Source organism: Pipra filicauda, unplaced genomic scaffold (assembly GCF_003945595.2).
Source record: "Pipra filicauda isolate LSUMZ 115617 unplaced genomic scaffold, ASM394559v2 scaffold458_size729537_pilon, whole genome shotgun sequence".
In the NCBI taxonomy this organism is placed as follows: Eukaryota; Metazoa; Chordata; class Aves; order Passeriformes; family Pipridae; genus Pipra; species Pipra filicauda.
Window position 1 is genome coordinate 232,715 of NW_024104596.1, and position 144,179 is coordinate 376,893.

At 41.8% G+C, this 144,179-nt stretch overlaps 1 protein-coding gene across 2 annotated transcripts; it reads left to right on the plus strand.

Annotated features, from left to right (window-relative positions):
- The first annotated feature begins 4,776 nt into the window (after nucleotides 1-4,776).
- Nucleotides 4,777-96,012, plus strand: ZNF462 (zinc finger protein 462). 2 transcript variants are annotated; one of them, XM_039385972.1, is made up of 13 exons: nucleotides 4,779-4,883; nucleotides 43,720-43,970; nucleotides 44,576-50,061; nucleotides 50,936-51,100; nucleotides 52,875-52,978; nucleotides 56,378-56,496; nucleotides 60,714-60,905; nucleotides 76,019-76,280; nucleotides 80,553-80,689; nucleotides 85,370-85,593; nucleotides 87,922-88,054; nucleotides 93,064-93,178; nucleotides 94,162-96,012. In XM_039385972.1, exons 2-13 carry the CDS (start codon nucleotides 43,751-43,753, stop codon nucleotides 94,361-94,363), a joined length of 7,359 nt encoding a protein of 2,452 aa, XP_039241906.1. In that variant the 5' UTR covers nucleotides 4,779-4,883; nucleotides 43,720-43,750; the 3' UTR covers nucleotides 94,364-96,012. The 2 variants fall into 2 exon arrangements, with proteins under 2 accessions (XP_039241907.1, XP_039241906.1); XM_039385973.1 differs by lacking the exon at nucleotides 60,714-60,905 and having other exon boundaries at nucleotides 4,777-4,883.
- Nucleotides 96,013-144,179: the final 48,167 nt, after the last annotated feature.

A 144,179-nucleotide genomic window follows, 5' to 3' on the forward strand; every position in this document is an offset into this window, starting at 1 on the left:
AAAATATATCTTTCTATGGGTCTTCAACATGTGTACTACATTCTAAGATGTCCTTGAAGACAAAGTGATCTCACAGTGAAGAGCTTGTTCTTGGAGACTTCAGTCTGAGCTCTGCCAGAAAGAAAACATTTCAGATTTTGTTAGCAGTTTGAAAGTTGTACATATGAATAGAAGAATTTCCTGAAGAGTTCTTAAGAGCCTAGATTTGGACTATTTACATGTAAACTCTCTTGAATCTGCTGTCTTCTATAAAAGTATTTTCTTAAAGAAAACTTTGCTGATGCGATGTCCCTTGTTTTTCAGGGATTCGAGTGGTACTTCGGTGCTTCCAACCAACCAGTTTCTACTCAAAGTCCTTTCACAATAAGGAAAACCTTGGAGGTTAAAAAAATTTGAGTTGCCAGGGCAAAGATCAGCACATTACTAACCTTTTTAGACAGGAAAGTGAAATTCTCTCAATAGCTGCAGAACATAATATTCTACAGACTGATACTCAGTTCTTCAGAGACCTGATACAATACTTGCCTCTTGCATAAAGATGCAAAACCTTGGCTCTGGTAGGATAAAACAGCCATGAAGAAAAGAGAGAATAAACAGGAAGTTTCTACAAACTTGTAGGAGAAGGAAGAAATTCATCCAAATGTGGGGAGAAAAAAGAAAGGTATTTCCAGTTTCATGACTGGGCATTAACAGTTGCCTCGCTGTTGATTATGTATAAAGATTTTTCTTTCAGTGTCTTATTTTCCACACTGGTTTCCTGGTATCTCCTTCTCCCTAAGACTGTTCACTGTCCACACTGAACATGCCAGGGTTTGCCATCCTGAAGAGCTACTCAGAGCCCATGGAGAAACAGGTTTGTCTGGGGAAAAAAAAAAAAAAAAAAAAGTCAAAATATAGCATCATCTTGAGTTTTCTACACTGTCTGCTCACTCCTCTGCTGTGGCCTTGCCACAGTGGCCTCAGCTTCCAGTGGCTGCTGGAGCACTCATGCAAACCCGAATCACTGCACACCAGCAAAACCTTGTCTTGGGGATGAAGTGCTTGGGATCAGGTTCAGGCATGCCAGATTTTCTGGGTGAGGAAAGATGTTAGTCCTGAGAGGCTGGAAAAATGGTCTTTTTTTTTTTTTTTTCCCTCACCGCAGGCTTTCCTTTCCCTGTCTACATGGTGGAACATTGACCATCTACCCCAGGATCGATGACGAAGGATTCAAGTTTTTATTTAAAAGCAAGAACATCCCCTTCCGGTGGCTTCAGTCGATAGGACAGTGGGACACCACCTTTGCTGGGAAGATGGACAGAAGCTGAAATCCCCTTGGCCCCTCACCCCCGACTGCAGAGTGGGACTGCTAAGCACCTTGTGGGCCCGTCCCGGCAGCCCCCGCCCGTCCGCACTTGGCAGGGGAGACCCCCGGCTATTCTGACTACAGCCTGACGTCCTCCAAATGCCAACACCCAGAGCGGAGCAAACTGCCTTCATCAGCCTTAATGGGACAGTTAATCCTCCGGGATAATTGGGACCAGGGGGCTGCCAGTACGGTTAACCTCTTTATTGCTGGGCACGGCGCCGGGGCGAGCCAGGGAGGTTCCCCTCGCCCCCAGTGGCCTCGGCATCTAGAAGAGCCGAAACCAGCCGTCCGAGGGCTCCGGGGAGGCTTCCCCCTCTCTTCTGCCTAGTGGTTGCTTCTTCAAAGCCCAGCGTGTCCACCTCGCTGTTGGCGTTCCCCGGCGGCGCTCAGAGCGCAGTGGGGATGGCAGAAAGCCCGTTGGAGGAAGTTATGGACCACCCGATCCCTGGGGAGAAGTCTCCCGCCCCGTGTGCCCCCCAGCACTGCCCTCCAGAGCCCGGATTCCTCTGGACACTCCCACCTCCTCCCGGGGACGGCGGGTGAGTGCCCGGACACCCGCTTTCCCCGCCGAAACACGGGGGTCTCCTATGGGACCGGCGCAGGAGGACCGCCCCCCCCCCGCCAAAACGACGGGAGGAGGGGCGATAGGGCGGGAAAACACTTCCAGACTATCTCCATGAAGATAACAGTTTCTTTCTGGTCAGAAGTACCGTGTTTTGTGGTTGTGGTTACTCTCTCTTTTTTTTTTTTTTTTCCTCCCCCCCCCCTTTGTTCTTCTGTGTTTTGTTTTGTTTTTAATTTAAAATGTAATGCTGAGAGACAAAGAGGTAAATTATCTGCCTCAGCGTTGATGGTACGTCAAAGATTGCAAAGCCCAGGCGCTCTATTCCTGCGATGAGGATGATTTATAGAAAATTGTAGGCAGAACACATGCACATTCTGGCAGCCGTAAAGACAGTCCCTCCCTTTTCCTTAATGTTCTTTTATCAGCTTCTTAGGAGGTGTCCGCTTCGTTTGTCTGCATGAAACCAGTAGTCTTAGCAGGAATCCTCAGTTTTGGTGTTTTTTCCCCTTTTCTTTAAGAAGGATTCTCTAAATCCAACAGTGCTCCTTTTGCCCAGATATTATCCTTCCTCCCATTTCCCACAGCACTTGTTTGGGGGGGGGGGGGGGGGGGTGGAGGAGCGGAAAGAGGGGAGAGGAGGAGGGAGAAGATCTTTCTCTTGTTCAGTCATTAACTTGCACGGCTTAAAGAAAGAAAAGATTTAATGGGAGAGATCCTTCCTGTGTGCTTTGTACTCACAGCATGCTTGAGGAGGGGAAGATCGGAGGGTACATGGGTTTAATATCTGACTAGTACCTGGGCTCCCGATTTTTGTGGTTTAGGGTTTTTTTTGTTGTTGGTTTGGTTTGTTTGTTGATGTTTTTTTGGGGGGTTTTTTTTGGTTTTTTTTTTTTTTTCTCTTGCTAGTGTTTCTCAGTTTGGTCTTCAGCTGAGCTGTGAGAGACAACGAAGTTCTAACGTGCCTGACCTCTCCCAGAGCCAATAAAATCTGAACTCAAATTTTATGGAGATCACCTCAGGTTCACCACTCATATAGAACTTCCTCGGAGCAGGAGAGGATCTCCCCCTTCACCTGAACCGGAGCTTCGTGGTTCTAGTCTCACTTCCACCCATGCAAACTGCAGAGCTTGAGGGCTCGAGAAACTCCACTGATGTTCCAATACCAGTCATGTCCTTGTGCTCAAATTGATTTTGCCTCTCTCCCGTGTATTGATTTACTGAATCTGCACGTAACCCCTAATTCCTCCCCCTCATCCCAATACCCCCTTTCCGCGCTAGACATAGCCCTAAAAAGAATCTGACCTAGTGCAGTATAAAGACTGGGGGGGGGGGAGGGAGATTGAGGTGGGGGGTGTCGAGCAAAAGAAGTAACTCAGGCCAATGCTTAACAGAAAGGACACTAAATAAAAATGCAGGCTACAGCCGCTTTGTCTTTGTCTGCTTGCCTTCATCACCCAGATACCTTTCTTTGTGAGTCTTGGTCGTTAGTCTCCACGGTTTTAAATACTCAGTCACAAAGAAGCAGACAACTAAGTGTTGGAAGGCATAAAAGTTATTTTAAGTAGATTTAATTATTTTATTTTGCAGCCAAACGTTTCACTAATGTAGGAATTGATTCTGGTGATCGGTAGTACAAGCTCTCTTTTCTCTCAAATGCTTGTGAGAAATAAAAAACCTGGAGATAACTGTCTTTATTTCCAGGAGTAGACTTCAAAATACGTGCCAGAAATGGACAATTTGAGTGTCCTTTCTCCAAATGCGAGCTGGAAGGGGGATTAAAAAGCAACCACGTGGTAGATCTAGTTTTATACTTTCCAACCTCCAGCTCCATTTATGTTCTTTACCCTGCTCAGGGAAGATTAGCTTCTAGATGGATGTGTCCGAGGGATCACCTTGGGGGCAGCTCTGCATGTAGAAACCGGTTTTTGCCATGGCTGGAAGAGAGCTATGACCCAGCAGAGCACTCCATCCGAGTGGCTCCCCCAGCATCGCAGGAGCTGCTGAGCACTCCTGCACGGGAAGCTTTGTGAAGGCAACAGCTTGGAAGGGGAAGATCTTCAGATCTTTCCCCCTTCTTCTCCTCCTCCCTGGCCTGTGAGTGATTCAGTGTCCCAAACCTTAACTTTTTGTTACCACCTTCCTCCTCTTTATCTCCTTCATCTTCAGCACCTCCTTCTACCATCTTCTCCATCTGTCTGCCTCCTGGATCTTTCTCTCGTTTGTTTGCTTTCCCCCCTCCTCTTCCACGTCCCTCCTCTTTCTTCTTGCCTTTTCCTCCTCTCTTTTCTTCTCTTTTCTTTCTCTTTTTCCTCCTTTTCCCCTACACGTTGTTGTTGTTGTTAGAAAGGATTCTTGCACCCCCTGGTGCTCTTGCGTTTTGTGTAGTAGGAGAGGAGATTGTCTTCTTTCTCTCTCTCCCTCTGGTTGCTCATTATTCAGAGAGAGACACAGAGGGTGAGAGAGAGAGAGAGAGAGACGGATATCTCAGGTCATCTGCAGCTGCAGCAAACCAGTGAAGGAGAGAGAGAGAGAGAGAGAGAGGGAGAGGGAGGGGGGGGGAAGCAGGGAAAGATGGCGATCCTCCATTGCTGAGACCTGGCAAGGAGCACATGAGACTCACAAAACAACTTCCACAACAATAACAAGAAGAGCTAGGCAGGGAGGAAGAGGAGAGGAGAGGAGGCAGCAGCAAGAGCAGCAGTGCCGGGACGCTCCTGTAAGTTCTTGCAATTAAAACCCATCTCTGGTTTGGCATTGGAGAGATCATCTCTCGTTTGTATGTGTGTGTTTTGTTTAGTCTTTTCTCCCTGTCTTTCTACCACCTTCCTCTGAAATCCATTCATTCCGTCAACGGAGGAGGGAGGAAGAAAGAAAGGAAGAAAAAAAAAAAAAAGAGAAGAGAGGGGACCGAGAGCGGGGTGTTTTGTTTGAGAGAGAAGTCTCTTGCATGGAGGAGGAGAAGAGGAGGAGGTGCTGGTGGTGGTGGTGGTGGTGGTGGTGGTGGTGGGAGGAGGAGGAAGGCGGTTAATTAATTTTTTGTTGTTGCATTACGGAGGGGGGTGGGGGGGCAATATGGGGAGATAAGTGAGATACCAGCCGAGCTTTCGGGGTGGGGGGTACCCGAGTGGATATGTGTGTGTGTGCGAGGTCTGGATGGTGCTGTGCGTGTGGACTTGGATCAGAAACGGGAGACACACGGAGGAGAGAAAAGCTCCGTGCTGGCACGACCCAGGCAATCGGGTGACCTCTTTCTTCCTTCCTTCCTTTCTTTCTCTTTTTCTTTTTCTTTCTTTCTTTCTTTCTTTCTTTCTTTCTTGCTTTCTTTCTTTCTTTCTTTTTCTTTCTTTCTTTCTTTCAGTCACTCTCCCCCTCCTCCTCTTTCTCCTCGTCCCCTCTCGCTGCCCTCTTCGCCACTGGCGAGGTTGGTCCCTCACCCCGGCGGTGGTACCCCCACCGCGGCTCGCTGGGATGCGGGGGTCCCCGGCAGCGTCGGGGCTGGGGGGCTGGTGGTGCCCGCAGGAGGTTGCTTGGAGGAGGACAGCGTTCAGCTGGAGAGCAGGAGCCATTACACACCCTTGTGCTCTCCTTTGAGAGAAAGAGAGCGAGAAGGGAAGAAAGGAAGGGGAAGGAGCCCACTTCTACTTGCTCAGTTCCCCGATGTCCCTACCTTTAAACCAGGCAAGGGAGAAGGCGCTTTCTCCCCTGTCCCTTTCTCAACCACCCAGAGCAGGTTTCTCCCTATCTCTCCCCCTCTTTCCCTTTCTTTATCTCCCTGTCCTCCATTTGCAAGCTGTCTGCTTTGGTTCCAGTCCAGGCTCCACAACACAAAGCTTCTCCTCGCTCTCGCACACATGCACACAGAGTCCACAGGCTCTTTATGTCTTCTGGAGTAACCTTCTCCTTCCCCCCTCGCCCTCCCCCCCCCGGCCCCTCTCAGCATTTTGGTTTCTATTCTCCACACAGAGAGATCCTCCTGGAGCTTCATGTAGTTGTGATCTGATAGGATTCCTCCCCCCCTTCACCTCCTTCTTTTGGGGGAGAAAAAGGCAAAGTTTCATTTGTTTTTCTGGTGTTTGGAAGGAGAAAGACCTTCAAGTTTGAGCGCTTTCTGCTGCTGCTTTTGTGTGTGCATCTGTGGGGGTCTGTTTGTCTCATGAAGCTGCTTGCATGTCTAAGAGGAAGTGACTAGTTTGGCAGAGAGCTGTGATCTGAGTCAGGTAAGCCATGTCATGTTCTCTAGCTCCACCAGAAAATGGAGGAGAGAGAGAGTAGACAAAGCTGAGATGGGAAGTGCTCCTAACATTGTGGATATCTCTCCAGGTTTTGAAGCTTTGCTGGCAGTAGCTGGCTTAATCATGATTTTTTCCCCTAAGGTTTCCTTCAGATTTTTCAGTGTACAACATTGTGATGGGTCTTCTCACTGTCTTCATGCTATCAGGAAATGAGGATTGGAGGAAATTGTTCACATTCTCCTTCACACAAGAGAAACATCCTCAGGCTTTTTTTCTCTGATGCTTTCATGCGGAGGTCACCTTTTTAGATATTTTTCTTTGGTTAAAGACCACAGAATTTAAGAGGTTGATCAGTTGGCCAAATAAATAGTGTATGTAAGCATATATATAGATTTTCGAAAGCGTTTGGAGGTAAGTGCATGCACCTTGAGGCTGCTCAGGTTCTTCCAGAGGATATAATAAAATGTCTTTTTTTTTCCTAGGTGATGATGATGGTGCCTAATTTTTGGGATTTTTAACATCTCATTTTCAAGAGTATTCCTTCTTTTGGATGTGTTTTAAATTTAGATGGAATATTTCTCCCCACTCACTAGGTTGCATTAAAATGACACTGGCAAGCTTTTAGGAGGTTCCTCAGAGCATCATAACATTCATAATTTCTCTTGGAAAAAACAAAGCAGTTTTCACAGCTGTCTTTTTGGTGTCATAAAATACTGTTTTTCTGAAAACTCAGAGCAACATTCTTATTATGATTTTAATGTTATTATGGAAACCTGAGATCTTTAAAGTGAGATAGCAGTTGAACAGGAGTTTGTGTGCTTTTTTTTCACACAGCTTTTAATCTGAAATAGTTTTGAGTAGACCCAAAGCAGGCCTTGCTCTTTCCCCACCCACCTAAATTTGCACATCAGTTGCATGGTAGATGCAGTTCCTCAAAAAGTTCAAAGTACATACTGAAATGCATGAGGGGGACTGAAATGCAGTTTCATTCATTGATTCAATAGTGCTGTTGAACTCGAAGGCACAGCTTCATGGAAAAGTATCAGTTATGTTCATAGCTGCGTTACTCTGAAGAGTTTAAGAACAAATTTTTGTTACATATGGAAGATGTAAGTGTCAGGGTAAGGGACCAGTGAATCTGAATCACAACACTCCCAGATGTGCAAGAAAATAGAAAAATTTGAGGATTGCAATGACTTGTGATGAAATTGAGATCCAGCTGAAAGGTTAAAATCAGTGTCCTTGTTTTATTTTTGCTATGGAAAAAATGTAATCAAATATACCTTGGAAGGATATTGCTTTATCAACTGTGCATTTCTTAAGTTCTGGTTGCTGATAACATCACCCAAATTACTGAGATACTGTGGTTGTCTCCATATTTTAGAAGAGGGCCATGGAGCATACCATTTCAGGTATGTTTAATCTTACATTTTGACAAAAGGAGAAGTTAACTGTTTTGGTTTTTAGGGTTGGGAGTTTTTGTTGTTGTTGTTTTGTTCTTGTTGTTTGTTTGGTTTGGGTTTGTTGTTGTTGTGGTGGTGTTTTGGGTTTTTTATCCCCCTGAGGTCATATTCTTTGATGCATTTTTCAGTCCTTGCACAGGTCTTAATCAGCAACCATTGAAGAAACTGAAAAATTGCCCACTGACCTTTGCTTATTTGGGTCAGATCGTAGATATCCCTCCTCTGTATAAGAAGACTATGCTGACTACTCATAGTTCAGAACTGAATCTCCTCTCACTTCTTGAGAGGTCAGCTGGTGTTTGCACCACAATGTGCCCTAGAGATGCATTGCCATTGAACATGGGACGTGCACTCCAAGAATGGTTTGAGATTTGTGCTCAGGATCTTTATGATCTTACCCTACTTTGTGGTGACAGACAACCCTAGAAAACCAAACAACATTGCAATAGTTTGAGTTGGAGCGAGAATGGTGTTATTGACTATGACACTGAAATCTCTTAATAGAATTTTGTTCTTGTTAATGATGTTTCTTGCCGTAGTTCTGCCCAGAAAGATTGAAGTTCATCTTGCTGTTAAAATACTAGCTAAAGAACTTATTTTATTTTCAAAAAAGCCCACAAAACAAAACAAATCAAAGAAAACGCCCAAAAACCCAAACAAACCAAAAAACCTGCCAGAATCATTGGTTTTTAAAGAAGTTCTAGAAATATAATCTGAATTCTTGAGATGGTAGTGACATGAATGTTTCTCCTAATCAAGTGTAAACTTCTTAATTTAGACAATGGCTTTCAATTGATTTTGTTTGTGGGCGCACAATTTTTCTTGGTTCAAGCTCTAACAGAAGGAAAAAGCATTTGTAGCTTATGCTTTGGTATATAAATTTGCTTTTTTTAATCACTTTTCTCAAGCCCATTAGGCATAAGCTATGAACTACTGTTTTAAAAATGTGTAAACAATACTTAATTTCCTTATACATTTTTACTACCTTCATAGTGGATTGTTGATGTTTAAAATTACATGTTCAGAATTTTGTAATTTCCAAAAAAATTTGCAAGAGGAAAACTAAAAATATGTTGGGTATGTTTAGACTTGAAGAATATGTGTACATAATGGGATGCTGCAACTGGAAAGTAGAACAATTGCAAGTGGAAGTGGAAAAAAAAAAGATAATTCCAATTCAGTAAAGTTTATAACAAATTCATTAGAGTTGTAAACTTTGACTTAAAAGAGGATTGACTTTTATGAAGACTGATAAAAAAATAATTAAAAATAGAGTTGATAAGTAGATGAGTATTGTTCAACATAGATGTCTGGACATCTGGCAGATGTTACTCTGGGATCCAAGGAACGGACAAGTTTAATTTTAATTAAAAAGGAAATGGGAAGAACTTAAGTCTTATAATAGTACAACTTTACAGTTTGAGGAAGATTACTTCAGAAAAGCCCAGATTTGTCTCTTGAAATCTGGAACTCCTGTGAACAACTGTATATTAATTTTTCCTATTGAGTTTTCCTATTATTCCAAATGTGTAGAGTTACAATATAAGTTGAGATTGCTGTAGTTTGCTGTAACACTTCGTGTGGTATTGTGGATAATTTCTGTAATTGAGCAGAACAACTTTGCCTTGTAGTAAGGAATTACATAAAAAGGACTTCAAAGTTCTTTTTTAAAGGAAACTGGTGAATAGCTGTGTGCTGTTCATTAACTAACATTGTCCCATTATGAAGCTTCACCAAGCAAACTTAAGGACAAACCCAAAAGTTCTCAGTGAAATTCTGAAAAGCATAATTTGGAGAAACATGCTGATAGAGGAAGGAGATCCTGTTTTCACAAATCAGGAAAGGTCTACAAAGGCCAAGATGTCTGTGTAATTTTATGTTTTGTTTCCTTATATTTTGTTGCACTTCCAATCCACTGTAGAAGAAAAATAATGTAAATGCTCTCCAAACAGATATTTCTCTATTTTGAAATAAAAGAATATGTGTTTTGTGAACTTGTTCTGGATGAAGATGGTCTGCTGCTAGTGCCAGAACTGTATGATTTGCTTAACTTGCACCGTACTTGATCAGGATGTATTCGAGTCTGAACTTCTAATTGCTGGCTTCACCAAAAATGCTGACCTTCATCAGCCTAAATGCTTGCTTGCTTTTCAAACAGTTTTTTTCATTCTAGAGCACTAAATAGTCAAGCAATCTATGGGCCCTTAGGAGGTGAGCAGGGGGTCTGCAAAATGTTAATTGAGAAGAGAATGAGAAATGCCATCTTGCTCTTCAGAGTGAGAATAATTTTGAGAGAAAAAAAAAAGGAGTGTGATGAGATTGAAGGTTGCTTAAACATCTGCTAACTTCATAGAGAGAGGAACTCAGATTGTTTGATCAAGAGGTGCTGGAGAAGGTGGTGTGATGCAAGTCCTCAGCTGCTGGCAGAGACACAGTTAACATTGTAAACGGTTGAACTTCAGCATGGCACTTCTCCAAATGAGTTGACTGTTGAAAATAAAATGTTCCAGAAGAACAGGGAGAACAGGAAAGAAGTTAAAATAGCATAGTTTGTATGCCAGTGCTGAAAGAAGAAAAGGGGGGAGGAAGGGAGATAGATCAACTTATGATAATTGTCTTGTTGGTTGTAGCAAAAAAAAGGCTTTAGTAGAAGTTTCCAAACGAGGGGACTGGATTTAATAGAATGTTGTCTTCATCTGAATCCTGACTTTTGGAAGTGTTCTTCTGTTTTCATCTTATGTTTGGGAATTTGGACACACAGGTAAATAGAAAATCATGTGAGACTGTTTGGGATTTTGTTCCATTTTGTTCTTTCTACTTTAAAAACAATTCCAAAGATGTAAAGTCTGCCCCTCATCTTTTGAGCTTTATGAAGCTGTGCCAGAAGTTGCAGTACAAATACAACTCTGAAGAGGTTTGAAGGAGAGGGTTTGAGTTGAGGAAAGGGGAGTCTTTGTATCTGGAGTCTTAAACACAGTCTTATATACAGTATAAATTTTCTTCTGTGTTCTTTTCAGCTCTTTGGAAATTGAAGATCTTGATACAGTTGCTTTGTTCAGCCTGAACTGGCATGTGTTACTGCAGTAACTCAAAATATCCTTGCCTACTTACGACTTGAAGGAACTCTTCCTTAAGAAGTGTATGGAAAAGAGCCTTCCCTCATCATTGGTTGTGACTGTTTTGTAGTAATTTTTGAGACACATTGATTATCAGAACATTAGCCTCACACCTAGCAGCAGTGCTATACTTTCTATTTCCCCTCCATCTAAAAGTCTCTATAGTTTTGGCTTATCTTTGTGGTATAATTCTGGACCTCCACAGCTGCTCTCTAGGGGGAATACAGGGGGTTTTTGGCTTGGGCTAGAAGCAGCTTTTTTGGTTAGAAGATGCTAAGATCCATCAAGAGAAGCACTTAATTTAGTTTAGTTTAGTTGGTAATTTAATGAAGATGGAAGTGAGAGATCTCAAGATGCTCAGGAATTGTTCTTGAGTGGAGTCAAATACAGTCTCTTTAAGAATACTTGTTTAATAATGTCAGCATAAAGAGCTGTAGGCACAGCATCAATGTCATGAGTGATTAGGAAGGACTTAGAGCTTATCAGGGTAGCAATCATTGCAAGGCCAGTGTGTTGACAACAAATAATTCTGAGAAAACATTTGATTCACTGGGCTACTTCTGTTAGTTTTGAACTAGCTTAATAAAGATTTCAGTTGTTGAAGTGTGTCACTTCTTACTTGGTGTGGTGGAAAATAAGACCATCTAATTGGGATTATGTGAGAAGAAGCTAAGTGTTTGTATTATGGGACTGTGTTTTTCATTCTCCTTTCAATTCCAGGAATATGCAATTAATAACTTGCTAGTCATTTAGATAATGCGTGCTCTGGGTGGTGTATTTGCAGCACTTGTTACAGATGCAGGCTCTATGCTGACCTGAAGATTAGGAGGTGGGATGTTCAGCAGTGGCATTACTGTTGCTATTAAAAAGGACTGGAAAGGGGCCTGAGAACTGCAGCTGCTGTCATGGTGGAGGAAGTTAGGTCTTCAAAGGATACAAGGATTAGAGTGTCAGGAAAAGTAAATGGTAGCATCAGCACAAGTAGAAAATAGGCAGAGCTATTCAGCAAACAGAAAAGTAGGCTAAGGCATGCCGTAATTGTGTGCAGTGGAAACTTGCTGCTAATAAAGCAGTGGCGTGGAGCAGAGAGGCAGGAGAATGATTTTTCAAGACAAAACAAAGCAGACATTGCAGAGAATGAGATGGGAGGACTGAGGGAGGATTCACTGTGCTCGTGATAATGTGAAAGAGAAGACTTTGTTTTGAAAAATGCTAAAAATGGAATCTTCTGATGTACATGTGGTCACTGTTTCCGTGGCCTGGTAGGACAATGGGGGCTTCTTTTCGTTGCCGAATGAGCAAACTCTTCCTTTCTGCCTGCAGCTCCTACGGTTGAAATAGCAGTGCTTCAGGGTGGAGAGAAGGCATCACAGGATATTCCTTTTGGGAAGAAGATGGGTCATCCTGGGTTGGCACTGTTGTCATGCAAATGCTTCAAAACACAATAGCTACTTAGCACAGGAGCCAGGCAAAAACATTCCTCCCACTCGCCAGTCCCTGGACCTCTCACTGCTGGTAAAGAAAAGGGCAGAATGGGGGAATGTGACACATAGAACCTGTGCTCCAGCAGGACATATTTTTTTTAGTTTTCTCCATATTTATAAAAAATTAACAGCATAGCTAAGGGAAGACCACATGTGCTGGAAGATTTTGGTCCAGCATGATTGTGACATGGAGGGCGGTTCATTTACTTTCTAATTACTTTGACTTGCTGGAGAATTTAATTTAGTGTGCAGCTGGGAAAGGGATCATTAATAAAGGCCTTGCTGTGGCCCAAATGCTAGAATTCAGCTGGCTGATGATGCTGAAAAGTGTTTTTTTTCCTTTCTGTCTCTCTCTTGTTGATATTAAATTGACAGTTCAAATAGATCCTAAGTCAGAAATTCTAGAGGGATTGGAGAAGGTGGCTTATGTCAGTGGTGATTGTTTAGCAACTTCTTCCTCATTTCCTTTTGTTGTTGTTTTTTTTGGGGGGGTTTTTTTGTTCGTTCTTCTTTATTTTGTTGTTGTTTTCTGAGTTTTTATTAAACAGAGTGAACACTGCAGTCTGGGTTCAACTTGAAATAGCTGCAGGAGTGCCGATCTTGAGGTGGATGCAGTGAATCAAAGATCAGTGTTCATCTCTAATTGAGCAAACTGTTTCTGGAGAGCACTTAGAGAGACACACGGGTATTTATTTAAGATTTTATGTATTTATTTTAAAATTTTTATTTTAAGATTTTATTTTTTAGACTTGGATTCTTCAGTTCTAATCAGACTCAGCTAGATTTGTGGGCATGTGGCTCTTTGTAATGGGGTTTGGGTCTCTCTGACCAAACACAAAGGAGACCAGAGAATTGGGGTCCAGCCCTTGAAATCTTGTTCTTAATTTTTTTTAATTCCGTTCAGTGATCTATCCCTCTACCCAATAAAATAGGCATAATTAGGATTTAACAGGGCTATTGGAAATTAAGACCTTGATGCTGGATTCTGTTGCTGAGCGTGTTGAAACAAACTACTGTGTACTTAAGAAAAATCTCCTTTTATGAATGGTTCTGGTGTGTGAGGCTGGAGCAGACCTGCTCTGCTCTTTGAGAGATGGGAACTAGTTACCTGCCACTTTGTGTCTATGTCTATAATTCTGACTGATCATGCCTTCTCAAGTGTGTTGTTGTTGCTTGTGGTGAGTATGGAAGAAGAGACTAATATATATCCAGTATCTACTTAGTTGGTGATGCAGCAAAGTTTGGAAAGCAGTGGCCAATGGAGTCATCTTCTTGTTTCCTTCTGTGTTGTGAGACTAGTGGCACTTTGAAAAAAAAATAAATGTCAGAACGAACAATTGGAATGGTTTCTCTCCATATTTGATTGGAAGCTCTGGTTTTGCATTTCAGTTTTTCCCTCCCCTGTCTACAGCTGAGTGGCTCTGGGTGCAGGACATGGGACCTCCAGCACTGGTGGGCTCTGAAGCCTTGCTTCTGTCATGCTCAGCTAAATAACTTGCCAAGTGTAAAAATGTTAACAAATGGCTGATGGAAAATTGAGAGCAGCCAGACAGCTCTCAGCCTGGTTAATTAGCTCCTTGACTGCTTAATTGTTCCTCCCCTTTCATCTGGCTGTAGCTTGCAGTCTTGCAAGAAGGGGTTTGGGTTCCTGGACAGGAGTGTATCCCAAAAGTTAAATTAATGTAACTTGAATTAAGACAATGGGGACGGGTTCCTTTTGGTCTAAATGACCATTTATCTTCGTTGGGGGAGGGCAGTGGGGAGAAAGCATATCAGCTTTCAGCTATGTCAGGTCATGTAGAGGCCAAGTTCTGGTCTGTGATCAAGCAGGTGGTGTAAAACAGCCCAGTGTGCAACAGCACCAGGACCCGGGGAGAGGAGAACTCTTCTGTAGGAAAATGTGACTGAAGGCTGTGTTGTGCATCAGCATATATGGTGGATTTCAGCTCAGGACTTGCAGGATGAGTGTATTTAACCCTTCAGTGGTGCTGGCTCCTGGTGTGTTTCCACCCTGGTGGGTTGAGGAGAAGCTGTTGTTGCTCAAGAGCACACAGGTTTCTCCTCCCAGAATATCCATGCATGTGTGAGACCTGGAATCTCTGGCTTCAAGGACAAAACTGTAGTAGTCTGCTGAAAGAGTGAGTCAATATATTTGGGTCTCCCAGATGCATGAATAAATGAGTAAACCTGAGTTATTTTCAAATTATCAGATTGCAGAGGTGATAACATACTACAATGAATTTTCCATTCCACACCCTCTACAAATGTGTTGCTCTCCTTCCACTGTGAAGCAGGGGGGGAAGACAAGATTTTCAGTGTGTTGTTCTCCCAAGGAACCGCATGAAAACTGCTGAGGCTGTACTCAGAAAAGGTCTTTCAGACAACAAGCCTTGAGTCAGAAGTTGCTTGGCAAGATGACAGGCAGGTTGACCAAAGGTTGCACATGCTGTCCTCTTGCAAAATGAACATGAAATGGTCTTTGCCCTCCATGGCTCTTCAGTGCTTCCACAGCTTCACCCATGTTACTTCAGTGGTGTACAGGAATATTACTTGCTTGCTGGTATTCTGGTCTTATCTCTGAAGATATTTATTTTAAGAATTCATGTCTACATAGGTTTGTTAATACTGTACTGTAATATCAGATGGGCTGCTGAGACCTCAGGGGGGTAAGGAATCTATTTTTAGTGCGTTTGAAGGGTAGATGATGTTTCAGGTTGTGGAATGACTTTCTAGGGGGCCTGTCACCATATACTAAAGTTTTGTATGTCATGGCAGTGGAGGCCAGTCATATGATGATGAGTTAGTAACTTAAATGGGACATAAAAAAAATCCTGCTCTTTGGGGAAATTTTAAAGATAGATGGAGCTAAAATGCCACACAGTCTGTTCTCATCCTTGTTTCCTTGATGTGCTGAAGACATCTAATCCTCTTTACAGGTGAATTAAGCAGTGTGCTTATGAGCTGAAGGCAGTACCTGCTGATCTGTTGACATCCAGATTGGAGAGTTATTCATGTCTCAGTAAGACTTTCAGTAATGGATGACCAGAAGAGCATTTTTGTTGCCCAGGTGGTGTAAAGAAGATGGTTTTTGATATCCTTCCACATTAGAAGTTAATAACATGTAGAAAGTTGGATAAAAGTGGTGCTGTTCTATTTAAGCATATATGACACTCCAACCTGCAGAGATTTGGAGGTTTAGATTGAGAAGACAGCCTCAGACAGATGCATGTGTGCAGCAATCTGAACAGTGATTTGGAAGCACTGCACTGTAGTGGTAGCCATGAAGAACAGATTTAAATGATGTATTATAGTTAGATTTTATAGGGATTGTCTTCCTATTTTCTTTGGAAGACAGTAAAACTGCAACTTTTGCAGAATTCTTCTTACATTCCTGGGATTTTGTTTTGTGTGCAGGCATGTAGCTTTATTTATTTATTTTATAAGTCCTCACCGCCACTGTTGGGAACGTTAACAAAGGCTTTTAAATAGGTCAGACCTCACTACCATTGCTTTTTCTTGTTGCTGTAGTACATTTGGTAGATAATAGACAATGGGGGCTAAAGCCCTTATACAGTAAAAGCTCATTCATGTGAATAGTCACTGCGATTTTGAGTTTCTCTGCAGCTACTTGTGTGAGTAAACATCTGAAGACCAAATCCTTGGCTGCATGGACTAATCTTATGGAGCTTTCAGGGAGGCGTTTGGAAATTACATCTTGAGTAGAAGATGCCCTTAACTTTCAACAGCTACCACCTACATACGTAAGATGCTCATTTGTGGTTGCATGTGAGGGCATGGTTGTAGCAGATTTGCAAGATTCAGCGGAAGAGTGTGCATTGGATAATTCTTTCCCTTTCATTCAAGTGATCCTTTCCTTTCAGTCTTACTGTTTGTATTTTGACAGAAGGAGCATGTATGTCACAAACATTCAGCTTTGATTTCAGTCAGCACTGGCGTGTCCCTGAAATATGATTTCATGACTTTGTTTTGGATGTTCTGGTGAGAACATTGATGTTGCTGTGTTGCCTGTACATGATGTTCTGGAGTCCCACCACTAACGAATGGTTTTGGAAGGCTTTTTTTTTTTTTTTTTTTTTTAATTAAGGGATTGATTTGAATAGACACAAATATGGTAATTGCCTGTTCAAGGCAGAAGTACTTTAGATCAGGGAAAATGCACCTAGGCCCTTTTACAATGACAAGAGTGTGTACCTTTGAGTATGTGTACATAATACAAGTTGCTATCCATGTGGTTCATACTGCTGTGGTAGTTCATCTGGCAGATCATTTAAACATTTACTCCAAAAGATCTTGTTCTCTGTTGGTGTGAAGCAGCATTTCCAGTTATTTTTAGGTCATTTTCATCTTAGCAACCCTGTTGGAGATAAATCAGATACAAGTGTTCTAAACTGTCCCTGCATTTTGGTAGGAATTAATAAAATAAAGTTTAATGGTTTGGTCCCAAGGGGAGAACAGACCATCTGGTTAACAGAAGGTTGGGTCAAGTAATACAGCACTGAGAGTGCCATAAACCAACCCAGAATATCTGGTAGTGTGTCCAGTTGCTTCGTGTATTAAGCATTGAAACAGTGCTTTCATATCTGCAGAGCCAGCAGTTCTGTTACCACTGCTGTGACGCAGGAGATAATTCTGTTGGGCAAGCATCAGCATGGGGGTGGATCTACAGCACAGGATGTGTAATGTCAACATGAAGCATGGGAGCTGGCAGTAAGAAGGAAAGCAGCCATTTCATGCCAGTGCAGGAAGCCCAAATAGATTTTTCCCCTCTGTATCTTGTCCTTTTATGCAGCTTTCATACTTGGTATTAAACAATTACCTTCTGCTTTGTCATCTGAAAACTTCAGCCCAGCAGGGTTTCACTTCTTTCTCTCTTTCTGAACCTGTTTGTGGGGGTGTGGGGGTGTTTTTGATTGTTTTTTTTTGGTGTGTGGTTTTTTGTGGGTTTTTTTGGTTTTTTTTTTGGTTGGTTGGTTTTTTGTTTTGTTTTGTTTTAAAAACAAAACAAAACAAATGAAGAGCACTCCAAAAGCATGTCTGATGGATTATAAAAGGGGCTGTGTGGAGGCTGAAGTAGCAGATCTAGAGAAAGAGTTCAGTTGTGTTCAAGTCCTGAGCTTCAGACGAGTTTCATCGAGGATCCTTTTGGCTTTAGTGCAGAGATAGTTTGTTCAAAAGGTGTAACCATTTGAGAACGTTGTTCTGTAGCTGCAAAATGCAGAAGGCATGAAATGCTGCAAGTGGTATTGTGTAGCCTTTGGCACTCCGTAATCACCAAGAAAATGTAGAAAGCTATTGGAACTGTTTCTGCTTTCATTTTAGCAGAAATGCACTATTAGAATGCCTTTGTCTTATTTGGCTAAAGCTACTGTCAAATTACTGTGACACTATTTTTTTAAGAGCTAAATATCTGTCTGATCTGTGGAAATAAAAAGATTTCTAACTTGCTAAGCATTTTGTGGACTTAGAGATGTGGGGATATGTCTTCTATCAGCTCAGTCACACACTGGTGTACTGGTTTGAGTTTTTTCCTCCCATAACATCTGGAGATACCTTCCTGTATCTGCAGCCTGGGAAGCTCTGGAAAGCTGAGGGCTTGTTTCCTGGTGGGCACAGCAGAGCTGAACTCCATAATCAGAGCTCTCACGGTTTCCATTGCCTGTTCAGCAGGATCTTCAAAGAATGTATTACAGATCCTCTTGACTGAATCCTTGTCCTAGATGCTGTTCTGTGGTAGCCCTGCAAAAATACAACTTTCTTCATATGTTCCTAAGAACTCAGGTGGGAGTGTGGGAGTAGTCAACCCACAAGTATGTTTTCTGAGTTGCAATTTGGTGATGGGAGGGGGGGATGCATATAAAACATGGCTTGTGTGTGAAGACTGCTCTTTTCTGCAGTAACGTCATCCTTACACAGTCCTCCTAGCTTCATTGGCCCCATTCAGGTTTTTCGGTTGAAGCCACGGTAGTCTAGCACTTCTGCATAGGACACTTGCAAATAATGGCACTGAGGAATTATATGAAACTCGAACAACATCTCTCAAGACAGGAGTTTTTCTTGGTTCCATAGATAACTCCATGTTGTGGTAGCTGTTTCAGCATCAGAGTTATTAAGGATGCAGGAAAATCAAGATTTTTTCATACAGGATGGTCACTCTGTCCTGTCTATCCATGTAATTTTCATTGCAGATTGTATTTTGTAGTATCTGGCAATCTTGTACTTTTTCTAGTGGTGTTGAACGCTTTTTAGAATATACTGGAGAATGTTCATCAGAAGTGCTTCTTCATATTCAAGTGAATAATGCCACTAGATATTGTCTGCACATTTTTTCATAGACCATCACTGCACTGCAAAGGAAATACATTATCTGTGACTTTTTCATACTGAAAAAGGTGCTACTTGCAGAAGATAGTTTATTATAAATAACTACTAAGATGATAATCTCACCACAGCATGCTTGGCAGTCTTCCACTGAGTTAGCCTGTTTCAGCAAGGAGCTGTCGCTTAAGATACAAAGCAATCTGCAGGGACATATGATCACACACACTGGCTGTTTTCTCTGTCATCATGGATGCCTCATCGTTTGCTGTGCCTGTAATTAGGAACTGGAATTATTATCTGGTAAACCAGGAGGATCTAGCACCAGAAAGATGGACCCAAGTCCCTGTCTCCCAGACATTTGGTTACACAGAAGTTCTCAGTTATGGAGGCACTTGTAAAAGAATGTCTGTTGGACATGGCTGTAGTTTTATTTTTTTTTTCTTTTTATTTTTGTCACAAGGATAGTTGTGAACTACTGGGGAAACTCTTGATGTATATATAATGCTTACAGTACTCCTTCCTGTTAAAAATTATGGAGAAATATAAGCCTGGCAATGGTGTAAAGAAGACTTTTTTTTATTGTTGTCTTTGTTTGGGTTAATAATGACTTCAGGTTCTCTGAATGTTTTGTTTTGTAGAAATACTGTCCAAAAGGAAGACCATGATAAAGAGATAAGAGTCTGCATCCATTTTTATGAGAGTATCAGAAAACTAATATTAATATGTATTATACACTTAGTGTCAAGATCTAGCTGTAGTCACATAACTTGATGGTGACTTTTGAATTTGAAAAGTTTATACTGCTTTATGGTGCATGGCTGTTATGTTATTGCAGCAGTTATGTGATGGGTATCAGTGGCTGTTGTATGCAAACTTCCTTTCATTTAGAGTGCTGGCAAGTGTTTGTCTTTTATTTGTTTAAAAACAATTTGATCAGGCCATCTCTAGTGCCTTGTTGACAGTATAATATGAATTAGAACTCTTTCTGGCTTCCATGTTACTCATGGGTTCTGTTCTTTGGTGCCTGATGCTTTTCAGTCCTAACAACTTGTATTTCAAGCCTGGGCATCTCTGGTTGCTTAGAAGTATGGAATATGATATTTAGTGGAAGCAATTGGTAAGATGGAAGTAGACCTAATAAAGATACCAAAAATTATGATGCAATTTTTTTTTCTCCTGCGTTTGGCAGATCATGTTAAATCCTGTATGTATCTCAGCAAGATCAAGGAGAAAGCAGGAGATGAAGAATTTAGTCAGACACTGATTTGCAAGCCTTAATATCAACCCTTTTTTTCAAACCTTGCAAGTGTTTGGAATTGACTCTCGCCTGGACAGAGATGCTAACTCTTTATCTAGTGACAGTATCCTTCCCTACAAACTCTACAAAGGCTCTGTTCTTTTCCTGTGAAATTGTGGGAGCAGATCAATGATGAAACAGGTCCTGCTTGCACATCAGATGAAGAAATTACTGGAATTGCTTCCTGATGTTCAATGTCCCATGCATGACTGTGGAATGTTCTTCATCTCTTAACGTCTGACCTAGATGCCTTTACATTTTGGGATGGCTGCTCAGAGTCTTTCATGCCCATAAGTTGCCTAACTTGGGTGACCTTGTGTCTTTAAAGAAAACCCCATGGAACTGTTAGCTTCAACCTTACTGAAGGACACATTCTGAAGAGCTAGCTCATTAAGCAAGCTTTGAAGGGTGTGCTCTGCAGAGCAGCTTCCTGTTATTTGGTTAATGGTTGACCTAGTTCCATTGCCATATGCCTCCTGGAACGCATTCTAATATTAAATGTGTGCTAAAGCAAGACTGGGATAATAGAAGGAACATCAAAGCCTCTATGAAAGAGAAATCATATAATGCTGTTGCATTTTGGAGGGTATCGCCGTTACTTAAAATGGCAGTATCTTCACGGAACTGTATTGATTCTGATTGCAAACTAGGGAGTATTAAACAGAACCATTTATGTATTTTTTTTTCCAGACTGGTCTTGTACAAAAGGTTTGTATCAGTAATTCCCTGTGCTCCATATGTGAGGCTAAAGTTAGGTAGTGAAGCATTCAGAGTGATATTACAGCTGTGAGAAAAGATTACATTAGATTTGGCTAAAGGCAGGAGGATTTTTTCCCCGTGGTAGGTGTTTTTTCCATTGCAGCCATGGATTAGCAAATTTTTTCTCTCTCTGAATGCTGGCTAGAAGCCAGAAATGGGTATTCAAGCTTTTACCTGATAACAGAGACGACACAGCATACTTACAGTTGGGCAAAAATGTAAGAAATTTGGAGGTACTACATAAAGTTCAACCTCCAACCTGAATGAGACTTTCTGACAAGCTGAAGTTCTGGAGAACCTGTAGGTTGTGTTGTCTGGCTAATTTGATATGCTACCATAGGAAAAAGAAAGGATGTATAATAGCAACTGTTTTTCATAAGTCAGTGTGCATTATGGCAGAACAGGGGGAAGGGAAAATTAAAGCCATGCTTTGTAATTTTTTGAGACCTCATGACTCTATCAGTAGATGTTGGTGATTTATTTTTCTTATGTCAGTGTGGGAAACTGAGCTGCTCACCAGCTGTACCACTTCAAATTTTCATGTGCCCAGGCAGTGGCTAACCTTTGTCTCTTCAGTTGCAGATGGCTGGCAAGCAGTCCAAGCGTGAATTCTGGGCAAAGGTATGTCACCACAGTGGCAGGGGTTGCTGGGCCACCCGAGTTTATCTGTGTGGGAAGAAATAAGCTGTCAGGACCTGTAAAGGCAGCTGTTGCTGATCGGCATCACTGCCTAACCTTCAGAGAAGTGGTGGGATATCTTGGGAGTCATAGTCATCTTGTAGCTCTCCAGCTTCTTCAGTGTGAACCCATTCATGTGCTGCTTGTGAGTCTGGGCTCATTTGGTGAGGCTATGGATATTTTGGTGTGTTTGTCTAGGATACATGTAGCAACAGCATTTATGCAGTTCCCCCTTCTTCCTTAGTGTGTAACACTGAATGGCGTTTTTGTAGGAGAGCTGCTGGGTCTGGTGGAAAACAGAACTGCAACATTTTTAGTAGGACACAATGTGTTGTGTGAGCTGCAATCATATTGGTCATGAAAAAAAAAAAAATCTCTGCTCTGTGACTTAAACAAGCACAGCTATTTGTGCAACCTGATCAGAACAAAGGATAATGCTTCTGCTGCAAGATCAGACAGATCTGACGTTTCAGCAGGCTGAGCAAATGAATGGCGGAAGTGGTCCGCCTCCTCTTATCCATTGTCTCAAAGATACAGGCTCATGGAGAAGTAAGGGAGTTTGAATAGGGCCTCTGAAGGAATATGCTGCTTTGTGTTCTGTGGGAAGAGAGCAAAGGAGGAGTTCTAGAAGTTCTCTGGCAGGCTGACAAGCTTGTAATAGGAAAATGTGGCAGTGGACTTCTGGTATTGAACGAGCACTTTCTCTTCTGTAGCCTGCTTAGGAAATCTTAACTGTTATTAGGAAGCTGGTGAAATGTTCCAGGCCTGGAATATAGGACCAAGCCTACCTTGAATGAGGATCAGTGAATGTAGAAATCCAATGAACTCTGACCTCCTAGTAAAGAATGATTTGAGATTTTTGTTTTTCCTTTTCTTTTCTTGTTTTCTTTCCCTGTCTCCCCTAGATACATTGTTTGCGTGTTCTGGGACACCTCTCAATTGATAGCATTTTTGCATAGGAAGAACTGGACTGATCAAGTTACTCGAACAGTTACAATCTTCTGCTTGGGAGACTCCTGCTGTTTCTCTTGCTCCAACCGTCAACCCCACTGGGATTTTAGTAGCAATCTCCCCTTTTAAAGGCATAATGAATCCAAGGAAATGTGAGAAGGGAGAGGGCAGGACAGAGATTTTTGATAAGCTGGGCAGAATTAAGGGTTACTTCACATTCCATAATTATAATATATGACTTCCAGCCTCAAGGGGGATTTCAGCTGAGAAATGAATTGTTTAGAGAGAGGGGTATAGAATTTATATCGGTATCATAGCCGGTTAGATCTCTATGTATTACCTTTTTGCATGGTCCTTGGGACTAGAACTTGCTAGCAGTTAGGTGTATCATGATCAGAAGGCTTTCATATGCAACCAGTTTTCTTTAAAACCAAGCACTTCTTGGCTCAGAGACCCATAACTGTAATTTTTTTAGCAAGCATAATATTATTCTTTCTTTAAGTTAATGTAGATTAGATTGGTGTCTGTGACAACAGAAGTAGTCTAGGCCATCTATGAGATCCCTTCTGTCCTTTTTTTTCCCACATACAGCCTAGAAGATTTTGTCCATTTAAAAGAGAAGTAATTAGTTCCATAGGATGCTGACAATCCATCGTTAGCATGCAGCAGGGATAAAGTTGCTGCTTTAGAAGCCCAGTTAAAAATGCACATTAGAAAGCCATCAGACTCCTTGAGTGGAAACCTGTGTTAAAACTTTTAAATGTGTGATGACTAAGCTTCCATGATCAGCATGTTAGTGTCCAAAAGCAGTTATGAAAATTCTCAGAATCACACAGAATCACAGAATGGGTAAGGTTGGAAAGGAATTACTGGAGGTCATCTGGTCCAACCTCTCTGCTCAAGCAGAGAGCCCTAGAGGATATTACTCAGGGTTGTGTCCAGATGATCTTTTAATACCACCACAGAGCAGAGCCTGATCCATCCTCTGACTCCTTCCTGCAGACACTGACAGATGTGGATGAGGTCCCCTCTCAGTCATCTCGAGGCTGAACAGCCCCAGCTCCCTCAGCCTTTCCTTGTAAGGGAGATGCTTCAGTCCTTAAATCATCTTCAAAGTCCTCTGCTGGACTTGCTCCAGGAACTCCAAGTCTCTCTTGTCCTGAGAACCCAGAACTGGACACAGCACTCCAGATGTGCCTCACTAGGGCAGAGCAGAGGGGCAGTGCCCCTCACCTTCTGGCAGTGCCTTTCCTCATGCACTCTGGGATACTATAGGCCTTCTTGGCCCCCGGGACACATTACTGGTTCAGGGACAGCTGCTTGTCCACCAGGACTCCCACATCTTACTCCACAGAGCTGCTTTCCAGCAAGTCAATCCCCAGTCTGGCCACTCCTCCCAGTTTTATATTATCAGTGGACTTGCTAAAGAGGCACTCTTTCCCGAGTCATTAAACAACATTGGACCCAGTATCATCCCCTGGGGTTACCACTAGTTACAGGTCTCCAACTAGACTGTGCCACTGGTCGTAGTCCTGTGAGACCTGCCATTCAGCCAGTTCTCAATCAACCTCACTATCTGTTCCCTCTTTATTCATTGGAGGGTTAAAACGCATCCCAGAGGATGTGTCATGCTGGGTTTGACCCAACAGAACCTCCAGAATTGGTTTCCAGTTTCTTTGATCCAGAGGGAGTACTGTTGGGGACAGGAAGTAATATTATTTAGTTGTTTTGTTCCTTTATTCAGTTATGTTTATACACTGTGTCTAAACTAAGTCCGTGTTATTTTGACAGGATAATCAAAAGGGGATATATTCAAAAAATGTCTAATGGAAATGAGTTCAGTGAGCTTTCAAACCATGCCTGAGTGTGAGGATGAGGGGAAAAATCTCCCACATGGAATTAAATCTGACAAAAAAAATCAAGAAGTATTCTCTCAAGCGATAAATATTTGAGTCTGAAAGTGAGTTCTTTCTGAAAGAACAGTATCAGCCTGGTGCTAAGCAGAGATTAAAAGGTCAGTTGTGTATCAGTGAAGGCTGAAAAAATATTTCCTACTATCTTCTGTTTACAGCCTCTTCAGGAAATAGGAGCCACAGCAGATCTTGGCTAGGTTTGGAGATTTTGAGAAAAATATCCTTTGAAGCTGTTACATTCCCAAATTTATATTAGGCAGATCTCAACTTTGTGGGATATTTTTTTATTTTCTTAATAGTAAGACTCATTAAGATACAAGACATCTGGACCAATCACTGTTTTCTGAAAAGTCAGAGCACTGTGCCAGTCATAAAGCTGATAATCTTTTTGTAGAAAATAAAAGGATACATTGTGGCCTAGATGTAAGAGGAACTATGAAGGATTGGCTTCCATGAAATTTTGAATGAGCGCAATGTGCTTGGGTTCTCAGTCATCCATGTCAGGTTAAGCAAGGTGGATGTCTGAAGTTCCTGTGTTCAAAAGTTGAATTTTGGAATTTATCCGTTATACTTGAAAGAGAATAGCTGTCTTGTGGGTTGTCATCAAATATTCCAATGGAGTTGAGCTGAATAAGGCAAATGATCAAAACATGTAATTGTACCCTCTTTAGATCTCAGTCTAATATAATATAAATACCTTTTGCACTTCTTTTTATTTTTTTTTTTATTTCCCCCAAGTAAAAGGAATTGAGAATTGGCTGAGTGCCTCAGGGATGATCCAGATGGAGGCACCTGCTTTTGCAGCTCTAGAAGAAGGGGGACTGTGGGATAAGAGAACCTCATGCAGAGAGTGCAGGCGAGTCAGATCTCATTGGCCATTGGCTTTTCTAGTCTGTCAGAAAAGACTTTTGAAGTTTTCCATGACCAAAGTAGGTAATGACCTTGCTTTGATGGATCGAACAAATAACACCAGTGTTATGCCTTTGAGAGCCCTTGATCCCAAAGAGAAAAGCAAGAGTTTTCCTTTTTATCTTAGACTCATTCCATTCAAAATAAAAGCATCGCACAGGTCAGACAAGTAGGGTATCTGACAAGATTTGAAGAGACTTTCCCTTTTCCCGTCTGTTTTCTACACCAGTAATTTATATTTTATAACAGATCAGACCTAAAAGATTGTCATTCAGTTTATAACAGATAGAAAAAGTAGAACAGAAAATGCTCTGTGACTCATTCAAGAAAAGTGTTAGCTTTGTAGCCTGTGTGGACTTGAAGACTCTCGACTTCCTTTTAAATGAGAAAAAAAGTGAACCTGCAAAGTGGTAGATACATTTAAAATGCTTAGAATAGCTAAGTGAACTAGGACAGCATTTAGATGTGGAAACACAGGACATAGTGTCATTCCTCTGCTGATGTGTGTGAGTACCACTCTTGGAACAGTAAATCCATTCCTGGAAATGCTGGGGATAGTAATGACTTAAAGTCTGGAAAATTGTGCTTCACTGTGAAAGCTTTCAGGTAGTCCGTTCCTCCCCTTCAGAGGTCTTCAGAAGTGACATTTGGAGGACTAAAAGCAGCTAATTTGCCAGGCTGTGTCCAATATTATAGGAATATGGAGTCTGTACCAAGCTGTAAAAAGATGCAGTGGCTAGAATATAAGACTAGAAAATGCTCATTGTATAAACTATTGTTTAGTTCTGATTTAATTGTAGAAAAGAAAAAAAATAAAAGCCATTGGAATAACTAGTGAACTCTGTAAAAAGGCCATAAGCAGTCAAGTCTAAGTGTAGTTTCTCTTCAGACGCTGTGGTGGGAGACAGGCTTGACTGTTGCCATTGAGTTGCTTGTGGAGAACTTGTCTGGTTGTAGAAGGTGAACATTCAGAAAAAAGACTCTCAGTGCTGTTATCTCAAATCAGGGATCAGCTGACTTAAAGAACAGCTGATGAGAAGGCTGCAGTGTGGAGGTGGAGGGAACCTAGGATGTGGTTGAGTTTTAGCAGAATGTGCTGCTAAAACTCACTTGGCGAAGAAATGGGAAACAACCAAATTAGGTGAACTGATAAGACTGACTGTGGGTTTGTAGTTATGAGTTTGGGCTTGATTATCTGTTAGTGGGTTTTCCTCCATTTCCCTGTCTTGGGCTTAAAAAACTATGGACAAATGATTTGCATTTTGTTCTCAAAGTGGAATCTATGCAGAAGATTGGTGGAAGCTACCTTCCTCTTAATAGTTAGATGCATTTTTCTGTTGTCTCTACAGCAGAGGAAATGAAGAAATGGAACAGGTTTTCTGTAGTCCTGACAGAGCTGCTGTAGACTTTCGCATTGTAGTTTCTAAAGGATGAGTAAATCTCCCAGACAGAAGATCTCTGGTTTCCTCTACAACTCTACAACCCAGCACTTTGGTCATCCACAACTCTAGTCCTGGTTTTGCAGATGGGAACTAGAGTCTTTGCCCTGTAGTTACCATAGAGGTGACTGCGGCACAAAAATCCAATCAGATTTTGTCAACATGTCAGTTTCTTAGAATAACTTAACTTTCTATTAGAGATAGCCCACAAAGCTATCTGAAATTATTATTAGTAGTCCTATTAGTAGTATTGGTATTACGAAGCATTTCAGTAGATTCAAGGGTCTAGACCATAGACCCTGGTTCATTTTTTGTTAGACACCTCTCAAAATCTCAGGCTTTGGTCTGCTAAGGATGATAAATCTAGGAAACCTAGAGATTAACTTGTCTTGTCTTCTGTCCTTGTAAAAGACTTTAACAGTGAGTACTATCATTAGATCCTCTCTCTTGATAACTGATGCACAAACAGGTCCATTTCTGGGAAAAATGGTATATTAGCTTGGCTTCAGAGGTCATGCAGCAGTAAAGGCCTCACTGTAAATGCTTTTATTTTTGACTGTATAAACCAATTACTACAGCAAGGTGAAGGAGGGTTTTGATTCCCTAACTGACAGCTTGTTTTCAGTTCTTAATTTGTAGTTTCAGTTTTGGAAGGCTACTTTCAAGATTCAGAACTCGGTATCGCACTAGTCTAGGTGGAGGAGTTAGAAGACAATAGGAGAAGAGAAGAGTTCAGGAATGAAGAAGGAGAAAGATGTCTAAGCTGTTCCTCTTGTTTTTGGAATGAGTGACTATTTTAACCTGTAAATAGTGCTGAGATTGGTGGCTATGTCCCATCATGAAATGGAAGTACAGATAAGAAGGTGACTTCCTCTTGACAAACCACTCTTTCTCTGTTTCTCTCCCATATTCTGTGTACAATGTTTTCTCCCAGGCATGGGTGAAAAGGAGTCCTCTTGTCTTTAACTTGAATGTTTCTGTCCTTCTAGTAATGAAGCCTACGGATGCAGACCCTGTGTGCTCAGCTGAAAAGAAAACCACTTTTTTTTTGGGTGGGGACAGTGAAGCGTCACTGCCAAAATGATCTTATACTGCAGGTGGCTTAGAGGTAAATGATACAAATTAGTTTGCCAGCTTTGCAACACATCTGAAAGGCAGAGTCTTCAGGAAGGGTGAACCATACCACCAATCCTAAGATTAGCAAGTCTGGTTCTGCCTTCTTTGGCTTCTGAGATCTTGAAGACCCATTGCAGGTTCTGCTTTCAGGTAGGAAGAAACTCCTACTTCATAACAACAGCCTTTAGTTAGATCTGGTCCTCAGCTGGGAAAAACTGGCAGAACTCCAGCAAATTTCTAGAAATAAAAAGCTAGAGAAATCTCTAAAACCACACTAGTTGCTGGGACTTGCACAATATTCTGCAGCTTGTGAGAATACAGCAGCATGAAACTGGAATTACACTGGTGGCTTAACATTTTTGTGATCTGCTGAGTTTTTAAGAGAACAGAAATCTTCAGGAGAGAACTTTGCTCTTGTTCTCTTGGTGATGTTTGCTTGTATGGCTTTGTTTTTCTTTGAAAACTGATAGCAGAAGACTATCCAACCTTCAGGAGTGGAGCCATTATATGTGGGGCTGTGCAACAGGAGCCAAAGTTTAAAAATAAAATACCAGGCTGCCTTCCTGGGGATCCAGACATAGTACACACACACATGCACACACACAATATCTTGACTGACCACAGTTTTATCAGTTATTGAGTTCAGAGCAACAGACAATGAGAACCAAAAAGGGAGTCTTGTTCCTCAAAAAGAAAGAGGAAGAAATATAAGACTTCTGTAGCCTCAGATACCAGTTTCTGGTGTGCATGGAGGCCCCGCAGCAGCAGCAGTGTTGAGAGACAGTGAGACCAGGTAGCTGCCAGTCATTCCTGGTGATGTCTGCTGGAGGACCTTCCCAGCCCTTCCTTTTCTCTCCCTCATTTTCTCTGCCCTGCTGAGTAATGGTTCTGAGCAGAGCAATCTTCTCTGAAAATGTGCTCTCTATTCAAGACATAAAAGCTGTGGCTTTTATTTCACACTGAGTGCTGAGTGACCAGGATGCCAGACATCTTCAGGAGAAAGGAAAGGCCACCTCTTTTGGCTTCAGAAGATACACATCACTGGCATTTGAATCTGTTAGACTGTAGAAATAGCAGACGATCATTTTTCTGGAAGATCTGGAGAATGAGAGGGTACAGAGGAGGTAGTTGATAGACCCAGAGGAATTATTTATGGCAAAAAAGCAGAAGGCAAGGTTTAATGCCAGGAATACAGCTTGGAAAGTGAGGTAAGTTATGCTAGAAAGGGATGATCTTTGGAAAGAAAAGGTGACACTACTCAGACAAAGAGTCTACGAACCTAGGAAGGTACAATTCTTGATTAATTATGGATGTAGACAGCAATGAAGAAGGGGAAAAATTTAACCTTTTTTGCCTGTTTCCCCAACATGCTGACATCATACCAACTTCCAGATTTTGTGTGGTATCTGTGGGCTGGCAAGGGTGGGAAGTCAGGATTCCTCTAATGGCTTAGTGTGAAGCAGCAGGGAGTGTTCTTCTCTCAGCTGACATGACAGAAACTGTGTGCAGGAAGCAGCTGTGCACAGTCTTACCTGCCTGTATGCCACCTTATGCTAGTGTGCTAAAAGATTGGAGCCTGTGCTTTTGACTGCATGGTGTCAGTTTCCATTAAAAAAACCCCAAAAACTGATCCCCAGATGTACCTCATGGTAAATGCAAACGGAGTTTTTAGCTAGGTGTCTTCCAACTGCAGCAAGAATGTTTGTATGTCTCAGGTGACAGCCACAGGCAGAAAAAAACACCCAAAGAAGAGGTGTTACCACTTCTCATCTCTGCCCAGGCAAAGTAACAGTTACAGCTGGCCATGACACACTTGGCTTTTGGCAGAGCTCAGGCTGGTTCTGTTCTGCAGACATGGGATGAAGCATGCTCAGTATGTTTCCTTCAACAGGAGTGCCAGCAGTATCTTGGATTACTACAGAGACTGCTTTGTGTCTACTATAAGCTCATTCTGTAGAGTTTAGGTTCACATTAAACAGGATCAGGAGTCCCTGGAGCACAGAGCCTTCTGGAAAGTTGTGTTTCCTTAGACATCCAGACTGTCAAACACTTCCTTTATTGAAGTTTTTCAGAAAAACCATACTAGCTTTACATAGTGGTCGAACATATACTGAAGGTGATGTTGTAGCCTAAAGGATTTGTAGGACTTGATTCTCTTACAATTTGAACGTTTTTTGAGAAATCCATAAAGTATCTGGATCTTGTTTGTGGTGATGTCCTAACAATGAGTGATAGGTGCAACTGTCAGTCTGTGAAAACTAATTGCTTGGTTTGTTCTCATAAATTTTGTTGGCTGGGATGGAGTGGATATGTGCACATGCTTTGTGGCTGCAGCTAGCATGTGTGAAAGAGAGGTCTGATTAAATCAAACTTCCTCTTCTTTGGTCTTGAATATCTCCTGCTTACAAAAGACATTGAGGAGGACCCAGAGGATTCCTCTTGCAGATATTTTTATAAAGGTGCTATAAAGAAGATTCTCTTTGATGACTTCTAGTAAGTACTGGTGGGTTTTTCTCCAGACATTTGCTAGAACAGAAGAATTAATATTATGTTGCCCATTATTGAGAAGAGTTTGGGAAAGAGTAGAAAGACTCAGTAGTTTGGGCAAAGTCATATTGAGAGAAAAGCCTCTCAGATCATACAAGGATTTCAGCTTTTCTAGCTGTCAGTCCTGCAAAACAAATATTCTTCCTCACCCCCATATAAAACTCCCCTTTTGGATGGCCATTGTTTTTTTCATGTCTCTTCTCCCACTGTGATCTCAAATAATGTGAGGATTAGACCATGCTCACCAACACTAAACTCTGTCTCCACTTCTCTGCAGCTCTGCAGACATTTTGCTGAGTTGACCTGAATTCTTCAGCAAAAGGCCTGGATTCTGTGCAGAAGGCTGGAAATGGCAACTCCAGTTAGAAAGTAAATATGAACATAAATAAAGAGCATCAGTTATATCCTTGTGTGTGGTGTTTTGATTTACCCCTCCTCCCAAAATTTTAACTTCTGCTCTGCTGGAGAGCTTTTCATTTCTTCTTCTTGCGGGAAGTTAGAACTGGGATTTCAGGGACACAGAAAGGTAGCATGGCACAACAGGGAAGAACTGGAGTCTGGAAACCCACTTCCTGCTTCTGGCTGTGCCACAGACCAGCTGTGTGTGACCTGAAGCCAGGCTGCTTCACTTCCCTGTGGTTCACCATTACCAGGTAAAGGAAGAAGGTTCTCTGGTGCAGGTTCACTCAACTTGCTTTCCACACAGAGCCCACAACAGCATGGCCTGAAGATGCATGAGTCAAATAAACAGGTTGTAACCTCATGGAAGAGTGTCAGTATTGCTACTTGAAATACTTACACCTGCCTTTTTGTTTCTTATGTATGTACGTAAGAGTACATACATACATATGTATGTATCAATGTACAATTGTGAGTCTACAGATTTTGTTCAATAATTTGAAGCTGTTTGAAAACCAGGGGGATACTTCACTCTGGTCTCTCTGAGAGCAAGTCACTTCAAACTTTAATGACTTCTTTGTGACAAATGAGTGGAAACCGGAAACATATGATAGTGTCTTTGGTCATGCTTTGGTGTTCCGTAAAAAGCAGAAGGAAAAGTGAACTTTCTGCAGAACCAATTGTACACTTCTCCCATAGATACTTTGTCAGTGGCGTCCTAATTAATGTGAAACTTTCACTCTGCATACATTCCTGCAAACAAGAACCCACGCTGGAATGAATGCTTGTTGCAAGGAACAAGTAAAAAAAATGCAAGTGCCTTTTATTCAAATGAGTTTTAAAGGGGGGGAAAAGGGACTACAAAGTACATTACATTACTTCTTTTTCCTCTTCCATAGTTTTAAAGGATGTTGGCCAACACAAATAAAATGTCTCAAAATACTCTTTGAATTCTGGTGTCATAAGATTCATGTGTGCCTCTTTGGGGATGAAAGAAACAAAGAGGAGATTCACCTGATTGGCAAGTGGTGTTGCTGAATGCTTGTGAAGAGCTGCTCACTTAGCTGCACTCTTAATGAAAAGAGGTGTTTTGTTTATATATATGATTGTCCAGGTCTCCTCTCCATTTGTAAATAAAAAGATGCGCCCTGTCCCTTTCAACCAGCATAAATTGAAGACATACAATTTTGTAACAGTTGAGTCTGTCATAGGTCTTTTTGGTTTAGGCTTTGTTTTCTGGGGTTGTTGTTTGGGTTCTTTTTAGGTTTTTATATTTGTTTTGGTTTGGGGGGTTTTGGTTGTTTGTTTCTTGCTTGCTTGTGTCCATCTTTATTCCTTTGGTAAGAAGAAAATAGAATTCTTTATATGGTTCTGCTTTGAAGTTATACTGCTTTATTTTAAAATTTCTTGAGCTGGAGTATTCAATGACACTTGGTGTACTGAAAGTACTTAGATGTGCCTCTTGGTAAAGCTGTTAAGTTGGGAAGTTTTTAAGTGTCTTCCCTTTAAGTCAGACTTTAGCTCCTTTTTTTAAGAGGTTCTATAATAAGCAATAAAGCTAATTTCGATTATGTACCCCTTTGCTTTGGAACTGTGGAACGTCGCATATGTGTTTTTGCCATCACCATAGGGAGATATACTCTTTCTTCGTTGAAATCATTGTGAGCCAGACTACTCTTCCCTTCATTTCAGAACATTACTTCTGAAGTTTACAGATTAATTAAAAGGCAAGCTATATGCTTTTTTTTTTTTTTTTTTGTAATTTATCAAGTTGAAAGTTCTGTTGAGTCTATATATGGTTTTTAAACCATCACAGGGCTTGAACTAGTGTTCTTTTGCATATTCTTTTAAAATGTGGGGGTTTCCATCTTTGTTAGCTTAAAATATATCTCACCTGCTTCTATGTACTTTGTGTGCAGAGTAAATGTCAAGGTTTGCTTAGCCATGGAGTTATTTAGACAGAGACACTATAGTTTCAAACAGCCTCTTTAAGTCCGAAAGCACACCTAACTCTGGGTGCAGCCTCACTTCTGGTTCTGCTCTCCACGTACAGACAGGCAGTGACCTACTCGTGTTTCTTGTGTTGTGGTTGTGAAGCTGTTGGCAGTCCAGGTGTTCTGTCTCCTCCATTCTAGAGAGGAAATATCCCTGGAGCAGTTACTCTGTCTGCAGCTCAAGCAATGGCTTGTGTGGCAGTGGGGAGAGAGGGGAACTGCTGCCCACAATGCTTTCCTAAAGTCAAGTGTGGATCCCTTCTGGTTGCAGCCAGAAGCACAATCCCTGTCCTGAAGTGCCCCTGTCCCACCGATTTTTAATACTGTAAGTGTGTTTGTAAGAAAATAAGAGTTTTTCTGAGGACAAGATTTATTAGAAGACCCATTTCTTGGCCATTTATCTAATGCTACTCAGGCTTTTTAGTATTTATGCACAGAACCAAAATCCTGATGGAGCTTGAGATGCCATTGGGCTGCCTTTTCTGGAATTTGTCTAAGAATCTTGGTGGGGTTTTCAGTGCATTTTTTTCCATTTGGAGAAGGTCCAAATTTTTTGCTAGGGACATACAAAGGTGCTTCCTAAAAAGTCCCTCCACCTTAAATTTACCCAAGAAGTCTCTTTCTTTAGGCCAAGAAAACCAAAAATCTCTTACAGTCTCCTCCTACCTCTTGCAGAAATCAAGCATTTGGGTGCAGATTCCAGATTACACAGTTGTTGTTGTGTCTGTGGTTTTTTGGGTTTGTTTGTTTGTTTTTTCACCAAGAGATACTTTCTGTGTTGATAAACTAGTCTTGAACTGAACTTTCCCTAAGTAGTTTGGCAATTGTTTACATATTCTAGGGTGAAGTTTTGGCAACAACTTTCTCTTTTATCAGCTTTTATCCTGTATCTTTAAGGTAAAGTGAGTCTTCAAAGCAGCAAGAGTAATCTGTTGACAATGGGGACTCATTATTTTGTTCTAAATTTGAATAGTGTTACCTTCTAGATAAATTAAAATGCTTGAAGACTGTTGTGTTTTAAACCATTAAATGCACAGCATTTACAACAGCAGAAAAAAAATAAGGTGGTGTGTAATGGACTTAAAGAAGAGAAAAAAGCCCTAAGAGTTCTGTAATGTCTACATATTTACAGGGATTGTAGCTTTTGAAAGATGCAGTTGCTTATAATCTCAGCCCTTCTTAGCCATAGGCCTTATTACAAAGAAAGTCTAAGGTTTTTTTATTCTTTATGATCCATCTCCCGTTTGAGTATTTCTTAGGAGGAAGAAAAAGAAATTGCATATTAGTGGCTGACCCTCAAACAGCTTATTTAAAGCAAAAAGAATTAAACTTGGACAGAAGAACTCCATTAGAAGCCTCAATCTCTTACCATTTTTGACACAACTGAGTTTTAATACTAATTTTCTCCTTAATTTGAATGTGTCCATAGTAGTCAGGGACAAGGGCTGTTTATTATTGGAAGGACATGAAATAAGGTTAAAAAGAGGTTGGTTGGTTGGTTGGTTGGTTGGAGTTTTCTTTATTATTATTACTTTATTTTTGTGGGGGAGATAGTTCTTAATTATTACCTGCATAACAAAGTATGTTTCTTTTATAGACAGAGAATAGCAGCTTTTTTTCTGGTTTTAATGTAATTATTTCTAATGCCTCTTTGATCCAAACACTTTCTGACTGTAGAAGTTTAATAAACTTGGTCAATTCATAAATGTTGGGATCCATAATCCTAGAATCACTCTGAATTCTTCTCCTCCCCCATCCTGAAGTGCATTGCAGATATTCCACTTAGTTTCTTCTGGAGGCTGCCAGCTATCTGTGTATCACATTAGTGATTATAAGCCAGTATGCTATTGTAATTATTTTGTACTTGGGCTTTATATGATTACACTAATAGTAAAATCATGGATTTCCTGGAAGGAGTAAGTGGATGGAAATGGGGGTTGAAAAGGGGAGTAAAAGAAGCAGGGTTCCCATTTGGACCCAGGATATTGCATTCCAATGTGTATATACTGCATCCCAACATGTAACCTAAAGGAGTCTCTCTGTCTATATCTGAAGTTATTTGGGACAAAGTATTTTGGACAGTGAAACTGTTAGCTGCAACTTGTTCCTCCTTTGCAGCTGTATCACTTTTCAGGGGTAGGACCAGCATCTTGCTGCCACCATCACAAACAGACAGATGATCTTCACTTTCACAGGTGAAAAAGATCTTTTGGGAGGAGTGGCAGGGAGAAGGGTGGCAGCCTAATGGTAATCACTAGTCTGAGATCTGTCAAGTACTGGGCAAGTATATATTGTTTCACCTGGGGCAGAGATGCTGGCTGCCATGCTGCGCTTGAGTCAATGGGCAAATAAAACTGTGTATTCTGTCTGGCATTATAAATGGGTCAGTGATGGATTTGTATTACCTGAGGAAATGAACTGGCGGACAGAGAGGCTTCTGCTTCCTGCCCAGCAAATGTCAAATATAGCAGGAAGCTTGGGGGAAGGGGAGGTGTATCTGGAGACAAAGGCAGTCTTAAAATAGCTAGGGTGTCAGTGGAGCTCCTCAAACAAATGCATGCTTCTGAGGAGTAGGGTGAGAAAGCTGAACAATCTTTAGACTTTGTTAATCAGCATTTTCTCATCCTCCAGTAGGGTTTCAGCTGTGGCTTTTGCTTTATAACTAGAGTCATGCATGCGGTAAGTGTGGGTTTGCATGAGGTGAGGTGCTGTTCTACTCAGCTTTGTTTGCTGGTACAAACTATGACTTTTGGTGCTTTGGTTTCATAGGGTTAAAACCACTCCTCTGAATGCTCTTCTTCATCCTCTCCACATGGGTTTCTGCGTGAAGTTAACCTCCTAAAGGGATACCTCTGGAGCATGTAAGATCTCAGGATGGACTGAGGGAGAGAGCTCCTTACTCCCCAGGGTCCTTACTAAGCTGAGCTCTTAACTGGTGATGAAAGGCAGGCGGTGGGCTATGGCTCGCTTGGATCTGATCCACACAGTGTTTCTTTGGTTTCCAACTGCCCTGTGAGTTTTTCTTACTTAGTGAGTCTTCAGTGACTACCAAACTGGGCACCAAATTACGGAAGTAATTTCTGGCTGAAAGATTACTCCTCTTACCAGCCAAGTTCAGTCTCTCTCACCACTGCTACATCATAGGTCCAGACCAGTACTTAAAGGAGAAACATGTGTCCAGAAAAGCATCTTTTCACATCAATCTTTCAAGCTAGTGATATTCTGTCTTTATTTTCCATTACATTTTTTCAGTAGCAGGCCCAAAGCAGAGCTTTGCCCTTTGCATTTGTGGTTTCAGAGTGCTAGTGACTTGATTTTCACCTCTGTGACTATGCTAACAGTGCCTGCTTGTGTTTTAAACCAGCTGTGTTGGCTGGTCTGTCTCAGATCTCTAACATTAAAATTCTGTGCCCCCCAAAATAATCCAGCAGTTTCTGTGTTCCCATGGTTTAGCTCTGTCACCAGTTTATAAGCTGTCTTTAGCCTCTTTAAAAATACTGTGCTTCTTGCAAACCGAGATTGGTCCTCTCTAAAGCGTGTTTGCAACTCACTAGCCACAGCACTGTGACCATGGAATGGAGCATGTAGTTCAGGGTCAGTGGCAAAATTACTTTTAAAGGCACTAGAGGCTGTTTTAAGGGCAGATGGCTATCAGGAGATAATCTCTACTGTCTTCAGACACAACTTTGCCCTTTCCCACTTCAGTTCATGGTCTAGCAAGGTATGTGGTAGAGTTAGCCTTGTCTGATTTGCTACTGGCAGGACCCACTTTTTAACAGCTCTGACTTGTCCTGGCAAGAAAGGGATCTTTGCTGGGGTTGTGCCAAGCTGAGAAGCCTGCTCCTTCCAGGGTGAGGCTGGTAATGCATCCTTTGTGTAAAAGCTCCTAGAAGATATTTGCAATGCATGAGAAGGAATTAGGTTGTTTCTGGAGTACCCAGGCAGAATGCTGCTATGTTCTTCAGCACCACCTACTGACATCTTTCTCTCAAGGCCAGTATGCCGGGGTTTGCACTTCTCCTAACTCAGAGGAACTGGATTTTTTTGAGTTAATTAACTCTTGGCTGGAAATTAGAAACCCCAGACCCACTGCTTTTGGTTCCATTGTGCCATATGGGGAGCTCTAAGGAGCAGGGTACAAAAGCCAAGCTGCTTGGCTCTGGCATCTGTTTTCCTAGGCCCCACTTGCCCCTTGAACACTTGTATCTGTGCAGAAAAGCACTGAGAGCTTGGGTTGTGTCAGTGAGGTGAGTCACTTGGCTTATTTCCTGGGAGCATTTAGTATGGGAACCAAGTGGTAAACTACATTTCCAATCTAGAATTTTGCCCTATGCTGTTCCATCTTCCTCTTACGCTACTTCTGTTCAGTAAACTGTCACACTTAATAAGAGAGAAAATCCTACTCTGGCCATCTAGTTGTTTAGATTCTCATATATATTACTCTGTTGCCCATGCTTTGTACCATGTAATGCCTCACAGCTAACCTTCAGAAAGGAAAGACAAAAGTCAGAATCGTAATTTGTATGACACTCTCAGTTTGTCTTGTAATAAGACTGTGGCATTTTATTTGCAATCTGCTTTTATTTTAGAAGTTTGAAGTTTTAAAGTGTCCTTCAGGCATCCGGGTGCCCTCTTAATGTATTTTTTTAAAAAGAATATACGAGTGTGTGTGTGTGTGTGTGTGTGTGTGTGTGTATAGAGAGAGAGACTCCAGTAAAGAAAGAAAGAGAAGAAGCATTATTTGTGAGAAGTAAAGGTGTAATCAGCATTTAGGTAGCTCGAATCTGTAAAGCCTTAGCCCTGATGTGCTTTGTACTTCAGATACCTATATCTGAATTGTCTTTGTTGACTTGATTTCCTTGCAACTAACAAAAGGGTGTAAGATGAAGTATTCCATCTTGGACTTTTGTCTTTGTTGCTGGGGAAGTTTGTAGTGAGACAACTATCAGTTTAATGTGTCTGCTTGAGGCTGGAGACTGCAGGATTTTCCTCAAGATGCCCTGCAGAAACTGACTCTGTGCCACTATCTGTGATTCTCCTTTCTTTCATACCTCCTTGTAAAAGCCATGGTATGCCTTTATTCTGCTGGGGTCTTACAGTGGGATGGCTAATATGCATTAATATTCAGTAAGCATATTTTTCTGGGGTTCTGTTTTTTTGTTTCTTTGTTTTGCCTGGTTTTCCCCTCATTTTTTTAAAACTCATAGTCTTAGTGAACCAGTTGAACTGATAGCAAAGTATCCATCGTTTGGACCCATTTTAGGTCACTTACGTAAGAGGTGCTGTGAATCCCTGTTCTTTTCCTGAAATGAAAAAAAAAAAAATCTGGCAGCTCCTAGTAATGTGTAGCATCTCCTCCATGAGCTGTAAGAATAATGTGGTTCATATTCCCTTTGAAATGTAGAAGACTTTGCAATCTATGAGGTAGCTTTACAGTGATACATGGTATGGTATCAGATATGTTAAAAGAAGGTGTGTATTCAGGAACATAAATAAATATTAGCTGCATAGGGATCAACAAAGCTGGTCACCCTATTTTCCATGACAGGGAGATTTCTGAGAAGTTTGGAAGATACTGTACAAAGAATTATAGTAGGAAGACCTCCTTTTGTGGAATCAGATCTGAAGCCCACTTCAGGTTGAAACACTCTTGCAGATGGCTGGATAAGTACATTTTAAAGTGAAAATGAGTCTGTGTCTTTCAGTTTAGATTCTTGTTTTTACTGTTCAGTTGTAATGAATTTCTAAAAAAAGTTCTTTCCTGAAAATATCTTACATTGCAACAAGTATTTCCAGGTAGGTCAAGAGAAATATTTTCAGGAAGAATGGGTGAGAGAATCACAGGTATCAGCTAATATATTTCTCTCATGGGTATAACTCTGTTGAGTGTCAAAACAGAATAAACAACCCAAAACTGGACATCAGCGTGGAGATCTTGATAATTAAACTGTAAGTCCTTTACATGAAAATATAAACCACAAGATAAGTATAGTGGAGAGTTGAAACCCAACCCATGGAGTTCTATCAAAATCCAGTTCTATCAAATTAAAAAAAAAAAAAAGGAGTGAAGAAAGAAATAGTACTTCAGTTTAGTTTATATTGTTAGCAGCTTGGACAAGTAACTCTAAAGACAGTGCTCAGTGGACCAAGAATTCCAATAGCTTGACTGGAATTTGGTCATTGAAAAAGACCCATGAGTTAAGTAGGTTTGCCTGACTGTAGTTGAGAGTTGAATTTACTCTTTGAATTCTTAATTAATTATGTGGTTTCCTTTCAAAATGAAAGATGAGGCTGGCTTCCTCCAGTTGGAATAGCCTTCAGGTTTCCAGTTTGTCAAATGTGTAAGTTTTTGCATTACTCCTATGATTTTATTTTTTTAGTCATCATTTTCCCTGTTGCGATCTCATATTATAAACAGTGTTTAAGAAAAAAAAATAAGAAGGAAAAAAAAGAAAAAACCCCCCAAACACAAAGACATGAGAGCAGCAGCTCCATTGTACGTGAGCTGAACCTGGCCAGGAGCCCAGGTGGGCACAGCTGGAAGGTCCTCAGCAAAGCTGTGGGCACTGGTGCCTTAGAAAACCCAGGCTTCTGTAGCAGGGAAAAATGCTTGAGGTGTTACTCTTGGGAATTCCGAAAGCTTGTTTTATCTGTAATTACTTGCCAGGGTGAATCCTGTTGCTGTAATGTTTGGTGGTCTATTTCTGGTAGGGTGGGGAAGGTTGGAAAAAACCTCCAAGACTACAAATGGAGTCCAGCTCTTAACCAGCACACTCTAAACCATGTCCTTAAGTGCCACATCCGCACATCTTTTAAATTACCTCCAGGGATGGTGATTCAACCACTTCCCTGGGCAGCCTCTTCCACTCTTGACAGCACTTGTGGTAAAGGAATTCCTTTCGGCTCCACCTAGTCACTGAGTAAAATGAAATCTGTGTGCACAACCTGCATGTTTGATGTAGGGATGAAGATACCCCTGATATCATCTGACTAAAGAAAGGCCTGGAGAACTGGGGATTCATTTGTTTTACATCCCATGTTACTAATGCTGAGCTTGAAGCTCACATTGTGTAGTCTGACTGACCTTTTCAGTTGTGGTTGTGCGTGTGCATATTCTTAACTTCTAGAAGCTCTGCTGACTCCATCTCAAAATATAACGGATGGGTATTCAAACCACAGAAGCTCAATTTTGAGGTCAGTGCCTTGGGCTTCACAATTAATTTTGTATTTTGAAGCTTCAAAACCAAACTTAAACATAATGATTTGTACTGCTTTGGCTGCTGCCAAATTCTGTAATTACTGTTGTTCAACAAGCACAATTATCTCTTGTTTTGGACTTTTAAAAACCTCGAAATCTAATGCAACTGTGTCTCAGATGTTCTCATGCATTTGTGAGTGTAGAAAAGGATGTTGAAGACAATTTGAGACCACCTTGGATCATTAAAACTGTGGCTTTGAGAATCTCTTGCCCAACGTTTTAAAAGGTTTTTGCTCATCAGAAAAATGAGCATACCTCCATATTAAGCATTAAGGCCATATATATAAGAAGAGCTTGGAAATGCAAATTAGTCAGACAATGGCATTTTAATAATGTTTGCTGAGGTTAGCATCGCATTAGTAACGGCATTTTTGAAGTCCCATTATCTGTAGGCAATGTGGCCTCAAGAGATTGGTTGTGAATATGTTCAAGGGCTTGTAGGATTTATGGATTCACTTCATGGTGGTTTTGTTTCATTGTTCAGGATTGGTTTTTTCCCCACACTTACTGTACTGCTGTTGAGTTAGTAGATTTGGTAACTCCTCTCTCACTCCACCTTCGTTCCCCTCTACATTTTCTAATTGCATTATTTCAAAATTTGAAGGGCTATGGAATGTGTTTCCTTAGTTGGCCATGATGGAAATGTATGAATTTTGCTTTGTCTCCTTTGCTTTGGATGTGTCTTGCCAGTCTATTAACACCTGCACTTGAAAATGCTCTTTGCTGGTTGGTGGGTGTGTCTTGCCCAGTGTCATATCCAATGCAGACAAAAAAAGATACACATTGTATTACAGTTTCTTTTGATCTATGAGCTCGAACTGGCAGTTTGTGTTTTTAGCCTCCATGCAATGCCTGAGTTTTAAAGAAGAATGCGGAAACGGTAGAGCAGAATTCCTTACAAAGTGCCTCATCCTGCTTTCAGTGTGATGCATGGTGAAAACTTCAAACTGAAGCCCATTCAAGCTGTACCCAATGTTTGTTCCTCACAGCTGCAGGAAGGTTAGCTTCTCCTTTGACTTGGTGCTGCCATTGTGCTATAGACCCTGCTGAGATTCAAGCTGGAACCCATTAGAGAGTCTCCCTCAGTTTTGTAATCAGCAACTATTAATGATATCTCCCAACACACAGGTTGGTTTCAGCTTGTCTAAACAGCAGCCAGCATCCTTAAGGATACCTTCTCCAAGCAGCAGTGTATGCTGGAGATGGGGATGGTGGTGGTTTTTACTTCTCGAAGCTGCCAGGATTATCTTTTTTCAGATCCTCAGTGTTAGTCTCCCTTCTGGTTTTGTGTTTCGTAAGCTGATCTGAAGTTTCCAAAGGAGAGCTGAGAGCGTTTTGTGGTGATGTCTCTAAAGGGTCTGAAGTTTTCGGGGGGCACGGGGGATGGGGGGGGGGGGGCATGAGGGAGAAGAGTAGAGATTTTTGTGTGTATGTTGTTTTTTCTCTCTCTTTCTACACAATGGAGCTTTCAGAGAACCTCTCTACAGCCTTTGTGTGAAGGGTGTGTCTGCTGGCAGGGTTTGCTGATGCAGACAAGCTGGCTGGTGATTAACAAAGGTCATTAGACTTTGGAATCTGGCAGAGGAGTGGGGTGGTGTGTCTTCTGCGCCAAGCAGGAGAGCTCCCCAGGGACAGGGCAGGCTGGAGGCCCCCCGCCTGTCATCCCCCCTCACTCCCCCCCAATGCCTCCTCCTTCTCTTCCTCCTCTTTCTCAGCTGTGTGTCGCCTCTGCTTGAAGGACATCTTGGACTAGTCTTGGTGCTGTAATGCTGTGCTTCTGGAATGAACTGTCACATTTGTCATCCATGGGACAGGGGAACCCTAGGAGATGGTTTGAGAAACCCCAGCCTCTGCTAAGGGAAAGAAGGTGCTGCTTGAGGAGTGCAGGGGGACAGCAGCAACATGATTTGGAGGGCAAGTCATGCAGGAGAAGGGGAGATGAGTTCTGGGAATGCTTGTTTTTAAAGCATCACCCAAGGAGGAGGAGTTATAAAAAGGGGAGGAAAAAAAAAGAAAAAGGCTGGTATGCTTGAACTGAAGCTAAGTGAGGCCATGTTGTGCACAGGCAAGAAGCTCTGAGCCTCTGAGTGCAGGAGTTGTCTGAGCTAAAATGGCTGCTCCCAAAGCTCAGAGGACTAGGGCAGCTTAGTGAGTCTTAAAGCTTCAGTGACGCAGGGGCTCATATCTCTTGAAAGTGTGATAAACACATTCAGCAGAGCTGTGGCTTGTTTGGCTGAGATGAAAGGACTAAGCTTGGGGGATGGGTAGTGAAAACTGGATGATCTGCTTTTCTGTGAAGTGCTCTAAATGCAGGAGTCGTCTGCTCCATGGAAAAATTTGTTTTCAGGTCTAATGGACTGTGCTAAAGGAGACGTGGGGTGGGGCTTCACTCACTGCTGTAATTTGATCCAGAGCAGATAGCAACCTCTTCCACACAATTTGGTCTGGTGCTTGCACATAAAGGCTTGAGTATCTCGAGTATTGTAACTTTGTTAGCTGAAAAGAAGCGGGTGCAGCGTTCATTTTCTTTATTGGTGGTGGGAGGGAGTCGGGGGAGAGAAGGGACATAGTACAGCCTGCAAAGTAATGTAGGTAAATATGTGGAGAGCCTCTGTACTCAGACTGTCCGGAATTTGACTTGCTAGAAGTTTATTTTAGCAGGCTATCAGAAGAAGCATTCTTTCATCTAAAATCCTGGTGCAGTACCCTCTCTTGTTTCTGTGCCTTAATGTTTTGGAGCTTTCTGTTCACTGTGGAGGTTGCTTCATACTCCACGTAAAATAAACACATGGAATTTAAAGTCCTTTGGGCTGTCCTTGTGTCTTGGACATCTGAAATGCTCGGTTTGTCATCCTTTTCCAGCACAGTTCATGGAAGCTTAGAGAAGTAATTCCTGTGGTTACACAGGAAGGTGGTTCTTGTGCCTCAACACTGCACAGGGTAGGAGGGTCTAAGTCTTTTGTTTGGCTTGTGCTTTGTGGCTCCTCTCCTTCATGGCGGTGCAGACACATGAAACTGTTGCAGGATTAATTGTCACAAGCGGAACTACCGTACTTCACTGTATCTTATGTTGCTTTGTACTTCAAGGTATGCAGGGCTTTTGCATAAAAGAAAGTCATAATGACTCTGTGTCTTTGTAACTCATATTTCCATTGTGCTTTTTCAGTATTGTTATTCCTGTTACTGTCCTTTTCTTCCTCCAGCTCTTTCCATCTCCCAGACTGCTAAGACACAAAGGTTGTGTCCCAGAATAGACTAAAAGGAAGCTGTAAACATTTTAACAAAGAATGCAGATGTCCTTGCAAAGCTTGGTGGAAGTAGGGCAGAGCAAAGTACTCTGCCTTGGGTTCATATGAGTGCATCTAATCTTGCTGTTAGGTCTAGGTTTTCCACCAATATCAGGAGTGATAGGACACTGAGAAGAAAGGCAAGGATCTCCCTGTGGAAGCTTTTGATGCATGGTAGTGGATGAGGCAGGAGTTGGCAACTCCCGGCAAGGTTAGAATGGGTCTCACAGAGGCAGAAGCCACTGTCTTCTGATTATAAATTTCAGTGCATGACTGAGAGTAACATGCTGTTTATGAGCATATGGACTGTGGTCTTTGGACAAGACAAAATTCTGAATAACAGCCCTGTGTAATGGAAAAGCCAGACAAAGTCCCTTGTCAGAAAGTTGGCTGTTTGTGGAGTCAGCAAATTGGGAGCTACCTAGGTGGGACTTCTTGTGAATCTGAATAGATGCCTCTTAATATGGTAAACAAAGGTTGAGTTTCACACTGCTGTATTTGTGGAATCTCTGGAAATGGCTGAGTCATCAAAAGCTTGGTATTACCTAATTTCAGGATTTGTTCCAACAGCATTGCTGTAAACACATCTCTTTCTTCTTCTCTTGTTCTCTTGTTTTTCTTGCAGAACTTTCTAATGTAAAAGATCAGCCTGAACCATGGAGGTCCTGCAGTGTGATGGCTGCGATTTTCGAGCTCCATCTTACGAAGACCTAAAAGCTCACATTCAGGATGTTCACACTGCTTTTCTGCAGCCAACTGATGTCTCTGAGGAAAGTCCTACCCAGCCAAGGTCTGGATCCATAAATGCTAGCAACCAGACTGAGGTTGAATTTTCTTCTGTAAAGGATGAATTCGCAATTCCAGATGAAATAGCAGGTAAATCTCAACTCCAAGATTTATCTCAACTCTAAGATCTCAACTCTAACCCCATATTTTACATGTGACTTATTTCAGTGTGTTTAAGTTTCTGCCTTTAATGTGGTTTAAAAACTTGCATTATCTTTATTTTTATGTCAGCAAAGTAGATATCTCTCATCAGACATACTGGTTCTGATGATAGCTTTTTTTTCTGCAAATACAAGCATAGAGGATGGTTGTATTTCCCAACTTCTTTTCATGTGGTTCTTCATATGGTTTTTTATCTTTTCAGCTTTTTGTGGTTGTTCTTCACTACCACGAACCACCTCAAAATTTTCAACTTTTATTAGTATACTAGTTTTGTTTTTTCCCCAAGAAGATTATTTTTGGAAATCGCCTATCCCGAACTGTACGCCACAGCCATATATGTGTAGAAATTATGCATAATGGTCATTTTTCTGACCATTGCCAGGTCTGTAGATCTCACCATAAGTGAGGGAATCCTGGTGTGATTATTGTCTATTCAAGATGTGGTTACATTCTTATGCATACAGGGTGGGTGGAGGAAAAGCCTTTTGATTTTATTTTATTTATTTACATATATACCTTAATTCTCATTTTAGGGCAAAATGCAACAAGTCAAATGGGGACTGGAAGTTACTATAGCCAGAGCCAGACTTTCTATGGCCAGCACATGGCTCCAAATCCTAAACCAACCAGCAAGTTTTTCCAGTGCAAGTTCTGTGTGCGTTACTTCCGTTCCAAAAACCTTCTCATAGAACACACACGGAAGGTTCATGGAGCACAGGCTGGGGGCAGCTCAGTGGGGCCATCAGCTTCCAGTTCCCTAAATTACAACATCATGATGCATGAAGGGTTTGGTAAAGTTTTCAGTTGCCAGTTCTGCACCTACAAGTCACCCAGGCGCGCGAGAATTATTAAGCACCAGAAAATGTACCACAAAAACAACCTAAAAGAGAGTTCAACTCCTGCTGCTGCTGCTGTATCTGAGTCAACGTCTGCTTCTGTGCCAGTGCAGGAACCCTGCAAGGAGCTGCCTGCAGAAGTAGTGGAAAGGAGCATTTTGGAATCAATGGTCAAGCCCCTGACAAAGTCTAGGGGCAACTTTTGCTGTGAGTGGTGCAGCTACCAGACACCTCGGAGGGAGCGCTGGTGCGATCACATGATGAAGAAGCACCGCAGCATGGTGAAAATACTGTCCAGCCTGAGGCAGCAACAGGATGGAACCAGCGCACCTGAAGTGCAGAGTAAGAGTGCCCAGAATGCCTCTCCAAACTCTAATTATATCTCCATGAACACAACAGGACGTGAGATGTCAAATGCCAATGTCTCAAACTTCAGAAGCTCCATGGGCAATTCCCTTATCAGGCCCAACTCGTCTACATCTTCCAAGTTTTCTTCTGTGTCTTACCCTCAAATGAAGCCTAAGTCACCTCACAACTCGGGCATGGTTAATTTGTCTGACAGATCCCGCTATGGAATTGCTGATATGACGAATTCTTCTGCTGACCTGGAAACAAGCAGTATGCTAAATGACTCCAGCTCAGATGAAGAGCTAAATGAAATGGACAGCGAGAATGGCTTAAACTCCATGGATCACCAGGCCTCAGGAATGTCTGCAGAGCAGCTGATGGGATCTGATGGCAACAAGCTATTGGAAACAAAGGGAATTCCCTTTAGAAGATATATGAACAGGTTCCAGTGTCCTTTTTGCCCTTTCCTGACGATGCACCGCCGCAGTATTTCCCGTCACATTGAGAACATCCACCTGTCTGGGAAGACAGCTGTGTACAAGTGTGATGAATGCCCTTTCACCTGCAAGAGTTCCTTAAAGCTTGGTGCCCACAAGCAGTGTCACACAGGAACAACATCAGACTGGGACACTATGAACTCTCAGCCTGAAAGCATTGCCTCATCTTTGAATGACAGCACAGTGTCTTATGACAATGGAAATATAAATGGCAGGAAGTCAGCTGGGATGATGGAACCAGTGCAGCCACAGCAGCAACAGCAACAACAGCAGTCACCCCAGCCCCACTCACAGCATCCATACAAGTGCACGTTGTGCAACTATTCCACTACCACTTTGAAAGGCCTCAGAGTTCATCAGCAGCACAAGCATTCATTCTGTGACAACCTGCCAAAATATGATGGGCCACCATCGAATGCACCACAGGAGAGTGAGGCAGATGCTCACCCTTCTGCCAGCACAGTGAAGAAGAGCCAGACTTCCATCCTTGGGCTCTCTTCTAAAAATAACTTTGTTGCAAAAGCCCCTAGGAAGGTCTCAAATGACTTCCCTTTAGATCTTTCTCCCGTGAAAAAGAGAACTAGAATTGATGAAATAGCGAGCAACCTGCAGAGCAAGATCAGCCAAAACAAGCAGCAAGAAGATGCTGTGATTAATGTGGAGGATGATGAGGAAGAGGAGGAGGACAATGAGGTGGAGATAGAGGTAGAGTTGGACAGAGAGGAAGAGCAAACAGAACCAATGATAGAAGTTTCCAGTTCTTATGCACCGCAGCAAATGTGGGGCAGAGAGACTAATGATTCTCAGAAGGAGACAAGCTTCAGAAGCATGCAACATGACTACAATTCCACCAACGGAGCAGAGATTGAGCTCACTTTGTCTGAAGATGAGGAAGACTATTATTCTGCTGTCAGCATGAAGGACCATCAGACCTCTAATGCCTCTGTTCTGGGGAGCCAATCCAACATGTACGGTACTGACCAGAACAATGAGAACTCAGAGTTTAGTGACTCTGGCAGGCTTTACTATTGTAAACACTGTGATTTCAGCAACAAATCTGCCAGGAGTGTTAGCACCCACTACCAGCGAATGCATCCCTACATTAAATTCAGCTTTAGGTATATCCTGGATCCCAATGACCACAGTGCAGTATATCGATGTCTTGAGTGCTATATTGACTACACAAATTTTGAAGACTTGCAGCAGCATTATGGGGAGCATCATCCTGAAGCTATGAATGTACTGAACTTTGATCATTCTGATCTGATCTACCGCTGCCGCTTCTGCTCTTACACAAGTCCAAATGTTAGAAGCCTGATGCCACATTACCAAAGAATGCATCCCACAGTGAAAATTAACAATGCAATGATATTTTCTAGCTATGTTGTTGAGCAGCAAGAAGGGCTGAACACAGAGTCTCAGACACTGAGAGAGATCTTGAATTCTGCTCCAAAAACTATGGCAACCTCCACCCCTGTGGCTCGTGGAACTGGTGTGCCAGCTGGTTTTAACAAAAGTGCCACCAAGAGTTTTAGTCCGGAATGTGAAAATCAGAAGGAACCTTCAGTCAACACTGTGGTTGTTTATGACTGTGATGTCTGTTCATTTGCAAGTCCTAACATGCATTCAGTTTTGGTGCATTACCAGAAAAAGCACCCTGAAGAAAAAGCCTCGTATTTCAGAATTCAGAAGACCATGCGTGTAGTCTCTGTTGACAGAGGCTCTGCCCTGGCTCAAATGTCTTTTGAGCTGGGGGCACCTGTCTCCCCAAAACTGTCCAACTTGGCTTCTCAACCTCCACCTCCCCCACCACCACCCCCAGACCTCTCCACTGAACTGTACTATTGCAAACACTGTTCCTACAGCAACCGCTCTGTTGTTGGGGTGCTTGTCCACTACCAGAAGAGGCACCCGGAGATCAAGGTCACCGCCAAATACATCAGGCAGGCACCCCCCACCGCAGCCATGATGCGGGCTGGGGAGCTGTCAGCTGGCATCCAGAGGCCACCGATGTCGATGCAGCAGTTGGGCCGGGGTGGATCCGAGACCTCTGTGAACCCTCCTGAGAACGAAATGTTCTTCTGCCAACACTGTGATTACGGGAATCGGACCGTGAAGGGTGTGCTCATCCACTACCAGAAGAAGCACCGCGACTTCAAGGCCAATGCGGATGTGATCAGGCAGCACACGGCCACCATCCGCAGCCTCTGTGACCGCAGCCAGAAGAAGTCAGCTAGCAGCCTCCCTGCTCACACCTCCAGCTCCGAGCGGGACAAGTCCAAGCTGAGAGCCCTCAAGTGCAGGCAGTGCAGCTACACGTCTCCTTACTTCTATGCATTGAGGAAGCATATCAAGAAGGACCACCCAAACCTAAAGGCCACGGTCACTTCCATACTGAGATGGGCGTTTTTGGATGGCTTGATAGAGGCTGGTTATCACTGTGAATGGTGCATTTATTCACACACAGAGCCAAGTGGTTTGCTTGTGCATTACCAAAGGAGACATCCTGAGCATTATGTTGATTACACATACATGGCAACCAAACTCTGGGCAGGTCCCGATCCCTCTCCTCCTGCCCTAGTGATGCAAACAGAGATGAAGACCTATAAATGCAGAGACTGCATTTTTGAAGCATCTTCTATTTGGGATATTACTAATCACTACCAAGCATTTCACCCTTGGGCCATGAATGGAGATGAATCTGTGTTGTTAGATATCATCAAGGAGAAAGATTCTGCTGAGAAAATCATCCCACAGCCTGATGAAACTGGGGTTAGGATGGATTCTGAAGACCAGATAGCAACATCACAGCTGGACCAGGACGGAGAGTGTGCAGAAGACCCCACCCTTTCCCATGAAAAAACTGTCCAGCTGACTTCTGCAAACCCTGCCATCTCCTCCACCCCATATCAGTGTACAGTTTGCCAGTCTGAGTACAATAACTTGCATGGCCTCCTGACCCATTATGGCAAAAAACATCCTGGCATGAAAGTGAAAGCAGCAGATTTTGCTCAGGATATAGACATTAACCCAGGGGCTGTATATAAATGCAGACATTGCCCATACATTAATACACGTATTCATGGAGTTCTCACACACTACCAGAAACGACACCCATCAGTGAAAGTCACTGCTGAAGACTTTGTGCATGATGTGGAGCAGTCAACTGATATTGCTCAGAATGACGTGGAAGAGACAAGTAGGATTTTTAAGCAAGGCTATGGTGCTTATCGGTGTAAACTCTGCCCTTACACCCACGGAACACTTGAGAAGCTGAAAATTCACTATGAGAAATACCACAATCAACCCGAATTTGATGTTTTTGCCCAGTCACCACCAAAGGTGTCTGCCTCAGTGGAGCCAGATGTGGTGACTGAAATCAAGGCCTCCCCAGAAATTGCTGCTGAGGATGTTGGGGAAGTCTCTGTGCCAGCACCTCATTTCTCCAGTTCTCACTTAGTGTCTCACACAGTTTTCCGGTGTCAGCTCTGCAAATATTTCTGCTCCACTCGGAAGGGGATAGCGAGGCACTACCGCATCAAACATAACAATGTCCGGGCACAGCCGGAGGGCAAGAACAACCTCTTCAAATGTGCTTTGTGCTCTTATACCAACCCCATCCGCAAAGGGCTTGCAGCACACTACCAGAAAAGACATGACATTGATGCTTACTACACTCACTGCCTGGCAGCCTCCAGGACGGTAAGCGACAAACCCAATAAAGTAATCATTCCATCTCCTCCCAAGGATGACACTCCTCAGCTTAGTGAGGAGCTGAGAAGGGCTGTAGAAAAGAAGAAGTGCTCGCTTTGTTCCTTCCAGTCCTTCAGTAAGAAGGGCATTGTGTCCCACTACATGAAGCGTCACCCTGGTGTTTTCCCTAAGAAGCAGCACGCGAGCAAACTGGGGGGCTACTTCACTGCTGTGTATGCCGATGAGCATGAAAAGCCAGCTCCAGCTGAGGAGAGGAACGACTTTGAAAAGCCTGAGGTGGACGCTGAGACTCAGGAAATCGAGTGGCTTCCCTTCAGGTGCATAAAGTGTTTCAAGCTGTCCTTCAGCACAGCAGAGCTGCTGTGTATGCATTACACTGACCACCACAGCAAAGATTTAAAGAGGGACTTTTCCATACTGGGAAGTGGCACCCGCTCTCAGAGCCCTGTCTACCAGTGCAAGCACTGTGATACGAAATTGCATAGCACAGTAGAGCTGACTGCACACTTGAATGGTCACAATGAAGAATTCCAGAAGCGTGCCAAACGTCAGGAGAGGAGGAAGCAGCTTTTGAGCAAGCAGAAATATGCAGATGGTGCTTTTGCAGATTTCAAACAAGAGAGGGTAAGGATTTGTGTGTCTGGTCTCTTTCTCTGCCCCCTGCTCCGTGCCTGGGAGCCCAGAAATGCCCACTTGCATGTTCTCTTTGACAGCTAAATGACCACAGGCTAATGAATGACTCAGAGTGCCAGAGAGCTCCATACGTCAGTTGCACATTTTGCTTTAATTTCCTTATCCATCCTCCACATCTCCCTAGGTTCTGTAGGAAACCCTGTTCTTTCCTAACCATTCCTTCAATACTTCATCTTCTTTCCTTTCTCCCACGCTTCTAGGGGACCATTTGTATCTGACAGTTACTTGTTCTTTTGTGGCAAGGCTGCCATGTACTTTGTTGCAGATTCTTTACGAAGTCTCCCATCCCCCTCATCCATGTCCCTCTGAACAATCAGCAGTTTGCTTCTCAGCCTTCTCTCTGTCTCAGTACTTTCTTTCATTGAGCACGCAGTATTAACCTGATGCGAATCTGTCTGGTGACTGAAGCTTTGGGCAAGTGCCTCATAAGAAGACCAAACCGTGCTGCATTTCTTGCCCACTTACCCCTTCCTTCTGCTTCAGTTTGAAATACGCTTGCTCTAGGGGAAAAGGTCTGCACAGCTCTTGTGGAAGTCATGATGTCATGGAAGAGCACAGTTTCAGGCCAAACTGAATGGTCTCTAGAGGAGCACTCTTATGCATAAACGGAAGGATTCTTCTGCACAGATGTCCACTTACTTTGGAGGAATTAATGATCTCAGCAAAAATTGAGCTTGCGGTTCTGCAGAAGGGGACATGTGCACATGAAGCATAATTTCCTTTCAGGTGTTAAATCTGGTCTGTGTTCCTAAAAGTGAGATGACAAAACATATTTCAGTGATTTATGCTTGTGTACTCAAAACAGGCTTTTGGACATTTGGAAGATGTTTCAAAACTTAAGGAGAGGAAGGTGGTTGGCTACAAATGCAAGTTTTGCGTGGAAGTCCATCCAACACTTCGAGCCATATGTAATCACCTCCGCAAGCATGTCCAGTATGGGAACGTTTCTTCTGTGTCAGCTACAGTGAAGGTAAGAATTTTAGAAAGGTGACTGAAAGTGACTGAAACTACTTGCATTGTTTAAAATAAAGGACTTATTGATAACCTACGGAGGGCTCCTGTGAAGTTGAATGTGTTTTGAAGAGGGTATTCTGTTTCAGCATGATGTTTTAATCTAACACTAAGTTTCTGAAGTGCATTTGTTTTATTTCAAGATGTTTTAACTTTTTTTCCACTCTTGATCCAGGGGCACGAAGACTCTTTAATTCTCATTTCTTCTCAGCCACAACGGAGTTGATGTCGTCAATGACCAAAAAACTTGGTTTATGAGCAGCAGACTTTCTCTCAGCTATTCTGGGCTACTTTTCTGCTTGGTTAAACTCAAAAAGAGCTCTTTGTTTTCTTTAATTTTTTTTGTTTTGTTTTGTTTTTTTAAGAAGAGGAAATGTACACGTGCAAATGTGTGAAGTTGCTTGTGGTACACCTTTCCCATGAAATTTGCACACTGGCTCCAAACAAAACATGCAGTGGCCTTCTGGGCCAGTGGTTCCATTCAGGTGATCAGATGTAAGTGTGTTGTTCCTTTCTCCCTGAGAAAGAGAGTGCCTTCTAGGACATGTCCAAGAATAGATGGTGTTCCACAGCCCAATTTCCAGGATATTGGCAGAGATAGTGAAAGTGCATCCAGAACTACCTGGTTATTCCTCATGCTGCAGTGAGCTATTGTCAAAGACTCCTGGTGTCTGACAGAGCTTCTTTCGTGACATAATCTGCTTTTTATGAGGAAGCCAAGTCCTTCACAGCCTAACTCATGCTGCCAGAGAGAGCTTTCACTGCCCTATCACTGACCTTCCTTTACCTTACATGGTACTCATGACAGATTCAGATGCTTCCCTCCTGAGAGTCCTTTCTCTCTTCTCCTTGCTTCTCAAGTGATGCTTATGTAGGGTCGATGCTTTCTTTTGAGTAAATAGAGATTTTGCATCAGGGAACAAAGGCTGAAAGCCACCGCCTAAAGAATGTGATGGAAATAACTCTTACAGGTTATTTAAATTGCTGCACAAATGCATGCTCTGGTTAGGAATGGGAGAGGAAAGTTATGAAAGAGAATTAAAAGAAGACTTTTTCTGTTTGCTCTGTATTTTTCAAGAGGATTCTAGGGTCTTAGTGTACTTCTTGTGAGTTTGACACTGATGGACAAAATCTATTGTAGACTGTATTAGTCTGCAGAGTAGCTACAGTCAGAGGTAGTAGAGCCATACAGCAGAGCAAAATAAACTAAAATTAACTGCTCTGTACCTTACTAATGATTATCTGATCAAGTTTAGAAGACTCACATAAAGACTATTGAAAGATAGTTGATTTGGTTTCTTGTCTTTTTGCATTATCTGACACAAACTCAATCAGGGAGTGAGATTCCTTTTTTACCTATGTATATAATAGATATAATCATGTTTTCCCCTCCCAAGAGTAGGTAATTTTTTCAGAAATCCATTGGTATGGAGTTTGTATAAGGATATATTAAGAAAAATAACACAGTGGGAAGCCTGGACATTATAGTGAACATAGGGTAAAGACTGAGGGGCAGAAGGGAGAGTGAATTGATGGCTTTGGGGGGGGTATGTGTTTTTTAGCAGGAAGCTGAAGATCCTTCAAACACAACTTTGATGGAGGGTTGTGAGGGAGCCACAGACCCTGACATTGTGGAATTTACAGAAGCTGAATATGGAACATCCTTGGAAGATGAAACCAGGCCTGGGGGCTACCACTGCAGCCAGTGTGACCGGGTTTTGATGTCTATGCAGGGTCTGCGATCTCACGAGAGGAGTCACTTGGCTCTGGCCATGTTTGCCCGGGAAGACAAGTACAGCTGCCAGTATTGCTCCTTTGTCTCTGCTTTCAGGCACAAGTAAGTTGTGGCTTTTATTTTTGTCTCCTAAACGATCACAAACCAGCGCTGATGTTCTGTAGGTTGGCATGGAAAAAGAGCTCACTCAGCTTGATATTGATCTACACTTTTCTCAGCATTTATGTGTTTTCAGTGCTGCAAAATCTTATTATAGCCATTATGGTTGGCTTTTTATGAAATATTGCATTTTTATATCTTGAATTTATTTAAGAGCCTTTTTTGCATGTAGGGGAAAAGTATGCATGCCAAAGAATAAGATTTCTTTCAGTAGGCAAATGGTGAAGCCCACCATTTATGCACCCTTGTAAAATGCATGAGACTTAACAAGCCAAGAAGAGGAAAGTATTTTCCTAGTTAATCTTTCATATGTAAGGAATTTCTGTTATATATAACTACCTTGTTTGTAATTACTACAGCTCTTTGAGGATTGAGTTTTCACTTCTCATGTTAAAGAATTGTCATAAGCTGACCTTGAAATCAGACTTTTTTCTTAATTATGGTGTGCAATTTCAGTGTACAAATATTCAAGTTCACAACAGTATGGTGATACGTAGTCATCATTAATAGTCATGTTTCTTATGATTTGTTTTCTTAAGATTTGACTTTGCTTTATGTTTAGCAATTTTAAAAATTATTTTAATGATAAAATATATATACACCTCCCAAAAATGGGATTTGTGATATATTTTCCACTGGTATCTTGGACTGATTCACAAGTCTGTGTTTTCTCTAATTTCTGAGGAGAGAACTGCATATTCACTGCATTCATAGCTCTCTTAAATTTGGTGATTATGTCACTGTTTTGCAATCAAATGCCTGTGGGAGGGAAAGCATGATAAAAAGCATTTTTTAATTCCTTGTATTAAAAAGCAAGATTTCTGGTGGTGTCACAGCATTGCAAGTTTATGCCACAGTTTGGTCTGCCTTGTTGGAAAGGTTCATGGGATTGAGCAGGAAACAGTAAGAAAGGGACTCGGGGAATGGTGTGAACTACTGAGTGTATCCAACCCTGCTTTGGCAAGGCTGACAGTGAGGGAAGCCCGTGCATCAGATGGTTTGTAGAACTTGCTGTTTCCAAACTGATTTGCTTCAAAAAATCAGACTTGTGTTGAGTTTGGTGCTGGTCACACTGTTTCCTACTTAGGAAAGTCATGTCCTAGAAGTTACAGAATGGGTAAATCAGAAAGTGGTGGATGTCGGGAGAACTCTACAGGCATCACATAGCTTCATAATAGCTGTAGTCTCTGGTGTTGAAGTTGTCTGCTTTTCTTTTCTTTTCTTTTCTTTTCTTTTCTTTTCTTTTCTTTTCTTTTCTTTTCTTTTCTTTTCTTTTCTTTTCTTTTCTTTTCTTTCTTTCCTTTTCTTTTCTTTTCTTTTCTTTTCTTTTCTTTTCTTTTCTTTTCTTTTCTTTTCTTTTCTTTTCTTTTCTTTTCTTTTCTTTTCTTTTCTTTTCTTTTCTTTTCTTTTCTTTTCTTTTCTTTTCTTTTCTTTTCTTTTCTTTCTTCTCTTCTCTTCTCTTCTCTTCTCTTCTCTTCTCTTCTCTTCTCTTCTCTTCTCTTCTCTTCTCTTCTCTTCTCTTCTCTTCTCTTCTCTTCTCTTCTCTTCTCTTCTCTTCTCTTCTCTTCTCTTCTCTTCTCTTCTCTTCTCTTCTCTTCTCTTCTCTCTCTTCTCTTCTCTTCTCTTCTCTTCTCTCTTGGGAGATTAAGTCTGTGAAAGAAAATAAACCAAATGTTTAAACAGTCCACTGTTCTTCCAAATCTGACCAAAACTTTAAAACCTGCTTTCAGAAGAATGTTGCTGGCAAAGTATGTGGTTGTGAATATGGTTTTAATTATTGCCATGTAAAATACCTTAAGGTATATATTTATAATAGCTTGATATGTATTATTTACATCTTTGGCAATCTGCTTTAATTGTCAAGTAATCTCATTCCCCGGAGGCTATTTAAAACAAGTTTTGTTCTGTGAAGTATTCACTGCAAGTGATTAAAGTCTTAGTCATTTAGGAGACTTCTCCCCCTTTTCTCTGGAAAAGCTGTGCATTTTGTCATACCACAAACATCATTCTGGATTTCTGTTAAGTTGTATTGGCATGGAGTGACCCTGAGAGGAGACATAAATTCAATTTCTATTTTTTTGCTGTTATCAGATCTTTGAATACACAGACTTCAGTGTTAGCTCTTATAAACAGGGATTTTCTGGCTCAAGCTCTTGTCAGAGTGGAACTAAAGATCATGTGGAATCTTATATAGTGTGACAGGGCTGGAATAGCTGCTACTTGAGCTACATGTTGATACTCAGTGAAAGAGCAGGACAATTTAGGACAAATAAAAGGAACTATGCCTGAAATACATCTAGAATTAAGGTGGGGGGTGGAAGGCAGTTTTGGCAAATTGCAAGTCGTCCAGTGTCTCTGCCCTGTTGTTCTATCACCATGCATGAGATGACTCAAACTAAGACTAGATCACAAGGCATGAATATGTCCAAAGAAGCGTCTGTACTGGAAATGTTTGCAGTTTGGGCTGAAACTACCTGCCTGCCACCTGGAGACTGTGAATTCATGGCTGTCAGCCACAGAGCAGGAACTGCAGAGCTCTGCAGGATTCACTCAGTTACAATTAATTTGATCATCTGTTAGGAAATGTGGAAAACATCCCTTTTTCTCTTCCAAACTTTACTAAGCTGTTATAACACACAGTGGAGAGAGCAGGTTTTGATCACTTCACAGTATTCAGGTTGTTGGTTGCTTCCATTTTCCCCGAAGAAAGTAGAGGCTGGTCTTTGCTACCCCTTCTCCTGTTGAGCTTCATGCAGAATCTCCTACGCTGCTGCTTCTGAAACTCTACTGCCTTTTAATCCTGGAACTCATCAACTGTAGCCTGCTGGCACCCTCCCCAGAGCAGCATCTCTAATCTGCTTTTGCTGCTGTAACCAAAAGAAGGCTTCCTCAGTAAAGCTGGTCAACAAAAGAATTTATTTTTTTCCCCCTTCAATCAACAGGACAGAAGGGGACGTATTTTCACAAAAATCTTTGGCAGGAGAAAAATTATGTGATGATAATTTTACTGGTTTTGTCTGTTTCAGGTTTTCTCAACCAGTCCTTTAAGTCTGGATCATGTATAACTTAATTTATACTGATCTTGCCCTATAAGTTTATTTAAGTGTCTTGCTTTCTGTATAAACAGAATTGGTGTCAGCTCTGCTCCTGTTCTTCATGTTAGACTTGACTTTATTCTGTAAGCAGACCTATTGAATTTTAAGAGAAAGCGGGAGGAAGGATAGCAGAGCCTGGTCTGCCTCTTGCTTATTTTATTATTGATCTTAAGTGTTTTGCTTTGCATCTGAGGGAAGAGCTGGGATGACTGACTCTCATTTGTTCCCCTTTTCTGTCTTTTTCAAGTCTGGACCGCCACATGCAGACCCACCATGGACACCACAAGCCATTCCGCTGCAAACTATGCCCATTCAAGTCCTCCTACAACAGCCGCCTGAAAACCCACATTCTCAAGGCTCATGCTGGTAAGTTTTCTCTCTCTCAATTTTGCAGTGGAGCAGCTGAAATGGCCCATGTGTTCTCGTTGCTGATCACAGATGCTGGTTTGAACTACGTGTTTTGTCACCAGAGTTGGGTAAGATTTTCAAAGGCAAGTCATGACTGGCCAGCCTGTGGACCTGTTGGAGTGAGTGGGGGTTTGGGTAATGGGAGGGATAAGACTTTAAAACAGTGATGAGAATTTAAAAAAGCGATAGGTACTTCAAGAACTTCTTTATTTTCTTCTGCTTTCTATTATGTGAGTGACTTTTCTTATTTCTGCTTGCTTCCAAGTGAATTTAATCGTTCATACCCTTCGTGTCTTAACAAATTGGTAGTGAGCTTTGCTCCACTGTTTGCATTTATGTTTGTGCTTTAGGTGACTCTGGGGAAAAGATTGTGAGTTGCACCTTGGTTTTGGTAGAGTCTTACGCTGGCTTTCATATTAAAACCAAACTTTCATGTTAAAACCAAACATCAATCTTCGAGAGTCAGGTCTGTGTGCAGCAGACTGAGAACGTCACAGTTTCATTATCGCATATGGAAGTTGGTCTTGCAAATCTCTGTATTTCAGTACAGAACCCATACAAGCAAGCAAGCAGACGTTTCTTGTGACCTGAGAAGGTGATATGTCACACAGAGTAGGTCACCTGAATGTGTTGCACCTTAGGTTATTAAAGAGTGTGAGACCCAGAATTTCTTCATCTTTATTCCTTGGCTGTAGACTCTTGACACCATCATGCATCCTGCATTGAAAGGTTATCACAAGATTGGAGTCAAAACTCACTGGCTCCATTGGTTACAGCTGCATCTTTGCGGTTGAAAAGGACAAAAAAATCAACCTTCAAATTGCAATCCGAACACACACCACACTGATGGAAATAATAGAATTGTGGCCAGCCTAAAAAACTGCAAACTAGACCAGTTGTTAAAAACTTATGAATAGAAACTTCTTGAACAGGTAACAAAAAGGGCTAGAAGTATGTTTGTTCTTTTTATTATTATTTGTTTGTTCTATGTCATATACTCTGGTTGGGTTGGAGGAAAGTGAAAGAATGGGGAGAAAAAGCATAAGGAATTTGTAGCTGTCTGCTGATCTAAAAAAAAATTTAAAGGTTAATTGTTACCATTGATCCAAGGTCATTTTTCACCTACAAAAATATAGGAGGGATTGATGGTCTTGTGCACTTCATTTTCTGTGGTTTTTTTTTGGATTTCATGGAGCTTATGCCAGGACCCTTTCCTGTACTTGATGGATATTGTAGATTAGTTTAACTTTTGCTTCCTTCCTGTTGTATGGGACCATGACATGCCCTTCTAGGAAATCCAACTACATGCAGCAGTTCCAGTTTACAGAATCACACATCTTGTATGCAGGTGACATGGTTCTTTATTTTCACCAACCATAAAATAATGTTTTCCGTATGCTATTACACAGTTGGACTCCTTTGTGCTACCTTGTTTGAACATGCCACATTTTTAAAGCCAAAGTTACCATGCAGCTAATATTTACTTCACACTTCTGTTCAGGTAATTCACTGATTTATTTATTATGAATTCATGCTTTTGAACTTGATTAGTGGACAGTCTTTGAAGGACTATGTTTTGCATTGTACAAGAACACAATTTCATGGTTGCCTGGATAATGCTTGCACAATGACATGGGTAATAGGGTTTCCAAAGGCTTATGATCTGTTTCTGCTTCAGTCCATTTCTACTAAATGAATATTCACACCACAGAAAAGTTGCTTGTATGTTTTTCAGCTAGAGCTTTGCTTTGTTGTGTTTGGGGTCAGTCCTTCAGAAATATATACTCCTGAATAAACATGTTATAGAGACTTCCTCAGACTCCCCAGTTTTTCAGTAACCCAGTGGTTCTCTGAACCCCTCTTACCACTTTTTGTCACTTTTCAATTTTCCCATTATCAGTGTATTTAGAAGTTGAAACTTCAATCCCCCTGAATTTTTCTTAAGTCTTCTGGAGATCTGTAAAAGTCAGTAAAATCCTGAATTCCAAACTGTTTTACTCAGTCTGCCTCTCTGCCTCATTTTCTGGAGATGGATCAAAATTCAGTGAACCACAAAATCCATTCTTGCCTGACAGCTGGTACCAGTGTTTCTGGCATTTGTTTTTCATCCAGTATGTGCCATCTCCTTTGGCATGGAGCAGAACAGTTGACAGTATCTCTAAAAAGGCTCTCTGTTGATTTCATCTGAACTTTTTGACCAGTTCTTTTTTTGTGCTTGTATTTTTGAGGGACCCTTGTTAGCAATTTTTTAGCAATGACACTGGAAATGCAGAAATAGATGATTGTAAGACAAGAGTACTGGCCCTGCTCAGTTTCTTTGTAATCTGGAACACAGTGCTTTGAGAACATATCAAGAGTTGAGACCCACTACGTAAATGTTTACATTTATTTATTTATGTCTATTAATATGATCATTTTATGAAATGTGAAACCAGCAGTCAAAAAAGTGCAGAAGACATCTGTTGAGCCAAACTGTAGCCTTTCCTCTGCAATCAAACACATCTTTTCAGGTTGATGTCCATTTGAAATGAATTGTGGGCATATTTATTAGTATGTCTAGACTGCTTCATATGTAATCATTTTCTATTTGCTTTAATTTCTTGTGGTGCTTTCAAGTTTACAGTTGGTTGGTGCATAGTGTCATCCAGGAATCTCTTATGCTGACAAACCATGAAGGTCTATATCTGCATCTCGCTGGTATCTTCTACATTGGACTATCTTTTTTCCTTTTATTATCCTGTTCCATTGAGAAACTTTCACGTGCTATTCAAAAAAATGTTTTATTTCTATTTGTAAATAGGAAATATATAACTGATGATACGCAGGCGAGGAATGTCATTTGAAAAATCACATGCAACAATTTCTTGTTTCACCATTCTGGTCTCTTGGGTGATCTGTTCTTTTTCAAATGTACCAAAAAAGGGCATTCTAAGAGTTTGTATTTTGTTCTGATTATTAACATAGTTTTTCTGGAAGAGAATAGGAGTGGGAGTTATTTTTATGGAGGATGGTTGCTAATCTTTTCAGGTGTGCCTACTCTGACTTGCTGCAATATGTATGTTTTCACATTCTCTTTTGGTTCACTTTATTTCCGGTGTTGGAAGCAATGCTGTGTGAGAACCTTGTTTGCTGAATTTTTTGAGAGATGGAAAACATTTCTGCCTTGTTCATTACCAGAACTCTCATTCTTCTGTTACTATTCATGAATATTTCACTCCTGTATTGGTTTTGGCACTTTATGTACAACTCACATGTGGCCAGTGTTACTCTTGTACATGGAAATGGCACTTCCAAAACAATTACTTGGCACCTGTGTAATATCACAGTGTTTGTGTTGGGACAGTTTCACTTTGTGTTCCAGTTGCCTCCATGCCAAACAAATCTTGTGTCAGGATTTGTTTCCCCTTGTTTGCTGTCTCTATGGCTTGGAATGTATTCAGAATTAAATCCACTACTGTTCATTACTGCTGTTCTTTCACTTCTTTTAGTGCTTTTTCATAACACACTTTCACACAGCCTTATAGATATGCACTATACTTGGCATTGCCATGTTCACTTCTTGATGTAAATCAACCTTGATTTGGTTGCCAGTTCTGTGAAGAGTACTGCTGTCTAATGGCAGGTTTTTCATAAGGAAAAATGTGACCTTCCCCAAATGTAATTCCACTTACTCCCCTTTTCTTTTTTTTTTTTCCTTTTTTTTTTTTTGGAGGGCCTTTTGTTAGCATTTTGTGGTGTCCTTCTTGCTTCATTAATAATGACACTGGATGTTGCTGCATGCAGAAACAGTTGACTTCACCATCTCTAGTTGCTGTATTCCCAAAGAAATTTGGAAATGCTATAGTTAAAAGTGACTCCATTTTCATCCCAGAGTCTTTCTTCCCATACCATGCAACACAGGCATGCTGAGAGTCTAGTCTCTGTTTTTTTGACATCAGTCACTGTGCAAGGATCTGCAGTTGTCAGAAAGTGATACTTTGGTCCAAAGCAAGTGTCTACACCTACAGACTCCAGGCTGCTCCAACAAGGAGATACGCATGGCTTGTTCTCTTTGGGATCAGTCTTTCGCTGAAGAGTCCATGGGAATTTTACTGCCAAGTTCAGTAAGAGAACTGTGAGGGCCCCATTTTGTTTCTTTTGTGAGCTGATGACTTGCCTGTATTTCGCTCACCCAGGTGAACATGCCTACAAATGTTCCTCCTGCTCATTTTCCACCATGACTATCAGCCAGCTGAAAGAGCACTCCTTGAAAGTGCATGGGAAAGCACTGACACTACCAAGACCCCGCATTGTCAACCTTGCAGCCTCACACGCCCACCACACCTCCAAGAACCACACTCCTGCTGAAGAAGTGGAGGACTCTAATGGTAAGAGGTGCCTCAAAACAAGAATTTAATTGTCTAAGGTGCCACTTAATATTTTTATTGCAAACAAAATTGCAGCAGGCAGCTTACACTGAAAGCATCTTCATTTGGTCGTTAAGAAAAAAACAGAAGTTGCATCAAAACTAAAAGTAAACATGGTGTTGTAGGAAGGGACTTGCTTTAGATCCTCACCATTTCATACCACATTAGCTTGTTCTGTCACCACACCAGTTGACTTTGAAATATATCACTGCTGGCTTTACTTCTTAGCAGAGATTTGAACTGTAGAAAATTTTCAAAGTCGTGGCTTTTATTGACAGCCAGTGAGAGAGGGACCATATAATTCCGTTGATGCTCCTGAATAACACCCCCTTATCTTCATGGAATCATAGAATGATTTGGGTTGGAAGGGGACCTTGGAGATCATCTAGTTCCAACCCCCTGCGATAGGCAGGAATGCCTTCCACTAGACTAGGCTGATCCAAGCCCTGTCCAGCCTGACCTTAAAACACCTCCAGCGATGGGGCAACCTGTGCCAGGGCCTCACCACTCTCACAGTAAAGAATTTTTTCCTAATACCTAATCTTGTTAGTAGAGCACTTTTGAGAAACCACATGATTAAACTTAAAATGTGAACCTGTAGTGGTAGTAAAAGTAATTATTCTTCTTGTCCTTTCTACAGAGGACACCAGAAGTACCTTCAGATATTAAAATGCATGTGCAGAACTTGAGAACAGTTTTCTTTTCCATGTTTCCTTTGAAAGGTGTTAATCCCCTTTTGCTGGAAGGGTATGTTGAAGATACTTAAAAAATAACAGAGGAAGGGATACTATTTAAACAGAGAAAATGCAGACTCACGCAAGAGGTGTTGTATGGTATCACACCAAGCTTTAAGGCTTTTTAAGAAGTAGCTTATGAGCCATCTTTGGGTGTCACCTCCATATAAGAAAAGAGCTCCTCTTTGAAAAAAAAAAATTCCTGGATGAGTTCCATTGACATGGGAGGAGAATGTAGATGACTGTGAATAAAAGGGTCAGATCTGCAGATGTTCAAGGAACTGGAGTTGATGGAGGGTGTATTAGAAGAGAGGAAAATACCTTTTTTTCCTTAAGTTTGAGTGGTTCTATGTACTCAGCAGCAATTTTGTTGGGCTGCTTGGGTTGCTGGTAAACTAAGGATGGAAGGTAAATATTATCAGTAATCATTTTTAGTCTCCCACCTTAACACCTTTTCTTTCTCACCAGAAAAAAAAAAAAAAGTGAAATGAGAAAGAGTGAAAGATACAGAAGTTCAGAAAATGGCTGAAAGGAATTGAAATAAATAAGTAATCAGCATAAAAATACTTTATTGAAGGAAAAAAAGGCATGAAGAGTATTCTTGTGGTTTAGCAAGTCACTTTTGGGGTCAGAATCAGAATCTTAACAGAAGATTTTGACCAGCTGCTCTCAGACAATCTTTTGTCAGTGGGTTGTCTGGAGCAGTGCATTGAAGACTTGCTGAGGTTTTGCTAATGCTAGCTTAAACTAATCCAATAAGCCAGGTACATCTTGAGCTATGTTCTACTTCTTTTTGATTGCTTTTTAAAAGAAAATGTTTGATTACTGACTTAAGAAGTGGAAAATAATTTTCAGTGGCTGTCCTAGTCTTTCCTGTCTGTTAACAGTAATTTGTTAGCAATGGTGTGTTGAGAGATACAGAAGGGCAATACTTAGTTTTGGTAAGGATGGTTCAGTTACTCTTTTTTTTTTCTTATCCAAGGAGCTCAAACTCATGATTAGTGGAGTTAAAATTCAGCTGCAAGTCCTGTAGAAGATAATTCTACAGCCTTTAGGAACTCTTCCTGGAAATACATAAAACGATGACTCTGTTAATGAAAGCACTTCTTTAAGTTGACTCTGTTACCTAGATCTGTGATACAGCCTGAAGCCAAGGCAGAATTTGTCCCAATTAGCCTGACGATCTTTAAACGGGGTTAATGGTTAAGTCACTTTGACAATAATAGAAGCCACCCACTGGGGAGCTGGTCAGGCAAGTACAGGTGTTATAATAATCGTGTTAGCATTTTCAGCATTGCTTGAGGAAGGAATCACTTGCTTTAAATAATTTTTTTACTTAGAAAGTTGGCTGCAGATCAAGTTAGTGATAGCTGCTCTTATGACATCACATATTTTTGGTTTTTAGAAGAGAATAATTCAATGTCTCTGTGGCCTAGGCCTGTTGAGTTGCTCATGGTGTGCAAGACTAGATAAAATACTGGTCCTAACAACAGGAAATGCAGGTCTGTGTGATGGGCACGGTTATGTCCAGCTGGAGCCAGTATTAAAAAGGGCTCATGTGGTGTAGTGTAGTTGGATTTTGTGTGTTAGTGTGTATAAATAACCTGCATTGTGAACTGTGATCAAGTTAATTCACCAGGGATGCAGAATTGAATTAGGGCTGGGATGAAAGACAGACAAAAGGTTGTGTTACATTGTTAGGAGCTTGTTTTGTAGCTTGGTAGGTGAGCAGCAGGCTGGTATCATTGGAATAGCTGCAGAAAGAATCTGTTCCTACCTGTGAATGAATATTGTGGTTGGAATAGGAGATAGAGCAGGATGGCTTGGGGAGATCTGAGGAGCTAGCAGAACTCATCTTGTCAATTGTTGAGCACTGTAAAAATGAAGGAAAGGGAAAAGGGTACAGAATTGTAACAGCAGAGTACATATCTGAATAGAACTGCTCTGGGACAGCAGCCCAGTGGAACTACTGCCGATACTTTTTTCCCCCCTTGCAAAAATTGTTCCCTGAGGGGCCTTACTTAGAACATTTCATTTGTTCCTTTACACTGATATGTTCATTAAAAGATGTGAATGGATTTAAGTTTCTGTGGCTCATCTATTTCAGTTCTGTCTTGGTAAGAGCAAACATATCTGAAGTATTCAACTGTGTATCCCAGCAGTGTTTTGGGATGCTCGATATACCTTTCATGGAAGTGAAGCTAAAGTGGAGTAGGTGCTGAATCTTTTGGCAACTATAATTCTAATGAAGGTGTTATTAGAAAGCATAACAACCTCTTCAATCCATATAACAAACATTCGGTGCATTTAATGCTTCTCTCAGGGCAGTGGTGTAAGAAGGTGATTGTGGCAGTCCTGGTGAGTTAACAGAGAAGGATTTCTTGCAGAAACTTCATTTGAAGATCCTGCTTTTTTATCCTACCCCTCTTTGCCTATTGGGTAATATTTCGATAAATAAGGAACATGTTTTCATTATATCTTATTCTAACCAGAGGTAAAGCACTCAGGGTTTTTTTTGAGTGGGGGAGGACTGGGGGTGATGATAATTTGGTGTGGGGTTGTTTTTCTTGGAAACACCCCAACAAATGTTGATCATGAGTGCAATTTTTTTGTTTTGCATAGGGACACAGAATGGTTTGTGATGTCCAACTCTTATTGAAATGATGAGGTTGCCATTGTGGTAAAAGGCTCTTTTGCTCTCCTCATAGTTTATAGGTATTTTTCGTCTTACAAGAAGGAAATGGTGGGGATTGACTGTTTGCACGTATGATTGGCTTGGATTTTATTTGGATTTATTTATTTGCCATTTACAGTAAAATGTTGCTTAACAGTCTTGAGAACTTACGCAGTAAAAATTCATTGTAAATTGAAATACTGCAAACTGCTAGGAGGATTGGATGAATCTCCTCACAGACTCTGTTTCCATGTTCTTTCAAGTCTTTGTGAGAGTCAGAACTTGCATTCATACCAATCTCTCCCCATGATGGGTGGTTTGGATACATGGATGGTGCTGTCACTCTGTGTCAGTGTGTGTCACAGGGTTTCCAGTGCCAGCTCTGCTCCTGTTGACTTGAGTACAAGGCAATGGAATCCCACAATCTGCACTGTCAACGCATTAAGATTAGAAGGCTCCCATCTCTTTCAATAAGGAAAAGTTGCAAGCAAGGCAGACACAAGAATTGTGTGACTGCACATGAGAAAACACGAATAACAAAATGCGTTCAGTGCAAAGTGATCATGAGCTGAGGAAAAATCACAGACACTGCTTGTGTTAGCACTGGTGTTATCCATGTGTGCTTGTGTTTGAGGTCTGTGGATGGGGTGTGCTGCCTTCCTCCTATTAGCTGGAGAATCCCAGAAGTGCAACCTGTTGTCATAAAGCCTACAAAGCAGAATGACTCAACAAATTGATAAACAGTTTCATGCTATGACTTCACCCACAGCAAAAGATTCTTCGGAGCATGTAAAACACTTGCTTTAAATTGCCCTGGCTTCTTTGAGTAGCCCTTTATTTTGTGAAAATAACCCCTTTGGCCTAACTGCGTTGTTTATTCATATGACTGGTAGATTTGGAGCCTCATAAATTTAATTGTATCATGACTGTGTGCAATAATTCAAAATAATAGTTTGTTTGGGTTTTTTTAATTTTACTGATTAAGAATATTGAATTGTCAAAGTGCAAGGCTAAGCAGACCTGGATGTGGTTTCTAATGTCTTCTCAGTCAGAAGACATGCTGCTGTTGTACAAGACCATTCCTCTTTACTGGTGACCAGTTCTTAACATATAGAAAGCAGCACACTTTCTGTGTGCCCTTGAAGCTCAGTAATTATGCTTTTCACTGTTGTGCAAACCTAACAGGATCTATCACTAATACCAGCACACATCACAACACACATGCAGGGTCAGAACTAGAAGATTTTTTGAGTTTCCCAGTACATGGTATGTCAACATCTTCATTAAATTTAATTTCTTGCAGCAGCAAATGCATTGAAAACTACTAAGTGAAACACCCAGTTCCATTTTTTCCCTGAACTTTAGCCTTTGCCAGTGGAAAATAACTTTGCCTTATCTAGAGACAAATACAAATACATCTGTTTGCTCTGCCAGAGCTAGGCTGGGTACAAAGCTGCTTGGTGAAGTCTTATTTCTGGCACTGTTGTTTATGCATTGTAAATCCCTTCCCATTACTGTACAATTTTTTGAAGTAGATAGTGCATAATCAGAATGGTTTTTCTTCTGTGGTGCTTGACAGATGAACTTCTGGAGGGTGTGGAGGGCTTTTGGTAGGTTTGCTGAAGCAATTTAATGTACTACTAGAGTGAGAGAACTGTGGGCAGCAAGGCACCTTTTAACAAAATCCACTAAGCTGGTGCCAATGAGTCATGATTATTACAGAAATCCACTCAATATGCTCAATTCTAGAGTCACACATCTCCCTTTTTCTTCCACCTTTTAGAAGAGAGGCAAGCTTTCCATATGGTCAAGACATACTACCCTGATCTGTGGGTTTTGTTGTTGTTTTTTTAATCCCTATCAGGACTTGTGGCTGACTTGCTTGTTTTTATTCATGTGCACTGTTACTCTTGATAAGGGATATTTTTCTAACCTTGCAATCAGAGCAGAAAGTTTGTAAGATGGTCCTGTTCCACTTTGGTGCTGTTTCTCTCCCACTGATTGTTACTAGTGTGTCTTGCTGTTTTATGGTTGCTGCTGTTTGGGGAAAATCACAATGGTCAATCCTCACAGCCAGGAAACTTTGCATTGGAGCAGAATGTGTTTAGTTCATGGTTTGGGTGTTTTTTGGGGGAGGGGTTTGTTCAAAAACTCTTTTGAAATTTCAGACCCTTTTATTTCATTGAAGTTTGGCTGGAAGGGCAGAGAGCCAGTAGGGACTACAGGGCAAATTCAGACAGAGCTTCAATAGCTAATTGCTTTAATTGCAAGGTGAGTCAGAAGGATCACATCCCTGTTAAGGATGCAAGATGGTGATCTGCGTACTGCAGAACAGAAGATGCCTCTACTTTTGCAGCCACAGTTAGGCTGCAAAAAGCTGACTACTTGTTCTACCTGTTTCACTGCTTTTGTGCCCCACAGGAGGAGTGATGCCTCATGCTTACTCTGAAGTATCAGTGTTTTGCAGGCTGCTTTTTTTATCCCCAGCTGTGTTCCTTCTTTCCCTAACCCAGAGCAAGTTCCTGCTCTCCCCTCAGACTTCGCTTATCTTTTCTTACTGCAGTGGCCACAGTGCCTTCCAGTGCTTGTAAAACTCTCTGGTACTTGTTGGTGTGTCTTGTGGTCAGTGTTAACTAAATATCAGATGTTGGATCAGATGGAACTTTTCTCCTACATCAGATTGGCAGAGGCTGGTGGAACAAGCGCAGGACTTGTTCACCTCCAGTTCTACTGAACAAACTGCTCACTGTTTCAAGGTCCTAAGGCACTGGGGATGACCTTGTTCTCTGCAGCTCTCTTCCGCTGTGGAGTTGTTTGGCTTTTGGCCTTTTCCTACAGTTTTGTGGGTAGTGGAACAGAGGGAGATATCATTAGCTGTGCTCAGGGGGGTGTCAGCTTGCTGTTCATTGTGCTTTTTTTTTCTGGTTCTGTTTTTTGTGCTTGAACTGAATGGGTAAAGGCAAAACTGAGATTCAGCAGGATGCAGACAGGAACTCATGCAGCTGGGAGAAGGTTGCTGTCAGTCTTTTTATGGATTCAGCCAGCCTGCTGTGATGGGATTGCTGTGGTACTGAAAGGCTTGCCTAGGGTAGGGAGGAGACAGACTGTTTGGGTGGATCAAGCAATAAATAAAGGAAGAAATATCTTCTGGATTCCTTCTGAGCAGAAAGAAATTACCTGATTACACCCACAGTGAAAAGAAAGAAGCAAATCCTGACTCCTGTTGTGTTTTTGTTCCTGAGGTTTTTGCTGTCTTTTGGCTTTGATTTTTGTGTTCAGGCTAGGGGACAAAGTGGTAGATGCTGGTCTCCTTATGTGTCACATGCTACTGCTGTCCGTGGAATTTGTGATCACTCTATACAGAGTAAAAAGGATGCTATTGGTGAGAAGGGTTATAGAGTATGACTTGACCAAGAGAGCATTTCTGTAGACTATCATTCCTGCATATTAGTAGTCTTCTTGTGTAAGCCAACTGATATTCCTCCTATCCCTTGAGACTCCACTTACTTCCCATTGATCTAAAACATGCTGGAGGGATTTGGTGCTTGGTGGAGAGGTAAAACTCCTTTGCTCATTTTAGCTCTGTTGGAGTGGACATACATCATCATCACAGTTGACAGCTCAATGTTTGACATTTAGGTAGCTGGTTTTATTTCTTCTTTAAGGAATATTGTTCCTACATGTACTTGAAAATACTGCCCAAAACGGTGTGAGCTCAGAACTGGTGATGGAGATGGAGGCTTTCTGTTGGCAATGAAAATAATGTCACGGTGTGTGCTGGAGGTCTCCAGAACAGATTTACAAGTTCCTGAACTTTATGACTAGAATAAATCCTCAATACCTATATATTGTCACTGTAGTTTTAGGACCAGTTTTAAAGCAAAATGTAAATATGTAACACTTGATAAAGCTGATTTCTTTCCCTCTTCATTTCAAGCCTTGGAGGCAAGTGAGCATTTAGGTGACAGCAACACGTGTGTTAGTGGCACTGTATTTATATGAATACAAATATGTAAAGGGTAAGTGCAACACAGAAGGAAATGTGGAGCGCTCCTGAAAAACATCTGATGGATTGCCTTTTTAAAAGAAATCAATGGAAATCATGGAGCGTAATAGCATGAGAATCATTTGGTTACTGATGCAAAAAAAAAAAGATTGATTGGTAGATTATTGTCTGAGCGAGGGATCGGTTGAAATAGAACTTTGTACATCTGTAAGTTCAGAAAGGAACCTATTACCGGTAAGTCCGTTTAGCAGATTGGTTAAATCAGTCTTGCTAAAGCTATTTCCAGATTTGTTTGTGTTCTTCTCTTCTGTAAATGCCCTTCCGTTTATGAGGTTTGAGTTTGAGTTTGGTTCAACAGAATAAGAAATAGCTAGGCAACCTTTTATCCATTTTATGGAAATAGGTAAATTTGTGGAGTTCCTAATGTTTGACATGTAGCAGAAGTCTTTGACCAAGTAGAAGTCTCAGTTTTAAGTGCATTTAGACAATGGAATTTCATTCATTGAGTAACAAATTACAAGAATGAAGGGCTGAAACATGACCAATGATTTGAACTGTTCAGCCAGTGTAAGCCAGTGGCAGCAGATTCTCAGATGGAAACATTCTTCAAACAAAAGGCAGTAGATAAACAGAGGTAAGATAACATGAGTGCCAGAGGAAACTCGATGCACCTGTGCATAATCATCTTCTTGTTGTCAGTGAAAATGGCAATGGGCAAAGCAATTGGTGGGGCTAGAAAGCTGTAGTGGCTTGCCACTGTTGGAAAGGTTGTGAGAGGTGGAGCAGCTGCTAAAAGTTTACAGTGAGAGGGTTGTGTGCAGCCTAAGTGTGACTAGTAAGTGGCCAAGTCACCTAGAGACCTGCAGGAAAGTTAAATTGGGTTGAAGCCAGAAAAGAAATATTGTTGTGGGGAAAACAGATGAAAACAATGGATAACTAGGAGTTAAATGGCAATATGATGAAGAGTTTCCTGACCACTAAAATGCTCCTTCCAAAACACACTGCAGTGTTGGATACTCTAGAACAGGAGGGCACGGGAAACTCTTGGACTAATCCTTTTCTTCTGATGGAAATAATATGGTATGACTTAGTTCATCAATTACATTACTCCTTCATAAATCTTAAACAGTTCCTACTGCTTTCATTTGCATCATTTATACAGAGTATTGTAGCCACTCTTGATCTCAGCTGTGAAACTCCCAAATTCTTCTACAGTCAGCAGCGTGAGACTGTCTCTGTGGAAGAGATTCAGATGATAAAATTATATATTATTTTCTTCTTATTAGGTGAAATTTATGTCCCTTTGAAATTATTTTGATGTTAGCACAAGAAGCTGTATGACATATATCTTACCTTGGTTCCATTCAGAGCTAGGTGTGCAGATAACTCTAAAAGGAATTCAAAGTTATAAGGAAACATGGATATAGGTTCTCTCATCTCTTTTGAATAAACAAGACTGTACAGTCCATGTGTCTTTCTCATTGCCCACTTCTGAGGCTTAGAAATATCTGTAATATCTTTCTCACGAAAGCTGGTCTGAAGTGATCCAAAAAGTGGCCTTTATGGATAGTGGTGAAATAAATTCCTCCAACAAGGTTTCTGTTTTGGTTTGAGGTTTTTTGTTGTTCTGAGGGTTTTTTTTGGTTTGGTTTGGGTTTGGTGGTAGTGGCTTTTGTGGGTTGGTTTGTTTGGGTTTTTTGGGGTGGGGTGAAGTGGAGTGGGTGGAGCTGGAGGTAAATCCTTTAAATGGCAATTCTATTCCAGGGCTTTATTTCCTTTCCTGTGTAATTATTCTTTTCTTCTGTCTTTTGGAGAGTGCAGACATGGGCACAAGAATTGTTTCTGTTCTATCTCTATCCTAGCAATGTCAGGGTTCTTTAGCGGAAATCAGAATTTAGGTTGAAGAGTAGGCTTGTATTCTGTTTTTAAACATGCAGTGAATAAAAGTTCTGTATGGTTGTACTGTATGGTTCTCTAAGCTTCTTCATGAATGCTTTGTCACATCTCTCTGAGTCTTATCATTCCCTTCCCTCATCTTAATTTATTGCCAGAACATTTCACCTCCCACGTACTCTTCCTTCCAGGTCAGTGCTGCATGGCATAAAGTGAACAAATGTGTGTAGTCTTCACAATCTTTGTATGACACCCTGCTTTGCCACCTTCCCACTTTTCAAGCTGTTGCCATTCATTACTATATGCTATCCTACCACTCAGTGAGCTGGTAATTTTGAGTTCCCATTGAATTTTGGAAGGGATTATGTTCCTAAATCTCCTATGTTCCACTCTTACGGTTAACTTGTGCATTTTAAAGTAATAATTGGCTGTATATTCTGTGTTTGTTGGTACTTTTTGGTACAGCATTGCATCTTTATTTGGTTTTACAAATAGGTTTCTATCCCGAGGAAACCATTTTTCTGCTGCTTTTCTTAAATCCTTGCAATTTTTCTGTCATTCTTAATTGAAATTTTCTCTCTATGAATGAATTCAGATAAAATTAAATAGCATTCCAAATATTTTCCTCTTAGTCTGTTTAGAAAATTTCCTCACAGATCCAGAATGTCCTAAGTCTGTGTTACTACTACATTGCCCTTTTCCCCCACAAAGGGTTATTAAGCATTTTTTGTTATTTATACATTCTCTTTGTTTTGTTTTTTTTCCTTATTTCAGGAGCCAAACATCTCCATCTTCAGTTTCATTGTTCATACAAATGCTGATCTCTTTCGACTGGTTGATCTTTCTGTGTGGATATACCAGGAAGATATGGTGTCTTCATTTTTATCTCCTGCTGACTCCTTCTGGTTGTTGAGCTATTCAGTTATTACTAGTCTGTAAATTCAGTAACATCTCTTTCCAGTGTATGCAAACAGCTGCTTTTCCTGAAAACAGTGTTTCTCGCTCCATGCCTACCCATCACTGTGCAGGCATGCAAATGCTTATATTAGATATATCTGGTTCTATTCACCCTGAAAGGATGAAGCATTAGTTTAATTTCTTTCCTTTAATAAGTACTTTTGCCTCTTGTTTCTGAGCTGTTGCTGAGAACTCTGAGCTGTTGCTCAGTGTCTCTTACTTAGACGCATCAAAGCCTATTTCTGGTCTGTTGTTGTTTGGTTTCGGTGATTGAAGTGTTTTGCTGTTGCATATGTGTTCATTGATAGCTCTGCAAACACCTACAAACAACTGAAACATCATTAATTTCTGTGTAAATTTATGTAACCAGTTCAGAATCTGAATTTGAATTTTTCTTCTGAAAGGATCCCAAAGCTGGGATTTTTTTTAGGTATCTGAAACATGTTCTATGCTGCATAGGATCCAGTGAAACTTGGATTTTTATTTTGCTGCTGTGTGGTGGGTTTTGACTGTATATTTTTCCCCAATGTATGATCCCAGGGTATGCAGGTGTGTATCAAGTTGCATTTTCATTATTATATTCCATTGCTCTTTTGGATGAGGTAGTAACTTCCAGATTTGTTGACAGGCTCATTGTGCCAGTCTTTGTGACTGTACTCTGAGTAAATTTTTCAGAGTGACAGTATCACTGACCAGGCATTTTAGTGTTTTAGGCACTCTGGAAATGCCCATGCAGAGACACAATGAGACTTACTTGTATTTTGTTATCAAAATTTAGATACATCTATGTTGATAATTGACCATGTGGGCAGTAAGTTCTACTGGTTTCTTTTCAACTAATCTCTTCTGCATTTTGGTTATGAGAATGCTTTTGTATACTAAGGATAGATAGTATCTTTTACATCCATAGGTGCTGGCAGGTATTACGCTACTTGCTGGTCTCGTTATTCTTCCTGTGCAGGTAGTTTGTAGGTAGATCCTTTATGTGACATATTGCAACATTGCCACTGTCCTTCCATTTTTAACTACATCAGTCACTGTTAATTTTTGCCTTTTGACGTGAATATAGGTGTCTTTCTTTTACCTAAGATCATCCTATGATGTTACCTTGCTTTTGGAGTTGCATGGTGAAGTCCTGCCATTCATTTTGGATAAAACTACCTTTATAAATGGATCTCAGTGTTTTGGCTGTGGGCCTTTATTTATTTGTGTGATTGTTTCAAATGAGTCAGGACTAAGTGTTCAGTTTTCTTTCATTGCATATATAAGTGTGCTTTATTATCTTGTGCTGCCTCAAAGCTGTTTAGTGAAAAAAAAAAACAAACCTTTTTTCCCTTAACATGTAATTGGTACTTTCTGGTGTTTAATTTTTCTTCATTTTCTTTCCCTTCGTGTTTTCTCTTTGCCTTTGTTTTTATGTGCACTTGATACAAATTCTCTGAAATCTTCACACTGGTTATTTTAATGTCTTCTTCTTTTTGACTTTGATGTTGGATTCTAGAGCCTTATTTCAGGCGTGGATAGCTGGACCCTGCTCCAGGCCAAGGCTGCTAATACTTTCTCAGAGTGCTCCCAACCTTTGGTGCTTGGGGTTCAGAAAAAAGGCTGAGGTGGAACTTGCATTGTGTATAGCCATGACTCAGTTGTTGGTCAGTTCTGAGGGGAAGGCTCTGCTCTCTTCCTGCTTCATTCTCCACTCTTAAATCCAGGCATCCTGTTATTGGAGTGACTCCACCAAAATGTGCACAGCAGCTCAAGGCTTGTCGATGTGCTAAGGCTTGGTCAACATTTTAGGTTAATCCAGCACTGAAGGACACGCTTCTTGGCTGTGGATTTGTGTCCCTAGTCCTTCTCTTGAAAGATAAAATAAATCTTTGAAAATTAAATAAAAATATCCAAAACCTTGACCCCATCATCTCTTTCTTATTTTCTGGCAGATTCGTTCTGTGTTGTGTGCTAAAACGCATTGTTTGGTAGCAAACTTGAATCAGTTTCTGTCATTCCCCTGCCTTCACTGTTTTTGGAGTGGGCATGATAAAGGTGGGGTTCACTGAAACCAGTGGAAAACTTGCCATGCCATTGGTCGGATTTGGGTTGTGCCCAAAGTGTCCCTCATGGAGCTGGGTTGCATCTGGATGCCGGGATGTGGCAAGCTGATGTGGCATCTGGATGTGGCAAGCTGATTCTCAGACAGTAATAGAAGCCCTATATACATGTTAATCCTGAGTGTTTTCCTTCAGGAAGTGCTAAATCTTGCACTGCAGAAAGATTGCAAAATAATGAAAGCATTTGGCAGGGGAGAAAGTGAAGAATACGTTAGGGATATGCATGCTACCATTGTTTAAGGGTAAGACACATTGGATGAGCTCTTCAGATGATTGTTTTTTCTCTAAATATCATAGCTATTTGAATTGTAATGGAGCAATATACTAAAAATTGTAAGGTAGCCAGCATAAAAGGTAGAATTTACTTTTGGCTATTCCTGATGACAAGGAAAGCTACTTCATGTGCTTTCTTTTCTGTGAGAATTGACATATAGCTGTCTACTTCTGCACTTTTCCCATGGCAGATTCCACAGAGCTCTGTAAATACCCAAATGAAATTTGGAAAGCTGGATGAATAGACACCAGATGATAGGGGAAATAAAAGCATCTGAAGTACAGTAGATCTTCCAAACAACAGCAGAACTTCCTTCTGCTGCAAATAATCATTTTTAGACCTGTAACTTTTTTAGCCATGGATGTTGCTGAGGCTTTGGCTGGGAACCTTGATGATGTTGTGGAAATTTTTGATCCCTTCTTCCTGAGAAGGGGAACAGTGAGCCACAAAGTAGACTTCAGTCAGTACCCTATGAGTGATTTGACTGGTATACATACAAAAAAGAGCTGTCTCCAATGCTAAGAACTTTTTTTGAGCTGCTATACATACCCCTGTCAGGAAATCTGTCTGTGTTTTGTGCTTTTAGAATCACTGATAAAACCCAGGCACCAGGCTGCAGCAAATCCACTCTGAACCATACACTGTTTTGGTCCTCAACATCCCATTCCAAATGAGGGTGAATACACAGGTGCTACCTTTGAGAGAAAAGAGACTTCTGCAGAGGAAGTGGCTCCTCAGGCCCATCCTGTGCCAGAGTAAAGGAAATGGGGAGCCTGTTACAAGCACAAGGAAAAGAAAGCCTTGACATTTAAACAAGTGGAGCTCACTGTGAGCCCTCTTGGTGAACAAACCTGCTGTAGAAGGAGTGGAAGCAAGAGATGATAAATGCTGCATTGTAATCCAGCCTCAGTTCATGGGGCTTGGTTAAGAAAAACAAAAAATGTTTCATTCATTTTACCAGAATCTTTCATGTCTGCCTTTTGTCTTTGCTGTACACCTGGTGATAAAGCCAGGGGAGCCCAGAGACGTTTATCTCCTGTGTCTGTTTTGTCTGTGTGTTTGGGTTGGTTTTTTTTATTGTTGTTATTTGTTATTCATTTCTTAGGCATGTATATTCTGTGGTAGTGAGAAAAGGAGGCAAGCATTTTGCTCTGTTGAAGACAGGTGGAGAAGTCCCCACACTGAGTGCTGTATAGGCCTGTTTGCCTTTTGTTTCTCCGTACTAATTGGTTAGAATGGATGGTGTTAAGTTCCCACAAGTGTATCTCTTAAAGAATTCCTATATATCTAGCCTTGGGAAATTAAGCTTTGGAAAATGAAGTACACACCAAAGCAGCAGGTGGCTAGTACGGTTTGTATCCTGACTTCCCCCCCCTTACTTTTTTCCCCCTTTCTAGAAAGCTTAGGAAAAGAGCCTTTTGTCTTCTATTCAGGAAAAATGCACTGAAATTCATCTGTGCTTTATTCATCTACTTTGATTTGTGCCATTCATGGTCAGCTGTGTGTTATATAGAACAAAGCAGATGAATTCCTAACCTCCACATTCAAGGGAGTGTGTTGCGAAGTGTTCAGCACAACCCTGCCTCTTTCCCCTTGTTTTTTGGGGGGTCCAACTAACATATTACAGCTTTCAGTTTCAGTACTGAGACATCTCTGGACTGTGTTCCTCCACATGCCATGAAAATGATGTGACAGAGTTCTGGCTGGTAGAAGGGATGTGTCTATACATGTAAAGAGAGATCTCTGTAGCAAAACATAATGGTTTAAAGGTTTGTTTTACTGGAATTTATGATTAAACATATTTTTTTTTCCAATGATGACTTAATTTCAGACATCATCAACTAGGAGCATTTGAATTTACCTTTCGTGAAGACTTCTTCAAAGGGGACAAAGTAAAATTATGTCATATTCTAAAGTTAACTTTTGATATGAGTTTCTTAAATAATTCCATGAATGAGTAGGGAAGAGTATCCATTTATTTATCTTCTTTTTTTTTTTCCTTTCCCTTTATAGATAGCCTATTTATGTATATTCTGTGCCAGACCTTCACCTCGAGAGAGTCTGGTTTGATTTATGCACCAAACACATAAAACATTTGTCAGTATGATTCATGAGCTTTACTCTCACAATTAAGTGTCTTAAAGTCAGACTTCTTTTTAGACTACTTTTAATTTGAATCTATCACTCCTCTCCTCCCCAAATCAGATCTAAAAATCGTAATTTGTACTGATCACCTTTTAAATTGTAGAATACACATTAGATTAGATTAAGAAGTCCTATATGTCTTACTCCCTTCAGAAAGCAGGATTAGTTTCATAACTTACATCTTGATCAACCCCCTCTAAAAGCCAAGATGTTCCGGAACAGGCATCAAACCTTTTCAGATTTGTTGATCCACCTGGAATAACAACTTCACTCTGTTTCTCTACAGACTCTTCATACTCTGAGCCTCCTGATGTTCAGCAGCAGTTGAACCACTACCAGTCTGCAGCTTTGGCCAGGAACAACAATATCAGCCCAATCCCACTTTCTGGGAGTGCTGCAGGAGTGGAAAAAGCAGAAGCCATCCTTAACTGTGAATTTTGTGAATTCTCCTCGGGTTACATACAGAGCATTCGACGCCACTACCGTGACAAACATGGAGGGAAAAAACTCTTCAAGTGCAAAGATTGTTCCTTTTATACAGGCTTTAAGTAAGTACTGTGCAAAACAGATAAATTGAACTCATAAGGGGTTTTTTAGCACTTGAAAAGACTTCTGAGATCTTTGAGAGCTGGCTGTAGCTAACAGAAACATGGCCACTGTTGACCAGGGAGAGAAACATAGGAAATACCATGCCAGATCACAGCAGCATCCATGTAATCCATTTTCCTCTCTCCTACAACAGCCGATACCATCTGCTACAGACAACAGCACAGTAAGTCCTTGCAGTAGGTTTTAAAATCATGGAATCATAGAATTGTTTAGGTTGGAAAAGACCTTTTAGATCATCAAGTCAATATTAACCGAGCACTGCCAAGTCCTCCATTAAATAATGTTCCTAAGTGCCACATCTACACTTTTTCTAAATACTTCCAGGGACTGTGACTCAGTCACTTCCCTGGGCAGCCTCTTCCAATGCCTGACAACCCTTTCTGGGAAGAAGTTTTTCCTTATATCCAATCTAAATCTCCCCTGCTGTAACGTGAGGCTGTTTCCTCTTGTCTGTCACTTGTTTCCTGAGAGAAGACACTGACCCCCACCTGGCTACAACCTCCTTCCAGTGAATTGTAGAGAGTGGGAAGGTCCCTCCCTCAGTCTCCTCCAGGGTAAACAACCCCAGTTTCCTCAGGTTCTCCTCATCAGACTTGTGCTCTAGACCCTTTCCCAGCTCTGTTCCCTTCTCTGGACACACTTCAGCACCTCAATGTCTTTCTTGTCTGAGGGGCCCAAAACTTGAGGTGGGGCCTCACCCATGCCTAGCACAGGGACAGACACTGCCCTGGTCCTGCTGCCACACCATGGCTGGTACACGCCAGGTGCCATTTGCCTTCTTGGCCACCTGGGCACACTTGGGCTCATGTTCAGCTCCTGTCACCAGCACCCCTAGGTTCTTTCCTGCCATATAACTTTCCAGCCACTTTTCCCCCATCCTGGAGCACTTCAGGGGGTTGTGACCCAAGCACAGGACCCAACACTTCCCCTTGTTGTACCTCACAAAACTGGCCCCAGCTCATCAATCAGTCCCGTCCAGACCCCTCTGCAGAGCCTTCCTGCCCTCCAGCAGATCGACACTCCTGCCCAGCTTGGTCAGCAAACAGACTTGAGGATGCCCTCGATCTCCGCATCCCAACTGTTGATAAATATATGGAACAGAACTGTCCCCTGTACAAAGCCCAGGTGCACACCCCTGGTGAGGGGCCCCAACTGGATGTCACTCCATTCCCCACCCCTTGCTGGGCCATCCAGACAGTTTTGTACCCAGTGAACAGGGCACTCATCCAAGCCATGAGATCCAGTTTCTCCAGGAGAATGCTGTGGGAAAATGTGTCAAAAGGTTTAGTAAAGACCAGGTAGACACATCCACAGCCTTTCCCTCATCCACTGATCGGTCACCTCGTCATAGAAGACCAGGCTGGTCAGGCAGGACTTGACTGTCCTAAACCCAGGCTGGCTGGGCCTGACCCCATGTTGTCCTGTACATGTTGCATGATGGCACTCAGGATGATCTGCCCCATGACATTCCCCAGCACTGAAGTCAGGGTTGTAGTTCCCCAGATCCTCCTTCCAACCCTTCCTGTAAATGTGTGTCACATTTGCTAACTTCCAGCCCTTGGACCTCCCCAGTTTGCCAGGACTGCTGGTCAGTGACAGAAAGTGGCTCAGGAAGCTCTTCCACCCACTCCTTCAGTGCCCTTGGATGGATCCCATCCAGCCCCACACACACATAGACCTGTGTGTCTCTTAAGTGGCGTAGCAGCTCACTGACCATTCCTTCAGGGATTATGGGTCATCATTCTGTTCCCATCCCTGTCTTCCAGCTCAGGTGGTGGGGTACCCTGAGAGCAGCTGGTTTTACTTTAAAAGACTGATGCAAAGAAGGCATTAAGTCCCTCAGTCTTCCCCCTGTCATTTGCCATTGTTTCCTGCTGCATTTAGTAAAGGATGGAGATTCTCCTTGGCCCTCCTTTTGTTGCTTATGTATTTAAAAAAACATTTTTACTCTTTTAAACCAGTAGCCAGATTAAGTTCTAGTTGGGCTTTGGCCCTTATACTTTTCTCCCTGTATAACCTCACAACATCCCTGTTGTGTTCCTGAGTGGCCTGACCCTTCCTCCAAAAGTCTCAAACTCCTTTTTTGCTGCAAGTTCCATTCACAACTCTCTGTTCAGCCAGGCCTGTCTTCCCCACTGGCTGATCTTTAAGCATATGGGGACAGCCTGCTCTTGAGCCTTTGGAATTTCCTTTTTGAACAAGTCCGATGTTTCTGGACTCATTTGCCCTTCAGGATGGCCTCCCAAGGGATTTTCTCGATCAGTCTCTTAAGCAGGTCATACTCTGCCCTCTGGAAGTCCAAGGTGACAGTTTTGCTGAACCCCCTCCTTACTTCTCTAAGAATTGAAAACTATCATTTCGCGATTCCTTTATCCTTAAGTGTGAAAATTTTCTCTGCAGAAATAAGGTCATTTCCTGCATGAAACGTATAGCAAACTTGTGTCCTAAGGAGACAGGGGAATTTATATCACCTTTCTGAAGAAACCTTTTTAATGTAATTTCATTTTTCCCACAATCTTTCTAGCTTAAATGCTAGAAAGGTGCTATCCCCTCGCATATCTGATAGCATATAGAGACATTTCAGAAAATCCAGTTATTTAAATTTAAGGACTCGGTGCCTTGTGTGTTGGTTTGTGTGTGTGTTTTCAGCTGTTCTTTAATGGAAAAAAAAAAGCTTGTGCACCCGTGTGGTTCATTGTTTTCCCGTGATGTACTGGACTCTCGAGTATAACACCCTGAGATGACAATTAAGGCCTCAAAGTTGTTTTTAGGAGACCAGTGATAGTAGGACTAGATAAAGGGAAGGAATTCTGTTGAAGAAAATGTTGAGCACAAACCTGAGAGAATCCGCATAAGAGCAACCTCTAGTTACATGTCTCTGGCCTCTGTTGCTTCAGCCCCTTGCTGCCTCTGTGTTTTAAAATTTATTGCTTGTGCTTTGTTTCCTGATTGTTCTCTGTCTTAAATATTACCAGAAATTTCCAGGTCCAATCTGTTTGTGTCTTGTGAGTGGCATTTTCTTTTACCTCAATGTTATGAAATAATCTTAAATCAAGTAGGATTTGAACATGTTTTTAGTAAGGGAGTAATGTTCTTCCATGTGGTGTCTCAAACATTCAGGAATTAAGTTGTGCTTCTGTTAGAAACACAGCATATCTTCTGTCTTCAAAAAAGGGGGGGGGAGGCAAAAAACCCACCCCATACCAGTCCCCTTTTAAAGCCACCATAGAAACTTAAATGCATAAAAGCACTCACTGAAGATTATAGAAATATACCTGTAGAATTCAGGGATTGCTGGATTGGGTCCAAAGCCACTTATAAGTTGCTTCATGTTCAAGCTAACAGTCTTGAAGAAAATCTAAGAGACTTTTTAACTCTAGTTCAATGTGTCAAGCCCTTTAGCTTTTGCAAGCTTTGGGAAAAAAATACCAGTGCTCTAGGTTTATAGAGACCTCTGACTTCAGTAGTTGAGCTTATGGTTAGATAAATGTACAGTTAATTTCTTCTGTATGCATATCTCTTGCAACTCCTAAGTATGCAGCCAGTGTAATGCCAGCATGATATTTTTTGTTCGGAAGTACTGTGGAGTATTCATACATTCTTCCACACTAATAAATACAGTATTCTTAGTCTTGGGTTTTCAGATCATTATGGCTGATGCTTTAGAAGTTAACCACTCAGTGCCAAACTCACTGTGAACACAAATCACTTTTGTACCCTCAGTCTGAACAGTTTATCTGGTTTGGGGCTTGTCCTGCAAAGACAGAGATGGTTAAGAGTGTTATCTGCCTGCAGAAATAAGTTTGTCCTCACCTTTGCAAGTCCAGAACAGTTGATAGATTTTGTTCAACTTGCTAAAAAATTAACCTTTGCTAGAGAAAGTACACTGAGTATTTCAGCCTGAAGACGAATGATAAGCACGAAGGATGGGAATTCTGTTGCTATCTTAACTATAGCAATGTGACCATAGAGCAAAAGAGTATCTTGTCAGAATGAGTGATTGTCACTTTAGGATGCAGGCCTGCAAATACCTCTGCTCATGTGTTACTCATGTGAGCAGCCTCACTGCAGTGCTACGCAACACCGTGAAGACAGGGCTGAGTGGCATCTGCACCGTTTTACATGACACATCTCTTATAGAGCTTGTGACACTTCATCGTTTCTCTGCACACCTCTCCTGACTGCTTTCATCTCTCCCTCCTGTTCCACAGATCTGCTTTTACTATGCACGTGGAAGCTGGGCATTCGGCAGTCCCCGAGGAAGGACCCAAAGACCTTCGCTGCCCTCTTTGTCTCTATCACACCAAATACAAACGCAACATGATTGACCACATAGTTCTGCACAGAGGTAACAAACATCTGTGTGTGTGTCCGTACCTGACAAGGGGAATGCTGAACAGTGCCTTTGTCATTAAATTTTCCCCTCTCTGTATATGAGGACAAGTATGTTGAATAAGTCATTAGCCCTTGAGTATCTTTTTGTTTCATTTCTAAACCATGCGTCTTATTTATTCCTTGCAAAATTTCAAAGTTTGCCACTGCTGAAACAGGGGAAGATTTGAAATTGTTTTTAAGGTTTTCCTCTAGCGTAGTTGGCAGTCATCAGGCACCTGTTTAGCAAGAGTTGTCCTAATTTACAGCTTTGATCTAGGCCAGAGTTGTTTCCTGCTTATGCCCTTGTTATCATAAAGGCCTTGCTATCCTAAACTCACTGTCAAAGTTTATCACCTAACCAGAGGGGCCCCAAAATATCCCTTGGTTACTTTTTATTTTCTCCTCCTCATTCTTAGGATCAAACCAATTATCTCATTTTTGGTTTTCTTTAAGGCTTCTTTTCTATCTACACCTCTCCTCCTTTTTTATTTATTTATTTTAATTTTTTTAAGCCTGTTAAAAGTGAGATTAGGGATTTTTTATATTTTATTAGCTGTGGGCTTGCTAGCTGAGAATAGACAGCAGTTTGGGCTCTCTAGGCTGGGATTCCTGCCCACAGCTATCACACTTGATGCTTGTAGATGGTCTGTTGGCTGCCGAAAGCCAAACCCATGTGTTGGGATGGCACTCTGCCTGCTTGCAGGTTGGGCAGAGTTTCACAGTAGGGTATTGGTGGTGAGCAAACACAAGTTTTGCATGCCATCTTTTTCCTGGAGGAGATCCTGGCGTGACAAGTGCTATCATAATTCCTTGTAACATACCACTTCTCAGTGTTGGTAGCTTCAAGTCCTTCTTGTACCAATGCAGTGAGCTTGGCAGAACGCATACAAATTTCTCTCTGCTAGCAGAGCTGTTCAGAGGCAACATCTGGGGAAAATGACCTGTCAGTGGTTCAGAAAGCACCTTACAAAGCTACCATGTTTGGTTGTAAGTGTTTGGTAGGTGCTTCAGCTTTTACTTCTCATCTTTGAAGGTGTTGCTGTGTCAGATTTTGCTCATCTTGAGGACATAATCCAGAATTAGTCCACTTTAGAGTAGAAGAGGGTTTAGTTAACCCCTGTGCAAGTGCTGCTGAGATGTGCTCTGTTTTGTGGCTGTGCCAAGGCTCCAGTAGACACTGACAGAACCTTAAAATAGACAACCTGAGGTGGAACTGGATGGGCTTGGGGTATTTTCCCAATACTGGACACTGGGAGTGTCCAGTTGCAGAAGTGGAAGAGCCCTTCGTGAGCTCAGGCACCTGCACTGCCTGTGCAGAGCTGTTTATGACCAGTTGCCAGGAGGTTTTTACCTCCTGTGGTTCTGTTCTTCTGTGGAACTGTTGCTTCAAACCAACCTCAGGAGTTTTTGCTGCTGAAACAAACAAAGGACATAATGGGCTGTGCACTAGAGTATTGGGAGAGGTAAAACAGAGTAAAAGAAGTTTTAATGCAAGTGGGATTATAGCTGACAAAGAGTCTTGGAGGCCACCGAGGGAAAGACAGAGGTTCTCTTTGATATCACGTGTCCAGGTAATAATAAAGGAAGTAAGGTTCTTACTTATTTTTGGTGCATATACCCAGCTAAAAAAGAACTCTTTACCAGTGTTTATTGTGTAGCAGCTGAAGCAGGCAATTTTGACAAGATTTGACATACACTGAAAGAGAGACTGAGGGATAGTGAAGGAAGTCTAAGATACCCTTCCTTTTTTACAGCCATTGCATTGGTAAAGCAAGGGCATAGCCCTGAGCTGTGGTCCAAGAAAATTGGTTTTGAGGTAGATGGAGTGGTGCAGTTTGTAAAATCAAGAGTGTAGGATTTGATCCATTCATAATTAATGTTCCTTTTGTGTAAAAGGCATGTTTACGGATGTATGACTCTTACATTACTTCGAGGTTGCTGCACCCCTAATCCTTGGTGAAATTTCAAATGTACTTGAAATGGAGAATATATTTGCCTCCTAATGAGTGGCTACAGAAGCTGAATTTCACAGGGCTAAAGCAATAGCATCTAGAAGCCTGAATGCCTAGTGAGAAAAAAAAAAACAACAAAACAACACAAAAACACAGGCAAGAAATTTGCTTCCCATTAAGAATTAGAGCTTCCAAGAGCTTCTTTCATGTATCACCTATCCCTCATAAGTGTAAAAGCACTTCACCCCTCCCTTCTGCGGGTGCAGATGGAGCACAGACTCACTACAGGTGTCCTGTCACAGAGGGCTGACCCAGCCGGAGACTGCTGCAGGTTGGTGAAGAGAAGTTTGGCTCTCTAGTTCTCCCTGGCAGGCTTGGGGAGAGGAGAGAGGCACAAGAGGAGACAATGAATTCTTGCTCCATGACCAGCAGAGGTGTTGGCCTTTAATTTATTCTGAACAATACAATTAGTTTTTCAAAGAATTACAGATTCAATTAAGTTGGAAAAGACCTCAGAGGTCCTCAAGTTCAACCTTTGACATCTTCTTGTGAGGTGTCTGCAGTTCTGCAGTAGTGTTTGTTTAAACACTGCTGAACTTTGGAGAAGTCTACACATGGGTAAAGAAACTGCCTCTTCAATTTGTATATGGGGTTTTATGGTTTGCTATAATCCTGTCAGTTGCCCAGATATGAAAAGTGCGTTCTAAATGAGTAAATAAATAAACAGAGCTTTTTAGAGGCAAGGTGGAGATGAGAACATCACCTTACAAAATGTAAGATTCCAGATCCAAGCAAACCCTGCAAGTTCCAAAATCATTTCTTGGAGGAAGTTCACTGGCATGAATACATCATGTGAAAGTTTTAAATCATTCACTGAAAGTGAAATCCTTCAGGCTAGAGTTGATGTTTATGTATATTTTGCTTTTCTCCTCTTACTGTGCTGCCTTTGATTTGGGGAGTGCACATGTGTGTGTGTGTGTGTGTGTGTGTGTGTGTGTGTGTGTGAGATTGTGAGATAATGGGCTTTGCTACTGTACGTTAGGGAATGCTGCATTATTCCAGACTGGTAGATACAAAGTTTTATACCATCCCATGTTTTAGCTTTTTTTATCTGTGCCAGGTGCTAGAGGAAAAGTGATTTTAAAAATATTTTAATTAGTATTTCCCTTTTTGAAAACTTCACTTGACCTTTTCACTTTTGAAACCATGTCATTTATTTCTGTGAGTCAAAAGCATACAGCTGCAGTAACCTTGTAAAAAAAAATTTTAATTATCTCAGCACCACAACTTTAAATTCTGCTGTCTGTTAGATAGACCCTGTTCTTCCGTCCTCTGTTTCCACCCTGAATGGCCACAACTTGGTTTCTTTATAGCTAAAAAAGCTATTGTTGGTGTAGGAAAAAAATCACAAGTCTACAGGTAGGGGTTTTGTTTTTTTTTTGTTGTTGCTAAGGCATACTTTTCTATAAAACTTTTTTGTAGTGGCCAGAGAGGAAATTATGAGATGGGACAAGTTCTTTGTTTAGGAAGAAGCTGAGCATGACAGAATATTTTGTTGAGCTGTAGGAAAAGTCTTATTGTGAGGGAGAGGAGTGTGTGTTTCTGTAGTTGTCTTTAGGTGTAATATTACCCTCCTCACTAAAGAAAAGGGCCCATTGGCTCAGATCCATGTGTGCGTTGCTACATCTCACATTCGTATCTACCATGAGAGATTCAGGCCTCTTTTTTTTTCATCTATCATGAAGGATGAACATGGATGGGAAGGATCAAACCCCTCCTTTAACCTGCACTCCATAAGGATCAATAGTACTAAATTTCACTGTTCTAGTTCAAAATGCCAGTTGAGTATCAAAAGCCCGTAATGAAGATCTGGTGACTCTGCTGAACAGTCACATTCTGAGTTTCTCTTGTGCACACATCTTGGAGAGCACCACAGTGGAGGAATGTTAAGGCACATCGAATTCTGGTGTGTCAAATGACATGAAATTAATTGCAACTCTGTTAAACATCAGTGCTTTGAGAAGTGCAGAGTTTAGAAACTCAGCAAGAGCATTTGCAGTAAGTACATCATGCCTGCAGATTTTGAGCCTGAGCCTTCTGAAAGCTCTGGGTGTGTTGGGAAGTTTCTGCCCCTGGGTTAACTGCCCAGCCCTTTCCAGGAAAAGGTGCTACCTTGCTTGCACTCTCAATCCCCAGAGAGCAGTTTAGATGTGATTGCAAGGACACTGGTTCTGATTTATATAGAGCCAGCAGTGGGCTGGCTCTAAAAAGATGCGTTGGGAAGCACCCTGCAGCTTCCCTCTTTATTAAATTTCTAGAAGCTGTTCCTGGCTGCTGTTGAGTGCTGAACCAAAATGGACTTTTGGTCTGGCTTGATTTATGGCTGGTTTTGTATTCCTTGGCTCTGCTGCTCTGACTCGCAGATGCAGTCTCATTTGCCCCAAAACTTCCATTCCTAGCCTCACCACCCAACAACCAATTAGGTCTGTGAGGACACCTGCATTTGTAGCTTTTAAAGATTAACCCTGTGATTGCAGGGTTGTTTTCTTGTGTTATTTTAATAGGTCCCATTCTGTCATAGACAGACTGCCTTCCCATACAGCATATCCCATTCTTTGTGCCAGTGGCAGCACCCAAACTGTTGACGTGTTGGCCTGGTATTTCATAAAATTTGTTAAGTGAATGTTGTCCTGTCCCTACAGAAGAGCGGGTCGTTCCCATTGAAGTCTGCCGTTCCAAACTGTCCAAGTACTTGCAGGGAGTTGTTTTCCGCTGTGATAAGTGTACCTTTACTTGCTCCAGTGATGAGAGCTTGCAGCAGCACATAGAGAAGCACAATGAACTGAAACCTTACAAATGCCAACTCTGCTACTATGAGACCAAACACACAGAGGAGCTGGATGCTCACCTTCGAGATGAGCACAAGGTAACATCCAAATAGTTTTAATTTGTGGCAATCTACCCCTTTGCAAATGCTGTATTAGTTTAGTTGCATGTCTGACTAGCCAACTTGACACTGTTTGGGGTTTTTTTTGTCTCCCTCCCTAAATTTGGAAACTAATCCCATGTTGCACTTGCCTGCCTCATTTTTCTCATTATTTCTTTTTTTTCTTCAGAAACTGAAAAATAAGCGTTCCTAAAGCTGTTCAGATTGATCAGAATTGGCAGACTGTTGCATGCAGAGTATGATTATCTGGAAAAGGCTCCTGTGTATGCTAGGTTTATTTAAAGGAGTGGGGTGGTGGGAAGGGTTGTGAAAAAAATACTAAGGCAGTGTGATTCAGCCCCTGTAAAAGGCAGGATATTCCAAACATAAGATTGCTCTGGTAACTTCAGCAGCGTGGCATGTCATGCATATTTTAATAACAAAGAGGGCTGTACATCCCCATTTACATTTAACAAGGGAAAGATAGACAGCAAGTCTAACTAGGTCCTAAGTTAAGACTGCTTTGGAGTTTTTGTGGATTACCTGAGTGCATACCAGGCCCAGTCTTTGAGAAGCCATTAAAGGCTTTCCACAGACTGTTGGCTTTGAATTTCTGTAACTGCTAGCTGTGTAGCTGAGAAACATTTATGTTTTAGAACTGAGATATGTTTTGGAGTATTTCTTGGAGTGCTTCCTTGTCAGATTTCCAGGGAAGGCAGCTATATGCCCCCACCTGTTGGAACTGAGCTGCCCAGGTCCTCAACTAAAAACTTCATTGACTGAATGACTTTTCCTTACATCCAAATATATTTATATGGAAGGTATTGGTAGCAGAAGTCCCAGAAAAAAAACTTTTCATGCTTAAAAAGTATTTGGCTGTCCTATAAAACCAAACTTTAACTCATGTTGGCCTGCTGTACTTGTCTGCCCCCTTTATTACTTCTGGAGAGTCTTCTGCACTTCAAACAGTACCTGAGATGTTGCATACCTCCTAGGCATCACAGCAAGGTACCTGGTGTATCCAGGAGGAACTATTATTTCCATACTTAGCTCTCCTTTCCAATCGGGACCTGCAGTGATGGTGCTGGTAGTTTAGGGTATCATTTCCCCTTTTTTCTTTGTTAACTTTTACCTCTCTAATTTGTGTCCATGTTCTGGGCTCAGATACCCAAGTTATATATTGCACCTTAAAGAGTTCCTTTATATGAACTAAGTGCCTTGAGTGTGGTCCTGTTTGTTTAAATCTCAGTGTGGGTAATGTGTTAAGTTAGAGAACCTGATCACAACTGTCTGAAGAGTAGTGCTAGAAATCTTCCCATCACTGCATTTAGGATGCTTTACTATTTGGATATATACTGCAGTCTAATTCACATCCTGCTTGGGATCATTGACATTTCCTTTCCTACAGAGGGATAAAGAATAGTCAGTGGTGTTGATATTTTCATTCAGTATCTTGCAGGAGGTGTTGTAGTGCGCTCATTCCTCCGTCTCTGTCCTTCCTGCCTTTGTGGCTCAGTGCTTGTGCTGATAGAGGGCTGTCTCTCTGCATGAAAGATGAATCCAAAACCCTTCCTAGCAGTGATCAATGAGCTCAGAGGGCACTTGTCATCCAGCAAGTATTAGCCTCAGTGTCCTGGTCATGCTCCATGCTCTCCGCCTCCACTGTAAATCTGGACTGCTGCTCTGTTGTTTCTGTTGGATGTGGTGGATCCTATGCCCTGAGCTGCTCCTTTCATACTGCTGCTGTGAGCTGTTAAGTAGCTGGTGCATTTCACCCCAGGGTTAGCTGAATTTGACTGCTGGGTGAATTGTTCCCATTATAGTCTGTGCATCAGTTTTCAGAGCACTTTGCAGCCCTTCGTAATGAAAATTAATCCATTGTTAATGAGTGAAAGTGTATGTGGCACACAGCAGCCATGTGCTCAGTACAAAAAGATCCATCCTTTCATGAGTAAAGCTGAATGAACCAGTCACAAAGAGTTTTCCTTCACCGTGGATATGCAGTGACAGCATTTGATCACAGTGGTTGAGTAATGCCATAAAAAGAGGATGCTACTTAGTGTTTTTATGTTTCTTGGATGAAGAAATGAGGGGGGTTGCTGAATCTCATTTGTTTTTGAAAAGCAAAAATGAGAAATACAGAACAAACAGCAATAGGATTATTGCTGTTGATGAAAAGAAACGAGTGTTAATTTGATTGGGGGGGACTGCATGCTACCTCTAGCTCAACAGGCTTTGGGGTGTACTTGATTTTGCTTTGCATATGTGATGATTTTTCAGATTAGTTGGTGATTGTGCTGACTGCTAACAAAAGTGTTTCTTTCAAAGGTGAGTCGTAATTTTGAGCTGGTTGGACGGGTTAACTTGGACCAGTTGGAACAAATGAAAGGAAAAACAGAGAGCTGTAGCAGTGATGAAGAAGAAAAAGATGAAGAGTTAAGCCCCAAAACTGAAGAGAGAGGTCAGTGCAGCTTTTTGATATGTTGGGTTTATTTTATTGGGGATTTTTTGGCACTACAACATACCTCACCAGTCCAACCATATGAGGTCAGCTGTTGATTCTACAGCACATTGTCTGCAGCAGGCCTGGCAGTAGAAGCAGAATGTGGCTTTTATCACAGGCACTGCTGCTATGGGAATCTCATGTTTCTAATCCTCATGGCAAGTTTTCTGTCTGTTAAGAGAATACATACCATGGAAAAGCACAGATAGCATCTGTGACTTACCTGCCCATGCAGAGGACATCTGTAAGGGCTTGGAAAACTATGTAAGTGGAGTATTTTAGTGACCTGTCAGATTTTCTGTTTTGGTAAGCATTTTTCATTCAAGTGAAGGATGAAGGCTGGTTTATGGGCTGTTATTTACTCTGTGCCTAGCATTTTTTGTCAGTCAGCCTTGTTGCAGTTCTGCAGTGGGCAGCTCTTGAGCCAGGGTGGGTCCGTGCTCCACCTGTCTGTACTGTTGCATATTTAAACATGTGCCTAAGTTTGTGTCTAAGAATAATCCCACTGACTTCAACAAGGCTGGGCCACGTGCTTACTAATGCTTTTGGTTTGGTTGAAGTTAGATCAGCAGGCAAAAAGTAAGGTTCTCTGTAAATTAAACAAAGGGTTTCTTGCCCTTCCTTTTCAACTTCTCCCATGAAAATGAGGTTATTGCAATATCTGATGTGAACTGTGTGTCTTCTAGTTCTGGTGCACAATTGATCATTCAAATGCGGTATGTTCACAACTCTAGCCCACTTATGATTTGAATTCTGGGTCACCCATTTTCTTGATGCTGACAGCTGCAGTTAGCAAAGTTCTGTGTGCCTCAGCTGAAGGTACACCACCATGTTTAACTTTTTCCTCCTCAATTTTTAGCTTTCAAAGCTCAGTCAGGAATTTTTCAGAAAGGAAAATGTGTCTAGCTACATATTTTCAGATGTTGAAAAATTCCCATTTCTGGATTCAGAGTTAGTTTACAGAACTAAAATGATTCAGATCATGTTTCTGACCTTTTAATATCGAAACCCCTTAGCATCTTGACTTTTTTTGGTGTCCATGCACCATAGATTCAGTCTGCACTTAGCAGAGGAGCTTCAAGTGTGGTTAGTGATAGCTTTTATTTAAATGAGAAAGGAAGCCAATTGGATAGGAAACCACTTGTGCTTTAATGAAAAATATCCTGCATGAGATCTCGGGTAGAGTGGTAGAGAAATCAAGAGGAGGACCTAAAGAATGTTAGTTCTATATGCATTTCAAAGTTCAACATTAGGAGTCATGTAAATATGCTTGGGTGTCTGTTCAGGGACAGCTTCGACCCTCAGATCCTCATGACTGGAACAGGAATTGTGCACTGGTTTGACTAAAGCAGCAGTTCACCTTAGTTGGAGATGTAGGAGGCTGATTAATGCTCTGTGTAGACCCACAGCTAGCAGGGGATGAAGAGTCATGCTGTCCTTGTGAGGATTACTTTAGCGTTACATACAAGCACAGGTGCTGGAGTGACCTTGGAAGCCATGATATCCAGATCAAGGAGAAGAAAGTGCTGTCTGCCAGGCCTGACAAATCCCTGTAAATGCACCATGGGGGGGGGGGGGGGGGACAGCCCAAGGTGAAGTTCATTGTTTAAATTTGCTTTAGGTTACACTGTGAAAGTATAAAAAATATCATCTTCTGTGCTGGAGTTTTAAATTTGCAGGGATAGTAGATGTTTTATGGCCATGTTTCTAGTGATCAATACTTCAGCAATGGGTGGGTAATGTCTTAATGGTTTGCAGCAATTCTCTCCTGGTTGGTCTGTAGGCCCACTGTTTCACCACTGTTATTTTTCACTCCTCTTTAATCTGTTACCATTTGTAATATATTATACAAAAATAGGTAGAAAATGCAGAAAACAGTTATGCCTACTACAGCAAAGTTATCTGGAAAAAATTCAGTTTTATTGATTATTTTTCAAGACAAGTCGTGTGAATTGCCACTATAAGGTGCAAAGATGCAAGGAACACTTTTGAAAAATGTCCCAGCGAGACAGGAACTGAAGACATGGTTGGATGCTAAGTTACCTGCTGGCATATCCCTATGGATTTTCAGAAGATATTTCTAACACAGGAGTGGTTTGCCCTGTTAGCAGAGGACCAGACCTGTGGTTTTAGAGTCTGTCAAGGTGGCTAATGCTGTTACAGCTTTCAGATCAGATTAAACTCTGCAATTCTGTGTGCTACTGGGGTGCATTTGACAATTCTAGCCCTTGTGGTGTTAGCAGAAAGTGGGATTTGCTAGGAGTGCCTCCGTGTGCTCCAGGTATCTGGAAGCAAGTGCTGTCTGAACCCTCTGAGGTCTGTGACTTAGGGAGAACCAGAATTTCTTCCTGTGAGTCAAACAGCTGCCCAGATTCACCACTTTGACTTTGTGCTGCTCTGTGCAGTGCAAATCTGAAGGTGCAAATAAGAGTGTATGGCTTTTCCTAATGAGCTGTTGGATAGTGGACCAAAGAAGGGCTCTTGCCCACGTGAACAGGCAGAGCTGAGCAGCAGAGCTCAGCAGAGCTGAACTGAAATCTTGAATGGGAAAGGAAGAGAGTAATTTGCTTCTGTTAAAGGATATAGTATAAAAGGAGATGAGGGAGGAAAAAGAAGGTGTCTGGCAATGCAAAGAACATCTCTCCCTGGTGGGAACTGTGTCTATGAGAGACTGACTGTCTTTACTGATCTTTGTGTATTGGTCTTAGCAGAAGTTGGAATTGAGAGGCGTTTTTCCATAGTAGACAGAAACAAATATTAAGCCATTAGAGAGTGTCCAAAGGAGGGCAGCAAAGATGGATGATACTCTGGGGCACATGATGTGATTCTTGAGGATGGTCCTTTGGAGGGCCAGGAGTTGGACTCGATGATCCTTGTAGGTCCCTTCCATCTCAGCATCTTCTGTGATTTTGTGAAATGTCCACGAGTGCTTGTGTGTGTGATGAGATGAAGCAAAAACACAGGTCAGGTGTGTGTGCAGTCTGTTACTTCTCCTCTCCAGGCCCCAAAGAAGAGCAGCTTCTGATATTCTGCCAGGGAAGCAGCCCAAATTCACATCCTTAGAAGCAAAACTTATTGGGAAGTAAGATGAACAAGGTAGTGTTGTCTGAAAAGGTGTTGTTTTTACTAGAGTAACACTCGCTAATCTTAATGAGAGTTACAAGTATAAATCTTGGACCGGGTTGGGTTGGAAGGGCCCTTTAAAGATCGTACAGTCCAACACCCCTGCCATGGGCAGGGACACTTTCCACTCAACCAGGTTGCTTCAAGCCCCTATTCAACCTGGCCTTGAACATTTCTAGTGTTGGAGCAGCCACAGGTTCTCTGGACAACCTGTGCCAGGACCTTACCACCTTCATCTTAAAAACTTTCTTCCTTATGTCCAATCTAACGCTACTTTCTTTCAGTTTTAAACCCTTGCCCTACAGGTTTGAATCTACAGGCCCTAGTAAAAGCAGTCTCTCCGTCTTACAATCCCCCTTTTAGAACTGGAAGGCCACAACAAGGTCTTGCTGGAGTTTTCTCTCTTGCAGTCTGCACAGCTCCTTCTCCTCCCTTTTTTAGGCAAAACAATCTCTCTGTTTAATACCTCCTCTCTGCAGAGGTCCAGAATAAAGATTCTATTGTGTACTACACGATAGATATATTCTTATGCAGAACAGCAGCAGCTTTTGCCTCTAAAACTATTACCCTCCATAAATATTTTTCCCTGCATCATGTCTAGTCTGTGTGTTGCAATGTGTTTATAAATTTGTACCTTGCATAAGGCATTAAAATCCAGATACAAACTGAGCTAATGGCATTTACTTACATTCTGGTACTCCTCATGACACAGCAGCTTTATGATATTTAACCACATAATAAATCACTACCAATAAGGAATACGAAGTGGATTTTTTTTCTTCCAGGGTGAAGAGGCAAAAAAACATGTCAAGAACCATTTCATATAAACTTATGTCAAGGCTAACTACTGAGACGTGTCACAAAAATGCATATACAGGGCTTACATGTGGATAATAGGCAATGTGTGAGCAATTTTGAGTTCAGACTGATCTTGAACAGAGTAAATATGAGAGTGAAGAAATCAAGTGAGCAAAGATCAGAACCAATATGAAGCAAAATCCCTTTCATTTTATTATGTAGTTTGGGAGAAGTCAGAAAGACATTCTGTTGATTTCTTGCTTAAAATAATCCCTGCTAAGGAATTAATGCTCTGAGCAGATGGTGCTGTCTCATTTCCAGCAAAAGAATCAAGTGAGATAGTTCATGCAATTATTTTTAATGGCTTGTGTGGCGATCTTCTTAATTTGTGAGGAAATGTTTCATCTTCTGTGAGAGCGGGCTGCGTTCACATGGAATTGGCTTTCAGGAATGCCGCTCCCTGAACTGCCATTGACTTCACTCATATTGCTGGGTGCTTGACACTTCTGCAAATGCGGCCCCAAGCACTTTGTATAAAAGATTAGGATGTGATGAAACACCTATGCAGTTAAGATGCGGGACTTAATCCATTATACTTCCCTTGTGAAAGGATGTCAATATATTATGAGGGTCACATGTTAAATACACCAAGTCTGTGTTTCCTAAAATTTGTGCTACCAATTCAAAAATTATAGATGGACTCGAGTGGATTTTTTGATTTTGCTTTCAAGCCATGTCAGTCCTAAACTTCCCAGTTTTGGTTTGGAATTAAAATTTCACAGTCTCTTCACTTGCTGAAACACAGGAACAGGGAGTAGTAACTCCTTACCCTGATTTGCAGAGATAGTCTAGGATTTGGGATGGGATTTGTCACCTGTAGTGTTACTTTGCTTTGCGGGAGTTACATTTTCACAAGCAGTTTTTGACAGGAATGTCCTTTTGGTCCTCCAGGATGAGAATGTGCAGCAGAAGGGATCAGAGTAGGATCACAATGATCCCTTCTTGCTCTGGCACTTCTGAGTTCATGGGCTGCTGTCTTTTTCCAGATCCCATGATGTATCCTGACAGCAGTGCTCCAGAGAAACGCTTCCCGTGTGAGTTCTGCGGCCGATCTTTTACAGAAGGCTCTGAGTGGGAACGACATGTGCTCAGACATGGCATGTAAGTTGGTTTGCATTCCTTTGCCAAACAGCCAAAGGAAGGATTAGATCTCTGTATCACCCCTTTCCTCCCCTCCCAAAAAGCCCTGTGATGACAGCAAACACGGTTCTATGAAGAACAAGTCTATCACAGGTGTGGATACAGTCATCAGATGTCTCTGCATAGGAAGTTCTCATTCATCCTTTTTAACTCTGCAGCCCAGGGCAGCTGTAAGACTGTGGGGTTTAACTATGATTCCAAAACTTAAGATTGTCCTTGGGTCAATACCACTTGGCCAGGATTAACTTCATCTGAGTGTATTGTTGATTTTTTTTTTTAAATGTTTGCCTTTCTGTGACAGTTTGCCCACTGTGGGATGATAGCATCACAGATAAGACAGGCATCTCTGGAACAATCTTTTTCCTTCTTTTGATGGAGATCTCATTGGTAGCGGAGATCTCGTTGGTAGCAGAGATCTCTTTGCTGAGCAGAGTTTCTTCAAAAAGTAGATTTCATTCAAGGTTGCTGACTTGTGGAAAACATTTGAATACAGCATTGTAGGTTAACTGTGATGGGACAATAAATAATGACTTCTCTTACCCATAATGTTGCCTGCCTGAATATGAGTACTTGAAACCTATGAAAAGTTTTATTGGATCATTAACTCTTTCGGAAAAGTACTGTTTTCCTGTGCATTTGTTTGGTGTCTCATAAGTCTTGTTTACCAGGGGACTGGAAAAAGGGGAGTAGACTTTAAATGTCACAATTTGAGTTCTTCCCTCTCACTCATATCTGTCCCAGTGCAGAACAAACAAAGATTTGGGTTCAAAGCCAGAATATTGTGGGTGCCAGTGGTAACTTCATTCCACTTCCTCTTCTTTTGAGCCAGAGGTGGCAGTGGCCTGTCTGCCTTTTTGGAAAGTGATGTGTTTTTCTCCCTCATGTGATTGGCTTTGCTGTGCCCTGTATTGACTGTTTCTGTTCTCTGCTGCTTGGCTTTGCAGGGCGCTGAACGAAAGCAACCACAGGACCGGCGAGGACAACCAGCCAAAGGAGGACATGGAGGAAACAGTAAGCACACTGCCAGAAGAAAAAGAAGACATTGAGACAATGGTGGTGGACTACTCCCACAATGGTGAAACAGCAGTCAGCATGGTAGCTGCTGACAAACCTCTCCAAGACAACTCAGAGGCCAAAAATGAATAAGTGTTTGGTGTCAGTCTAATCGACGTACTTGAACAGAGATGAGCCGGATGGCGTGGGTGGGTGGGGTGGGCAGAAGGAAGAAAAAAAGCTGCTTTTAGGACTGAATGATCTATTTTCAAAGCACTGGTACCTGTGTGAGTGTGTGTATATTAAAGTTATTTAAGTGATGGAATAAGTGGCTCCATTACATCACTGCATCTTTTCTTCTGGATCTGACAGCGGGAAGTTACGTTCATCTTGGACTAATGAAGCAACTCCCCGTGTTTCCTACATTACATGTGCTTTGCAGTGGAGAACTTCGATTGTTTTGAATGGAAGCGTTTGAGCATGGAAGAAGTGGTGGGGGGACAACTTTTCAGCACACAAATTTGTGTGCGTTTTTCTAGTTTTAATACATAATGATTTTCCAGACTGAATGCAACTGCTTTAGAAAAGAAAAAAAAAAGAGAAAAAACAAACAAACAAACAAACAAAAAAAAAAAAAAAAAAAAGAAAACAAAAACAAAACAGAAACTGCTTTGCTTAAAACAGTCACCTGTTTCCTAGTACCTCAGAATTAACCAAGGGAGATCTCTGCATTTGTCAGTACTACCTGTTGTTGTTGTGGTTAAATGTAGAGAGACTGCTGGGCAAGGTGGTGAATGGAGGAAGAAAAAGAAAGTTTTAAAGAAAGGAAAACAAATTGTGCTTAAAATCCCAGTGTGGGTTTTATTTCTTAAAATACTGTGATTTTTTTAATTATTTTAGTAAAAAAAAAAAACAAAAAAAAGAGAGAGATACTTTAATTCCTAGATAACTGTTTGTGAATTGTCATCCTTTATTCCAGGTAAGCTGTTTGTTAGTATTTGGTTATAATTTTAGTATTTGGTAGAATTTCATGTGACTGATTGTGCGGTTTTGTTTGCCACACGTTTATTTTCTATCAGCCTGAGGTGTTACAAATACAGCACAATTGAGTTTTTCATGTAAAATGAGTATTTCTTTTTGAGTGGGGGACAGGGAAAGGAGACTAGATCTTGTGAATAGAATTTTTTTTGTTGTTGCTGTTGTTCTTATTGTTCGTTGTTGTCAATTTTAAACATATGGAGATAACAAAGAAGTTTTAACTTTAAAAAAAAAAACTAAAGAACCAAACTTACAGCACAGCTATGCAGCTCATGGGCCAAACACATGGGTCCTCATAACCATTCTGTTGCTTGTCATATTAACATCGATCAGTCTCACACCAGTAACTTTTCGTTAAGATTGGATGCCTTTTTTTTTTTATTTCGTCTGTGGTGTGCGTGTTTTCTTTTTTGTTTTGGTGTGGTGGGAGGGAGGGGTGTCTGTTAACACATCTTTTTTGCAAGCGGAGGTGAAATAGTTACATATGACATTGAGCCTGGAGAACTACTTTTACTCAATTCAAGATGGAGTTGCTGAGTTTTTCCCCTCCTCCTTAGCTTTTAGCATGAGGGGAGCAGTGTCGAATGAAAATAGGAACCTGCATACCTAAGTGGCTGATCCTGCACTACTTCTTGGGTGGAAAGCCTACCAAACTTAACTGGAGTTTTGCCTGAGCAGCGAATACAGGATCTGGTGCCCATGGGTATGTTCTGATTGTGAACAAAAAAACAAACAAACAAAAAAAAAAAGACAAAAAAACAAAAGCTAAAAAAAAAAAGTTTCTTTCCAAAAAGTAGAAAGTACTTGACTGAAACCTAGTTTTAGAAGTGCATGTGTCTTCGTTTGTTTTTTTTGTTTTTGGGGGGGATCTGTGGGAGGGGGAGGGAGGGGAGAATAGGAAGCTCTCGGGGAAATTTTGTCCTGGATAGCTTCACATAAAAATGATGGCAAAAATGTTGCATTTGTGGAATAAGTGCTACTTGAGAAGCATGGTGTTTTGCTTTTTTGGGGATTCATCAACTGTGTGTTAGGGGGATTCTTTTTGATTTTTTTGTTGGGTTTTTTGTTTTTTTGTTTTTTTTTTTTTAATAGGGAGGGAACATCATAAAAAAAAAACATTGGAGGGACAAGTATAAATACACATTTTGTGTCTGTATTTGTTTTTTAATTGGCCTCATTTCAAATGTATTTAAACAGTTCCATACCTGGATTGGGTGTTTGTAATGGTTACCAAAAAGGAAAAAAAAAAAAAAAAACAATGATTGTGACATGCTTTTATCACTACTTAATTTTTCAAATAACATGTAAATATTGTAATCCATTGGATTTTGTTTTGCTAACCTGTAATAAAAAATATGGGACCATTATCCTTTTAACAAGCTTAGAATGTCATATTTTTTTCATTTTTCTCTTTTCCCAAAAATGTATACCTGATATATTGTGGACACACATTTTAGGTGCATTATTATGATTCTGTTGACTGTAATGACATAGAATTGAAAATAACATTTTTTTCATTGTTTAATTTATACAGAGGACTTTTTCAGAGTTTGACAGAAGGAAATAATAGCAAAATGCTAACCCATTGGCTTCAGCACTCGGTATTTCCTGATTTTAAAATTACTGCTTACTGATGGGGGATAGGAAGGGGATACTGAACTGTTGCACTGACGGGTTTGTTTTTTAAAAAAAAAAAAACAATGAAAATTAATAAAAACTTTTTAAGAGTGCTTCCTTGTCTGTGTGTGGTTTGGTATTGGCCACTCTGATGATAGGTCTGTCCAAGTGACTTGTCTTCAAATGGCAGCTCTCGGAGAGAGCAAAGCTCCCTTTATCCACTCCTGCACCCATTCCTCCCCTGCTTCTCAGAGAATTTTTGATTTATAGGTTATGGGGAGTGAGTTGCCGTGGCTCACACAGGTCTGGGGTCTACAACAACCCCAAAGAATGCCCTGAATATGCACCAGCCCAACATCCATTAGAGGTCAAAGGCATTTTGCCAAGGTCTGCTGGCTCCTCCTGAACCCAAACACGGAAATGAAGGAATTTTGCAGGCTCTTTAGAAAGATCAAAATAGAAGGAGACAGGCTGGTGTTTGCATTACCAACTCAGTAGTGCTTGTGACATTATCTTGGAATCTTTCTTTGCTAAATACAGATTTTAAAATGCATTTTCAGAAGATTTTTTTTTCTGGGTGTGTTTTAATCGCATCCAGTTTTCCAGTTTAAGTGGCTATTTGATTGTACTGGAATTGGATTCCAAAGGAATGTGTATGCTGTGAAATAGCATGAAACCTTTGATCACATGATAGCTTTATATTCTTCTACTTTTCTCCCTGGGAGTCAAACCCCAGAGAAATATAAGATATATTTCTCTTAAAACACTTATTTCATTACCCCGTGCTTATGGAAGAGAGGGAAAAAATGATGCATTTTAGGCTGTTACATACTACTTTTTTTCAGTGATCTCTGGAAGCATTTGTTCAGAAAGGAGACCTACAAATAATTTGCATGTTATGTACGTTCTAGCCCACAGCTAACCTACACTTCCACCAGTTTAAAAAGGGAAGGGTTGCTCAGTGGTGCATCAGTAAAAACAATTATATAACTGATATAATGAAAGGCCTTGGGATGAATTCTATATTATTGAAGTTGCATTATCCCATCCACCTCAGTGGTAGGATTGTGTGAGTTGAAACAAAATCCTCAGTCTCCCCAGTTTTAGGTATCAGACTGGATGTGACTGGATCATAGAATCACAGAATGCTTTCGGTTGGAAGGGACCTTAAAGATCATCTGTTTTGAACCCCTTGGCCAGGGGGGTTGGTCAACTAGACCACAGTGTTGAGAGCCCTGTCCAAGCTGCCTTGAACACTTCCAGGGATGGGGCATCCACAGTTTCCCTGGACAACCAGTTCCAGTGCCTCACCACCCTCAAAGTATAGAATTTTTTCCTGACATCTGATATAAACATACTATCTTTCAATTTGAACCCATTCACCCTTGTCCTGTCACCACATTCTCTTATAAGTAGTCTTGCCCTATCTTTCCTCTAAGTTCCCTTCAGGTACTGGGGCACCTGTATTGAGATTCCTGTGCTGAACTGAATTACAACACAGGAGTGGGAGGGAAGAGGTAAGGGAAATAGTTGTCACCATTATCCTTCACTCACATTACTACTCTGCCTCAGTGGACAGTTTCCTTTCTTTCAGCTGAGAGCCCTGAGCTTCACAGGGAGCACTCGTGCTGTGGAACAACTGTTGTTCTGCACATTCTGTATTCCTGGGCTCATTGTCCTTCTTTTGCTTATGAAGTCTGAGTAAATGTTTGCTACGTTATTGCTCTCTGACTGCTGGCATTTTCTTTCCGGCCAGAGGTGCAGTGCCTGAACGCTCCCCATGCAAAGACCTTGCCTTCGTATTCACACCAGGGCAAAGGCTTTACAGGAGTTGCTATGGGAAGGCAGACCCATATCTCCCTCCCTTGCAAACCTCCCTGGAGAAGAGCTGGGCACGTGAGGTTACCCCGTGACTTTGAGACCAACACTGACGATTGGCAGGGTCCCATATAAATCTGGATATGTAGAGTTTCCAGAGGAAAGTCCACTCTTTGAGAAGTGATAGGGACTATGCGAAATGTTGATACTCGTGGCCCAGTTATCTTGGAAACTGATGCTGCACAGAGGACTTAATGTGAACTTACACAGCAAGAACGTATAGTCAGTCTTCAGGCTTCAGAAAAGTATCTGAATACAGTTGCATATGTTCAATTCAGTGAAAGCTGGCCTGTGTTTCTCCACTTTTCCTCACCCCGAAGTCTTCCTTTCAGTATTTTTCTGATAACACAGGACTTTTCCACCAAGAAGGCCAGCTGTCTGGCTCCAAAGTATCAAGATTACAAATCCATGACTGACCTGGTCTGGTGTCAGCAGTAATCCTGCTTTTGGCAAAAGTCTGAACCAGAGACCTCCAGATCTCCCTCACAGGCCTATTTCCCCATTCCTACTTCTTTGGTGTTCTCTAAACCTTTGCTTTCTCCAGCTTGGCTCTGACTGTTTGCAAGCCCATGTTTTTGATGAAGTGTGAACTACTTTGAGGGGATTCACACTGACTCACAACTCTTCTCTGACCAGCATTTTTGTCTGTCTTATATCTAATCATTTTTGACCAAAAGGCAAATCTAAATGTATGAGCAAATAAAGGAGCATCTAAATGTATGCTCAGTGACATATAATGTACCTGAGGCACTGATCTCTTAGCAGAATCAGAATGAATTTTATCAGACTTTCTCTGTGGGTTTGCAGGCATTATTAGCAGAGGTCAGCACAGAACAACCCTTAGATGTAGAAAACGACTATCACATAGGAGAAGATATCAAACTGTATTTCATCTTGGCCTAAACTATTTAATTCATTCTGACATGGATCCTACAATTCCTTTTCTCTAGCACTCACACAATATGCTACTAAGGAAGTGAAACACCTAACAAAATAGTGTCAGTGTGGTGGGTTTTTGGTTTTGCTTTGCTTTTGTGATTGAGCCAGTATTTTCACTTCTTACAAGTGGAGGAGTACAATCCAAAGTTCTGTCAATTTGGAAAAAAAAAAAGAGAAAAAATAAGGTTCAAAAAATAAACAAAATAAAATAATTTCTCATGCAATGCAGTCTATTGTGTAGCAACAGATGGAGTGTGCATCTAAGTATCAGGTACCACTACTGATTTTCCTTTTGCTGCCTTTGAGGTCTATTTTGTTCTAGAAGAATGTGGGAATTGACCAGGTCAGATCTGTTCCCTCTCTAGTTCAGTGTCTTGACTCCTGAAGGAAAAAACAGGAAATCCCATGGTGAGCAGGAAGGGGGTAATCTGTCCCTAATGAAAGTCTCGTCTTAATCCATTTTGACAAAAGCTTCAGAAGCATAAGTCTTACCTCTTTCACATTCATTTTGTGTTATAGTAATATAAGTTACAGTACTTTTACTATCAATTCAATATAAAATTCTACTGAACTCCTGGTTTCTCTGATGAGAACTGACAGGTAAAATATTTTTGTGTTAAAATTTTTTTGCTATTTTAGTATCCTACAAAGAAATGTTTCCTAAAAGTTAGTTGTGTGAACACTTATTCTTACATTGTTCATAAAATGCATTTATCCTAAAATAATCTATCAGGAACTCCAATTGATTCATTTCAGCTAGGATGCTAAGGAAAAAATTATGTCAGCTGCTCGAATGAGAAGAGACATGCTTTTCCTTTCAAATAATTTGCCTCTTAGAATATTTGGTGTAACAGCAAATATGCCTCAGCTTGATTCTTGAATTCTCTGTAGAGTTTACACTTCTATTAATAAAGAGCTTAGCTCAGTCTAGCCAACTGTACATGCATGACTTCCAAATCTGAGATGTGTCTCTCTGCAGCTGTTCTGTTGTGCTCTCAGTAGTGTTTAAAGAGAGAGAGATATTTACCAGCAATACCTCAAATTAATTTCATTTGTGCTGAAAATGTTGGACTGAAATTTTAACTTTTCTCTGTGACTGGAAGAAACCATATTAAGCTACTGAGCCAAATGTTGCTTCAAGTCTTTGTGGAATCATTTAAACTGAAGTCAGTGAAGACTTCCAGCAGAGAAGCTGCAGTAAAAGAAATGGTAGTTTTGGTCTGTAAGAACCAATAGATAATTAGCAGGCAAGCTCTGTAAAGCAATGTCTTTGATGTGTCATTTCCAGAAAAAAATGTTTTCCTCTGCTTGGATTCTTCTGGGCCTTAGGCATGTGATTGTTGAAATCACGTGATTTGAGTAAAGAAATAGAAAGGATTTGGTTTCTCATAGATAAATAAATACCCAGCACTAAAAGCATGTTGCTTGCAGAAAGATGTAAGATCTTTGAGCCATTTTGCTGCAGCTGCAGAGTATTTCCTGCTGATGCTATAGGAGTCTCCTCTTGGAAAATAAGTTAGAGAATGATGTTTGCTTCTCCTATTCCTCAGCTGCTCCTCTAAGCTCCTCTTCCACCTTCCTTCAAAGGATTGCTCCCAGTAAGCAGATGGCAAACACTGGGTATGCTGGAGTTGTTAGGAAGTGGACTACTGTATGTAGGAGGCATTATCATGGTTGTTGGTGAGGAAGCCCAGGCTCATGTACAGCAAGGCTGGGACGCAGTCCCTGCCCAGAAGGGAGAAGCAAGGGAGTTGTCTGCTAGGCTCCAGTTGGGACCAAACATGATCCATCAGGCCATCAAATTAATATCCTTGTGCTTAGCTTCATCAACCTATATGATCTGTTCTGAAGGGATGCAGGTTACAAACAGGACTTGTGCTTTTCAGCACAGTAACAGAAAAAAACTTTCTGGGGGTCAGCAAAGTCAAATGTGCCTGATCCTTCTCTGAGGAACTGGCTGAACCTCTGTCCTGTTAGCCAAAAGCAGGAAGGACATGTGATCATATGTAGATATCATATCCCATTGCAACTAACAAAAGGATAATTATATTCTTACCATCAGATTAAATGTATGTTGTTATTTAATCCATTTAAAGTGCATGTTTAGCAATTAGGACCTCATTCTGCAGGGATTCATGCTGTAACTTAGATTTCTTTCCATGTAATTTAATTGGAAAGCTGACAAGGAGATGCTATTTTTTTCCCCATTAATTTATATCAAATGGATGCTGTCGCTGAGTCAGTAGACTGTTCCCAGGGACGCTGTGCAGTCTGGGAGAGCCTTAGAGTGAGACAGAAGAGAGGAATAAAGAACAAGGCTTTCTGAATGAATATGCTGGGTATACACAAGATGGCAAAAGTAAGCAAATGCACTGATTCCTTGGCAGCCTCCTTGCCTTTCAACTTTCCTGATGGCAGTGTGAGATTTTTAAAGTCTCAGGGGTCCTGTTGGCATCCTTTGGCATCTGAGTGGTTTTGAAAACATCTGAAAATCATGCTTTCCACTGCAGGAGGTGTGAGTTCAGAGCTTAATACTGGTGTTGGTATTACAGGTGTGCTTGTAACCAACAGGATCTGCTGGCACTTCTTTCTGATTGCAGGCATGAAGGAGTCTCTTTTCATGGCTCTCCCTTCACCTGGAACAGAGGACTTCAGTCATCTGCTGCAGATTTTTTTGCCTTTGCCTGTGGAAAAAAGTAGACCCTCTCCTCAGTGTCATCCTGGAGAGCAAACTCTGTGATTAAATACTCTGCATTCAAGTAGAAGAATGTTCATGTACCCCCACCAGTCAGCAATAGAAAAGTGCTGTGCTTGCAGGTGGTTATTCCGCTCAGGGAAGAGGTGACCATTTTGCTTTTCATGCAGAAGGGGAACCTTGAGAAAGCTGAGCTTCCAAGTTTTCTCAATTAAAACATTCACATTTAATTTCAAAGATCTCCATCCTGAAATGAGCAGTAGCAAATGCTGTAATTGAAAGAGCAAGGGTATAATACAGGCAAGTAGCTCTTCAGCACTCAGGTGAGTTTCTGCTTTATGAGAGTTTACTAATTCTGTGTTTCAGTCATAATTTCTGCAAATAACAAGAACTCCATTTTATGGCTGGTTCTTATGCATACGAAGGTGGTTTGCCTTTTTACCAAGCTAAAGTATTTCAAACATGGACATTATACTTATTTTTTTGTAGATGTCTAATTTAATCCAAAAGCTAATGATGGAAAAGGGGAAACACAAAAAGAGAGAGTCATGGCACAAGCTTGCTTCCTAATTTTTTTCTGTCTTTGGGGTTATCTGTAGCTACTACCCTTGCTGACACTCCTTTTCCACACAGAACTCAAAGCAGAGGATGAAGTGAGGTACTTGCTTTATTCAGTCTGATCCTGTGGAGCTGGGTGTAAGCCAACCTCTCAGATCCAAACTGAGCATGAGCCTTGGAGACAACAGGATCTGAACACTGCCCAGTCCCAGGGTAGGCCAGACTGAAAACTTATTTGCAGCATGTCTTAATACTGATCCAAACTTTGTGGCTCAGATCCATATCTAATTTGAACATCTAATTTGATGGTTCCTAAATAACCTGTCTGTACAGCTGTTTCATTGCTGGACTGTTTTGCTCTGCACAAAGTTTTCCAGACTGTCTTCAGCTGTCTCTGAGCAGAGAGGAATCCTGTTTGTTTCTTCAACAGCAGTTTTCCAGCACAGCTTTTGTTAGCCCAAGCTGTGTCCAATTGCAGACTAGGATTTCTTTTTTTAAAAGGTACGGATAGTCACCTCTTGACTAACTTTACTTTGTCATGGATAACGTTCACTATCTATAATATTTAGACTTTGAGTCTCTCAAAGCAGGAAGAGTTGTACAAACTTGCATTCAAAATTCCTAAACCCTAATTCCTGTTTATATTCCAGTGGTAGACAAGGGCTTAAAACTATGTATAAATGTCTCCTATCACCATTTCAAGGTCCCTTTCATGGAGGGTAAGTTGCACAAGGGGATTTCTCTTGTTAATGAAGTATTTCAATTATTTTAAAGCTAGTGTTTCTTTTCACCAACAGTAGTTATAATTTGAGCAAAAGTCCATTATTAATCCTTTGTCAATTATGCTCTTTCAAAGAGACTAATTAGAGGATGGAATAAAGAATTGGAACAAAACACTAATCTTTTTTTTACATGACAATAGCATGAAGAAGTAATGTCACACAAGTATTTTTGTAGTGTTTGCTGTAGTATAAACAGAGCACAAACCCTTCGCCAAAAAAATCTTACAATCTAAGAGACAAACAAGTTGTGATTTCCTGTTGGAGCAGAAAAAGGTTTTAATATCCCCATTTGTTAGAATGAGAACTGGTCTAGGAAGCAGAGGAAATGATGTGGTTTTGGAAAATTCTGTCATAACATGAAAATAAATTGTGGTAACTTAGGTTCTTGTCCATGGCCTTAGACTAAAGACTTCCCCTTCCTTTTTACCAGAAAAGAATGTAAAACTAAAAGGGACTATCTATATCATGGAGCTGGATCCTGACAAGCTAAACAAACCATAAAACTGGTTCAGCCCCCTAAAATGCACTGAACATCTGCCCTTTTGAAGGAAAGGACACTTAACTCACCTCAGAACTAGGCAACAAATACCAGGCCAAGAATAACATGCCCTAAACAAGGAATATTGATCTGACATGATGTGTTGTAGAGCGAAAAGATCCATTTTTCTCTAATGATTTTCAAGACATATTTGGGCCCAGGGGAGAGCAGAAATCTGTTCCTTCTGCAAACTATTTGTTTCTTTCCAGCAGCTTCATATTGTGCAAACTTTTGATAATAACACAAATTTGTTACTTTATGGGTTAGATATCAGGGTTCCTGATATATATATATATATATATATATAACCATATATATATATGGTTATATAACCTGATATATAACCATCAGTCTTGCTGATGGTTATTGAAGATGTGAATCAATTTCTGGGCATTAGGAGAGAATTAGGTTTATGTGGCCAGTTTTTCATAAAGGTTGGGGCATCTACAGTGGTGGCTTCTGTAATAAGACACCAGGGACTGCCCTGATTGGGAGTCAAGTGGAACCTGAGAAGAAGGTAGGGCTGGGAGGAGGTTGGTTTTAGTTTTGTTCTTGTTTTCTATTATCCTACTCTGTTTGATTGACAATAATTTAAATTAATTTTTCCAAGGTGAGTGTGTTTTGCCCATGATGGTAGTTGATAAGTCATCTCCCTGTCCTTATCATGACCCCCAAGCTTTTTGCCTTATTTTCTTCCCCTGTCCTGTTGAAGCAATGGACCAGCTTGGTGGACACCTGGTAGGCAGTCAAGCTCAGCCTACCACAAGAGCCATCCACCTCTTGGTCCCTAAACTGCTCAGATTTTAATCTGTCCTCTTGATAAGTGTCCATAAATAATTATATCAAGAGGGGAAATGCTTAGGGTTAAATATTTGCTCTTTTCATCCACCTTTGTGGATGAAAATCACACCTTTTTTTTTTTTTTTTGGTATGACATATCTTTGAATCTGGTGAGGTACCATAAATTCAAATTTACCATCTAGGTGAGTAAAGCCTTCAAGCATGATGCTCCAAAGGATCATGGCAGACCTCGATGATCAGGACGGTACCTACATTCGATACCGTACTGATGGAAGCCTATTCAATCTAAGGTGACTGAAGGCCCACACCAAGACCTTAAACCATCTTGTCCAGGAGCTGCTTTATGCTGATGACGCCGCCCTTGTTGCCCACACAGAAGCAGCTCTGCAGCGTTTAACATCCTGCTTTGCAGATGCTGCTGAGCTCTTTGGGCTGGAAGTCAGCTTAAAGAGGACAGAAGTTCTCTATCAACCGGCACCTCAGGAAGTCCCCCATCATCCCCACATCACCATTGGTAAATCAGAACTCAAATAAGTCCAGCAGTTTAATTACTCTGGTAGCCTCATCTCCTCGGAGAGTGAGACTGATGGAGAGATAGACAACAGGTTAGCAAAGGTATACAGTGCCTTCGGAAAGCTTCATAAAAGAGTTTGGTGAAATAAACACCTGAAGAAAAGTACAAAGATCAGGGTTTACAGAGCCATAGTGCTGTCTACTCTCTTATATGGATCTGAATCATGGGTCATCTACCACCACCACCTGCGACTCCTAGAACTCTTCCATCAACGCTGTCTCCGTTCAATCCTAAACATCCACTGGTCAGATTATGTGACCAACATGTCTGTTCTAGAACAAGCAGCAGTCACAAGTATGGAGGCCATGTTGCTGAGAACACAGCTGTGCTGGGCAGGGCACGTCTCCAGGATGAAGGACCACCGCCTCCCTAAGATCTTGCCACCGGCTGCCGCAAGAGAGGAGTCCCGAAGAAAAGATACAAGGACTCCCTGAAAAACATCTCAGCCTTGGCCATATTGACAACCATAACTTGTCTACTCTGGCCTCCAATCGGGAGACCTGGAGACACACCATCTATAAATAACGCTGCTGATGCTTTTGAGAAAGCACGTAGGATCACCCTTGAGGAGAAAAGACAACGCAGAAAGAATCGTGCCTTGCTGAATATACCACCTAAGGAGTCTTTCTGCTGTGCCTTTAGCAACCAGACATGCCTATCTCGTATTGGCCTTTTTAGCCACCAACACACTTGCAACAAACGTGGGTAGAGCCCTCCCCAAATCTTCGTTCGCGAAGCGTAGCCATGATGATGACCATCTAGGTGAATAAAACGCAATCAAATATTGTAAAATATTTTTGGAAAAACTAGTGAGAAGACACCCTTTTTCTGAGGGTAACAAATCTGCAAACTCCTTTGGGGTTTGTTAAAAGATGCTTTTGAGGAAAGGGAAGATTTTCTACCCACTCAGGTGAGAGACAACCATGTACAGTTGCATCTAGGGCTAAGAGAAGGCCCTCTCTTGTTGGACCTTCAACCTTGACCAGACACTTTTTAGATTTTTTGGATGTCCCAGCTCCATCAGCTCCTCCTGCAAGCCAAGAAGCAAAACAGGTCTCCCTCCTACAGCCCATCCAGCTTGCTGGTGGATCTTCCTTCCTCTGTGCTGACCACTAGCAGTCCCTCTTTTCTCTGAAGCTGTGGGGCAAGTCCACAGCCCTTCACAAGCTCACAAGAGTGATGGGATGTGTTGGCTACGTGCAAACCCCTCCTGTACCTGATCTTCCTGTGTGAGCCTGAAGGTAACAGCCTCTGTGAAGAAACCAGGCCCTTGATTGTACTTGGCAGGCTTGTTGCTGAGATGAGGATGTTATCTTGCTTGGAAAAATGGAATTTATGCTTTCAAAACTCATTGTGATGTGGAGGATGCTAACATTAGCTTGGGCAGCAGATGGCTTTTTCAGGAAGACATTCTGGGAACACGTTCAGGTTTCGCCTTTCATGTGGTGTATGTGCATACTGGCAGCTGACTTAGACTAAACAGAGGGTAATTCTAGGTTGTGGTTTCCTTCTGTCAACAGACTGTGTGATTGGATGGAGCTCCCCATGGCACATATCAGCTATTATTTTCCTTCGTCTGGGATCCCCAGTAAGAATTCTTCTTGATTGCAAGTCAAGTCTAAGGTGCAACCCTCCTCCCTGCTCTGCCATCCGTCACCCTCTTTTTCTACTTTTTCAAACTCCCATTGTAACATCTAGTCTCTCACTTCCCACCTGGTGATGCTGGAGGCCTCCAGCTCTCCAGTTTTGGCTCCCCTCTGGCCTCTGCCACAAACCTGCCTGCTGATGTCATTTGCCTCTAATCTCCTCTTCCACTGCATGGACCTTCTCTGCAGATTTACCTCCTTCTCTGTCCTGATGTGCTTATAGCCTCTGATGAAGTTCAGCACATTGTGAATTGTTATTAACACCCCTTTTTCTGGCCAGATTTTTAAACACAGATGAGCGCTGAAGACCTTGCTCAGGAGCATCTCTTCCTGCTATCTCTTCTTTGTCTTCTGACTTTCTCAGGAAAATCCTGTGTTGTAAGAAAGATGATTCTGGAGTCCGTGAAAATGGGCAATATATAATTGTTCCCAACAGCGCAGGGAACTCAGCTGATCTAAACTCACTGAATAGTAGCTGAAAGCACCTAATTGCTAGAACAATTCAAGCACTGCATGTTGGGAGGGTTGTTTCACGTGGTTAATAAAGAGCTCAACAGCCTTTTAGTGATCATTTGACACTTAACTTTTAGCCTGTTATGTAAGTGGTAATTAAATGTTTTAACATGCTGTACATTTTTTTATGTATTAATAAGCAATAACTGTACAAGTTATACTTTTTATGTGATTTAGAACTAATTGCAGAGTGTTGAGATATTCTTTATATACCTATTAAGCCCATATAACTGCTGTTTTTACAGTTGATGGGTGTTCAGTTAACATATAGTAATTGGTCTCTAAAAGTTTCAGTAAGTGCACATTTGAGACAATTTACAGTGTTAGCAATTTCCTGGTACTATTCCTCAGAGGGGAGCTAATCATGTTCAACCCTGGATTTCAATGGGAGTCTACTACAAGTTCCTCACTGTACACCATGCAAGCCATGAGAGATTCCCCTTTCAAGGATGATAAACACACACAAAACCTCACTTCATCGGCTATCATACAATTGTTTAGGTTCAAAAAAACCCTTTAGAATCATCAAGTCCAACTGTTAACCCAAGTCCACCACTAAGCCATGTCCCCAAATACCACATCTACACATCTCATAAATCCCTCCAGGGATGGTGACTCCATGGCTTCACTGGGTAGCCCCTTCCAATGCTTGACAATCCTTTTGGAGAAGAATTTTTTCCCAATATCCTGAACCTTCTCTGGTGCAACTTGAGGCCGTTTCCTCTTGTCCCGTCACTTGTTCCCTGGGAACAGAGCCCAGTCCCCACTCTCCTGTTAGGGAGTTGGAGAGAGCAAGAAGGTCCCCCCTGAGTCTCTTTTTCTCCACGCTGAGCCCCCCCAGCTCCCTCAGCCACTCCTGGGCTCCAAACTCTTCATTGCACAATATGCTGCAATGAGTTGAGTAGCTGGGAGATAGGGACTCATTGTTAGGAAAACAAATCAAGAGAGGTATCACTTGGTGTTTTCTAGTTTATCCTGCAAAGCCACAGAGAAAAACAAACATCTGTCCTCTTTTCTCCTGGTAGATCACACAGTCCCTCTCTCTTTGCCTCCAGTTTAAAGACAGGAAAGCTGTGAGCCTGAGTCCCTGCTCCTACAGCAAGTCTCAGTGTAACCTTAGGCAGATCACTTAGTGCCTCTGTGCCCTGTGGGCCCTCCTGTGGGCCCTTCTGTGGGTGTAACACTCTGCCTCTCTTCACTCTGAGGCAGTATTGTTTGTTCCAGACTATAGGCTCCGGTACCAAAGTGTTCAAATGCATATATAAGAGAGATTTAAAACCAGACAAACAGCACCACCGTTCTGCCCCATTGATTTAGAATTTTTGAGGGTAACAGGAAACTGACAGCTGCTTCCTAAGGACTGAGGCAGCAAGGTGCACAGAGTGCTTGCCATTTATTTGACTCAGTTATCTGGAATCCAATCTACCAGACAAAGCAAAGGAAGAATATAATTTGAAATCTGTACACCAGTGAGAGAGAGTGAGCGAAAAATAAAGCAACTTTTTGTTCCACTTCATTCCTTTTACATAATGTTGTATTCTTTCAACAAGGCAGCATAATAAAGTTTAACTCCCTCTTTGCTGTCCATCCTCCAAATGCTGACTTAAAAGAGAAGAGCAAAGCCCTATCTTTAGTGTCGAATGAATAATGGGCTCTCTTCCAGCCAGAAGAAATGAGCTGATTTTGAAAGAGGTCTGGAGGAAAGTGCAAAATGTTCTAACTTCTCATGAAATAAATATTTGAATGATAGTCACTTAGCTAATCCTATATTATGTCAGTGCAGGCTTTGCACTCCAGGTTTACGTGAAATATTGGTTCAGGTAGAGAGAAGGGTCAGAAAACTCTTATTGCAGATAAGAAAAGACAGAGATACAATAACATCTAATACACTTCAGAAACAGTAACTAATTAATATTTCCAACACAAGATGGTATATTTCATTCTATCTCACTGATGACACTCGGCCAAAACTTTCTAGCCAGCCTGGAGAATATTGAGACATTGATTTTAACAAGCCTGAGGAAGCTCAGTCCTTGAGGCAGCACTGTGTATTTCAGCAGGAGCTCGAGGTTATGCAGCTTCAGCTCTTAGGAAGCTGCAGGAAGTCACTCAGCACAAAGTGCAGAGAAAGTACTTTCTCCTACAGGGTGATGAAGACTCAATGGAACAGCACTGGCTGAGATCAGCCAGGAAACTGTCTGACAAAGTTCAAGGCTTGAGCTGGAAATTTTCCTGAAGCCAAAAGGGACTCAGACCAGGCACAAGGAGTTGTCCCAACAGGGAGAGCCTTGGTGCTCCACTGCTTTTCCAGATTCTGCCTCTTTTTTTTTGGCTTCCCCTTTTTCTTAAGCTGGTTGTCATGAAAAAGACACTCTGTTTACAGTGTTTAGGCTCCTGTTATCGCTGTTGAAAGCTTTTAGAAAAGTTAGGAAAAGCTAATTTAAAATACGATCTGGCAGGCTAAGGGGTTATGTAATTCCCTCTATTATCATGGTAGATGTAGCATTTTTGAAGGAATGCCTTCATTTAACCCAATTCAGGGTGTTTGGGAGTGACTCCTCCAGTTTTCTTCCCCTTCCAGAAACAGTCACAGGTGAAATGGAGCTCTCAATACTTTCTCCACAAAGTGATAATAACAAAAAAATTCCTTGTATGTTTGTGCTAGTTTTCATGCCCACAGGAAAATGCACATTAAAATGATAATTTACCTGGTGGTGCATAATGTCAAACCACCGTGTTGCCCCCAGCAGCTGCCATAGTTTTGGCAATTCTGCATTGTCTCAGCTACCAACGTATATCCCAGTTATTTTCCTCTCCCAGTATGTTACAGGTTTCCCACTGATGATGATATATCGACACTTGTCATATGCAACTGAAAGAGGAAAAATAGTCTTCAAGGTCAGGTTTGGGGTAAGGTTCTGATGAATACTGTTCAGCTTTCTACACCATACCATGATTCCTGTTTAAGTCAGTTGTGACAATGCCTACTCCTACAGAGCAGGAATATGGTGAAAGTGAATCCCTCAGGAAGTTTAAGGTGGGCAAAGGGATCCATCGAACAGTCTGTGTAAACCCAGTTCTCAATATGAACTGGTGTTTCAGATGGTTCTTTACTTACTTCTCCCTACCTACCTTCTGGTATAACAGTGACTGTGGAATGATATCTGAAAGACCACAGAGCAGTAAAATATGTGCTTAAAGCACCTTACTTTTATGAAACTTGGATATTCCTGATATTTTGGCTTTTTCAAAACAAACTTACAATTGAAACTTGTTTGTTGAAGCAGAGTTATAGTTAAATGTTACCATATATCCTGCTTGATTTTAGTGCCTCTGAAATTGTTGCCTGTGAGCAACTCTCATCACCTAGAAGCTCCTGTGGTGGTGGGAGTGATAATGTCAGTTTGGCAGAGAGCAACAATGTAAACACTTATAACAATGCCCATTGCCCTGAGAAGAACTGGAAATGGAAAAATAATTTTGCATTAAGAGTATGGTGAAAAAACTTGCTCTGGAAACCCCCTAGGCTTCTATCTGAGGTATGATTCAGTGTTGATGTGGCAGCATGATCTGCCCTGAGCACTGTTTCCAAAGCAGTGATGGTTGCAAACTTTCCAAAAGCAAGGTTTTCTGCTGGGAGGTGCTGATTCAATGAATGCAGAACCTGCCATGCAAGAGCATTTCTCTGGCTGGAATCTCCTTGCAAATCAAAACAGTGGGTTTCCCTTGTTCTGAGTCCTGACAGGAATGGCCTTTGTTTAGAGGGCAATACGCTGCTAAAAGTTCAATTTGAGAGTGATTTTAGTTTTAATTGAAACACAGCTCCCTTTCTCCTCTTTAGAAAAGACCCATCACCTTTACATTGGCTTCAGTTGTTCCTCAGTGTGTGTGAGGATCTGGAGCTCCATTGCAATGTGGGACAGGAATAAGTGAATCCTGGTCCCAAGGATTTACTCTGTGGATGCATCACAGGCTGGCACACATTTTGTCTTGTGCCTGAAACAAATGTGACCTGAAATTCTGTGTCTCCCCTCAGTGAAGCCCTTGTGCAAGTGACACAGCCCTCCTCGGTGGGGAGCAGGCTGTCTGGTCTGGGCAGGTCCCTCGCAGTTCCTGCTCTGTGGGGACACTTTTGCCTGCCCCAAACAGCCCTGTTTGTTTTCACACATTCCTGTTTCACCAGGTCCAACAAATCCTCCTGTGTCAGTGCAGAGGACACTTGATACCCTTTAACATCTGGACACTTAATTAAACAGCCACTCCAAAGCAGGAATCCATGTTCTCCAGTTTCTTATTAAAGCCAGTGCAGAGGCCAGGGGTGTCTAATGGGAGCATAGTGAGCAGGAGGGATTAAGCGAATCATAAGTCGTCTACTGCCACCACCTGCGACTCCCAGAACGCTTCCATCAACGCTGTCTCCGCACAATCCTAAACATCCACTGGTCAGACTATGTGACCAATACATCTGTTCTAGAACAAGCAGCAGTCACAAGTATGGAGGCCATGTTGCTGAGAACGCAGCTCCGTTGGGCAGGGCATGTCTCAAGGATGAAGGACCACCGCCTCCCTAAGATCCTGCTTTATGGTGAACTTGCCACTGGCTGCTGCAAGAGAGGAGCCCCGAAGAGGAGATACAAGGACTCCCTAAAACAACATCTCAGCCTTGGTCATATTGATCATCATAACTGGTCTACTCTGGCCTCCAATCGGGAGGCCTGGAGACACACCATCTATAACGCTGCTGTCTCCTTTGAGAACACACGCAGGATCACTCTTGAGGAGAAAAGACAACACAGAAAGAATCGTGCCTTGCTGAATATACCACCTAAGGAGTCTTTCTGCTGTGCCTTTTGCAATCGGATATGTCTGTCACGTATTGGCCTCATAAGCTACCAGCGTGCTTGTAACAAACATGGATAGAGCCTTCCTAAATCTTCATTTGCGAAGCCTAGCCATGATGATGATGATGGACCTGGAGCAGAGGTGCAGGAAGGAGAGGGCTTTAAAGGTTGATGGTGCCTCAGTCACAGCAGCAGAGGAGACAAGGAGTCAGTGCCTTCACACTGACACCTTCTCTGAAGCTTGGTGAAGGGGCAGGCAACTGAGATAAGAAGCTTCAGTTACCATCTTCGGATCCAGGCTGGACACAGGAGAAAAGGATGAGGTCAGGATTACAGAAACAGCACAGGCTGAGGAAAGGCAGAGCATGTCAGGCGGCATTTCCCTGGTGTTTTTCCATGACCTCACCAGGCTTGGTTTTTCACCTTCTGAAGCCCAGAAGGCATACCAGGGAGTTACACTACCTAAATCCTAAAGAAGAGCATGCACTTCATACTGTTCTGATGAAAAATACCCACATGTCAAAGGGACAATCCCTTTGGACTTGCAAGGATCTCAGAGTAGTTGTCTTCTTTCCCAGCTCCTGCCTGAAAATCAGAGGCTCTTCTTCTGTCTGTGCCTTGATAACCAAGGCAATAAGTAGAGTTTTTAGCTGTCAGTGGACTTACACTTGTTCAATACTCTTTTCTGTTACATGGAGTCTCGTTCTCCTAAAGTTCAGGTTCTCCTAAACTTTAGTTTAGGAAAGGTTGAGGCTCACATGATCCCTTCAAATGCTCTCTTTCTTACAATAACAGCTATTTTGCTGAACTGCACATCTGAGGCCTGTTCCTTTGTGTGAAGGAGACAGCAAAAAACCTGAAAATTTTGTCAGGATCTCCTTCCTCATCCACACTGGTCAACTCCTGCCTCCTCTAGCACTTCATGCTAATGCAGAAAAGGGAGATTATGACTTCCATCAAATTATTTCCAGGAAAATTGGATAAATACAATTAAAAACCCTAAGTATTATTAAAAAGTTTTTTGCAAAAAGAGAAAACGTAATGTAATGGAAGGACACATCCTGAGTATTTCTCAGCCTATGATAGTGACAGTGAATCTGCTGATCTTTGATGAGGGCAGCTGTGGCACTAAATTTTTTTTCGTATCCTGTTCTGAGGCATTGCCAGGACAAGTGCTGCATGACAGATATGTGGCATGTAGATGGTGCTGGACACAATGTTAAGAATATGCATTGGGCATGGAAAAATGGGAAAGGTGAGGACTCTGCAAGGACAGGTTAAGTGGGGGCCATAAACATGGAAAGATGGGGACACCAGAGCATGGAACTAGAAGATGGGAGAGATCTAGTGTTTGGTTAGCTGTCCTAAGGAGCCTGGATAAAGCCATCCCGTCCAGTTGCAGAAAAAAAAAGTTTAAAAAATGATTTTGCTAGCTTCACACATGCACACACATGCATCTTGCAGTGTCTCTGCAAGAGAAATTTCCTGGTGGACTGGAATGTATGACTAAAACATTTGTGAAGTTTCCTTCAAGGCATTAGCTCTTCCACTGGCAAAAATCAGCACATCTCCACTGACTGATGGATTTACTTCCCTTTGTGTCCCCCAAGAGTCTGGCCAGAGGCACACACTACTCTTTGCTGCCCTGTGGGGTGTGCAGAGGTGTAGATTTGCTTGGTTAGGTTCTTTGAAATTCCATCCTTTGATTCCAGTGACAAAGTGGCCAACCTGGAGCACTTTCAGTGATTTGGGAGGTGCTCAGGTCTCGCTCTACAAACAGCTAGCTACATCTAGCTCTTTAGTGTTTCTAACCCTGGCTGCAGTGATGTGAGTTGTGTCTCACAAACCTGCAAAGATCTGAGAGTCATTGCTGCAAATATCTGGAGAGCAAAAAACTGAGGATCTTCCAGGAGTTCATTGCATGCATCATTTGAAAAGCACGGATTACCTGCTGAGGTTTCTGCTAAGCTGAGTGGCCTCACGTAGCAGTGCTGAGTGTCTCTGTGTGGAGAGGGATGAGTAGTGTGGGCTCACCTGTGTCTGAGTGCTGCCTTCTAAGGTTGAGTGCTTCTTGGCATGAAGGATTCAGCACACGGTAGGACAGTGGTAGCACTTGCATTGTGTTCTCCTCCCTAGATGGTGACAACCAGGAATGTACACTCCTTAATAAAGAGATGTCCCTGACCAAGGCTCAGAAGTGTGGCTCTGTTCTCAGGAGTGCCTGGAGAAGTGTGACGTGCATGCTCAGTTTGCCGGTGACCTCCTGATCCACTGAGCCTCAAACACACAGTGGTATGCCCCTCATCCCTCACCTGCCAGGCTTGTGTGCTCTGCCTCAAGTGCTGAGACCATGTGGGATGTGCTCATCGTCCTTTGAAAGCAGCAGAAGTGAAAGGTCTGAGAGGAAAACTCTGCTTTCCATTCTACTCACATGAATCTTTACAGGGTGGCAACAGGAGCTCAGGAAACAATTTAGTGATGATCCACAGCCATAGACCAAACCCGCATCCCGCTGTCTCAGGGATGTCATCTCCATGGTGCCTAGGGAGGAAAAAAAGCTATGAAGTACTTCTGCAATTACTCGGGTCACCAAGGTAGCTGCATGCACACAGAGGATCCCTTCTCTGCAGTAGCTGTCTGACAGATGGAGAATAAATGTAACCATTAGAACTCGTGAAATAATAACAAGAACAATAATAATTACAATAACAACAGTAGTAATAGAGGGGGAGGGAAGCTTTTTCTGAGCATTTTTGATTTAGAATTCTCACCAGACTTGTCTATTCAGGCCATGCTCTGACTTTACCTATTCAATGTGCTAACACCTCAAAAATCAGATTTTTTTCTACCAATCCATGCACATAAAATTTCTGCATGTTCATTACTGCTGTTGTGCTGAAATCGTTGGCTGACCTGTGTTGACCAATGGCTCTGTTGTCTCTATGTACTTTCCCATCTGTATGTGCCTTTCTCCTGTTGAATACCTGCACTGATATTGATCCTTGGTGCAGGAAAGCTTACTTGGCACAGAATCCAGGATGGTTGGACCCTGAAACAGCAAAACATAGTAAAATATCCAGTGTTTACAACTTTTCTGAAGTTGTCAGGATCATTGACACTGCTCTCTAGAAATGAAAGCTGTGTTACAGGCAGAGGGAGTGAAAAGTCCAAAGCCAATTTTGTGCCTGAAGATTTTGGTTTCTGCAGTCCCAAGCCTATATCACCGTGTCCCAGCAGCACTCACAATCTTGTGAGAATTGGGAGTGGGATTAGAAAGATTTTTTAAAAATACATATTTTTGCATTTCCTTTAATTAAAATAGTGTAAAATATCTCTCTACTTTAAATGGAGTCTTGAATGGCTCCTGTGGCCAGTGCTGTCACCGGCACTGTTACATCCCACCCAGATCTTCGTGTTGATGGGTAGCGATGGTGACCTTTGAGAGTTTAATTCTCATTTTCTCAGCAAGAAAAATATTCCTATAGTCAAAAAAAAGGAGGAACACCATACCTTCCACTTCCCAGCCATGTGAGTTTGAAATCATGGTTCTCTGAATTGCATTGGTTTTAACCTGGATGCTATTTGATCCCATCAACCAACTGATCCCATCATCACATCATTATGTTAGGATGTATGGGATGGCTCTCACGAGATTACTAGGTAGGTTGGGAGGGATCTTTTGGGTTGAATACATTACTTTTGAAAATAAGAAAAGCCAAAGAACTGTCCTGATTTCACAAAGGTCTTGAATGATTGCAGATGCTTTTGATTTTTGGGAATTGGGTGCTTTCAGACAAATCAGGTCAGCCTGGGGTTTCTGTGAACTAGATTTTGTTTCCTTTTTTCTTTAAAGGGAAAAATTTCCTTCCTTAGCAAGATGAATCTGTGTGCAGACCTTGTGACCCTTAGCACCTTGCTACCTTGTTAATTTGCTGGCTGCAGAACTTCTTGCTGCATGTTTTATGTTGGTAAGCACTGAAAGTTCTGGGATGCTTCTGGAGCTGGTTTCATAATCCTGGAACTGAATGGGAGAGCAAAACACCAAGTACACCTCCTAGAAACCATCCAGTTACATAAATGGGCCCTGACTTCTAAGTGTTTAGTGTTGCAGAGCATTAGACTTCCATTAAGATACATCAGCTCACTTTGCCTGGCCATTGAAATGATAAGGCATCAATGAGGTGCTGAAGATTGTTTCACACTGTATTGATTGCATTGGATGAAGAGCTGCAACATCCTTCTGTTCTATTTTGTCTCAATAAATGGATTTATGGAGTAGGAACAAGTCCAAATGATGGATACCAGTCATTGTAGCTGACATTTCTGTTAATAGAGGCTTGTGGGTGGACTGTGGCACAGGTTACTCAGAGCTTGATGGCAAACTGGTGAGAGATTTACCTGACCTTGACTTCCTCAACAGAGTCAAAACACAGATGTTTTTCTTTTTTTTTTTTTAATCAGAAATATTTTCCACTGCTGCCATCAATCAGTGGTGTTAAACTAAGGGTTGTAAATGGGTTGACAGCTTTATGTTACCACTATGCACAATCTCGTTTCCAAACACCACACGATTCCTCTACTCCACCTCTGAAGGGTAGGAGTAGCTGTTCTTTGAGGCTTAAATAACTTCTTTGCCTGTTCTGCAGGAATGTGATATTTAGATAAGACACGATTTTAAAACTGAGCAGGCAGGAGAGCATCAAAACTAAGGACAATGATGAAAACAATAGGCTTGGAAAAATGTCTTCAGAATTTGGAAGGAAGTGGAAGAAGTCAGAAGAATTTTCTTCCCTGAGAATGGTACTGAAGGAATGGAAAAGGGATCATTATGATAGAGTTTACTTAAAGTAGATACTTCCTTGTAATATGAGAAAAAAGTAAGAAGGAGGGAAATGAAGGTTTCTGATGATCATGTTTGTAAGGAAAATGCTAAAGAAAAGTGTCCATTTGTTTGAATTTAAGATCCAAAGATTGTGTGCGTCTCTCTTTATCTACTCTGCACGAGGAGCAATCTCAGCTGAGTGTTTCTGCTTGGACTTTTCCGTTGGCACACGTGGATTCCAACTGCATGCATGTATAGGAGAGAATTGGATCTCCCAGTACTGTTAAAAAATACAGTGGCATGTGATGACTGCAGGGTCCTGGCAAGATGCTCCCTCTCCGAAGCACATTCCTGAAGGTGCAGTCAGTGCTGCTAGGGTAGCCTTGTGTGTGTGTGTGGAGTAACTAGTTGGTATTAAGTATGCAAACCTTTGGTGAGCTACTTTGGAGAAGTGCAAACAATGTCAGCTGGAGATGTCTGTTCTTCTCCTTTCAATCCAGAACAATCGGGGTAATAGATGAGGTTTCCTGGACAGATGAGTGTGACTCACCGAGCTTGATGGACAGAAGGGAGGGGAAATGAAGTAAGGGGCCAAAAATAGTCTTGGAGACATTGGCTTAGAAGGAAGGACAAAACAGAGCACAGACTAGAAAATAAAAGACCTACAGTGATGTGACATTAGGACCATCTGGACAATGTTTGGCTGCAGTTGAAAAGCAAACAAAGCCCTGAGAAGGGCTTCTGAAAGTGAGGGGAATATAAATGACACACACTGATGGGGAAGTGTGTAGAAAGAACTGAGCTCTTCTGATCTCTCTGCATTGGTGCCTCCAATTCTGAAAAGGGGCAGCCCAGAGACAAGGGGGAAAAAACTGTCTCGGAGAATGTGACAGTTTGAAGAGAGAGATTCAACCAAGTCTTGGCTTGCTGATACTTAGAGAAGCTCTCTGAGAGATCTGGCTGAGACAGGGTCATCTGACAGGCAGGCAGCAGAATAACACTCACCAGCTATGCAAATAAGTCCCAACAATGAAGGAAGAGCTCAGAGGCTGACATGTAGAATAGTGTAAATGGACCTATATGTTTGCATAACATCTGCCAAAATGATTGAGGTTGCTAGGTGCTATTGCCAGAGAAATGAGCAAATAGTGATCATATCACATGGTGTAAGAGGAACTTCAAAGCTTTGGAGCTATTAAGGAAAAATAACACTTTTGGGGTGGTTCTTGGTAGTTCCTTTAAATGTGACAACAATTCGCCAAGAGAAATGCTGTATTTGAAGGGAAAAAGGACTTGTATGCTTTTCTGAACTGAAAAAGGTGGTTTCCTGCAAACTTTTTTTTTTAAGAAAGCTCAAAGCAAAAGGTTTGCTGTGCTTTCTGGGCTAGTGGTTTAGAGTTTTTTCCACTGCCTATATTTTTCTTAAAGAAACCAAACTAAACCAAGACAAACCATATTCTAACTACAACTTTACAGGCCAGAAGACAAAGAGAGATGGAGAAATAAGAAATGCTAGCAAAAAAACCCCCTGTTTAATTCCTCATTCCCCTTTCCCTGATAACATTCATTTTGGTCCAAGTGCCACAGCAACACTGTTGGGAATGTTTCTCCTATCTCTAGTCCAAAATTAGAGTGAAGGAACTTTCCTGGCAGGCAGCTAAGCTTTGTTTTGGGGAAGCGTATCTGTATAGACAATCACGGTTTTGGACAGCAGCTAAGGATGTGGGCCTTTATCCACCCAGACTGATGGATGGAACAGAAGTTTTCCTATCCAACCATTGCCACAAATCCGATAAAGTCCTTAAAGCAACACGACTATTGATGTGGATAGGTGTCATTCCATTAGCTTTGGATAGGGTGGTGGTTTGCCATCCTTCCGCACAATGTGTGCATGCCTCCCTTCTGTTGCTTAAGGAGTAGTAAAAGTGATTATCAGCTTGCAGGCAAGTCATAGGTTTTGTGGGGTTCTGGCTGCTGTTTTGTTTTGTTTTGTTTTCGTGTGTGTAAAACAGGAAATTTCCCCCTACCTCCCCTTCTTCTGACTTTGCTGTTGTCCCCTCAGCACTGGTTTCTAGATCCTTTTATCACAGGCCCTGCTGCAGAGTTCCTTCATATCTAAATTGAGTTTTGTGATCTTGCATCTGAACACTCAGCACAGAGGTAATGATCCATTGCAGAGACACAATTCTTGGGGCTTCAAACAGTTGATTTCACACTGATTTCCCCACAATTCGCAAGCAAACTTATAATTTCCTGGTTGGGCACTCCCAGTTACTAAATTCACAAGAACTGGGAGAAGAAGTTGAATTATGTGAGGATAATCAGGCAGAGGAATAAAGGCTTATTAGTCAGGAATTAATGTCTACCAAGTATAAGTGGAATTTAAAGTTCTGCCTCCATGTAAGCTGAAGGGTTGAGAGGAGCATGATCTTTCCAAATCTGTTTTCCCTGAGGTTTTCAAAGACTTCATGAGTAAATATAGTTGGAGAGGTAACATCAGGATAGTTGTGGCTCAAGCATGTGACCAGCTATGGCTTGAGGAGACATCTAGTACCAGCTAAGATGGTACCAGCTGATTCAGGACTGGGAAGGCTTGACTTGTTGCAGCAGAGACTGGCCAGCTCAGAATCCTCACAGCAGATCTCTTCCTTCACTTTCAGTTCTGCTGTGGAGTAAGATGACATTGAGAAACTTGTTAAACAGAAGTAATGTCACCATGAGCTGGATCTCGGAGACTTCAGGATACCTCCACCTTACATATGGTGAGCACCTCTCATGCTCCGAGGATACCACACTCAGCTGTGCCGGTCTGCAAACAAGGGACATGCTCACAGTGATTGGATGGCTAGAAACCCCTGCTCCCAGGATGCTGGCAGTGTCAGATCCCCAAATGAGCCTGATTAAAATCAAAGGAGTTAATTTGAGCACCAGTAACGCACTCACACAGCACAGTATAAGATAATCCTCTGATGAAGGTGCTTTATTTAAAGAGACAACGTGTAAGCAGGTAATCAGAAAATACAGACCTGTAAGAGATATCTACTCCATTGCCATGACCCAAGGCTGGTTCAGCCATGCCCACGTTATCCAAGATGGATGTTTGTCTGATCTCCTCTTGGATCTCTCCAGTGGCAGAGGTGTGATATACCATACCCCAGGACTCAGCTATTCCTGCTTTGCCTGAATGTTTGTTGCCCCTAAGTCAGAGCTAATGACCCTTTCCTGCAACTGACAACATAATTTTGTGTCCTGTCTGGAATGGAAATGGAAAGCAATTTATTCTGTTCTTCCTGAAATCGTCCTGGTACACGGTTGGGGACAGCCCTCAGACCTCCCTTTGCTGTCCTCTAAGCTGGACAACCACCAGTGCTTTCAGCCTATCTTTGCAGGTCTGGATTTCACACTGTCGCTCTCCTCTGCATTTACTGCAATAGACTCACATTTTTCTTGAAATTTGATGCCCAAAAATGATCAAATATGTCAATACAGGTAAAGTCTTACCACTGTGAAGAAGCAGGTGTTAGACATAACAGCTGTATTCCTGCATCCAGACATACATTGTCTATGTCACTCTTGGCTTACATTTAATTTGTGACCAGCTATAACCCCCAGGTATTTTTATACTGTATTTGTACAATTGATTATTCCTGCTGGATTGTCTTTATTTTTTTTGAAGACAATTAAATTGCTTTCCTAATCCTTTTCTCTGGTTAATTTCCCATTTTGTCAAGATCAGATTGAATTCTCAGCTTGTTTGTCAAAGCACACAGGCCCTCTCACTTACCATCTACAAACTAATGAACATACTTTCAAGTCCCTCAAATCAATAAAGACATTGAATAAAAAAATATTGAACACATTCTTTCTCTGAATATTGTTGCAAATTGACTTTTTATTATGCCAAGCTAATCTCTGTTTCACAGAAAAATGTCTCCCTTAAAGGAAGCACACACAAAGAAGTCTGAGTTTTGCCTCATGCAGGAAAATGCAATTTCAGATGTGCTTCACATCAGAGAGATGTGTAAGGAAAGGAGGCAGAGTTTAGACTCAGACCTACTTTACAGCTGAGGTTTCACTCTGTCTTTGGGTCTCACCAAACTCGCTAAAGACATTAGGAATCTCTTCTTCACCGAGTAATATAACCAGGAATGTGACTTTCACAGACTGCCAGAGAACAGTGACTCACTCGACACCGAAAAGGGACGAAACTTTAATAGTGTTATTCCTTCACTTTCTTTTACTACTTGACAGTGATCCAGAACTTCCTATAACATTCACCAGTGACTACACAGACTGCCCAGGACTATCAGTTACCACGAGTATTTCATATGCATGATACAGGGCTCTGTGTTCCTCACCGCTCCTATGAATTCCTTTGATTCTTGAATCCATTCTTATTGCAACAGCCATAGGTGGAAGGGCTCATATAAAAAGAGAAAAGGTGATAATGGATGTGTCTGCATGTTCTATCAGCCAAAGATATGGGCTTAGACACATATTTATTACTGATTCTTTTAGTGGCTGCTCTGTTATATAAGAAACCTCCAACTTTTTCAGGACTTGAGATAGTTTACTCAAGTTCAGAACTTCTTCAGTTGTGGTACCTATGTTTTGTCTCACCTTTTTAACAGAAGGCATCAAGTTGTAAATATGCTTTACCCTGCCAATGTGAAATTGTGCAGCTGATTCAGCTCCAAAGTATATATATCACAATGGAAATTTTTTTCCTCATGCATTAGCAGTTAAGCCCTGATTTCCAATGGGAAACTGACTCAATTAAGTATATTCAGCATGCATTCAGGTGTGTTTCAAGAGCCCCATTTTTGATGTATGCCAGAATTTGTCTCCTCTGGGATTGTAAATGGCCTCCCTTGGAATGCATGTAGTCAAGATTTCTGTCCTTTAAAGCAACCCAAGCTGGAAAAACAGCACTGCTGCAAGTGGTGTTGTTGCTTGGGAAAAATGTTTGGTGCCAGCATGGCTAAATCTGCACAGCCTCCTTATATTGTATCCAGTGCAGCTGGAAGGAACGCTTGAAGATACGTGAAGGGCAAATCTCGACTGTCTAACCTTTTCTTTGCAGTAATCCAAAGTTTTGTTTAGTCTGTACTAAGGATTGAGACAGTAGGTGTTACTTGCCATGGGAAAGTTGCCTTAGATCCAGCAGGCAGTAGCTGACGTGCCCAACAGCAAAACACACTGTTCTCACTGCTGGCTACTCTCCTGACACCCAGCTAGTGATCAGGAGACACTAGCCAGCCAAAATCAGCACAGCCTGCAGTGGCTTAACAAGTGGAACTTCGTGAAAAATTTAGTTTAGTTCTACTGGCAGTGATAGCTTTTTAGAGCTATCTTTTTTTTTTTCCTGTTCCCTTATAAAACAAAAAGTAGTGGAACCCCCCCTCATTTAGAGACAAGCAAATCTTTAGTCTTGAATAAAACCACTTATTTTCAGTTGAGACATGAGTTTTAAAAGCACATGCATAAGCAGAAAGAGTTTTGGTAACAGACACCACTGTGATATGAGAGATCACAGTGTGATGTTGAGGCAGTAGCGGACAAAAAATAGGCTTCCTGTTGCTTGATCTTTCTCTCTTCCTCCTGAAAAACTACTTTCCCAGTGAGTTACATTTTAAGCTGCTCTGGTTGACTGGAGCTGGGGTCTTCCCATGTGATTCCCACTGCCTCCCACAGCATTATGGCAATCCCACTTTGCATGAGGGTGAGAGTGGAGAGAACTAGTTCCTGGAAGATTTAGTCCACATTCATTCATCCAATGAAGAAACTTACTGAAAGACATTAGTGAATGCTTGTTCTCATCCTGCTCTTTCCATCCAGCTTGTTTGTTCTCTCGGTCCTGTAAAAAGGGAAGTTTGCACGTGCCATCTCTATACTAGGACACCTGGATCTGGGCTCAAACCTTGACTCTGTGAAGTGCTCTCAGAGTGAAATGTAGGTCTGTAGAGCACTCACCCACACTCCCAACTCAAGTTCACTCAGGAAAGGAGAACATTTTGCATGAGCAGAGCGCGATGAGGATGTTCTTTGTACAAGGATCAGCTGGACTGCCTCACTCTATTGTTTAATCAATAGTGATAGAAATAAGGTGAGTGATACACTTAGAAATAAGATGAAGAAGAACAGCAGCCTTCAGCAGCTCTCTGGCTGGTGTTCTTATGTATGTGCTGAGACTCCTTTAAGGTCAAAGAGGGAGTTTTTATCTGAAGTTAAGCCTGAATATGCTACTATTTTCCCTTTCAGTAATCCGCTACCAGATAACCAAAAAAATGTGCACAAAAAATGATGTTTATTATTGTTGCTGCAGTAACTTGAGCAGTAAGCAAGACAGGAGACCAACCACAGAGCTCATGTATCCAGGCTCAGGAAGAACTGGACTGAAGTCCAGCTAAGTGCCAGTCCTGGAACTTGTCCCATTGTGAGCTGCCCCAGCTGGACAGAGGTGCAGAGGACAGAAAAGAGTCTGAGCCTCCTCCAGCCAAGCCATGAGTGCAGACACCTCCTCCCTGAGTAGCCCCTCAACAAGGGGAGGAAGACGTGGAGTTTTGGCTCACAGGCAGTCCTGGGCCTGCAGAAGCCATGAATGAGGCAGATGAGGCAGCCATGCTTCACTCCCATACCTTCATGCTGTATGAGTAGTGAAAACGGGCCAAAAATGGGAAAGCCATGCTGAAGAGAAGAGCAGCACGTATTGCAGCTGGAGCTGAGTTGGGGTGCCTGTTCTGCCACAAGAACATTGCCTGGGAGAAGATACCAGCAAGGATGACAAGTATGACATTAACTTCCAGCAGAAAAGACACACACACAAAAAAGGAAATTTTAAAGGGCAAGAAGGTAAAGATAACCTGTCCGTATTCATGCTTTCAGGAGGAAAAAAAAAAGGAGAAAGAGTTCTAGCTCTTTCTAGATGCAAAGACAACCTGGCCTCTCTAAAATGAAAGTGTAGAGTGATTCCTTGTGCATACAGATGAACTGAACTAATAGCACTGGGAAAGCCAGATACTTGCCCCTTTTAAGTGCTCGTTCCCATGCCAAAAGAGATCCAGCTCATGAACTTTATTGGGCATGGACAGAGGCACCACCATGAAAGCTCTGCTCCTATGATAGGATACTCTGCAGGACTGTGTCTGCAATTCAAGCATGTAAATACTGTGCCCAGTAGCCACACACTTACTTGAGGACCTGTGAGTGGCTGTAATACTCCTGCTGCCAGTGGAGGTGCTTACACGGCAGATGGTTGATGCAAGTCTGTCTCCTGCTAGGATGCACGTGTGAGAGGATTGTGGTGATGGAAGAGCAGGACAAACCCAACACCTCAACTCAGCTCTTTGTTCCACCTGTGGGTGTTTCATATGAGGTTTCTTAGTCTAGCAGTTCCTCATCTGAAAAAAGGAATATTGCCCCTACCCCATTCCAATGAAAATTAAAGGAAAATGAAAGGTATGAGGTACTCACATCCTGTTTTACCTTTGCATTATGCAGAGCTGAGCTCATTACAGTTTCTTCAGGGCTTGTTCGTGCTGCAGTGGGACTCCTCACAGCATCTCATTTAGTAAGCTGGGCTCATCCTTCTGTTATTTGGTGGCTGATTTGTGCTGCTCTGGTAGTACAAAGGAGCCTTATTTCAGGTGGGGATCTGCTTTTTGAGGTCAATACCAGAACTAAAATCTCTGACATTCAGATATTTTGTGGCCAAACAGAAGAAGATATCAAAAACCCAGACAGGGACCTTGAGGAAGAGAATCTAGAGGAACAGAGATAAGGGGCCTCCTGTGGGACACAAAACCCTTCACACTGTTGTCCACAAAGCCCTGGGGACCTGAATCCCCCTAGTCCACCATGCTCCAGTGCCATTAACAATCAGGGTGGGGAGACCAGTTCAAGAAGTGAAGACACCAGCCCACAATGGGTCAGAGAGCCCTCTGCACAAGCTTTTCGCTGGTAATAGGTGTGAGGCAGTTTGTAACCTGACCCTCAGATGTTGTTTTTAAGCAAAACAGAGGTCTGTAATTCATAGTAGTGACAGACAGTATGCTTTGGCATACAGCCAAATTGGCAAAAATGGTCACTTTTATTTACATGTATGCATGTCTGTAGCTGTATTTACATTTCCACTGAATTATCTTTCTCCATCTTTCCTTTGTGTTTCCTTTTCATTCTGCCTTTCCTTCTGAGTCCCCACAACCCCTTGCTGCAACAGTGCTTTTTACAATACTTGTGTTTCTTCTCCAGTTGCAAAATGGGGACTTTGGATGGTTGAGGGTTTAAACCTCAGTTTCAACATCTCAGTTGCCTAACTGTCATTTGCAAAGCTAACTTAACCTTTTAGAAACCTACTGACTTACTGAAAATTAATAGGATTTAGCATTTTAATTTTCTGGTTTTCTTTTGGAAAGGTCACATTAACAGCCTATCTTCAAAGTGCCATATACTAGATGAATTCTTGGGTCAATACCATTCCTAACAAGAAACTCATGTGTAATTGCAACCACAGGCAAGAAGAACTAGTTGAAGGTACAAGTCTTTTAACCTAATTTCCTGGCTTAACCTTTCCCCACTTCATTCATATGAGTTTGTAAAACACACAAAACCTTTCAGCTGGGCAACTTTGCAATGCTGTCCCACTGACCTGAATATGACTTGAGGCTTTGCCGATCTTCTGCACTGTTTCAGACTCTTTCCTATTTCAAAGGTAAAAAAAAAAAATCCAGTTTCAAGAACAAAAGCTAATATACCAGTGCAAGTGCACAAAAAAAATAAAATATAATGAATGATTTAATTCAAAAATCATTCAGAATTAATTGCAGCAATTAGGAGGAAACTTTTTTCTATTTTTCACAGGTAACACTATTATTTGCTCTGGCAAAACCAGCAAAGAGCACTGGACAGTGCATAAAGTTAATTATGATGTTTTTGTTCAAGAGCAAAAATCTGTTTGATTACTCAAGGTACCTGTTCCTCATTTTAAATGTTATTCAGATGTTTTTCACGCACACTGCATTTTCTTACCCAAGAATTTATTTCTACTTGGTCGGATATTTTTGCTGTTGCCACTAGAGGTCTATTCACCACTACAAATATAAAAGAAAGAGGCAAGCAATGCATTTTCTTCTCTTTTAATTACTGTCCAGTGTTAGTGTTGGAGTAATGATCTAAAGAAAGATGATTGTGGATGCCTTATAGCAATAGAGGTGAAGTCAGACAGAGAGTGCCACTATTGTTTCAGGGTGTATACAATTTGGTCTTACAGATGTCATCCTTTTGGTGTGGTAATCGGCACTTCTTGTGTTTTATTTTTTTGTTTCCTTGTTTGCTGCACTCAGATCTGTATTGCTCAGATCTAAGTGTATAAACACAACCACCTGTGACAAACAAAAAAAGGCAAGTGTTCCTGCCCTCCCCAGATTTGCTCCAGGGGAGATATAATCAGTTATCACAGACTACAGCAGCATTCGTTTCAGCTTGGGTAGGAGCAGAGTCCACCCTTTTGTTCCCAAAACTTTCCTGTTCCTTTCCCTCCTTCTATCTTTCTTTGTCAGAGTCTATATGAATGCTGCCTTTGCCTAGTTTGTCTTTTCATCCCTCGCTCAGCACAGTGTCCTGTTTCTGTGCCACATCCCAGGGTGTCTGTGAGGTTTCTAACACTTTCCCCTCTTCAGCTGACATTAAATGCAGTCTTTCTTGCTGATCATTGGAAATGTGCCTCTGCTCAGCTCTGGAGAGAAGGAAAAATACTGCTCTGTAAAGGTGGGGTTTGCTCAGTCCTGACTTTGTTCTGTTCCCATTGGTAACCAGGAGTAAAATTCCTGCTGCTTCAGTGAGAACAAAGTTAGGCTGAAACTAGTAGCTTTTGAAAATCTCCTTCCATACATCCTTTGGATCTATTTTTCTAAAGGACCAGAATTAGAAGACACTTACTGAACTCCACCAGTGTTTCTCTGTTGGTTTGAAAGCTACCCAGCCCATCCCTCATTTCCTCTTCAATCTGTGCAGAGGATTCCAGCAGAGGACAGGATCATGGAGAAGTGGTAGGAAGAAATCTCATATGGAAGAAGGGTTTTCCTGAAGAAATTTCCCATGCCTTTCTCTGGAATAAAGAAGCATCAGCAGTGAAAGGCTGTCTCTTGTTTTTGTCACCAGACCTATCATCTGGCATCACTTCTCACCCCACACTGTGCCTTTGCCTTCCTTGGACTCACCTTGGCTCGGCTCCATCCACCACCCCCCTGTGACCTTGCATCCATCACCTGACCTCCTCTCACAGTCCAGAGGCCATAGGAACAGTGTCCAGGGATTAGACGAGGAATCAGAACAGCCCTGCTCTCTGAGCCTCTCACTTCCAGTGTACAAATGGAGAAGAGGAACCCCATCTGGGTCAAGGTTTGCTATTTGAGATTTATAAAATAATAATGCAGATGTTTAACTTCCAATTCAGCACTGGGAACCTCAGTCTTGCTTGTTTTAATCCCTGTCCCCTTTGCTTCATTGCTTCCTTTACTTCATTGCCATTTCCATGTGATGTGCCACCACTGTCCTCAGAGCTCTTGGCATCTGTGTGGGAGCTTCCTTTTCAGGAACCAAGCAATCCCTCAGCTCCAGACTGAAACCGCTCAGGTCACTCCATGCTGCCTGGGTGGCAGCTCTTGGCTTTCCAATGCCAGGGGTTAGTCATGTCACATTTCCCAGTCCTTACCCCTGAAGCCTCCTGGTAGTTGGAATAAGCAGCAGCCTCCCAACCTCCAACTCTTCCACCCTGCTCAGTCTTCTTCATCACTCCCCACCCCACGCTCACTCGATTTTAGTCCTGTGGGCCATAAAATCTTGGGAGAACTGTTTGGAGAGGCAATTCACTTTTACTCAAACTGCCTACCAAGCCCATTGATCTCAGGAATTTTAACTCTTTGAGTTACCGCTCATGCATTCCTCTGATAATAATTGGAATGATTGAAAAATCATCACTTTGAATGACCCAGTCAACAACTTGTGGGCATTTTACAGTTGAGTTTCCAAGTTTTCATATTCCTCTGACAGTAAAGATTAGTAACGAAGCTGAACACAGGCACAGAGGTCACCTCAGGATAAGTGTTTTCAATATTCACTTTGGTGTCCAAATGGCAGAGTTGGCAGCTGGAGAGGCTTTGTGCCTGGCACAAAGATCTTTCATTTGTCAGGCACTTACACAGTTCTGACACAGAAGATGGTGCAGATGAACCATCTCTGGCAACTGGTGATCCTCAGGATATAACTCAAGGTTCCTGAGTGGTGGTGAACACTGGGCCTGTCTTACATCCTCCTTTGTGTGACTGTACAGAATCCTCTCCTCCCTTCCCATTTTCTGACTTGCCTTCCCTTCCCACATTGGAGAGTATAATTATTTCTCTCACACCAAGTTGTTGTGTTGAGGAGGGTGCTGAGACCAACTTGGACTGCATGAGAAACTTCTGCCCTCTTCCGTCTTTTGAGACCTGGTTTGAAGCAGACTTTTTGGGTAGCTCTGGATGCTGCTGGTGGATGACTGCTGTGTGTTTCCTGCTTTGCTTGAGCACAGAAATGGGGCTTCTCCACCATCCTACCATGTCAGAGCATCCCAGAGAGATATAGAAAGTGGTCGGCTGTTGTTACTGCCCACCAAGTCCAGACCTCCTGGCTCAGGCAAGTTGTATGCCTCCTTGAATAAAATACTGTGATTCACATGGCTGTTTTGAAGCGTTTGTATAGCCTCAGGCATTTCCCTTTCCTGGCCACAATGCTCCTGCAGTCAGTGTTGGGGTGAGGTCTGGTGTAGGCTCCTCATTCCATGTGCCCACAGAGATGAGGTTAAGAGTGGGACTGATGTCTGGCTATGCCTTCACAGTCTCCTCCTGCAATTTGGTCATGGGACAGATGAATTGTCATAGCACTATGGTGGACAGACATTTCTAATATTTGAGTCTGCTTGCTTTCCTTCTGCAGTGCTCGAAAATAGTTCCTCTCTGTGGTTTTTACAGGCATGCCTTGGACCATGTGTGCACAGAAAGGATAATCCTGCCCTCAAATTCTGATAAATGTAATTATTTGTTTCAGACCAAAGTGTTGGCTTCCCTTTCCTTTGCATCCAAAGCCATTTGCTGAGACTCAGACTGGCTTTGGTGGCAGGTGAGGTGCTCCTGTTGTGTCATGAGTTTTGAGGTCTTGTCTAAGGTACCTCTACCTGCTGTAGCCATACAAATCAGACTGACACATGCACCTCCCTTGGTGCCTAAAAACAGGCCCGGGAGACTCCACAGATCAGTAGTGGAGAAAAGGAGGTTCAGGGGAGACCTCATTACTCTCTACAGGAGGTTGTAGCCAGGTGGGGCTTGGTCTCTTCTCCCAGGCAGTGAGTAACAGGGCAAGAGGAAATGCCCTCAGGATGTGCCAGGGAAGATTGAGGTTGTACATCAGGAGGAATTTCTTCATGGAAAGGGCTGTTAAATACTGGAACACACTGTCCAGGGAGGTGGTAGAGTCACCATCCCTGAAGGTGTTCAATAAACAACTGGACCAGGCACTCAGTGCTATGGTCTTGTTGAAAAAGTGGTGGTCGGTCAAAGGTCAGACTTGGTGATCTCAGAGATCTTTTCTAACCTTAATGATTCTGTGATATAATTTTGCTAGTAAGCTACTATATCAATCAGGATGCTTACGGGACAGAGAAAGAAAATCTGACTTGTACATAGGAGACAAAGTTCTGTCACTTGAATGGCAAAAGAAGACCCACCTTCATATATTTGAAATATTGTCTATTTAAATCTGCATCAAAAAGGGAGGAACATTAATACACAGAGATTTTTAACACTGATGTTGTGTTTGTCCATTTTAAGGATTTTGCTTGGTTTGGTTTAGTTTGGGTTTTTTTCATTGTGCATTACACTTTTTATTCTGTTACTGAAATGCTGAAATAGAAGTGTAGCAGAAAGGAAGTGCATTTAAGTAAAGCAGAGACATAGGGAGTTGCTCTGTAGGAAGGCCCTCGGGCTGAGGTGGAGCGGATTGTCTCATCTTTTCTCCTTGCTCTGTGGTTGGGAAGGTTGACCCATGGCTCAGGTGGAAAGAGCCTGGTGTTTAGATCTGGGGAAGCCTCAAAAGAAGTGTATTGGTTGAATTTGCTTGTGCTCTGACAGAGCTCTTTCATGCCTGCCTTACTTCAGCACAGCTCTCTGGATTTACCATGGGGTTTATGTGGGGTGTTTTTTTTTGTTGTTGTTGGTTTTTTTTTTTTTTAAATTTAATTTTATTTTATTGTTAGTTAGGTGTCTTTCCCCACATCCTATTTGTTTGAGCAGGACAGATGTAGAATGACAACTTTATTGTCATACTCTCAGTATTACCTGAGAGTCCAAAACAATGTCACAGTATCACTAGAATAAGCACTTTTACACCCCTGAGCAGAGAGAAATGTGCATGACTGAAGAGCTTTTAACCTAAAGCAGTCCTGTCAACCCAGCCCGTGTTGCATTACAGCAGCTTATTGGTTTTACATGTTTCATCACATCTCAGTTCTCCAAGGGTGGGTAGAAAGGTGCTTTCCACTGTGCTCTGTGTTCCCAGTGTGATCCAGCACAGAGCTTGAGAAGTGTAAACCCATACAGGAAATACAGGTAAAGCTTGGGGGATACACTGGTAATTTCCAGAAGAAAAATAAAAGGAATACAAAGTTTGTTCCCCTTCTGTTAAATCTTTACTCTATTCAAACATACCTCTAGATTTTGTAGTGTATGAAGAGCTGAATATGGCAAAAGCATGTCTGCATGGAGGCTTTAGAGCCTGAATTCCCCTCAGTGGAAAGAAGAAGCACCACGCCAGCATTTTTTTTTACCCATTTGGCATTTCTTTGAAGGTCCTTGGCTTTGCTCTTAGCTTGACCAAAAAGTCACATATGTATATCAAGGTAGGCCTCGTGCTATTGACCAGGAACAGTGTAAAATAAGAGGTCCTCAAACCCATGTGGGCAGTGAATACCAAAAACACCCACTCCATTGCCTTGAGCCATGACAATAATCTGTGGCTTAAGGGGTTTCTGAGTCATGGAGGTAAAACCAGGAAATTTTCCTGATCTGGAAGGACAAGCTTCTTTGTGCTCATGTTACAAAAAAGCTCAACAGGAGTAAAATGGTGAAAGGGTCACGTCTTTCTTTCCATGTGAATCATGGGGAGAGGGGACACCCCAACAGGCAGCAGCTGGGGAGCAGCCCAGTGAAAGAAAGCAGGGCACTTGTCCTGACACACTTGTTTTGCATCCAGAGGTTTAGAAGAAATCCTGCTGGCCTCAATGCTGGATCTGCTTACTGTTTTTAGGCTTGACAGCCTATTATTAACTGCAACATCAGAGAACACCATCTGTCTTTTCCTAAGCTATTTGATCAATCTGTGAGTTGGAGGTTTTGCTTTTTAGAGGGAAATGTGTAATTGTCCTGATTTAGTGAGACCTTGAATTATCATATCTAAAGCAGAAATTTAAACTCTTAAACATTTTTCTTTTCCTTTATGTCCTTGTAATATCCTGAGTCCATTTTCTCTTGACAATTTGCTACTTTTTGTAATCATTTGCAGGCAATGTAGGAAATACAGGAAGAAGACAAATAGGATGACAGAGTGGAACTTTGAAGATTTTGGGGCAGGTCATCAGCCAACATGTCTAGCTTAATATCACTGGTTGTTTCTTTTCATTATCATCTGAAATTTGATTTTCAATCTTTTTCTCTCTGCATTTAATCAGACTAGAATTTTGCTTTTCTTGTTTTTTGATTTGTTGGTTTTTGTGTGTGTGTGTGTATGGTTTTTGGTTTGGTTTGGTTTGGTTTTAGGTTTTGGTTTGACATCTTGATAATCACAACTGGATTTGATCCAGCAAGCCTGAGTATTTTTTAAATGGTGTTTTTTTTGCTTAGGTAGCTTTCCAGAAAACAAACAAAGAAGCAAACCCTCAAACTTTTTTACCTGCATTTTTTTTGTCTCTCTGTAAAGGCTCTTTACTGGAAAAGGTAAAGAATGGGTTAGTGCTATTTCTAGGTGGGATTGTGATCCATAACAAATTAGTAACAGAAAAGTAAAGTACCAATGCTAAGCGCTGAAAAAAGAAAACGGGAAGCTGGTCTAGCGGTTTAGGGAACTCTAGTCCTAATTTGCAAAAGGTCAGTGAAGGAGACACAACCCACATCACTATTGTATCCTCTAGAGAAACATGCCCTTGAGATGTTTAGACATCCCAGCACAGTAAGTTGTAACACCCAAGTACCAACTCCCAACCCAGTTAGATTTATGGAGGAATGGGGCTGTTGCTGCACGTTTCCTTGGGTGGAAGTGGTGCCTCACAAGGTTTCATCTTGGGAGTCTCAAAGACTTCACAAGTGGAGACGCAGCAGCTCATAACCCCCTGGAATCCATCAGAGAGGTGATGCCACCAGGGTGTCACATACTCAGCTGCTCCACATGATTACCTTCTCTGGGGAAAGACAGACACTCATTGTTACTTTTGGCCTGGGCAGCCAGTTTCTGAAATGGCTTTTCAGGGCATAAACCAGAGAGACATAGTCTCCATGCTCCAGAACTGACCAGATGAAGTGTGATAGCTGGAATGAGCAAGGACTGTGAGACAGAACACAAGACAGCAACATCAAGGACTTTCTGCACTCTGGCATTGAAGTGTTACCACTGCTCTTCAGTTAGGTTTGCCTTTCCCTAAGGTGTCAGCAGCATTGGATAAGCCTCACTGCCGCTGCCTGCCTGTCTCCTTGCAGAGCTTGTGGAAATGAATCTTGAAGAGCTTCTCAGGCGTTAAGGAGTTACTGAGAAAGTCATCAATATTATCTCCCATTTGATAGGCAGAGTGTATCAAAGCAGGGAATCTTGGTGTGCTTTTTTTGCAGCAGAGACCTGCAATGAGACAACAGCTTCTCCAGAGAAAGCTCACGTATTTCAAACATTTTCAAGATAACAATGGCAAAAATATTTCTGCTGCTGTGTGGTGGAGGCCACAGACATTAATGCAGTTGCCACCACTGTCGTGCTGCTGGTGAGTCACTGGTGAATACCAGTGCAATGACACGATGAGAAGCTTGAGCATGTTCAGCTTGCTCAGTTCTTTTAGTGCTTTGGACACTGACCTGTTTTATGAGAGCAGATCTTAACCCAAGGGAATAAAAGCCACTGCACCCTGGATTATGTGAGGGCAAAATGGCTTTCCATCTCTCTATGCCCAGACACAGCACTCATCTGCACTCATAGAAGAAAGGGAAAATTCATTGGGTTTGTAGGAAAAGTACATTTATCTGGAGTGAGGAGATCAGCACACATTTAAGTGCTACTCTTGTCATCCACTCAGAGCACGAGGATGACCACATCCTTGACCCTGCTGGCACAACACAAAGCCAGCCCTTGCTGTAGTGCTATGAAACATGAATTCATGGATGAATCCAAGTATAACCAGTCTCCAGTAAACAAAAGAAAACAGCTCTGTCAGCGTAAAAACACTAGTGCTCTATGCAGTGTGTGGCGTATCCAATACTATCCAACAGAAGGGGTTGGTGAGGGAGAAAACAGGATATTTGATATTGATCTCCAAACTAAGCCTAGCGATTAGTCCTATCCAGAATGGTCCAGATGTTGCACATCTTGCCATCAATCTCACTAAAAGTCAGGCAAGTCTATCAGAATGGACAGCAGGAGATCATCAAGTCCACCTTCTGAGTCCAAGACAGCTCACCTGTGTCTAGACTGTGGATGCTTGTGGATTCCCAGTGAATGCTTGCTTAACTTGCCCTTAAATACACCCTCTGACAGAGGCCCCACCTCCTCTACTAGTACCTCCCTGCTGGAGGTCTAGTCCAAGCTTTGTCACCACAGCTTGAATTCATCTCCCCTCCGGTTGTGGAGATTTATTCTCTTTCTCTCCCTCTCCTTCTTAAGTGTTTGAAATTTTCTGTCATGGTCATTTTGAACCACTTCTAGTTGCAACAATCTTTCTCCCAGTCTGGCAGTTTCTAGACCTCTCACTATTTCCACTGTGGGCTGGGAATGATTTCCTAGATGGGATACAGCTGCCATGCAGAGAAGGGAATTGTTTTAGTTGTGTTGCAAGTGAAAACACTGTTTTCACCTTACAAACTTTCTTTTTCTTGCCTTTCCCACAGCAGCAAACCACTGCCACTTCCTCTCTGCTTCTGCTTCACAAAGACCCTGATCAGCTGTGGCTCTCTGGTTCCTGGGCTAAGTGGTGGAAAGCCATCTCCACAGTTTGCATCAGGTCTGCCTGAACTTCAGTGCTGCTCAGAGGGCCGGTTTTGAAATGCTGCAGGGGTGGTGGGCTTGGCAGCCCTGGATTAATGTTGGAGTCACTGACCTTAAAGGTCTTTTCCAACTTAAATGATTCTATGATTCTATCAAATTTCACTTGAACTCAGGTAACTCCTGAATCTAGTAACTTTCAAGTGAGTCCCTGATACCTTAGGAATTGCAATTAAATATGAAGAACTTAGCAAAAAAAAAGGACTTTCTCATAGCTGTTCTGTGTGTTGAGAGGTGTAAGCTGGAATACATATGTTTCATTGCACTAATACTATACATCTTTTTTCTCAGACTAGATGAGCCTTTTGTCTTCCCACCCCACTAGAAATTCCACATTCTGAGCATAGAAAGCCTCAGAAAGCTCCTCACCAACTTGCAAAACCCATTGCCCATATAACAAAGTGTTTCCCCTTCACAGCTCACTCAGCAAAACTTCAATAGCTACGGCAGAAATAGATGCTAAAGGGAGAATGTGAGATTTAGAAATGAGAGTTGCTGATGCATGCCTGTTTAGTGACTTGATTTTGTTGGGTTTTCCTTAACCACAGGCATAAAAAATGCATCACAAAGAAAACAGCACAGAAGGGAGAGAAAGGAGAAGAAAGCTGGTTCTTTACTCCTCCCGGAGTACAAAAGGGGCTATTTTGATTCTGCAACCTACTACAGTGCAGTGCTGTGCTTTCTTCATCTACATGCTGTTGCTTCTCTATTTTTGTTGCACTCCTAGTTTGCCAACCTTTTCTTTTTTGTTTAAGTGGAGGGAAAGATATGTTCCTATTCCATACAGTGAGACACTGTGGAAAAAGTGATAGCTCACAGAATAGACTCTCTGACGGTGGGGAAAAAAAAAAAGAAATATGACAGCACAAACCTCACATTTTATTCTCTGAAAAATTTACCCTTTAAGCTCTTGCTGCCCACTTCGATGCTGAGTCGAGGCTCCTTTCCCAAAACCACTTCAAGGCTCCCACTTTGACAGCTTGTGCTAATGTGACCCATCTTTCCCTAATACAGCTGAATTATCCTGATGCAATTAACCTCTGCTTGAGTTGGATCAGAAGATTTAAGCACAAAGACAAAAAACAAACAAAATCCAATGTCAGTACTTCTGTAACAGCAACGTCTGAAACCACAAGTCAGCTCAGGGCTCCACAGCCCTGGGGCTCATAAGGTACACAATAAAATAAAAGTCTCTGGTCTTTAGAGTCAAAAGAAAGTTTGGCAGAGAGGAGCACATTGATCCAGTCCTAGGGTTGAGTAATGAAGAGACCCCGTAGCTAAGTAACTTGCCTCATTTTACACTGGGAAAAAACCCAAAATAAAATTTGAAAAAAAGACAGAGGCAGGAGCTTACTTGCTCCAGATAAATACAAGATATCATTTCAGCAGATTATTAGTGGACTGTTCCACCCACACAGCAATTAAATGGGGCACATCGTAATAATGCTATATTTTTTCATACAAGATTTTTCTTTTTTTTTTCCCTCCAGAACAGATGGATTTATCTCATAATTTCTGCATTATGTAAGTTTAGCTGTTTTGCCAGTTGTACTGATTGCTGTCTACTGTGTGTCATGTACCTATCAGGTTACTCTGACACCCGAGCTGTTTGCCCCTGGGTACATGTTACATGACTGCTGGGATGCTCAGTCCCTTTGGCAAACATCTAGGGTAGGATCCCAAACCAAATAATTTTCTATTGCTCTTTGCACTAAGTCAAGAATATTAAAAACAAAGAATTTTGTTTTAAAATTTTAAAACTCAAGAACTTTAAAACAAAGAATTCAAACTCTTTCTTTTGGAGTACTCCACCTTCAATAATTTATTTCTGAATGCTTTAACAACTTCCCATCTGAGAATCATTGACAACAAGATAGAACCCACTTTAGTTATTGTTTAGGAAGAAAGTCCCTGGCAGATCTGCTGAACAGAGCAGGATGGTGAAAATACAACCTAAATAGGCAAAGTGTTGGATTTGTACTTTGTGGCCATATCCTGAACATTTTCAACTCTAGATTCTTTCTATTTAAAGCCAAGCTGGAGACAAGGTTTGAGCAATCACAAACTGAAGTGCACTACCTGCTTTGCAGACCTCAGAACCAAAAAATGGACAGGATGAGTTAATTCAGTTTAAGAGTAGAGAAGGCAGGTGACATGACTTGCCAAATGCCAAACCCACCAGAGAAAGAGCCTCTTAAAGACAAAGAAATAAGGTAACCCAGTAAGTTAAATCTTACCATACTCCTGATCACTTCACCATAGAGCTTTTTCAAACACAAAGGCTCCGTTTTTTGTTTTGGTTTGACCAGTATCAACCACCAAGAGGCACAATTGAAGAATACACCTTTGGACATGTTTAAAATCAACAAAATGCCCAACAGCCAAAAAAGATAAACAAAAATCCCTGAGGAACTTTGATCTTTCTTATAGAGATGGAAATGAGAGTTATTCTGCTACAAACAGAAAGCTTGTAAGAAAAACAACTTCCTTTTTCCTCGATGATAGATGGGGGTTCATCAAGGTTGTGAGTTTTTATTTTCTTGCCTTGTTTTTAATTAACATTTGTCATTTGGAATAGGATGTGTGGAAGATGTTTAAATGGCAAAACAAAGTTGGCAAAACTTTGGTCCATTAAAATGGGGAAATATTGATAAATTTCAGACCCTTTCTATGGTGAGGCACCAAAGACAGAGGACAAAAGAGTGTAATCTGACATAATCCTAGTCAGAATCCACTGGGACATCTTCCTGCCACAGACAACAGTTGGAGATCATCATGGGACTTGCTGACTGATGCCCTCCTACCTGGAGCTGTTTGGCAGGACACCTACAAACCTATGAGCTGCCAGATCTGGTCATGTAGAGGCAATGTGGAGCTGCTTGATGGGAAGGACACCAACCCACATGTCCTTCTTGCCAGGGCAAGGAGCCTTTCCTTGCAAAGGGGGCTGAGAAGAGTCTCCTGAGCTCCACAGGCACAGGAGTTGGAGGATTACAAGCAGGGTAGAGGGGGGAGCTCTGCCAATACACCTCCCAGTCAGCCTCGTCTGATGTTGTGCAAGAATTTGCACACGACATAACACCCCACACTGACCTCTCTTCCCCATGTGGTCTCTGTGATGTGGGGCCAGAGCTCAAATGCAGTGCTGCTGTAGTCTTTAGAGCAGTGCAAGGTTATTAAAAAAACACCAAAACAACCAAAAAATAAATTTAAAAAAAAGACTAAAAAAAAAAGGAGGGAAAAAGAAAACTTTTTTTTCTGATAATGAGATGGTGCCCAGTAGATGCAATGAAAAGAAATTAAATGGTGCTAACTTGTTGATTGCTTAAACTGCTTTGAACATGTCTAATAGCAAATTATAACCTGACTAGACCTCAGCTGAAAAAATCACACTGCTTGGAAGAGAAAAGCCCCATAGAAGTCCTGCTCTGTTACTTAACTGCTTTTCCTATGGTTATGGCCCACCTCCACACCTATTTTACAAGACATTTCTTGTCCTTTCCTGCTCCAGTTTAACAGGTGCCTGGCGAAGGAAAAGGAAAGGGAAATGAGGCAAACGTGGAGGAGGACAGAGGCAAAAAGGCGGGTGGAAGCAGGGCAAAGGGAAATGGAGACATCTTTTGAACAATGCTCAGACTTGACATTTGCAGGGTTTAACATGTGCCAAAGGCTCATTCACAGGAGTAAGAGTGGACCTATGGGCCTCAGAAGGAAGACAGTGTTGTTGCAGGAAGCAGAGAGGAAGAGGCCAGTGCTCTGACTCTTCTATTTGCTCATCAGGCCAGAGGAAGTAAGATTTCCTCGTGTTAAAGGCCAGCAGCAATGAGTTCCCTTGGTAGCAGAGAAAAAGCAGCAGAAAGTTCTTCTGGAGTATCTCTGTATCAGACTGGCTGCTCAGGAGGTCAGAATGATTCCCACATGCTCCCTCTTTGAGGGCTGCAAAATAAACAGGCAAAAAGAGAAAGCCTCAAACCTAATGATATTGTATCCATGAGGGGACAGCGACACTTTAAAGTTTCCCTTTTATTTTAAAAATATGACTACAAGCTCTTAATACCAGAGGGAATAAAAACAAAATGAGAAAAGTGCCGAAATTCAACAAAGGGAATCAGTTATGGGAACTGCCTCAAGTATGGAGGGAAGCTTTTTACTGAACATCCCACTGGGAGAAATGGTATGAGCATTACTCTTTCTTATCTGCATCAGCAATTCCAGTGATCAAGTGGGAAAATCAAGAGGAACTCACAATTTCTGCCAGTTAAGGATTTGGTTGGCTTGCAAACGGGACAGGAGGACACCAAAATTAATGACCTTCGGGGCAAATCAGTTAAATACATGCACATGTAGGAAGGTGCTGATAACAGCCTGTAGTGAGAAGAAACACTGAATTACCCTGCCTGGGAGCAGATTGTTAGTCAGAGTTGTGAGCTTGCTTTGATTTTTGCCACCTTCACCCCAGGGAAAAAAAATAGAGCAGCTCTTGTCTCTATTCTGGCTCTTGCTCATTTGCTCCTTCTCTTGCAAACTGGCTCTACTAGGCAACCTGCACCAACTGGTGATCCCAAACCCACATTTGTCTCCCCTCTTCATCCTGCTGGGAGTGCCAGTTTCTGGCTGACAGGCTGTTCCGCCTGGGTATTTTTGAATCAGAGAGGTTGTGCCAAGGAATAAGCAGTATGTCTGAAAACTGAGCACATGGATCAGTGCTTGGCCTTAAATAAGGACATAAAATACATTATGATGTGTGAGCATTAGAACCAATACAAGTTTTCACATTCTGAAATCCTGAGGGGAATTACTAATCTAATTTCAAGAGGGAATAAAAAAAGCAGAGGGAAACTGTTCTTCAAAAACGTTAGTTTCTGTGCATCCTGGTTAGATGAGAACAACAGCGTGTTCTGCAAACCTCAGGCTGCGTCTGGATGAGGAGTAGATGATGATTCTGGTGTTGGACTGAGACCAAAGCAAAACCAGGGGTCATGTTCCCAGTCACCAGCACTGAGTTTTACAAGCTGCTGTCAGAAGCAGCTCCTGGCAGGAAGCTCCAAGGGCTGTTTGATCTCATAAGATTTTCTCTACCTGGTATGCTGGCCATTCTGCAAGATAACATTTTTCTAACCTCCCGGAAGACTTTCAGGAATGTCCACAGGAAAAAAAGAAAAACAAACAGGAGGTCAGGCCTTGGAGCTGCACTGCAGCAAAAAAACCAACAGAGGGGAGTTTAGAGGATTCACATCTGGAACTCACAGAGCTGTGTGTTACGAGCGTGCAGAGATGATGTAGCCTTGTCTACATGGCTTTGGGCAAGCCGCTTCCTCTTTGGGCCAGCTGTGCTGGCCTAGGTTGTAAATGTCTGTGTGCCAGAGCTGTCTGTTACCAGATATTGCTGTGGCAACTGGAACCTGGTCTCAGGAAGTAGCTCTATGGCTAGTCTAACACAGATAATAAGGCTCTGGTGCAGAGCCCAGTCCTTCCCAGTTAGTCATGTCGGGTTGGGTTGCAGGAAAGAAGCCAAACCCTGAGCTTCTGAGGACTCCTGCTGAACTGCAAAGAGAGTTATTGAGGAGCTCACTGACATCCACCAAAACTGCAATCCCAACAAAAGGCAGATCTACAGGGATATAAAGCTAAAGAGATTATTAAGGCAATGAAGAGATCATTAAGACAGCCTCACTTACAAAAGCTTTCTGAAACTCCACAAACAGTCCTTTGCCCAAGTGCTGCACTCAGCTGCCCCCTTTATACAGCCACTGAAATGAAGAAATCCACTGCAAAAATAGCATGGCTAAACATCAGGAGAAGGGCAGGGTGAGGGATGAGAACGAATTCTCTTGGAGCACAGTACATCCTATGAATGAGTCTCCTACCGAAAATAAGCCCAGGATATCTAGCACATGAGAACATCACCATGCTTGGACCTAGGGATGTAAGTGTATCCCAGGACATTGGTTCCAGCCTGCAAAGATGGGAATGGCTTAGGGAAGGCCTCTGCTTTACCTTGCTGGTGGGAGATTCCAACCAACTGTTGGAAGGGAGATTTATGTGGGAGGTGAGACAAAACAACTGCAGTGTTTCTTCTGACATTGCTTTCCATGGTGAAGATTTTATCAGAAGGTTTTGAGCAACCAAGCTGCAATGGCTATAAAAATAGATTGAAAGTATCACTCCTGAGCTGGAAGCTGCCATCTCCCATCAAGAAGCAGTGTCTAATGCTCTGCTCCTGCTTTCCAACACAGTTTGCTAAAAGTAAAATTCCCACGAAACCTATAGCAGCTGAATAAGACACATCCAGGTATTTTCACACTGAGTGTGGCTCTATAAGACACAGCTAGGAATCAATTCTTACTTCGACTTGAAGTAGCTCGAAATGCTTGACTAGCATTTTGTGGAAAAAATAAAACAAGTAGGAAAAGCAAAGGGGATAGTTAAGTGATCCCATGATGATTAATGAACATCCACACTTTCATGACTTAGGGCTCAAGAGTCCAAAAATCGGAGGTCTGGCAGCTTCAGTTTTGACTTCAAGACCTCACAATTATCAGGGTGCAAAGCACAGGTTCTTTTGTTTGTGAGGTGAGGAAAGAAAGGAGCTCTTACTAACCAAGGGAGAGATGATTGTGTGTGGCACAACATTTATATTTCCATTCCTTATAGCTCTCTTTCTAGAGAAATAGTGTACAAGATTCCTCGTCTTCTAGGAAGAAAAGCATGCAGGGATCACATACGTGATAGCATGGCGCCCACTTGGATGGTGAGCAATTCTCTTGTACTCCATCTTTATCCAGACCTACAACTGAAACTGTCTAAAATAGGAGACATCTTTCTTTATGATGAGCTAGCAGCACTGCATAGCAAACCAAATCCAGTGGCAGTTCTAAAAGGCACATTCCAGTCAAATCTGTTGTTTTCTCAAACCCTTCATGCCCCATGTTGGGAGCCGAAAGGGGCTGCCAGTGAGTAAGTACCACAGAGCCCCTCGCTCACTCTCTCACCAGTGGGACTGGGGAGAAAATTGGAAAAGTGAAAAAACTCATGGGTTGAGATAAAGGCAGTTTAACAGGGACAGCAAAAGCCCTGAACACACAAGCAAAGCAAAACAAGGAATTCATTCACTGCTTCCCATGGGCAGGCAGGTGTTCAGTCATTCCCAGGAAAGCTGAGTTCCGTCATGTGTTAATGGTGACTTGGGAAGACAAACATCATCACTTCAAACATCCTTCCCTTCCTTCTTCTCCCCCCAGCTCAATATGCTGACCAATACCATATGGTCGGAATATCCCTGTGGTCAGCTGGAAGCAGGTGTACTGGCTGTATCCCCTCCCAACTCCTTGTGGCCCCTTGCTGGTGGGGAGGTGTGAGGAGCAGAAAAGGCCTTGTTGTGCAAGCCCTGCTCAGCAATAACTAAAACATCCTGGTGTTATCAACACTGTTTACAAACAAATCCAAAACACAGCCCCATAGCAGCTACTCTGAAGAAAATTAACTCTGTCCCAGTGAAAAACAGCACAAAGAGATTGTCAGCATTGGTTATACAATTGGTATCACACATCTGCTTCTCTGCACCAGCTGTCAGTAGCATTTACTGCAAGAAATGAAATTGCTCACTTTTCTTCTGACCTAGGGTATTTTTTATTACCTTGCATTTACTGCAGGTAAAAGCATCCAAACAGGCCATCAACACAGAGCATGACAACTTGTGACCCCTTGGGAACTGGCAGGTTTGGCCTACTGCACCACTGAGTGAATGGAAATTTATCTTAATTCCCTGCCTTGGGTGTTGTGGTAGATGAAACAGGTATTATTGTGTTGATTAACATCCCCTTTGTGGGTCTGAGGATTTCTTCATAACTGAAAGGGCTAAAATTTTGTTTCTCTACAGGACTTTACCTCCCACATGTGTCTGCATGTGTCTGCACCTCTGCTGCTCTGCTCTCAGTCAGGGTTTTAGCTTTGTCTGCCAGCAAACGTACTGGGCAGTGAATGGTGTCAGCTGAGACAAAGGCACACGCCCCCTCCTGCTGCCCCTTCCCACAGGAGCAGAAAACCTTCAGTAGCAAGAGACTGAAAATGAGCAGCACCACAACACCTGCCCAGTAAGGATGGAAAGAAGGAAGAGTCCAGACAAACAGTTCCTGAATAAGGGATAAGTGTCAGGCAAGAACAGTGCAGAGGACTAGAGAAGAAATTGCAGGTCTTAGGTTTGCTGGCTACTGCACATTAAGCAGTGCCCTGACACCCTGGAGAGCCTGGTGACTTCCCTCCTAGCTGTTTTGTACTTGTTGTCAAAAGCAGCTGAATCTTCACCCCTGAGTACTGCTTAAGAACTGTTTTTGCTCTAAACAGACAACCTCTGATACCCATGAAAAGTTCGGCTGAACGTGTTACTTTGACAAATATTGTAAAATATGATTCCATTACCACTGCCACGTGGTTAGGAAGTAATACCACACAATCTATTCAGCTTAATCTGCAACCACATTTTGCCAGACAGATACAACTTCCAGATTTGCAACTGCAGCATGAAAACAGTTTGTTTCAAGTCAGTCGCTGAAACAGCTGTGAAGTTAGATCTGCACTTGCCATATGGTGAACACAAAATTTCAGTGCATTTCTGGATGCTGCAGAGTACGAAAGCCAGCACAGTCCAAATGGAGAAAGACAGGATCAGATCTCAGAACATGTTTTTCCCCCAATGCTGTTTTATTAAAAATATTTTATTATAGGAAAAAAACCCCAAACCGATAGAGGAGTCAGAGAAGTCAGCAAGTTTGGGATTAGAACTACCATCAAAACAGCCTACTCTTTGGAAAACCAGTACCACTGGGTAGAAGCAGATATTTTTTTCTTTCCAAGCTGAGAATTCTTCCCCTTCTAAACATGCTCAGAGATCCAGACTGGACCAGATCTAAGATGTCACTGGTTTTTTTGCTCTCTGATTTTTTGCTATTGTTTTGTGCTCTCCCAGACCTATTCTGGAATACAAACAGACCTGCTGTCTCTTGCCCTGAACATTGTTGATTTGTTTACTATTCCCAAGGGGAGAATGAAAGAATAACTCCTGCTTGATCCAAGGCTACCTCATAAGAAGAGCTCTCTTCCCTCAGGACAAGTCAGAGGCTGAGTTGTACCTAACCCTCAACAGCCTGACAAGAGTCACTGCTCTTTTAGCAGTGATCTATGGGCTTTCTAAGGCTTCAGGCCTTACAACTCTGGGACACTGGAATTTCAGCAAGTTTTATTACAGCAGCTCAGAAGAACAAAAAAACTCTGCAAATCAAAATGTCACACCTTTGTTATGAACTTCATTTCCTTGATGCTTCATTTGGATTCAAACCACTTACAACCAGGAAGTCTGGGAAGTGAAATGGTTGAAGAAAACATATAGAACTCAATTACACCTTAGGG

Coding starts and splice junctions, on each gene's coding strand:
- ZNF462 (XM_039385972.1), top strand. CDS start 43,751: ATGGAGGTCCTGCAGTGTGATGGCTGCGATTTTCGAGCTCCATCTTAC. Junction 56,497..60,713: donor CATTCTCAAGGCTCATGCTG/GTAAGTTTTCTC, acceptor TCGCTCACCCAG/GTGAACATGCCTACAAATGT. Junction 60,906..76,018: donor AGAAGTGGAGGACTCTAATG/GTAAGAGGTGCC, acceptor GTTTCTCTACAG/ACTCTTCATACTCTGAGCCT.